This window comes from Panicum hallii, chromosome 1 (assembly GCF_002211085.1).
Source record: "Panicum hallii strain FIL2 chromosome 1, PHallii_v3.1, whole genome shotgun sequence".
In the NCBI taxonomy this organism is placed as follows: domain Eukaryota; kingdom Viridiplantae; phylum Streptophyta; class Magnoliopsida; order Poales; family Poaceae; genus Panicum; species Panicum hallii.
Genome location: NC_038042.1, coordinates 47,008,838 through 47,145,698, shown reverse-complemented (window position 1 = coordinate 47,145,698; position 136,861 = coordinate 47,008,838). Strand labels below are relative to the sequence as shown.

Genomic DNA, 136,861 nt, shown 5'->3' with positions numbered 1-136,861 from the left:
TCAAAAATCTTATTCACCCTCTCCCGGTGTAGAATCTCAAATGCGAAGGGTTTTGAAGATTTGCTCTCTCGTTTGCCGGTGCACGCCGGCGTTCGGGATGGAGAAGGCTACCATGGCGGCGCAGCAGCGAGAAAGGGCAAAAACCTTAGGTTTTGGTGTACTTTTGGTGGAGGCCGTTGGATTTTGGTGGAGACCGTTGGGTCGTATGTATAGGAAAGCCAACTGCCATCCCTCTCCTCCACCAGTGAGGTGAGATTAAACTTGCACCACATCCTTTTGCATATTCGGACCTTTAAGATTTACTACAATTTCTAAAGTTGTTAATAGGTCAAGTCCACTAAAACTCCAGCACGCTCAATAAACTAATTTGGAAAAAGTCGCATACTATTAGTTAAACTCTAAATACTTTATATACCATAGTGATTGTAAAGATCCACATATCTATATAAGGTATTACGAGAAAACTCGGTGACATATAACGAAATTGTCCAACTAATTTCAGTTCGTTACTTGCCAACGCAACCGCAATATTTTCATCCCGTTTTCTATTTTCCGTTACTTTAGAGTTTGTTCAATTAATCTTATTAAACAAGGTGGCTTCTGACTTTGTATGTGATTTAATTTTTCCCTTCATCTTTTTTCACTCTCCTAGAAACCAACAAGTGCTTGCTATGCGCGTTTCATTTCGGGAATCGATAGCCGGGAGACAATCCAGCCGTCGCGGGGAGGCAAACCGCGGAACACGACGCGGCGGCCCTCGCCGCAGCAGCACGTGTGGAGGCGTGGAGCAGATGCAGCTCAACGGCTACTCGGCTACCGAGCAGCAAAGTCAACTCTGGTGCCACGCCACCGAGCATGGGTCCGTTATCTTCCTGCAAATCTGCAATGGATAAGCCTTCTTTTAATAATAATTATGGATCAAGGTTTGTTAGTGGAAAATATAAAAGAAAGCACGCGCCATGCGAGTGACTCGTGCCACTTGAACGCCATGTTGGTGGATATTTCAGCAACCTTTTTGTGGCTGTAGTGTCGGGCGTTATCCCTTTCTTCGTGTCAGTGTTGTGAAAATTAATCATACTACTTTGTTGCAGTCATAAATTAGTTACCAAAATCTAAAAAAAATACTAAAAGGATTCTCTCGGATGACTTTTAAAAAAAAGAGTTTAAAAAAATAAAATTCGAAAAAGGGGTGCTGATTGGGAAAAATTCGAAAAATGGGTACCTCCCGCCCGTTGATCGGGCGGGAGGCGTGGGGCCGAGGACCTCCCGCCCATCCAGCGGGCGGGAGGTTCCAAAACTTATACCCGAGGGCCTCTTCGCGAATAAGAAACTTTTCTTATTCGCGAAGAGGTCCCTGACACGACCGCGAGGGCGTCCCGCCCATCCAACGGGCGGGAGGTCACCCCCCTGTGACATTCAGGTATTTAGAATTATAAACACTAGATTTTAGTGTAAAGTGTGCATGTTTGATCTTGTGTATGTGTGTTCAAATTTAAGTGCAAAGGGAAAAAAGGTATTTATGTAATTCTGAAAAATTTAGGCCCTTTAGTGTTAATTGGGTAAGAATGGGAGGTAAAATCAACAACATAGGAAGGTTGTGACACCCTAGGTGTCAAAATTATAAAATATTAGGAAGAATGTGAAATGTAAATACATTAAATTAAATGAAATTGGATGAATGTGTGAAATTTGAGTGCATATGTGACAATAAGGACTTGTGTGTAATTAGTTCAAAAATATGAGTCCTTTTGTAAAAAAATGTTGAATTACAAAGGTAACTCTCCAATTTACACTAGGGGTCAAAGTGTAAAAATATAAGTCATCATTACATTACCTGAACTTGCAATTAAGTCCAAAGTTATATGAAATTTATCTAACCAAAGGTAAATATTTTGGAAAATTTAATTTGAGTCCAAAGTTTTTAAATAAAGCTTTAATCTTTAAGTTTTTGAATGTGAACCCTAAATAAAAGAGGTAGGATTTGAAAAGTTCTACAACTTTCATGTTGACCATTTCTTCATTTGAAGTTTAGATCAGTGGAAAATTTTACTTTACAGCTGAGTCCCTGGACTTTCCTGTTTTTGCTAACAGATCCCTCGAACCCCCTCCCCTCTTCTTCTTCCTCTGGCGCCTCTGCTCTGCTCTGCTTCCCCCTTGCCGCCGGCGCAGAGCACGCCCCTTGCCGCCGCTGTGCTGCCCGCTGCAGCACCTCCAGCACCACCTCCTGCTTCCACCCTCCCCCACGCGTCACTTGGACGCCGGCCGCCGCCGCCCTAGCTCGCCCCTGCTGTCCCTTTCCCCCGCGCGCCACGCCGATCCGAATGCCGCCCGGCCGACAGCTCGCCGCCGTCGTGGCACGGGCCAAGCACCCCCTTCGGGCCTCTATTCTTCTGCTCTCGAGCTTCTCTAACTCGTGACCATTCCATTCTGCACTTCCTTTCTCTCGCCCAGCACCCCGAGCCTCGAACACCACCGCCGCCCCCTTCCTCCACTCCGGCGACCCCCCTGCTCGCCGTGGGCAGCTCACTCCAACCATCCCCGCACCACTACAACCCCCTGGGGAGCTTCCCCTCACCTCACTGATACTCCCAGACCACTCCTCGCGGCCGAACCCCCACCGGAACCACCTCGCCATCGCTACCTCCTCGCCGGTAAGTTTCTGTTTCCGTTGAGCTCATCCCTCCGCCCCTCCTCCGACCGACCCAGCCACCCCAGTAGCTTCCTCTCCTCCTGCTGCAGCTGCTGGACCAGGACTTGACCGCCCTCCTCGCGGGGAAGCCTCCCGCCGACGAGCTCCCCTCCGCCGCCGCCTCGGCCGCCGTGGGAAACCCACCTCCGGTCACCCCCTCTTCCTCCTAAGCCCACCCCTGGACGCGCCTTGAGCTCCTGATGCTCGTGGGCCAGTCCTCCTCCACCCCCGATGCCGCCCTCACCGGAATTTGGCCGGTGATGCCCTGCCCCTTCTTCCCCGACGAGCAAGGATCCAGTTGCTCTGATTTCAAACTTTCTAGGGTCCTGTCTGTAAAATTCCAGACCCCCCAATTCAAAAGCTGTGAACTTCAAAAATGTGTAGGAAATTGTAGAAAATTCAGAAAAATGTCAAACTAGTTGTGTTTGAATCCTTGTGTTAAATAATACAACTTTAGTATTGTGATCATGAGATGAAAATATGTATTTTGTGCTATGATTTAATTAATAGATAAGGGGCACTTTAATTAGATCTTTTGATCCATAGCAGTGCTGAAGCTCAAATTTGGACCATGAGATGTGAATGCTATAAGTAGGACTGTGTAAAATTTGGAAGCCCAGCACAGCTTTCTAGCTATGATGTTTAAATAATTTTGCTTTATGTTGATAAAAGCTTCATAATTTAATTTTCAGATGCATCTTTTCATGATTATAACTGAAAATTTTACCTTAGCTTTGTTTCAACATGTATAATTCAAGATAAAAGTTTGAGACTTAGAACACTAGTATAACTTTAGTAATAAATTTAAGCTTAGGTTCAAAGGAAATCTATGAACAGTAGTTCTAGCTCACGAAAAATTATGAAAATAAAGTAGAATGATGCCTTTAGGTAGTATGACATGTCCACAAATTTTCAACCTATGATCATATGTAGAATAGCCAGAATAAATAGGACTTAATATAGAATGTTATATTCCTAACTTAGGGTTTGTTTAATTAATCAAAGTAAGTCCATAATTAAGTCATAACCTAAGGTTATTAAAGATAATTAGTTAGTCAAATAAATGAAGTTGCTAAGTGTAATTAGTTTGATTATTTAAAATGACCAAACATGCTACCTAATATAGTTAGTTTAAATGTTTAAGGTAAGCAACCATGTTACTTAATGTAACTAGGTAGCTTAGCTTATACTCGATAAATGACTGCCCAGTAGAAGAGTAAATGAAATGTTTGATGAGTGAGCTTTGTTTTCATTGGATTGCAACTTTATCGTGAAATAAAATAAAAATGTATGCATCCATTAAACTACATCTTTGCATATTATATAGACTCAACTACTCTCGCCGACAGAGACTACAAACTGATTTCGGAACAAGAAGTGAAAATTTCTGAAGACTCCGGAAACGTCGTCGGAAGTCTAATTGAAGCTCCGAACTAAAGTTCGAAAAACTTTGACACTCCCGCCTCCAGCCCCGCCAGCGAAGGCAAGCCCCGGACATAAACCCGCTACTTTATTTACACTGCAATCTATATTTATATACTTGTGGATTAAGTTCTTAGGAGTTGTCTGGAAACCATAGTTGCATATTCTTAGTAACCAATGTACTGAATACTAGAACTTGAGTCCGGATAGCTATTATGCTAATAGGACCGGTAGAAGTCGAGTGATTGCCGGTCACTCGCGAGCTTTATAAGAATTGTAGTGTTTACATTCCTGTAATCACTATAAGGATGACAGACGGGATCTATGTGAAGTATCATGGTTGAGATGATACCCCGTCCGTGTTGATGAATTTGGCTAAGGTCGCAGTGTGTGGTAGTGGTGGTTAAGCGTTTGAAAGTACTAGCCACATGCCGTGAAATATGGTAAGCGGTAAGCCTAGTAACCAATCGGCCTGGCAAGTGGACATACCTCCCACCACTCGTATTTGGTTTTTCCTGTTACTCGCTTTGATGTGTGGGAATACGTGTTGCAGGGCAACCAGGAGTATGGTCATGTAGTTGCGCTACAGACATACGTCCTGCACATTGGTTGTGCGTATGGTCCTGCTGTTGCTTGTGGTGGATCTGATCCACGACCTGAAATGAAAGGCAAACGGTTGCTTCGGAATGGTCTTTTCGATGTTCCAAGCGTGTGAGTTAGGTTTACCATGCAATGATGAAATTCGATTCAGAATCGTTCGTTTCTCGTGGAGATTGAGACTGCTTGATCCCTTTGCCACATAGAGTAACAAGAGCAACTTTAAGGTTATCAAAGATGATGTTTGTTTAAAGATCCTATCATGCTTGAGTAGTTATAGTTGGTTACCTAGAATGGATAATCAATTAGAACTTGAAAACTAAAATTTAAAATTAAGGATCTAATCTTTGTTGCTTTTCAGCTGAAAACTATACACAAAACCTCTAAAAGCCTTCATAAGTCTAGTTACATGGCTAAGTATACCATGAAACAGGTAAGTCTTGCTGAGTATTAGAGTACTCAGCCTTGCGATATGACTTTATTTCAGGTAATGTCTCTGAAGATCCTACTCTTCCTATGCCATGGTCTTATGATCTGCCCGATGGTTGGTCCGTGGAATGGGACCCGTCCCCAGCAAAACACTGATCATACCGAGTGATGTCATGCCAGGGCTTGGCATGATGTTCATACTGGCGACGTGTATAGTTGTCGTATTTTAAATTCCGCCACTGTGAACATGGAACTTTAAACTGGTTTATAATAACTTCTATCAGTTTTGAACTTATGCTATTTTTTGAAACTCTTGTAATATAAGAGCCTGTAATGTAAAATATGATGGTGATTGTATCTCTTGACTCGCCTTCGTGCGAGGTACCTTGTTTGATACTGCATTCGGTGGTTTATCGGGACGTTACCCGACAGGCCAAGGGGTTACACTGTTTGAAGTACGTGGGAGCCTTTGAGAGAGGACTCGCGTATTTGAGCCGGTGTAATTAAGGTTGGTTCAGCCACACCCTCCCTCCCCCCCTCCCCCGCTATATAAGCCTCCACCTGCCCCTAAATTTCCATTTTATTCAGCAAAAACTAGGAAAAAAAGAAAGGAAGGAGAGGAAGAGAGAAGAGGAAGCGGCGAAGGCCTGTTCACACGTCGATTTGGAAGTATATTCTCATTCTAGTTGTATAATTACTTGAAAATAACTACAATCTAGGAAATATTTGTTAGGGTAGTTATGTTTTGAATAGTTTTTAATATTTTCAATTGTTTTTAGTATAATTTATATTCTAAATAGTTTAGAATTTGGAAAATATAATCTGGGAATCGCTGAAACTTAGGGTCGTTGTGTATTAATATGTAGTATAACTAGTTTATTAATGATTGACAGATATGTTTTCCGAAAAGGGTATTTTTAGTATATATTACGGAGAAGGAAATGTGATTTATGGGCCGAATGGGGTAGATTTAAGTGAATTCAACTGTAAAGGAGTGCATCCTCAAGTTTGATGGAACTTGTTGTTGCTCATGCATGAGGCCAAAGTTGCTGCACATACTTTATTCTCATGTAATGGCTGTTTGTGCGGATATTGGACATCCTGTCGATATATATGTTTCTCATTACTTCAGAAAGGAGACAATTGCCAGCACCTGACAGTATAAGATCTATGGGTTCTGTATGGTTGGATCGTTCACTGAGACAGCGAATCCTGTGATATAAATTCTAGACCCGAGAATAGCTCGGGTTAAGAGAGAGCGCCATCAGACACGGCGTATTCGTAATGATATGGATGAGTCAGAGCTCTGTCCGAGAATACAGCGCTACAGTACATGTAATTAGAGTGGACACATGTATAAACGTTGTCCAAACAATGATGCTAGGCCCAGTTCTGCTAAAGCTGGCCCTACAGGTGATGCTACAGATGGAAGACCTCCGGTTGCATCAAGGAGTAGGAGACGTTGACGATCGAGTGCTACTACGACATCAGGCATCGTTTAGTTGTAATTTTATTTGAACGTTGTTTGCTAATGTGTAATATTTGCCGCGTTGAGTTTGTATCAGATCTGGATGTGTATTTGTAATTTTAACAGACCATTATGTGTATTTGTAATATTTGCCGCATTGACTTGGCATTTGTATATTTAAACTTATTTGTTATCATACTATTTTATTTTTAATGGCTTGATGTATCGTACTATCGTAATATTTGGATTCTACGTTGCAAAATGTTATCGCTTAACCATCTTCATACGAGCTTTAGATACCGTAATCTTCTTCGTAAAGTTGAACTAAATTCCATCAAAATCATCAAAAACCATAACCATCGAAAACCAAAGTCAAAAGACCAAAAACCATCAAAAACCAAAATAAAAAAACCAAAATAAAAAAACCAAAAATAAACCAAAATAAAAAAACCATCAAAAACCATAACCATCAAAAACAAAAAATAAACCAAAATAAAAAAACCAAAAATAAAAAACCAAAAATAAACCAAAATAAAAAAACCAAAAATAATAAACCAAAATCAAAAAAGCAAAAATAAGGAGGGAACCTCTCGCCCAACGGGCGGGCGGGATGACTTAGGGGCCTGTTCGCGAATAAGAAAATTTTCTTATTCGCAAAGAGGCTCTCGGGAGGGGCCTGAAAAAAATTTTGGAACCTTCCGCCCGTTGGATGGCGGGGGTTCCCTGGCCCCACGCCTCCCGCCCGATCAACGGGTGGGAGGTACCCATTTTCCAAAATCTTCCGAAGCAGCACCTCTTTTTCGAATTTAATTTTTTTAGCCTTTTTTAAAAAAACTCCCGAGCGGATTGCCAATCCACGATGCACTAATGCACAGCCCATCATGGGACCGGCCCATATTACCACCCATGAGACCCGTTTATAACGGGCGAAAACAGCGGCTCCGACTTCTTTCTGTTGTTCGGCCGGCCCACCAGTATGCGAGCCCCCACGAAGGTGAGCCCACGGCCGCGCTGCCGGCTGCCCCTTCCGCCGCCGTCGTCCAAACCACCGCGACGGCGATCGCACGAGCGGTGATAGCGAATCGAGAAGCTTCCCTTCCCGGCGGCCATGTCGGCCTCGGCTACGGGTGCTGGTAGCGACGCCGCTGGTCCAGCGGAGGCGGGGGCGAGCAGGAGGGAGAAGCGGCGTGAGCGGAAGAAGGAGCGCCGCCGGAGGGCGCGGAGGGAGGCGGCGGCGCGGGCACGGGCGTCGGCGGAGGCGGATGCGCTCGAGGTCGATCCCGAGGAGGAGCGCCGCCTCCTCGAGCAAGAGGAGGCCGAGGCGGCTGCGGAGTCCGAGCGCGCGCGGCGCGCCTTCGAGGACGCCGAGCGCCGGTGGCTCGAGGCCGCCGCGGCGCGCGCTGCGGAGAAGGCGGCCGCCGCTGCTGCCGCGGCAGAGGAGGCCAGGGCTGCGGAGGCTTCCACTCGAGAGAAGGTCAGATCATTCCCCTAATTTCTTAATCATCGTCGACTGAACTAGTGCCGTTAGCCAATAGCCATTTGTGTGCTTAGTTACCGATGCGTTTGCTACGTCCCATCGCTACGACAAACCTGTTCCCTTGACTGTAGCATCACTAACTTGAGTCTTATAGGAGTATAGGATGATACGGTGCACATGATGTTTGATTGCACGGGGTTAGGCACGTTTGTAGTTTGTCAATGCGAACCTGTCTATTTCATAAGTCGTCTATCTTGCATCTGGTGCTCGGTCTGTTGATTTTTCTACTAGATATATATGGTTCTGGTACTTCTAATCCTTCTATCGAATGCTTTCTCTTCATCAGCAGTGTTTTTGCTAGCTATCGTAATGCAGATGTTGATGAATTTGCTAGTGCATTTTTCGAAATTTAACTTGGATAAACAGGCAAACATAGTGATCCAATTTGTTTACCTTGGCTATTGCAGTCTAAGGATGATCATGGAAACGAGTCAGAAGAAGATGGTGAATGGGAATATATTGAAGATGGACCAGCCGAGATCATATGGCAAGGAAATGAGATAATTGTGAAGAAGAAAAAGGTTAAAGTACCAAAAGGGGTCAAGGAAAAGCCGCCAATTCAAGAGGTCATGGTTCTATTTCCTCAAAGTTTCAGGGGCTCATTATGGCTGCTCCGTGGGTTATGTTTTTTATATTGTCTGAGGAGGACACTGATACGATGTTTTGCAGGAAGATAGACCTACATCAAATCCATTCCCGCCACAATCTGTAGCTTTTGCTGCACAGAGGACAGAACCTTCCATGTCTGCTCAAGAAGTACTTGAGAAAGTTGCTCAAGAGACTCCAAATTTTGGAACAGAACAGGCATGCTCCACAGCTCTCCTTTTATATTAGGACAGGAAAGATGTGTAGTTCTTATGCTACAATGAAAAGAAAATACAATTCACTGTCTACCTCACATCTTGGCTTTGTTCTCTGTCGACTAGCGTCAACTTAACTTTCATGTCTGTTTTATTTTTTAGGATAAGGCCCATTGTCCATTTCACCTCAAGACAGGGGCTTGTCGCTTTGGAGTGCGCTGCAGCAGGGTTCATTTTTATCCTGATAAGTCAAGCACATTGCTAATGAAAAACATGTATAACGGCCCAGGCCTCGCTTTGGACCAAGATGAAGGGCTTGAGGTTTGTTAGAGGACAATCCCTTGCGAATAACTTGGTATCCTGAAACTATTGTTTGTTTCCTTTTCGAACTGGCATAAGTATCAAATCATTTGCATTTTTTCAATTATTACTAAAGATTAGTCTTGCTCCAAATTTTTTCTTGACATGCTGTACACTCAGACCTGCGACAGATTCCATGTACTTCATGTAATTCTCTTCAGAACTCCGACTTGAGGCATACAATGATCCGGCCAGTTGGTTTCACTTGACTGAGGACGACTTGAACTTTGATCTGCTCATGTATCCTAAATTATCATGGTCTCTTGTTGATGTTGCTGAACTTTTTGATGCTTCTTTTTAACTCTTAAAAAAGCCCTCCAATATTTGAAAATTGGAACTTGTCTTTGTGCCATTTATTAAGCAGGTCCTTGACAATTTTGATAGTAACTGGGAAATTTTAACATTCAACTATTGAGGAATTATTCTTTTACTGGAAATGTTTGATGACCGTTAGGGTGACAGGTGAATTTATTTTAACCCCTTTGAGCTGATAGAACTCATTCTATCAGCAAAGTACTGCTAAATAGGCGCTTACTTTTACTTATCCGTTCCCCTTTTGGATTTTCTTCTCTTAGTTCTCAGTTTCTTCCCTTCTGCATGCCCTAAGGTTTTTTCTTAATTGAAGTAGTGACAAGGGACACTGCACTAAGATGTTTGGTATCTTCCTTTGTTTGAACTTTGAACTAATAAGTTTTTTCCTTTAACATTCTCCAGTTCACAGATGAAGAAATTGAACAGAGTTATGAGGAATTTTATGAAGACGTACATACTGAATTTCTGAAATTTGGTGAACTTGCCAACTTCAAGGTTCTTTGTGCCTCCTTTCTCTGAAGCTACATGATTTCCCCTGCACCTCGTGTTATCTTCAGCTTTGTTCCTAGCTTTATATGATTGTTGCACTTGAAGTATTATTAATATCTTCTCCGTGTTGTGGCTGCATTAGTGATTGAAAATAATCTTTTGTTGTTGGGGAGAATTAGTATACAATTAATGTACTATTGTTGGTTAGTTTTTTAGCTTCTAGATGAGGAGACCAGTATATTGTAGTAGTTCCATGCTACTCCCTTTGCCATCTGTGTTATACTCTACTTCTGCAGACTTAGCCTTTGCTTAAGCATTTTAACTTCACCTTGCAATTCACATACATCGTCTTAGGTCCCTTTCTACTTTCTATTTAGCAGACCGCACAGGATCCTGTAGTGAACCCCATTGGCTACTATGCGCTAAGTATAATTTAGACAAAAATTATGAACAAAATGGTTCTAGACTGGTTGCCATTTTTGATTTTTCACTGCCTTACTGGTGCTGGTAGCATCCAGAATCAGATACACAACTTTGAATTGAAATTTTAAATATTCAATAAAATTACTGGGGCTCTTCTAAATCATGGTGGTGGGAGTTGAAACTGTGTAACTTTTCTCATAACTAGGTTTGTGTATAAATTTTCCTCCCATATAAATATAGAATTACAGAATTGACTCCAGTTAATATTTTAGGTATGTAGGAATGGATCTTTCCATCTTCGAGGAAATGTTTATGTGCATTATAAATCATTGGATTCAGCTCTTCTTGCCTATAGCAGCATGAATGGGCGCTATTTTGCTGGAAAGCAGGTAATTGCTCTGTTTCATTCTTCAAGTTTTCTAGGCAGACAGTTGCTATAGGCTAGAGCATTGTCATAAATCCTGCTTATGTCTCAGAGAATTCTTCATCCTTAGATACTGCCGTGATAAATTACTAATAGATATTCTACTGTTTCATGAGCTAAGCTTGGTTTTTTCCTGTGTTTTTAGATAACATGTGAATTTGTTGCTGTCACAAGATGGAAAGCTGCCATATGTGGTGAATACATGAGGTCAAGATACAAGGTATCTGAGTTTCTATCTGTCTCCTTTATTCAATTTTGTTTGGTTTTATTTGACCTATATGAAACTTATCTGCAACATTGATATTTGCTAGAGGAGCACTCTCTAAAATTGAGAAACTAGTTCCGGATTACTAATGCAGTCAATGTGTTCCTCTTTTTTTTATCTCCTGTTTCACAGACATGTTCACATGGAGCTGCTTGTAATTTTATTCACTGCTTTCGCAATCCTGGAGGAGATTACGAGTGGGCTGATTGGGATAATCCTCCCCCTAGATACTGGATTAGGAAAATGTCTGCTCTTTTTGGTCCTGCGGCTGATACTATGCATGACAAGCGAAGTGATACCCCAGATTTTGAAAGGCCACAACGTTCAGACAGGAAAAGACTGAAAAATTCCAGTGACAGGTGCATGCTCAATATCTGTTAAATCATTTTACTTGAACATTTTTTGTTACACCTATAAGTACATCATATATGCTTGAGATCATGATTTTGTTTCAATAGGTATGTTTCAAGAAGATCCATGGATGAAGATGCACATCCACATTCTTCCCGAGATTATTCACGTCCTAAACAAGAACATGGTAGCCGCAGCATGAATTATGAGTACAGTCAGCATAGAAGAGGTTCTTCAGCATCAGATAGGCACCAAGGGCAGGATACTGTAGATACTAATGGCAGACAGTTCTCAACCATGGAAAATGAAAGTCATCCGCGCAAGCACAAACATGTGGAAAGGCACAGAAGTGATCATGGTGATGGAGGAAAATATGACGACAGGATTAGGTCTAGGAAGCACCGATCTGATAGGCGTGAGCCTGGTTCTTCTGATTGGCCTTCAGACTTAACTGATACAGATGTCAGCAAGGGCCCTTCAGGCGGCAAGTACAGTAGCAGGTATGATGATCACGAAAAGAACAGGAGGAAATCCTCGGAGGATCAGAGCCTCGAAGGATGCTGTACAGCGCACAAATCATCAGGGAAGGAACACAGGAGCAGAAGGGGCTCGAAACATGGTACAGAAAATGATTATTTTGACAAGAAAGATGGTGGAAGAGGTAAATCTAGAAAACACAGGGATGGCAACAAATACTCTGATGACAGGTGGGTTGCTACATATAGCGATGCTGATTCAGATGTTGAAAGATATCAGAGGTCAAGCAGTGGAGGCACTAAGTTTGGTAGGAAGGATGATGCTCATTCAGATGCAGAAGTTCGCCATCAAAGATCAAGTAGAAGAAGAAAGGATGATAAGAGAAGAAGGAAGACTCACAGTGGAAACAAGCAGCTCAGCACTACTGAAGAGGATACCACAGATTCTGACGCTAGAGATTTGAGCTCTGATTCATGGAGTTGTAGATCGAGAAGCAGTGAGGAGAATTTTGCAACGCACAGATCAAAGAGGAAGCGAAGTCGGAGTAAGGAGAAGTCGAGTAGCTAGTACACATGTGCTCGTTTAGAGAGCACGGATAACCCTGTTTTTTTAAAAGACTCGTTTAACCCTGCTCTGTTATGGCCTCTATATCACTTGTTAGAAATACATGTGCATCTACGGAAGTATGTACTTTGCATCTTGATACGCAACAATGTACATTTGCCGTTGCGTTTATTAGCTTTGTTCCGAAGTCCAGATCCATTCTTTCCCCATTTCTTGTGTTTTTGTAGGTGTATTATTCCTGTTAACCTGATGAGAATTTTGGCTCACCGATAATAAGATGACTTAACTCCCATTTTTTATGTCTATCGGCAGAAGGTCACCAACTTTATGAGCCTAAGCATCTAACGCCATGGCTTGTCTGGTTTGGGATACTACAGTAGTCAGTATTGCAAAATTAGGGATGTAAATTGGACGCTTAGATGTAAATTGGTGACGCTGAGGTGCACCTCCAACACCTTTTAGTTCAAATATTTATGCTAATTTTTCAAATTGAGATTCTAGTTTGAAGAAGTAGCACAAAATTTTAAACTAAAAAAAGTTGGAGATGCACTTAAGAGTCACCAATTTGCACCTCTATGCAAAATTATAAGAGCAACTTTAGGGTATAATCTTTTTACACGGTGCTAGCCGAGACATGTCATGAGGTGCTATCTTAGCTTCAAATGCTCTAATGTTTAGTTCCCTCAGATTTTGTAACTGTGGGACTCAGGAGGAATAAAATAGATTTGCTCATCTTAAATGTGCGTGTGAGCTTGAACGGTGGCTGAAGCATACAGGAGCGAAGCAAAGCAGCACGTAAAGCGAGAAAGAAAAGAAACATTCTTTATTCAGGCCACCCGGTGCAAATCCTGGCTCCAAGTGCTAGCAGATTCTTCTTAGCTCTACCTGCTCCAGTGTATTGCACCTTGTATTTCTCCTCTCTCCTCAGAGCACCCCTAAAACATCACACTGGAGCTGCCCTAACACCATGAGTGCTACTAATGACGCCAGCATACTGTGGATCAAGTCGTAGTGGCGCCACCTTAAAATGCCATGACATTGGATATGCAAAACTGGAGCACCAAAACCTTTCGGTTGCATAAGCAAGCCTCATGTCTGTTCAGTACGCACAAAAGTTTTCGACCAACGAAGGGCAGGAGTGGGTGAAAGGAAACATATGAGCTCAACACTATTGTCATAATAATTCCTAGACATATGACTCCAAAAAGTATCATGTGGGATCGTTATGCATTTGCACAAGGCGGGTCGCTACTGCCAGAACACCCAAAGGCACCCAGAGGCATTGGGCAATCAGGATAAAGCTTCAGCTGATCAGCTCCCTTTCCTACCTCTTTGTTTTGTCATAAACCTCAATGTATCTCTTTGGGACACCGTAATGGTCGACAAGGTGCTTTGCAAGGTCGTCAATCACTCCACCCTGAACCAAGACCTCGTACTGCCCCTTCTTACCTGAAATGATAGCAGTGTGGATGCAATGCATCATATCCCTCATACCAATCGTTTGTCTACTGAATCAGAAAATGAATTACGGATATCGGACAAGTTACCTGGAAGCTCAGCTGTGGTGGTGCTGCAAGCAAATTTCTTCTGCAGTTCAGACGCCAAGGAATCAGGATCCATTAGAAAGCATTCCAGTCCAGAAAGCCGAGTCATCTTCTTGTTCCCCTGCCTTCTTTCTGTCATGATCTGAATAGTTCTTATGGCACCCTTGCGTATGACCTCCTGAGTTCCTCTTGTTACTTTATGGTGAACTTGCATGCGGTTTAAAAGTGTTGACCCCAAATCCTTCTTGTGGATCTCAGTTGGATATGCTGAACCCTTCTTGATAGCTCCTTTGTACAATGCATCGCATAATGTAACATCAAGAATCACTTTGGCCTTGTCTGTAGGCTTAACCAAATTTTCCTTTTCGACGTACCTAAACTCACAGAAGAAAATGAACTTAAATGAAAAGTGAATAGAGTGGACATCTTTACACTTCACAGACATAGACTTCAAAAGAATCAGTCACTTTGTCCCCACAAAATAGTTGGGAGAGCGGAGAGACAAACCTGAAAACTACATCAGAAGCCTCTGATGCACTGTAATACTTCTCCATGTCAGCTTCGACAGCCATAAATATGGGTTTAACATGAGAGCTTGGCTTATAAATCTCAGCAACTTCCAATTGCTTTGTGACACTACTTTCAGCAACAGCCTTTTCCTGTTCAACAGGCTCCTGTACCCTCTTTTCCGGTTTAAAGGCCATGTAGTCTGGATGCTTACGGTTGATACCTAGTAATATAACTTCCTTCTTATACTTGTCCTCTTTTGCTGAAATCTGCAAAACATAGTGAATGATGTTGAGCAATTGAATGTATAAACCTTTTGACAATAAATGAAATTGGGCCTTAATATTTAATACAATTCCTTCGAAGTGTTTAGGGATACTATTATATGATCCAAAAGAAGACACTCCAACTAAATCGAACATATCATATGATGCATGTAAAAAAGTTAGCTCTCTTACAAGGCCAGATGAAGATTTTGATTGCAACCACTTGGATAGTTTTTTGTGCGATGACTTTTTAATATCAAGAGTAACACCTGGAGGCCTGCAGGGGAGTATGTGATTTGACCTGCAAAGAGCAATAAACAGAAGACGAGACTGAATCCAAGTAATGAGAAAAAAAGGCAGAACATGCAAGTTATAAGTTGTTGCACCTGAATATTTTGCTAGTCATCCTGGCTAATTATCCAACTTGTTTAACTTACAGAAGTACTCGCTTTATATGGCAATTTTATTTTTTGTTGTGTGTGTGTGTGGTGGTGGTGCTGGTGGGGAGCAAAGAAACACCAGAGCATAGCAGGATATGATGGCCAAGCAAGGCATCAATAAAAGCCATCTATCATGGAGTAGAACATGTTTGCATCTAATCAAAAGCCTTAAAAATGTCCTGGTGCAAAATATATCCTAGTTGTATCATAGGACAGCTGCTAGGATTATAAAATTAAGAAGAATAACAAAACAAACATGAAAAAATAAGGTGATGGAAAATTCATCAATATGTGAAACTGGAGCAAGAATATATACCATAGTGTACTTCCTGGCATGGGAAAGTCTTTTTCTTTTATGCTTGTGTACAGTGCTTGCAGAAGACATTTGTCCAAAAGAGAGTCAATTTCTTCAGTTGTCAAATTCTGATGTTCCTTTTCATCAGGTGCCTGTTCGGTGGATTTATTTTCAGGCAGTTTAAGTTCGTTTATACCATCAGTTATTTCTTCTGTACCTTCAATGTGGACGCCAGGATCAGCAGTGCCTGAACTATCAACTGCTGCATCTTCACTTTCATGTGTGACTTCTGGAGTTCCTTCAGCAGAATCAGGAGATTGAGATGTTGAAACAAAATTTGGATCTTCAACAACAATGTCTTCAAAAAATCCTTCATTGGGGACATAACGACCATCAGCTGAATCCCTGCAATAGTATTTGACAAATTAATTTACGAAAGAAAGGCTAGACTCATGTATCCAGTCCAGGTCAGTGCACTTGCCATAACATATCCCTGTAGTAATGTAGAATCCTTAAAGCCTTCCCACGTAGCCCTGCCTTTAAGGCTTCAGTACTACTCATAGTTGTGATCCCAACCTGCACAATGCATAATGGCAACGAACATTGGATTTAAAAATAACTGAATTCTAAGAGTTCAAAACTTTGGGTGAAAATCTGAGAAACTTACAGCAATTGGGGCAGGGTTACCGGGAACTTTTACTGCCCATGGTTGACCAGCTTCAAAAGAAGGAAACCCTTCTGGGGGTATGCTGATACCAGGAAACATCAGATCAGCACCACCAATCACATAACGTGAAACCTCACCACCCTTAAGCATAAAAGCTGGCAACAGATGAGGGACCTTCCAGAGTGCATAAACTGCAATATTTGCAGCAGACAACCATACTCAGTTCATTTTGAATGCACAAGCTTTGATTATTAAATGAAAAATTTTAAATAGTCAAAACTCAAAAGACAAGGAATTTATAGATCAATCTGTAAGTCTAACAACTCAAGTAGTGTCTAACAGAAGTGATGCCTTTTAGTAATTATGGATAGTACCTATACTTCATTGTGCTTACCATCTGCTCAAGCTTTATAAGTAGTCAGCTTATTTTCAAAAAAGGAACAGAACCAAGTATATATTTATGAAACAAGTAAATTGCTGACAGCATAACAAAATTACAGAAAATCAACCGCCTGTTTTAATAATAGAAATCAAAATAATTGTGATCACACTAAACTACAGTAAGTCCTCTGTTTGTTGTCTGTTCTTTTTTTCCTGCACATACTCAACAAGGAAGAAAGAATTTAAAAAATAGTATTACAATAACAAGAAAGTGCTGTAGTGCAAGTAGCAAAAGTTGATTGAAGATGACAAGAAGACATCAATATGTAGATGAAAATAGAAACCTGTTGGAAACAGATCATGGCCTCTTGCATCAATGTTGAAGATCATTGGGAACTCCCCCTCTATGGCATATACAAGAGCATGATTTGGGTACTTAGCTAGTGTTATCTCACCCTATATATAAGCACACCACAGTAAGTATCACAACAAATGTTAATTCAAATATATGAAGTCATGAATAATACAGAACTGTGTAAAATAACTTAAGTTCCCTATGCAGTAGTACTTAAAATATAGTGGTGAGAGGGGCCTCCTCATGATGGTTTTCATTTACATAAAAAGAATTGTCCCATGCTATAAAAAGAATTGTCCCATGCTACACTAACATAAACAGAAAAGGTCTTTACTCCTGAGAAAGTTAAGGTAGGGTAGAGATAAAACTCAGTTAACATGCAAAATTACATGGTACTAAACATGGTATATAAGAAAAAGAGAATAGTCACCTTGGGAGGAAGAATGGCATCAAGATCAGCATCAGACGCCTGTGGAAACCTTTCCTTGGCAGTTCTTCTTAACTTCTTTTTGTCTGCTCCAGACAAGCGCTGTACAGTTTTCACATCAACTGGTTTCTTGAACATGGTTGACCAATGACCAGACCACAGACAACAAGCTGAGCTGAAAATATATTCATTACACATGCAACCCCAATTACATGAGAGACCATGAAATATAAAAACTTAATTTAAAACTGAGCAACCACAAATAAACGATGAAACAACCAGCCTGCACACAATTCATCTTCAGGAGGTGGGATTAGCAAAACATAGGAGGAATATTAAGAAAAATGCCGAGCCTGTATCCTCCTATTTTGCACTCATTGCTTGCCTAACGAATAATTATATCAATAATAAATCCCCAAATCATAGAGAAAAGAGACTACTTAGAATGGGTGCTACATGACACAATTCGTCCTATCAATAATAATCCTACGAATCTCATGGCTCCATATCCTCCAGCTAGAACAATGCCCGGCTCGTTGAATTAAAAGTTTCCATTCAATCAACCCGCAAATGGTCCACGAGCAAACTGCCAAGCTCATGACAGAGTAATAGCGATCCTTCCACATCCCTACTCTTCCAATAACATGTTTATTGGGGCCCGACGAACCCAAGATATCACAGCAGACTACAATACATCACACACCAATCCGAGGACTCAGAATACAACAAGACTAACGATCGAGAACTAAAGGGCAAAATTTTCCAGTGTATCCGGAAGGGCTAACGAGTCGAGGGATCACTCCTGCTGGACTAGCCAAGTAGGGAATTATACACAGAGGGAGAGGCTTCCTTACCGCCGCCGGCGAGCGCGAGGCGAGGGCGGAGGCGGCGCAAGGGATCGGGAAGGTTCTCGAGACAGTCTCGGAAGGACGCTGCCCCCAAAACAAACAAGACGACGGCGGCGTGTGCAGGTGCCGTGGTGGGCCGCCAGACCTCACGTGTAACGGGCCGTGGCCCATGGGTCGATTTCACCAGAAGCATCGAGACCTGCCCTGGCCTGCTACCACGCGTCCACCAGTCCACCAGCAGCGCTCGAAGCATCCGTGCGGCGCGGCGAGCGAGAGGATGACGGCGCCCAAGCCTGGCGGGGGAGCGGCGGCAGCCGCGCGGGCGGCGGCGGCGGGACCCAGGACGGTGCTCATCACGGGGGTCAGCAGAGGGCTGGGCCGGGCGCTGGCGCTCGAGCTCGCGCGGCGCGGGCACGCGGTCGTCGGCTGCGGCCGCTCCGCGGAGCACCTCCGCTCCCTCGAGGCGGAGATCACGTCGCCTTCGCGCCACTTCCTCACCGTTGCCGACGTCGTAAGGCTCTGCTGCTCGTTCGAGTACTGACAGGAATTCTGCGTCGCAATTGCCGCGCTGCTTTCAAGGGCGTAAGCTGGTGACCTAGTTCTCCAGTTCGCCGGGGGGATTCATTTTAGTGCTAATTTTTGTTTGGGGCTTACCTGCCGCTGTCCTTTGGTTGAACTTTATGCTTCTAAACTCTGGTGGCTAGTGTATTGAGCGGGACCTCAATTACTAGTTATTAGAGTCGTGCTGCTATATACTTGAACCTACCGATTGGGGGTTCAATGCATCCTGTTCTTTCAATCAGAACTTTGGATGACTGTTGTACAGATTGTAAAACTTCGTGTTCAGCTGCTAGCTTGATTGCTCGGGATCCCTGCTTCTTGAATTCATAAGCCATGCTGGTCACTGGTGTATAATAATACTTGATGTTCTAGGAATTCTTTCTGCTCTACATTTTTACAATGTGATGCATACAGAGGGGGTATTTTATTGTGTCAGCCTGTGTGCTAAACTGGTGGCCTGGTTGGAGCTACTACTTAGGCTACGCTATTTAAAGATGAGTTGGTATACATGATTAGTTTCGCTGACATAGCAGTGAGATTGATGCTATGAGTGAATTCATTATCTTATCAAACTCATGAATTAATGGAAATAACAAGATTCCTACTTATTAAAATTTTTATAACTTTGACCATCAATACATAAAGAATTAGTAAGTTGATAACCTAAGATTTTACCTAACGTATCTGTTGGATATTAGTGAGATGAAGTAGAATTGCCATTTATCAATGATGCTTTTAATTCTGTCTGAAGAAACAAAGCTTAAGTAACTTGATTCTTGCTTTTAAATTGCTTGCTATGTTCAGACAATTTCTCAAATACCATGCTTCTGATGCAGAGGTCTGACAGCAGTGTGGCTGAGTTGGCAAAGGCCGTTGTGGAAAGGAAGCAAATTCCAGATATTATAGGTTTGTACTTTTTGTTCATTTGCAATTGTGCGAAATTTATTATGAAACTGCATATTTGTACACTCTTTCCAAATATATGACCGAAGAGGATTTCCTGGATTCTAACTGAGGTATTTTGGCAGTAAACAATGCTGGTACAATAAACAAGAATAACAAGACATGGAATGTTCCAGCTGAAGATTTTGATATGGTGGTTGATACAAATATCAAGGGAACAGCGAATGTGCTTCGCCATTTTGTACCACTTATGATAGACAAGAGACATGGGATTATAATCAATCTGTCCTCTGGTTGGGGAAGATCTGCTGCTGCAGAGGTCGGTCAGATCACCATCGGATGCATTGTAGTGGTTTCTTTCTGTTACTTAAATCATCAATGCATTCTAAATTGCATATTGCTGTTACAGGTTGCTCCATATTGTGCTTCAAAGTGGGCGATTGAGGGCCTGACACGCTCCTTAGCTAAGGAGCTGCCTCCGGGATTGGCAGCCGTTGCTCTTAGCCCTGGTGTTGTGTATACTGACATGCTTACTTCATGCTTTGGGAGCTCAGCTGCACTATACCAAACGACTGAAACATGGTAAACCTCCCTGCCTTATGTTTGTTCTCCCTTGTGTGCATATAACAGAGCGATCAGTTCATTAGCTGAGCTCAAAATAAACTCTGAACAAAATATAAGAGGTTTACTCGAGACATATGTAGTCAGACTGCAGACGCTAAGCTTTGGAAAATTACAATTACATAGCAAATTTAACCAGTGCTACAAGAGCCTAGTTACGCCTTATTGCCTAAGTGTCGCCTAGGCGCCGCCTAGGCGATAAGGCGTGGCCAGGGTGCCACGGGACGTGTTATCGCCTTAATAAGAACCATGAATTTAACACATTAGCATGGTCCATTCCAATCTGCATTTATTATACAGTGACGTCCTATCACTGTACCAGTGATTTTAAAGATGTATTTATATACTGTCAGTCATCTTCAGCCTTATAGTGTGCTTCCAGTGTCCTGTATACAATCCAGCCAACATTTTGGCAAATTCTGATGGAATAGTTAACCCCACCTATGTATGCTATCCAAACTTAAAGTTTGTCCATGAGCGTTCTCTGACAATTGAGGAGCGAAGCTTAAATGCTGACTGCTGAGTATCCTACTGAAGATTGGAGCCATTTCATTATTAGACTTGATATTCATTGAAGATTGGAGCCATTTCATTGTCAGACTTGATATTCATAAGTCTTGCCACTTGGAGAATCCTGGCTATGGGTGTGGTCCAATAATTGAATTGGCATATGCTGCATTGCAGTGTGAATAATACTCCACTTTTTGAGCTGTTGTGAAGCATTAGCTTTGTGCGGAAAACAGTAATGTTAGGTTGCTTTGATGCTGAGTAACAACTAGCGTTATGTGCTGTGTTTCATTGTGGACTAGTGTTCTTAAGTTGTAGTTTGTGTGATCAGTAGCACTTATCAGATTGACCAATGTCCAATGGAATGTTGCTGTTTTTCAGGGCACCCAAGGCAGCTACAATGATACTAAGCCTTTCGCTCGACGACAATGGCGCGTCACTGACTGTATGAAGTGGTGAAAAATTTGCACCGAGCCGATTGCTGATGGGTTCTCTTGTAGTAGCCTGACATGTAGATTTCGCGAGATTATGGTGCTGTAAAATAGAAGCAAGAATGTGTCTGCACTCCGATGTCCCTAGCTGCTGTCTGAACGTATATTGTTGCAGTAACATTTACCTTCATGGCCTACTGCATTTGCTTCTTTCATTTTTTTTTTCATGCGTTGATGCCGCTCGAGGATGCGGTCATGCGGGCCTGGGACTGGGGGACGGAGGCGTCGCTCGTTCCCCCGGTGGTGCCCCCACGCCTGGCGACACGATCCGTTCTGCCGCCTGAGAAGGCTCGTGTCAGCTGGTACCGTGACCCGCAGGAGCGCATCCCCGTACGCCTGTGTCCGGTGCGACGCTGCAATCAATCGATGGATCCATGCATGCCGGCGGCTGCGCCGGTCTGCCATTGCTGCGATCGCTTTTGATCGCTCGATGCGTAACTGCATCGGAGCCAGGAGGAGAAGCCGCCGGCGGCAATCCAGGAGAAGGGGTAAAGACGGCACCGTTCTTGGTTGCTACAAAACTTCAGAGCTCCGACCAACACCTGCTGCGTAGATTGTGGAGTGATCGGACAGAAATGTGCTCTCTCTGGGCTGCGATCTCGAATCCAAAATCGTCCAGTCCCAGCATCGCCTTTTCAAGGCGCACTCGAACATGATCCACTTTGCTACGGTACACGATTACCTGTGATCCGGACATCCACTCGACCAGCTGTGCCTGCCTGCCACGGCGGACGGAGGATCTGCGCTGCTCAGTTATTTTTGCGTGGAACTTAGGCATGCCTTGCAATTTTGCGCTGTGGAGGATTCTTTTAGGCGGAAGGACCAGGAGATGGAGAGGATATAGAATTTTTTTCTTACAAAAAGGAATAGTTTCCTGCCCTTGCGACCACACGCATTCCCGATGCCAAGAAAAAATTGTGAAAGGAATCATGTTTGTTGCGATTTGGCCATGTTGGATTGTCAATCATCAATTCCTCCTACACCAGCACACCACGCCATCCGAATACGCCATCCAAAAATACATAAGACAAAATATATAAAGCCCACGATTTACACCTTCCTGAGCATGGTGGCGAAATTGAAACGTGTTGACGAGTACAGTAGCCACTCGTACATTTATACGTTTTTCTTATTTTTATTTTCTTCTCTCCTAAAAAAGGCAAAATTGTCCCGTGAGAGAACATCCTCGTGGCTACCGAGTTAGGGGGGTATTTGGATGCCCCAGACTAAATTTTAGTCTCTGCCACATCGAATATTTGGACATTAATTAGAAGTATTAAATATAGACTAATTGTAAAAATTAATTGTATAAATGGAGACTAGTTTGTGAGATGAATTCATTAAGCCTAGTTAATCTATCATTAGCATATGTTTACTATAGCACAATTTGATAAATCATGAACTAATTAGACTTAATAGATTCGTCTCGTAAATTGGTCTCCATTTATACAATTAGTTTTATAATTAGATTATATTTAATACTTATAATCAGTATCAGGACTAAAGTTTAATCCCCGTGGATCGAACATACCCCGCTACCACGTATTGTTTGCACCACCGCACACAGATCGAGGTCGTACTAGTTCCTGTATCATTGTTGTACCGCCGCACACAGATCGAGGTCGTACTAGTTCCTGTATCATGCGATGACGATCGATTATCCTCTTTGGAGTCTTCCGGTGGTCATAAAACCTAGGAGAGGCGCAGTACGCGACCGCGTGACCTTGGACTGGCACTTGGCATGGCAGCAGGCGTGATTTACAGCCGCCTGGCCGCCCCCGTTCCGCAGATCCTCGTGTCGGCGACGGCGGATCTCGCCGCCCCACCCCCCCTGCCTGCACGCGCACGAAGCCGCGCGGGGATTCGATTCTCGGAAGAGTACACCCCCGACCCCAATCATCCTCTCCAAATCGCTTTCCGGATTATCCGCCTGTTCTTCCTCCTGGGCGCGACCCGCCGGGGGAGTTATTGCCGCCATGCTGCGCTCCTGCCATGGCGCATTACGGCGGCCAGGACTCGCAGTCGCAGATCCTCCAGCGCCCATGGCTGCTGGCTCGGCCGGTTGTGGTTTGGATGCTGCCGCTGCCGCGTCCTGGACTGCGCCGATCGCGTCCCATTCAAATTATTCAATGGCGTGGCAGGCCAGCCATGGACGGAGGAGGTCAGAGTAGCAGAGCGTGGCGTGCGTGCGCGAGCAGTGGTTCGCCAAGTGTTCTCTGCGCTCCTCCCCGGCCTCCGGCCAGTTCCTGCGCTCCCTGTCGACTCCTCCGCTGTGGCCTGTGGCTGGCTCTGTGCCTTCCGCAGTGTGCGCGCCTGGAATCTTTCATGGTACGAGAAAAACGTTATTGCCGTCAGTCTGAACAGGCGTTGCTTCTTCTTGGACGGATTTCATTTCCTTCTGTTTTTTCTTTCACTAGCTTGAAAAAAAAAGAGCTTCGTCTCAAGACAAAAAAAAACATAATTTGACCATGATTTTAGCTCGAGAACCTTCAATCTCTAGGTTTTGGCAAAGTTGCTCATGGGAAGTTCGCGATGTCGAGGGCGGTAGCCGCCAAGGCGACGACATGGAGGCCATACTTGGCCTGTGGTGCCATCGAGTGAACGTGAACCTGAGCAAACTTGGTCTGATCCGAGCCCGATAGGTCAAGCCCTGCCCGACACTCATTTAGAGTCGGGTTTGACGCTGATTTTGGTGGCCAATTTAACTTTGCACTAAAAAAATGACAGCGACATTAGTTACGAGCTCTCACGAGCAGAGGTGGTAACGGATTATCTTCACAATCCAACTTGATTCTTCCATATTTTTAATTTAAAATTATATAAAAATTTGAGATCTTTTAAAATCCGACCTTACGATTATTTAAATTAAAATTTGAAATCTTTTACCACGCCTATATGTACGGACTACTCTCGACGATGTGCAAGGCACGAGTGGCTCTGTTGTTTGCATCGATGCTAGCCTACTTGGGCCTGCCACGACTGTGTCTGCTCCCATTCAGAGGCATGGCGATTGGCAAGGTAAGACTTTGCACTGCCAGCGAGGACAACAGTGTGGCATCGACCAGCGGTGGTGGCCGCATAGAGCAGGGCACGTGTTGTGGTTTGTCTTACAAGTCGCAGAGCTTAGCCGTTAGTTTTTTTTTTCTTTTCATGCGGGTAGTTTCCTTAGCGCTATTGCATTTTTTTATATTAAATGTAGCAGGCACTGTCTCGTTAAAAAAGATATCTAGCTCATTTCTATCAATTTTAACCTTTTCTAACACGGAAAAACTAGACTTCCGCACCAAACAAATTCCTTTTTTCCCCTAAAAACCAAACTGAATGATCACAGGATTAATGAAGTCCAGTCTCAACTCTCAATTGTGCCCTTTAGAAAAAGAACGTATAAAAAATATTTCCCCTGGTATTAGGAACCTCCATAGTCATCCATTTACCAGTTGCTGTCACAAGGATTTCCTTGCATGTCCTGTTAGATTGCAGTGATCTATATTCCGGTCAACCATGCTCAATCAATAGCAGGACCCAAATGTTTGTACAAAGATTGTACTGACGTGATTGTATTAATTACCATTTCCCCTAAGATGATTCCAGCGTCATATCCTGGTCAACTCATGCTCGTTGTTTCTCTCTACTCATGCAGTGTGAGGTTCAGAGCAGGTGAACGTCTGCGTCCACCCACCATAAGGAATGATGGAGAAGCTGTCCCTGGGCAGTTGCATCAGCAGATCAAGTCGGAGATCTCCATTAACAACGACACTAGATACCCTCTCAAATCATGCACTTATACAATCCGCAAAAGGGGATATCATCATATCACCACATTTTTGTCGCGGTTCTTCCGATCTTCTCCCAGGAAGCGGCGCTCAAAGAACCGAAGCTAGATTAACCCGAACCGCGCGCTGTTAGGGCCTCCAAGCAAACAATAATCTACCTAGGAACAGCTGCTGAAAACTGAAATATAGGGAGCAATGCCGAGGAGGAGCTAGCTCCTCATGCCTGAATTACAAGGAAAATCAAATTAAAAGCGCGCAACCTTAGTTACACTCATACTGCTTGGTTTTCAGTCTCAGGATGACCACAGGGAGAGGAAGGAGCCGTTGGACCATCTGTGGAGGAGCTCGCCCAAGCACAGCACCGCGTACGCGACCAGGATGAACTTGAAAAGGAACTGGAAGTAGTGTGACAGCTCGACGCTGGAGGCATTCAGCACCTGTAAAGAAAATAGCACAAACCATTGTTTCATCAGTGTTTTGACAAGGTGATGTGCTCGTAAAAGGAGCGGCAGGAAATGGTAAAAGTTCTTGCCATGGCTAGTCTTGCAATTTGTGATCTCTGCTCGGACGTTGCCTTCTTGGCAATTTGATCGGAGGGCATCTTCCTCCTGCTGCTCAAGCTCTTGCACTGAGCATCATCCGCGTCCTTGGGCTTGGCGGGGTTTGAGCAGTTGCGCAGGCGCTGCACGTCCTTGGACTTGAGGGGCTTGAGGATGAAATACTCAGCACCGGCTGTTAAGCATCTGCTTTATTCAAAGAGGTGGTGGGCCTGTTAGTGTTGATGGGCAATGCAAATCTAAGCCTTTTTCTTCTGAAAAGCCGCGCAAATCTAGCTTTCAGAAAGGGCCCTAACACCATGCACAGAACATAGTCAGAGGGCAAAAGCGGCTTTTCCGTTCGCGTATATAACGGCATCTGCTTTGCACAATATGATGAGGGTGGGGAAAGGGGAAGAATTTCACCTGTTGATCCGCTGGGGCTCGTTCTCCGACGACATTACGACCACCGGTATCGGGTTCGGGGTGCTCAACGCCTGTCAGTTGAAAGGTTTAGCATCCAGTTCAACTGAAATAAGTCAAATGAAGGATGGAACAAGATGGTGGTTCCACCTTGATGGCCTTGAGAAGGTCATAGCCAGTCATCTCGGGCATGCAGTAGTCCGTCAGCACGATGTCAACGGATAGCTCCTGCGAAACAATTCGGAGAAGCCCATCTCAGAGTTTGTTCATCTCTGCACTTGCAGTCAAATATTTAAACTCATGTGTTTCTATGCTAGTCCATTTATCAGAGCACGTACTTGAGCAGGGTCATTGCACAATAACACGGTTCAAATGAACAAGTACAGTGTTAAATAGAGTTAAATCATTCTTGAACAAAAGAGGGACCAGGCTACTCATTGCTGTACCGTGGCGCAAGTTCTATCTATCCAGCTCCATAGGCATATTACCACTCAGGTAAAAGTTTATTTCACTAGTCCTAGCCTTCATTTATTCATTGAAGTTCCCATGTAAAAAAAAAGGAGGTAGCTTAAGACAGCTTTGCATCTGCAGATATGAACGGTGATGCGTGATTGGCCGAGTACATGGACTTGGGTCGTGCATTTCAGTACTCACATTAGAGTCAGCATCAGATGAATCCAGCTTCCCTTGCCCCTTTGGCCCGAGAAGCTCCATCGCCTTCTTCCCGCTGTCAACGGCGGTAACTGAAGAAGAAGATGGAACGGGATCAATCTCTTAATTCAGACTGCAATTTACAGGAATGAAAGCAAACAGCTGAGGAATCTGTTTCGTTCCTCCTATCATCACTGCACCAGTTACAATGGACGAGTACTGTATCGGCAGACGGCAGGTAAAGGAAACTGACAGATGGATGGATGGACATGAACATGGCAGTACAACACAAGGATCAGAGATGGCCTGGCAGGATCAGGATAGCAGGGCTGCTGTTCCGTGTTCCGTGACTGCAACAACACGATCGAAGCGGCACAAAGGAAACACTTGTTTTCTGCGAAGATAGCCACGCGCGCGCCGAGAGAAGGACCAAGAACAGAAGGCCACGAAATGGGCGGGCAAGGAAGAGAGGCAGGAGGTGCAGCGTTAGCGAAGGGAGTAGGAGCTGACCGTGGAAAGGCGCGGCGCCGCCCTTGTGGTTCCGGAGCAGCAGCTCCACGACCTTCCGGTCGACGGGGGAGTCGTCCACCACCAGCACCCTCACCGCCGCCGCCGCGTTCCCTTCTCCTCCCGCTCCCATCCTTGCTCCAGGCGCGCACGTAATGGGGGCGGTGCGCTTCTTTCTTCTGCTCGTGGCGAGATGAACTAACCAAGAAGAGGGTCCAGGAAAAACCGCGGGGGCCTGAACCGGTAAATAAGGCGAAGGATGGCGATGAGAGAGAGAGAGGGAGAGGAAGATGAGGAGCTCTCCGTAACCCGGGTCACAGTCTACTCACAGTGCAGGACAGAGAGACGGTGGAGAGAGAGAGAGAGAGAAGGGAGACAGAGCACACTGAGCTCCTCTGGAGCCGCGGAGCAGAGGAAGGGAAGGGAACGGAAGGGAAGGCCCGGAAGGGGAGGAGAGAGTCAGCAAGCGAAGAGGAGGGGGAGGGTGTGGGGCCCTCGCGCGTGCGGTGGGGCCGGCGCGGGGTTGGGAGGGTGGTGGGCCCGCGGAAATGCTTTCCTCCGGATTTGCTTGTCGGGGGGGAATCTCTCTCCACCCTTTGCTCGCTTTCTTTCTCCCTCCCTCACCCTCTCTCTCCCCCCTTCTCTTTTTTTGCAGAAGAAAATCAATAACGAGGTTGAGTTTACGAGACCGTATGAGCTGACAGTGATCCCGTCTTAATTGCAGATACGCTACCGGATCGTATTATCGTAAGACTGTCTCCAGCGATATCCTCCAAATCCCATCCTCTACATCCTTTATTTACAGAATTCTCTACAAGATTCTCTCCTCTATATCTCATTTCTCTCCAACAACGTTCTCTAAATCTCGTTCTCTATACATTAAACCCTATATTAGAAACGTATTTTGTTCCAAATTTTTGTACGTACGTATTTATCATACCTCAAACGCTATGGACATATTTTATTTTTATTTAATTCAGTGTTTGAAACGTAAAGAAAAAATAGAGAAGAGGAGAGAGAATCTCTATATATAGAGGAAACCTGTAGCGTTCTCTATTTTAGAGAACCATTTAGAGAACGCTGCTGGAGCAATAGAGAACGGAATCTTCCTTTATATATAGAGTACAGGATGCTTTAGGGAACGCTGATGGAGTCAGCCTAAGTTTAAGATGGTAGGGCACGCCGTGACAGGGAAACAAGATGTGGATAGCCGGGTTTTAATTCTACTTTTTTTCTTCTTCTTCTTCTTGTGTTCATGCTCGGCACACCCACTGGATTGTTAAATGTGTCAACGCTTGTACTTCAATTCTTTGTGCTATGCAGACTGTTCTTTGGAGTTCAAAGAAAATGCAGTGTCTGTTTAGTCGTCGAAATCTTCGGCCAATGAATTATTTTGCTAGATACAATTGCATAAATCTACAAGACCAATTTTAGCATCCAATGTGCACACCACTTTTAAACGGGACATGTTTATGTTACAAACATCTACATGATTTAATAGGATTGTTAAGGTGTCAAAGTATTGTTGTGCTCCAATCCTTCTTTTGTTCTAATACACAAATGCAGTGCAGTTTATCACTGAAATCTCTTGCTGCTAGGAGATGGATGGTTTGTTTTGCTAGATACATTTGTTGCAGACTCTAGCTCTCTAGCCTCCGACAGTAGCGTCCAAGAAGCTGCATGTAATTTATTTTTTTCCCCAAAATAAAGGGACTAGAGCATACTGATACTGTTAAGGGCATCCATATACGGCCAATTCTGAAAAACAGAGAAGAGTTTGTTATTATCACTACGAAGCGCTGTTATTTTCTCTAAGAACAATAATGGCTATAAACTTGTTGCCTCGCAGCCCAATCTACCCGCCAAAACTATAATCTCAAGAAAGAAAAACCCGCCAAAACTCCCGGTTTCGAAGCCACGAGTGCCCGAGCAAATCAAACTTGCAACCGTCCATCCAGGGCATCCAACGGTCTAGATCTTCAGACTGCGACGGGAAGCGTCTCTCGTGAGTTTCTTCTGTATTTGGAGGGTCCGATCCCTTCGGCTCCCAGTGGAAAAGGATTGTGACGCTAGCTTCCTGATGAAGCGCGAGCTCAAGACATGGCTTGGGGCGCCTGGTCACCTACACCCATCGTCACCAATAATAATAATCGTAAAGTTGAGCTAACTGCTAGCTCATGGCAATTAAGAGATAGCATAAAAGATCACTTCTTTGATGGTCTAACTCTTAGCACGTAACTCAAAAGATAGATGGACCTACGTATCAGCCTCACGTACTCTTGGAATACGTGTACGAGACTATCTCTTGATCAAGAGATAGCCCTACTCTTTCCTCTCTTTCTCTCTTTTCCATCGAGATAAAATATTATATTTTACTTTTTTCTATAAGCTAGCTGACTTGTTGGCACCATTGGAAGATACGTTATGTAGGCTCGCTGGCGCCACATTTAATCTGCTAACGGTCATATTTATAGCAACGATTCCATGTTTGACATTGCTGCACGAAGTTTAAAGAAAAGGCCATGCAATAGGGTTGTTCATGTTTAACTAAATTGGAGGTGTAAATCTATGGCTAGAACAAAGGTGTATAAACTTAAAACTCTATGAATGTCACCACATGTTTCTCAAAAAGAAAATTAGAGTTCTTCAAAAAAGAAATATTAATCTCGCTCTCGCATGGCTCAAATATTTTTTTTCTTTTCGTACAAGATTAGTCCACGGAAGTGATATTTTGTCGCTAGCCTAGCACATGGAGCTCCCTTCAACTTTTATCCAGCCCTTGTTGATTCATATGGGTCGCATATATCCCCCAAATCTTTCCACAATTGTTTTTGATTTAGGGAGATCCTCGTGGTATCGTCAACCGAATAAAGAAATGTTATGATTGGATGGCAATCTCCCCAAATCCCAACAGTTCGCTTAAAAAATCTGCAGCTTGGCTTTGCTTCGGACAAGCAAAGTTGTAAAATATTTGTGTCCGGAGAAGTTTCTCCTCCTCCTTTTCGCTTCTTGGGAAAGAAAGTGGTTGGCGCCAGTCAGACCCATGACTTGAATCATCAAGCCAAGCCTTTTTGTTCCTTCATCTCCTTGCTTTTTCTTCAGTCCAGTTAGACCCATGGCTTGATGAACTCAACAACAAGTCTATACCAGATTCAAAGTTCAATTATTCAAACTTCTTTGATCCAAACCCAGCTCTCTTACTTTCTCCTTTGGTAACAAATAAAAAATTCCATCTGATCCGAGTCATGGTAAACTAATATGCTTGGATTGCACCTAAAACCATATCATATACTCTATCCGTCCTATGAAAAATACATTTCTCTAATTAGAAAAATGCCACAAAGAGTACTATTTTAGATATTAATTTTCCCACCCTCCCCACCTAATCATGTGGCTAAATAACACCTGTTTGGCTTAATTATGTTGTATGACGCGAGTAACTCCAATGATTACCAAAAAAAAAAGCATCCGGAAAAAACTACAATTGCATTCTTCATGTTCATGGGATGGAGGGACCGCTGTTATCGGTGAGATTTATGAATACTTTCATGGCAATTTTAGTTACTTCGTCGAGGACCTTACCCTTAGGCGTGATGGATGTTTGAGCCATTCACTGGGCTGGTCAAGGCAGGGGAGGAGTTTGGAGGGAGGTCGATCGGAATATATGCATGCATGTCAGCCGGTGGGCAGGCAACTGCATCTCCACAGTTGACAAATGAATAGCGCCGTTGTGCCCCACGCCGGCTTTTCGTTGGATGCATGCACGAGCAGCTCCACGTACGCAACGAGCCGAGCTGAGCCTCGCAATCAAAGGCGGGGAATAATTCGAGGACGGCAGGGCCCCATGGAGATCTCCATCCACCAAACAGTCTCCGGAAACAGGAGGAGTGCCACCCCTCCAAGAACACTACCCGCTGTAGCGTATCATGAGGCAGGTCACGGAGGGTGGGGGGTGATCTTCATCGCTCTCCCACTCATGACACCGGCTGCTAGCTATAGCTGCGTGCCATGAATATTTGTGTGTGCGTGCGTGAAAGCGAGCGAGAAAAATGACACGTATGTACACGTCTCGCTGTCATGATAATCTTCCGGATTTGCTCTCGCGATATGCGATAGCTGCAGCTGTCGTCTCTCCCAACGGTAGGGGTGGCGTTTTTTAGGTTCACTTATCCAGCCTGAAATTTCACTTTCTCCAGGGACATCGACACTACCTTCGGCTTTAGAATTGATACTCGGATTGTGGAAAGTAAGTGTGAGAGTGGCGAAGTTGATGCATGGATTTTCTTTTTCGCGCTTCCGGATCGCTGTGTATGAGTGGGAAAACCTTTCTAAAGCTTTGCATTTTGCTCCTGCTTAAGGGCACATTTTCGCATATCAAGCAGGAACCAAGTGAGAACAATGATGTAAATCGTCAGTTGAAAAGGAAACGAAAAGAACCATGAAGACTTGTTTTAAGATCTAACCGATGGACGTAAACAAAGATTTCTAATTGGCACTCATCAAGTAGAAACAGACAGCACAGTGGAATAATGGGAGCTCTTTTGGCCTCAAGAGCGAATAATCGTGAAAACTCAAACAATAAATGTTTGGTGTATATATCATTGCTGTACAACCTTACAAAATGTCGAACTCAATGTGTCACAATGCTGAGAAAGGGGAAGCCTGCTTCCAAGTTCGTTCTTTTTTATTCTTTTCTTTTACCTCCCCATCTATTATCATTTGTTGAAATTTCTAAATTTTACCAATATCGACGAATCCACTTCTTTATGTAATGGTGTTATTGGTGTCATTTCTAGGTTGCAGTGAATTCCAGGTTTCCACTTAGAGACACAGACTCATCTAACCTATATATGCTTCCATTTATTGTTGGTAACTCCATATCTTTTCGATCATCCATCATAACTTCACAGGTAGACATTATATTGAGCAAACAAATAATTAAAAAATGTGCATGCAAACTTTGTATCATCCTTGCTCTCTCTCTCTCTGATTCGTATAAAATGTTGCTTGCATATCACACCCTGTATCTTGTAGCTTTACAGAAAAGAAATGTCTCAATGGATTTGGAGGTGGGGTAAAGGGCCAACCAACTCAGAAAAGGATAACATAGGAAAGGTTCTTCCTCAGAATACACCAATATTAGTGATAAGGATTCCCCAATAAAGGAAACATTCAAATAAAAGCACGGAACCTACCATGTTATCAAATAGCTTGAGAATAATTTACCTTTTTAGTACCAAAACCATTGTTTTATATATGTAACGACTGTACTCTTGACTCTTCCCTCAGTTATCTTAGGATTCCTGCACACTAAAGGAGGTTGAGAGTGGCAAGACCCAAGCTCGAGAGTTGGACCCCCAGTGCAGCGAAGTAAGAGCCAGCAGGCGGGAATATTGAAAATGTTTTAACTTAACTTGCATACTGAACATCTAACTCAAGGGGTGCATTATTCCCTTCACAAAAGGAACAGCGGAATAAAATGGCCGCCAGCAGAAAACGGCCCAATAAGCGCCGTCATGCACCAGTCCGCCGCCCTCTCGCGGCGCAGGCTGGCGTGGTAGGCGGAGGCGGCGTCCGCGCCACGACTATACATCCCTTGTACTATAAGGCTGCGTTCGTTTACCACGGAATGATGACTTGGAATAATTCCGAGTCGGATTACTTCACAAATTTATATAAACTTTCATCAGTTGGAATAAATCCTGGAATGTTCCGGCACAACCGAACGGCCCCTAAATCGGTGATCCATCACCTGAAGGCATCGCGTGAGCGATTTCGGCTCAATTAAACTTTCGGTCTAGCTCTCTTTCTTCCTCATCGCACGCTGCTGCTTGTGCCGCCGCCACTCATCTTTTCATCCACTCGCAGCTGCCGCAGTCGGACTAGGGTTCGGAGCTTCGTGTTGCTGGGGTCGGATTGTCTTTGGTGTGCCCAGCTATAGAGGAAGGTTGGCGGCGGCAGGGTAGTAGGTGGAGGTGGCGGGTTGTGGGCGAGGTGGTGATATGGTGGGAGCTACTGGCCGCGGGCCGTGGAGGACAATCAGTGGTCTGTGGTTGTGATAGGGATTCAAGGCGAGTTCTCGATATCCAGCGAACCTAGTTGCGGCAGCAGGATTGGTGGCAGCGGATTTGACAACAGGAGCTAGCAGGAACTTCGATGGTGGTGGTGGTGTGTGTGTGGGGGGGGGGGGGGGGCGCTCTCGGGGCGGGCGCCACCAGAGGTGAAGGTGGCCAACGGCGCGGGACCAAGCAAAAACTTTGACGGCAGTGGTGGCGGCGGCTCCAAAGATGGGAGCCTCCGGTGACGGAGGTGGCCGGCGGTGCGAAGGAGGAAAACAGTGATTTCTCGCTCTTGAACCGCTAGCTTCACGGTGCGAGCGAGGAAAACAGTGATTTCTCGCTCTTGAACCGCTAGCTTCAGTGACAACGTATGATTGTGCCACCTGAAGCGATAAATAATCGGGCCCCGGCGACCGGCGTCAGGCCGGGATGTTTCGAGCGTGGCTCATTTTCTTGGGCGTGCTCGTGTGGAGCTGCCGTGCTCCGTGTACCCGGAGCGAACCTGCTCTGCTGCGTGAGATTATACGTGTTGTATAGCCAGAAATAAAGCAAGGACATGACTCAAACAAACTTTGAAACTCGAGCTCTTTTTTTTCCTTTTCTTCTTCCACGTGTCTTCTCCTTAGATTTCTTCTAGCATCAGCGGTACAGCTGTTTTGACGCTTTGTGTTGGCTCTGCTCCATCCAAGCAAAACTTGCCACATAGTATGCCCCAACAAGAATGTTAGAAACCTGATCAAGAGCAAGGCGTTCAATTGAAGTCGGTTGGGCCGCATCAATGGCTGAGCCGTGTCTTCCTTAACCCGCTTAGTCTCGGCATTGGGCTTAGGCCAGGCAGCCCACCCACCCACCAGTAACTGCTCTTGTCGGCCCAGCACAAAGCTTAGGCTGCGTTTGGTATAGCTTTTGGACCTGCTTTTGCGGTGGAGAAGCAGGAAGCCGAACCAAACCCCTCCCACGCGCAGCAGCTTTTTTCACCGCAGCAGCTTTTCCCCCGTAGAAATCCCACAGCTGCCGGACCCCAGCTTTTGCTGCGGTAGGAGCAAACCAAGTTGGAAAAAATTACAAGTATGCCACCGCCGAGTACTGTTGCGTACCGATTCGTTTTCTATTTTTCTCTCTCCCCATCGATCGAACTGGAGGTACTGCTCTTCAGGTTGCGCCGCCGCCGGGGTCCCTTGCTGCGCCACCGCTTGGGAGCTCGGTGAGATTGGAAAGAAGGGCTGACAAGTGGGGGGCTACCTCCCAGTGAGTGAGGAGATAAATAAGAGATAGAAAAGAATAAAGAAAATTTAATCTTAAATATTTTCATGTACAAAAATAAAAATTTAAGGGAACAAAAGTTTTTAATTTGCATATAAACAATACATAGTTTCTCCACAGCAGACAGCTCACAGCAGGTTGAACCAAACGACGTTTAGCTTTTTCACAGCAGCTTTCTCACAGCAGCTTTTTCACAGCAGCTTTTCCACAGCTCACAGCTGAACCAAACGCACCCTTAGTCTCCCGCCTTCATGATCGGGCGCGGTTACCCACGGTAGTCTCGAGATATTATTTTTAAGTCGATCCATTTATCGTTTACTGTTCACTATTGTGCGTGTTCCCAGCTAAATAGGAGATAAAGTAGATAAAATGCTCACATCACCCACATGCATGCAAATCCGAAAGCTAGAACTATTAAACCGAGTATTCAGATTAAATTTGGATTGCACCATATGTTCAAAATAAGACCACACTTGCCTATATTTGCACGATATTTTTTAAAACATTTCTTTAATATCAAATAGTTAATTTCGAAAATTGGGAACAAATATTTTAAGGAGACGAATAATTGATTATTTTCTACGAACAAAAAGTTAAACATAACGAACAAACAATAATGTACAGCGAACAAAATATTACGCAACGCAAACATATGATAAATAATAAAAAATAAATATCATGAACAAATGAGTTAGCATTATTGAACAATTTAGTCTACAAACATAATAAATAATTTAACATTATGAACAAATTAGTTACATGCGAATAAATAATTTTACATGAAAAAAATACATAGTAAATAAACGAGTCATCAGCAATAACTATATATGTCTGGTAGAGTAATTTAGAATATAAAATTTATCTGTAATTTTTGCTACTTGAATTTTTATGTACCAAGAAAAAAATATCCTCAAACTTACAAAAAAAGAATAAGAAAATGAATAGACATAGAAAAAGAATAGAGAAAGAAAAATAAATTAAAAGGAGAAGACAAACGAAAGACAAGTCGAATTCCAGATCAGTGCAGCGGCACATTAATTTATCATCAACTGCCTTTGAAGATCTGGATCAAAATGAAGCCTGGACTCTCACAGCACACGCTGAAGAAACAGTACAGCATTATTACGGTACCCACGAATCTATATCTACTAGGCAAATATGTACATACGCTGTTACGGATAAAGTTGATATAAATATCGGATACATATAGGTTAATTTATAGGGATCTACGTGATCGAATCGTGGACGGAGAGATGGACTAAGGCCACACCTATCAATGACACAAGGCGGACCGATCAAAAATTTAGATAGAAATCTTACGTGCTTTAGAAATAGGTATAGATATCTATCTCTATCTCTATTATTAATAAATCAAACAATCGGAGTTTTAATTGGAATTGGGGTGACCTTATGCTGAATTAAGGATCTGAAGCCGTTACAGGTAGAAAACGACTGAAGTCCTTGAAAGACATGTACTACATTATTATAAAATATATATTGTGTATAATATATATATTTATATACTAATCAATATATTTATATAGTTTTTCATAGCAACGCACGGGCATATTTGCTAGTACAATAAAACATAAAAATTTAAAAAAAAATTTATATCTGGATCGGGTCATCCAACTATTGCCCCTTCTCCGTCACCCTGACGCGCTTCTCGGCACCGACCACCCCTCCCTCTCTCGGACTCTCCCTATCCATGCCCATGGGAGAGGTCCTGCTCCGCCCCACCAGCATACCAAGGACAATGCCACCTCGCCGTCCTGGATCCCCCACACCCGCGGCACGCGATTATGCAAATGTTGGGCCTCCCCGTCCTCGGTGGCCGCAACGGCCGGAGGCACAGGGTTCCCGGTGTCCGCGTACTCGCCGCGCTCGCCATTCGCAGCTGGGGCGACGCGTCACCATCCTCGGTAGCGGCGGCGGGCAGGGGTATAGGGACCCGCGCTCGCCGTGGACCTCGGCGTCCGCATCCTCGCTATGCACGCTGTTTGGGGCCGAGACAGAGAGGTGGAAGTGACGAGGAAGCAAAATTGATGATAATAGAGCAGGATCAACACTAGCTCTACCTCCGGGCCGGGGTGGCTCCCAACACTTCTTTCTTCAGTCATAATAGAGCAGGATCACAATTATACTTCCAAGTATCGACAAGAACACAAATACACCCCTATATCAAACTGATTACAACATCCGGCTCATCGAATGTTTCACGCCACAGGCGCAGTCCAGGTATATAGAGGGAACGGACACCGAACACAATGTACAAGAACGTGGTCCTTGCGGGCAACACCGCCGACCACCAAGCCACCTTCGCCACGGAAAAGGCAGTGCGCGGCGAGCATGGCCGCGAGGGCGCAGAAGATGAGACGCCGCCGGAGCCTGTCCCGCCTCGCCGCGCGGAGGTGGCGGGCGGCGCCCTCCCCCTGTATGACGCCGGCGCCGCGGCCCAGTACCTGTCCACCAGCACTCCCCTCCAGAGCGCGACCCGCTCGTCGTACTCCGGCCACGAGCGCATGCCAAGCTCCCGCAGCGCGGCGTGCCGCTTCTCGACCGGGCCGGCCTCGGTTTTGAGCCGGTAGAACCGGAAGAAGCGCGTCTGCTTGACGTACCGGCGGCGGCGGAGAGACCACACGCCGGAGCAGTTAGTGATGAATAGGGTCATCGTGCTGCGATGGACGCCGCCGAACGAACGAGCCTGGCTTGCCGATCTGGAAGGCGAGCCGCTTTGGCCCAACGGAAGCAGTGATGATCGTTCGTGCGCTGCGTGCCTGCCATGTGGTCTGATTGCAATTTCCTACATCTAAGGCTTGGCTTCTCAAGCTGCTGTTGCTGGCCTGTCCACAAGCCCCTCCATGATGCTGAATCGGCGTCGCGGTTGGTTGCCCCCCTCTCCCTGCGGCGCGCTGGTTGCCCTCTGTCAGGGCTGTTGTGTAGGATCGGCGATGCTACGCTCGCATGGTGGCTCCCATGGCGGGCGTCGTGGCGACGTGGCCTCGATGGTGCAGCAGTCGCCCCACCTCCTATAGTGATGGGAGCAAGGCAGCGGCTACTCCCTCGCACGGCGATGTGGCCGCGCCCCGCCGGGGCGCTCGAGTTCCCCCGGTTGCGGATGGCTGGAACAGGGCGACGGTGCGAGGCGAGAAAAATGGGCTGGCTTGCTAGGCCTTCTTGGACCGAACAAGCGGACGGATGAGGCGGTGCCTCGCTGGTGTCTGCCCCCACCATCTGATGGGACGGGTCTCGTAATTGCATGGGGACTCGTGCCGCTGCAATGTGGGGTTCGAATTCGCATGTCAGCGGCACAGTACCTCTTAAAGTGGATTGGCGGACATGTTTGATGGCAGGGTGACACAGTAGAAGTAGGGTTGGTAAAGAATCTTAATTTTTAGATTAAATAATCTAAGAATCGAATTTTAAAAGAAAAGAACTTAAATATATTAAATATTAAAGAGCGAGTTGAATTATAAAGAGAGCGTTAAATTCGTTAGGTCATCATCCGTTACCGCTAGGCGGGCCGCCGACCGGGACGGGCCGGACGGTGCCACGGCGGCGCGCCGGCCTGGTAGATCACGGCGAGAACGATGCCCTGGAACTTCGGGCCCGTGCTCGGCCATTGCCGGCCAGGAGCGAAAACACCGGACTAGCACCTATATCCTGGTTCCTATGGGCCTAATCTCAGCCCACAAAGTAAGCCAGCCCAACTCTAGCTGTCTTGGTCCATGTGCCAGCTTGGGTATCAGCTCTTTCCTAGCATCAGTTTGAGTCTGTTTAATCCTCGGCGTTGCATTTTGATCTTTTTTCCCCTTCAAATCTTCAACAATGCCATATGTTTTGCATTTCATGTGCATAATTTTAACACTCGCTTGCACCTCAAATATACTGTATAACTGTATAAAGTATTGCAATGTAGTAGCAAACATGAAGACATTTGTTGCCTCTGAAATGGAAGACAATTTGGACTACGATGTGCCACACTAGATGTGCACAAGAAAAAGAGATGAGCTAGTATGTTTTTTTATACAGCAGCTTTCCACCGTGATGCAAAGCTGTGGGCTGTCAGGATATATTGCTGCAATGCAAGCACAAATCACAGCCAATCAATCACCATGCACTACAGACAGCCTCCCAGAACACAGCAAAGAAGCATATAGACTAGATTATCCATCCATCCGCAAGAAGAACACCATCTGATTAGTCCCAACGCATGTTTGTGATGATACTTACTACTGGTAATGTACAGATATGAGACGTTGGCACGGTAGCAAAAGTTTTTTGTTTCCCTGCCCTCCATCCATTGAAGATTGGAGAGGGCAATCCTGGATGCTGCGGCTACCCGTTAGAGGATAGCACACTTGCGCTCTGCCGCCAACCTCCGGAACTCCTCGTTCTCCAACTGAGCCTTCCTGAGGCTCTCCTTCAGCTTGTTGATCTCCTCTTCTGATTTCATCCTAGCTTCATATGCCACTTTCTCTGCTTGGAGCCTTGCGTTTTGTTCCTCCATGAGTTGCTCTTGTAGCTTCTCGACTGTACAGTTTAGCTTTTCCTCCACCTATGAATATGTGCCCAAATCAATGCGACTATTAAGATAACTGTAATAGTACTGATTGTAATTTTCACATATCATGTTTTATAAGTCACTTGATGGCTGGAGGCTAGACCAGCGAACCCAAAGAAAAAGCTGAAGATAGAGTCCTATAAATTCTTATTGAAAGAAAGTTCTATGGGTTAAGTAATAGTTTCCAGTCTTTCAGTAAAACAAGTTTCATGACAGTTCAACAAAATAAAGTTGTGATGAAGAATATCCAACAGCCAATACTCGCTCAAACAGATCTTGCAGTTCTAGAAATTTAAACACATGTTGCAATCACATTTGACTTACTTGGATGTTGTGGACGCATTTGAGTATTTTAACAATTCCCAGTACTGTTAGATGAAATAGCATCCACAGAGCAGATGATGTAACTTAAAAGGTGCTGCAAAGCTGTATTGCTATCCTAGATAAGATAAGTCCTAGAATTTGGAATGCGTATTTTAATGTGATAGCTCTTACCATACTGGTTATGTGGGCAAGCTGTTCATCCCGAGTTCTATGAATCTCCTTCTTCAACTCAGATATCTGCTCGTCTGAATATCCCATGGTATGCACCTCTTTTTCTCTATCATGCACCTCCTACACAAGACAAGAGAAAAAAAAAGTAAGAGCTAAAACTCCAATCCTGAATTAAAATTTTATCAATTACCTTGATGCGAGTGAACATTTGATCTGAAAACGGTTTTCCCCCATTGTTTGCACAAACAGAGTCCACTACATCAAGCAATTTGTCAAGCTGCTGTGCTTGGCGTATGCGGTCATTGGTCACGTTATCGAAAATCACAACTCTGTTTTGGCATAGCTCAACAATGTTCTGTAAACAAAACACCAACCAATCTATTAAGAAATCGATTTCTGCAAAAAGGTCATATGACTAAGTGATGTACGAAAGGCAAGAAATCAATTTATTACGAAATCTCATTCGAAAAAGGGAGAAAATAACCTGCAAATATTCCGGGGCATTATTTAGCATGTTCCTCAATTTAGATTCACCAACTAGATCTCCATAAGTAAAAACTAAGATCATGTGGTTGACAATCTTTTCCCCAAAGAAGACCTTAATGGTCTCAACTGTACTTGCATCTTCTCGAGAAAACCGAGATGTGGCAGAAAAAACCATCAGAACTGCGTGTATCCCATCTTTAGCCATGTTCATACACTTAACAATCTCTTTACCAGCATCATCGGGTGAAATGCTCATATCAAACAACCCTATAGGAAATTTAAGTTAGTAATTAGCCCAAAATAAAAAACATTATCTACAATTCTTAAGGAAGCAGTAATATTTTCTAAGTATTCTGTGCTTATGAAAAGGTGGCATGTTATGCACAATTTTCATATTTAATAACTAACACTGTATAATGCATAAAGTTGTTTTTGCCTTTGAACCAGAAAGAAATGCAGTGTGAATTGACAGATCATGAAAACAAGTAATATGCTCCATCATGCAATTGGGAAACACCTGCGAATCCTTCTGGTTCATGAAGTATTTTCAAGTAGAGGAATTTACATATCATATAGTGAACTTCTTTTTAAGATGAAAAGGACCTCCAAAGAATGAAAATCCCTTCATGTAAACAGAAATGCATTTGAACAGCGGCACTTCTTCATATCATTTAGCTCTATCTTTATCAATATAAATGTTAACTTCATGGATAAAACTACTTCAAGTAAACAGCTATACACCAAAATGCTAAGCGTGATGGTAGCAGATTGCTTTTCCACTAAGTTTGAATAGTATCTAAAATATGGAAGCCATGGGTCATATACCAAACATCATAATAATATTGATACTTTAAATAAAGGATAATTGTAACAATACAACCAGAGAGAAAGAGAGGTAAGAATGACATGTGGCACAAGAAAATATATAAGCATCACAAATTCACCTAAAAGGCCAATGCCCCAATAGATTGAACAGATAAAGGTAACATCGAAAATTTGCCTTTACCTGGTGTATCAATAACATTGATGGTGCGACCATCCTTCAGGGTAGTGCTTCCCATCTGACAAGTATTAGTAACACTAGCATGGGAGTATTCTGATACAAATGCTTCCCGTCCAAGGATGCTATTTCCAGTTGCACTCTTACCATAGCCAAGTTTCCCAACAAGAACAAGAGTGATATCAGCACTGGGCAATACCCAGTCATCATCGTACTGGCTTCCACCCATTGCAAGAGGTGATGGCAATGCCTTACAAGAACTGTTCAGGAAATCAAGACATCAGGGCATCACTAAGGCACCAATTATGTTCAATAAGTGACTACATTCAAGTTATGTAAAAAAATTAGCAATTAAACTAATGAAAGAAAAAGACCCTCCCCATCAATTCTAGGAATTAATTATAGTTGACGCAGTTTAAGATGCATAAATGCTTTGCAGTCAAACTTTCTAAATGATTAGCCAGCGGCCAAATTCATCGTTTTAACATAGGATAAAGTTGAATTGTTTTTTTCTAAATGGAAAGGTTGAATTGACTTGGGACGTAGTGGAGTTTTAAGGAGAGGTAGAGGTAGACCTAGACTAACTTGGGACGAGACGCCGGTGCGAAGTGGAGTTTTAAAGCGGGGCGATAATGTAAGGAGAGGTAGAGGTAGACCTAGACTAACTTGGGACGAGACGGTCAAGAGAGACCTTAAGGAGTGGAATATCGCTAAGGAATTAGCTATGGATAGGAGCGCTTGGAGATTAGCAATTAACGTACCTGAACCATGACCTTTGTTACTTTTTGTTTAATCCCTAACTCTTCCTTTGGCTTTCGATTAATTAAACTCATGTTTCTATAATCGTACCCTTTTTGTGTTTCTTATTCTTGTTTTCTGTGGGTTTCATCTCTAGCCTACCCCAACTTGCTTGGGACAAAAGCTAAGTTGTTGTTGTTGTTGTGGTGGAAAGGTTGAATTGAATTGTTATGAAATAATTATGATATGACAGGAAACAAAACGCTTAGCCAGAAGTCCCCTAGGTCAATCTTTCTATTTCTGATTGTTATGTTATCTGATGTGACTTAAGAAAAAGAACCATGAATGGAAAATCAAATAGGTCTCATTATTAGTTACAACTTACAAGTGCAAGAAAAAGAGATCAACAACTCAAACCTACATATTTTGATCATATAGTCTCGACAGAATACTATATGCAATGGGGATAAGCCAAAGATACTACCAGAAGGCTTGAGCAAGCTACCCTAAAAGCAACTTCATTAGAGCTACAAATATATATAAAAGCTCAGTTCTGGGGCAACTATCACTTTATTGAACAAATCAGAAACCAGATTAGACCTATCAAAAAGAGTATTAACTTTGAACCACCAAGGTTACCAAAAATTTCAAATCGGTAGAGTGCAACGCCGCAAGTGCAAGGTTACAAGATAGAATAGATCCAGAACTCCTAGATTAGGGTCACCTTGTTTCCTCCCTATCTTCTCAGACGGCTGCTACTCAGCTAAAAAAACTTAATCCGTCATAATACCTACAGATCGAAAAGAATCAATTACATGCTACAACTGCAACTCCCGCTGCTCATCAATACTGCCCCGTGGTCTAGCTAAATCCCAAACACATCAGGTGCATAAACGAATCTACTTACAGAGTCAAAACCAAAGACGCCTACACACTGCTGAAAACCGCAACCTACCACAGCGCCCCTGATTGCGCGTGGAATTGACGAGGAGGAGCTGACTTGACAGCAAAGAAAAGAGAACACTCGCGCACTACAGCGTACCCATCGAAAATCGATCCATCTCGTCGTCGAGTCGTAAGGCTGGTGACCAAACCCGCACCAACCCAAGCGCGAACCCCCAAAAATTGGCGCAGTCCTCGCCAGCGTGAAACCAAGGAAGACGGCCGGGGAAGAAGTGGAAGAAGGGGCAGAGGATTAATTACTTGCTCGCGAAGAACCGGCGGCGCGGCGGTCGAGAGGAGCAGGAGCGGAGCAGCGAGTCGCGCCCGCCCGGGTGCGATCGGTTTATCTCCCGGGGTAGAGGTGGAAGAGGGTCCGGGTCCGTCCGCGGGCTGCCGGGCTCCTCTGTGGCTTATTTAATTGTAACGGAAGGAAGGGCCGTATGCTAGCGGCCGTGCCCCCCTGGGACTCCTGCCGCCGCGTTGCGGCTGCCATGGGTTGGGTATCTGGGGGTGCGTGGCGTGGAGTGGCCCTGGGCCGTAGGATCCGCGTTAGTAGTCGTGCACGTGGCGGATCGCCGGGGCAGAAACGGAAAGCGGTTGTCCACGTCAAAGGCCTTTGCTAAGAAGAGAACATATTACGTATCTATCTGGTGTTACGAGCTGATTAGGTATTATTGTGTTACTAAATATGATAGTATCTAAACTGGTGTATATAAAATTATAGAAAAATATGAATTAATAGAGGACGCAATCATCTACGTGCATATAAAATTTGAACTTGAACAAAAATTTATGCAAGAAGAAATAAAATTGAGAAATCAGCATTTAAATGGTTGCGGGTCGTAGATCAGACATGAACAATTCTACCCGCAACTATTTAGGTGCTGGTTTCACCACCCTCCACAGTCCAAATTCAGAGTGTTGAATGGAAGTCCTAATTTTTTATGTGCTAGTTTCATAAAATAGTTGGATGACTTGTTTCCAGGCGTCTAGTGGGGTTCCGGACATCCTATTAGAACCCCTACTTGATTGATTTCTCTGATGAACCCTCGCTTACTGACTGCTGGATTGACTGATTTTGGCGGAACAAGGCGTGGGGGTTCCGCTATAAAAAAAAGTCTGGTGAAAGATAATCATCTAATGTAAGTTGCCGCAAAAGAGTAGTTCAATACGCAGGGAAGCAGGGCCGTACCAAAGTTTCCGAGACCCTCGTGCGAAACATAACAAAATATATTTGGATTTTATTATACTAAGCAAATATACTCGTACGTTACTATGGATAAAGACTATACTAATAGAATACGTATAGTTATCTATGTGTTAATTTGTAAGAGTCTACGTGATCGAGTCATGGACGGCGGGTTGGTTTGACTCGCATATGGGATGGACCAAGATCTACGTATCGATAATAGGAGTTGAACTAAACTAAAAATTAAGATGAAGATATTACGTGCTTCAAAAATATTGGATTTTGTTATACAACTTTATGCGTTTTGTAATCCTAAGAACTATCATCATGCGTATGAGAAAAATTCAAGTCCATATTTGCTTCTTGCGATTTGAGGACTACACAAGTACTTCTAATCTCTAACTCTAGAAGGAAGACACGGGAAAGTAATTCACAAATAGGACAAAGCCAAAATTAAGCTAGACGTGACACCGTGGCATTCTAATTGAGAAATAAGAAATTAGAATATTTAGATGAGAATAGGGGTGCATGACCGCGGCAAGATTCCAATAACGGATTATTGATGGACTTGATTCGCAGCATGCGGCAGCCTCAGGCATCCTGGATAGAGTCCATCAGTCGTGCGTCCCGCGCTGAAACAAAGGCGAGGCTTTGTGTCGCGCCACAGTTCTCTGCGAGATTCCTGTGCATCTGGAAGTAGTGGATTTGTGGAAAGTAATTGGGGCTTAGGTAGACTAATTGGTAATTATGGGGCCCTTTAAATTTGGGGGCCCAGTGCGGCCGCCCCACTTGCACCATGCGTTATACGGGCCTGCAGGGAAGTGTTTGTCAGGCATACATGCAATTTACACGGCGAACAAAACAGGTCCGACGTGCTGCAGTTTACCAACATAATGCACCAGTACAGAAGCGTTCATCCATCTTTAGTATTTATCTCTGTACAATTTAGACCTAGAACTAATGCTCATATTAGTTTCGGATCTAAAATTTATGAACATCAGAGAACTTTTAGTCACGGTTATTAACACCAATAGAACTAAAGATAGAAAACTTTTAGTCCTGGTTATTAACACCAACCGGAACTAAAATTAAACTTTTGGGCTTTCGAACCCTGTAGTTCCGGTTGTAGCAATCAGGATTAAAGGCTAGGACTCTTTAGTTCCGAATTGGTTATCCCTTTTGGCAAACCAGGACAAAAATAGACTTCCAATCGGGACCAGAGGCTGTTTTTTACTTAGTGATGGTGAGGCCTTTACTAATGTAGTTGGCAACATGATCAGATATTTATGTATATATATCAAGCTTAACTACAAGATGGCCAAACACTTAGGGAGAAATCCGTGATCGATATTTTGGCATTTGATAGGAATGCATATCGAAAAATACTCGTTAATATGTTAAGAAATATCTTAACCACATGACAAGGAAAAACCATTTGCAAGTGGGTTACATGGATTTGATATTATGTTGTAGTTGAGTTTGTTAAGTTTAGAAAAACTATTATTTGTATGATTACGTGTGAATATCAATAAAGCTTAAAATATTATAGGCTCTGATGCTATATTAATTATTGTGAAACTATTTTTTATCACTCATAGCAATACATGGGTACAGACGTAGTAAAAAAAAATTAAAAAAACAGGTGTGCAACCGACAAGTGTCGTGCCGCGCGCCCGGGGAAGGAGGAAGGGATGGCAGGTGGGGACGGCGGGGAGGAGAAGTTTGCACGTCGGATGTAACACGATCCAGCTACGATAATAGGCTACCACCGCCGGTTCGTATTACGAGACAGTAGTGATGCCCGCACCACGTATCACCGCAAATTACGAATCAACGGTAATATCTACCCACCGCCGGACCGGCGATGACGGGGCGTTTGCAATGATCCGAGTGCAGTAGTGCGAGATGGCTGTGGATCTAGCGCACTGACCGTGGTCGCGGCTCCCTGAGCAACAGGAGCAAATAGCGGCAGACATGTTCCATGCGTCCATTACTGTAGAAGTGGGCAACGGTCTACGATCTTTCTTCTGGATTGGTCGCTGGATTCAAGGTCACTCTGTCACCCTTCTGGCCGCAGTCAGACCTCATGCTCGCCGTAAAAGGACCGTGGCTTAGGGCTTGATTAACAATGGCTGGGTTATGGATATCACTGGTGCTCTTACAGTTCAGGTCATCACTGATTATTTAAGGATCTGGGACTTGATAAAACAACAAGCTCTGAACTACAAAACGCAGGACAGGATTATCTGGAAGTGGACTCCGGATGGGCAGTTCACTGTGGCCTCCGCGTACCGTGCATTTTACATTGGGCAGCATGCTATTCCGGGAGCAAAGATCCTTAAGAAAACAAAAGCACCAGGTCCTTGCAAATTCTTTCTATGGCTAGTACTACATGACCGATGCTGGACCGCAAGCAGGAGAAAGAGACACGGCCTTCAAGATGATGACACATGTGTCTTTATTCTGTGATCTTGCAATCTGAGACGATTTCTCATCTCTTAGTTGGTTGCCCCTTTGCCTTAGAGGTCTGGTACAAGCTCCTACGGCGCTGGAACCAACAGAGACTCACACCGGGCCCAAATAATCACCAAGACTTCGCTGATTGGTGGTCTGACTCACGTAAGCAGCTACAGCAAGAGTCAAGGAAAGCTTTCGACTCAATGGTTGCCTTGGTTTCTTTGACGATTTGGAACGAACGCAACTCACGCGTGTTTAAAAGGTTGTGTGCTTCTGCCGATGAGCTGGTGGACTTGGTCCTCGATGAAACTCAGCTATGGACCCTTGCTGGCCACACACATTTACGGCCCCTGCTCCCGTTGGCGGCAGCCCTGCCCTCTCCAGAGGATAGAACTTTAGGTCGCACAAATAGTTTGTTTTAATAGCCACTCTTGTTTGCGGGCCCGAGATCCCTCTCGTGATCACGGGTCTGAACTTTATACTTCTTTCTTCTCTTAATAAAAAACGTACCCAGTCGCTAAAAGATATGCCACAGTAGAGGTAAAAAACAGTGAGCTAGTATGTTTTGTACAGCAGCTTTCCACCGTGATGCAAAGCTGTGGGCTGTCAGGACATATTACTGCAAGCACAAATCACAAGCAATGGCTTCACAAAGCATAAGACTGGCATTCATCAATCATCATGCACTACTAGCCTCCCACAACACAGCAAAGAAGCATATATAGACTCGGATTATCCATTCGCAAGAACACCACCTGATTGGTCGCATGTTTGTGATGATACTACTAGTAATGATACACACCCAATCATTGTCATACTCGTTTCCACCCATTGCAAGAGTTGATAGCAATGTCTTAACTTCTGTTTGGTTTGGGACTAAATGGGACGAGTAAGTTCCGCCCCTATTTTTTAGGGTTGGGTACGGTTCAACTCCTCTCGTGTTTGGTTAAAAGTATAGTTTCCTATCCGGCTCAAAACCCAGGTGACGGCCTATGTCTAGGCACGTGGGCCAGTCCGGCATGGCACGATTAGTGGTCGGCCCGAAATACTAGCCCACCACACAAAATTTTCACATTAAGCCCACATATATATACTCATTTTTCCTCCAAACCCTAACTCTCACCCTCCCAGTCTACCTCCAGGCGAGGCTAGCGGCCAGCCCTCTTCCCTTCCCAAGCGGTGGCGCAGCCGGCCCCGGCCCTCCTCTCTTCCCCCGGTGGCGACGAGGCCGGTGGCCGTTCCTTCTCCCTTCCCTGCGCGGTGGTGCAGCCGGCCCTTCCTCCCTTCGCGCACAGTGGCGCAGCCGGCACGTGGCTGCCTTCCCTTCCCTACACGACGATGCAGCGGCCCCCTCCCTCCTCCCCTCCCAGCGTGGCGGCTAGGCTGGCGGACCGCACCGCGCTTCCTTCCCCGCGCGGCGGCGTGACGGCGCATGGCTGACTCCATCTTCCTTCAAGGGGTACAGAAGCGACGGCGCAGCCGATAGGCCTTCGTGGGCTAAACAGGCCGTCGAGCCGGCACGGCACGACATGGCTAGGGTGCACTCGCACCGTGCCTGGGCCGGCACCTTAGCCCGTGGGCGGGCACGACACGGCCCGTTTATCAATCGTGACTAAATGGGCCATGCTGGGCCACCCGTTTGGCCATCTATAGTTAAAAAGGATTGGTTTGAGGAATGATATGGTGCCAATTTCACACCGTTACCCACCATTGTCCGAGGCCCCACATATCATCCTCTTTTTTGCGTGCCTCATCTCCTTCCTCGAGCCTCTGCTAGATCTTCCCCTCACCTCCCGAGCTCCATGCACGGGCTCCCCGCACGCGCCGTCCCTCTGCACACCCTCCGCTCTCGGCCGCCGCACGGCTCCGTGGCCCCCCGGCCTCAGCCACCGGGTGGCCCACGCGGCCCATTATCGGCCGGCGCCGCCCAGCCTTAGCCTCCACATAGGCGGAGGCTGGAGGGAGCTCGTTGTGCCCGACCACGCCGCGCCACCCCTGCCTAGGACGCCACGCAGGCTCGATGTCGTCCGTGCCTTGGCCTTCGTGCGGGCGGAGGGACCTCGTCGTGCTTGGCTGCGCCGCGCCGCTACTCCTCCAACTCGTCTTGCCTGGCCTCCCCGCGCAGCTCCTCACCCTGGCTCTAGAGCAAAAGGAAAATCGCGAAAATGGAGCACTTAAAGTGCCTGGATTTGTAAACCAGGATTCCAACCAATTTCAAGAAAATCAAGAAGTGAAAAGTTGCACCTGATAAATGAAGCACTATGAAGTTCGGGGCATTTCCTCCAAGACAAATTGGAGGATGAGGATGGAATCCACATTCAAGCGAATGGCTGAAGTGAACGACCAAAAAAGGCCCCCCAGGAAGAACACGTTAGAGAGGGGATTTGAAGAGGAACTGACCGGAGAATTGAAGCGATCAGAAACCAGCCGCTGGATTTCCAACTATGGAGCAAAATCTAGGTGTTCCAACCCTAGAGCAAAATCCAGGTTGGGCAAGAGAGAGGGAGGGAGAGACGTGGGGAACTGAATTTTGATTAATGTAAAGGTGACGTGTGCGTACGTGTACGTACAAGCTGATCACGAGATGGGCTTGGGCTTTTGGCTGTTTCGATTTGAGTCGCCCATCACCTAGTCGAAACAACCAACCTCGTTCACCTTCTTTGGGCTTTTGGCAAAATGGTCTTTTCATCCTGCCAAATATATGAAGAAAAAATAGAAAAGAGAGAAAATACACCCAATGGTAGTAGAATCAAGTTGCACATGTTTGGAGTCCTAAATTTGCAATTTTCTTCCAGCCGCCGCCGCCAAATCATGTAAGCTCCCCTTGAATCTCTCATTTCGATGTAAATCGAACTATTAGTTTTGCTCCTCTTTTAGTTGTATCATTGGTTTGTCGGATTGCTTCTCTGGCTGTTCGAATCTATTGCAAATCAGGCCTTTTCATGTTGGCACCGAGAAGTTTGATGTTTTTCTCGATCTGTTTGAATTATTTGGCCCTTCCTTGCTTATTTGCATTTACGGTTGTATTCAGTAACGCTGCCGCCGCCAAATCTAGGCCAGCTCTGCTTTAATCTCTTGTTATGATAGAAATTGACATTAGGTTAAGGACCTCGTTTACTCGGTATATCTGTTAAAAAAATATCATTTTTTCATGCAAGTATCAAAAGGTTTGATTTTCTCTGACAACTTTGAGATGTTTGGCTTTTGGTACATTATTTGCAAGTTTAGTTGGATTGTACATACATAGTTCTTCCTGAATTGAGGCCATGCAAGTGCCACCATGAATGTGTTCTCCCCCTCCCTTCTTTCGATACCATCGATACATACCTATTTAGAGGTTTTCTTGAACTTGTTGGTTCGTCGGATTGCTTGTATCTCTGTTGAAAAATTGCTTTTTTGTGTGGAGCTGAAAAGTTTTATGGTCGTTCTGCATGTTAGTGTTCGATTCGCAAATTCATTGTTGCTCGTTCTTGCTGTTGGCTTTTTGTTTCCCCTTCCCATGTCTTTGTCTTAATTTACCGAATGTTTCAACGTTTTTACTCAATTAGATTATTGCCTGCTCTGTTTTTTGAAACTAAATGACATTTATTGCACTGATATTGGTAGCTCGAGCTACATTTTTTTTCCCATCAGAAAACATACTAGCCAATGGTTGTATTTGAGAATTGAGAAACTGACAATCAGCAATTTGGTGCTTCGTTTGTTTTTATGGGTTTAGCTTAATTGAGGTTAATTTTGAGGCTTACATTTTGTCCAAGGACCATCAACAGCCATAAAATTTGCGTTAGTAGCCCTTTTATTAGTGGTTCTATGATGATGTTGCAATATTGCATATTTCACAGCCCACATTCACCCCTCTCTATTTCTGCTTCAGTGTTGGACAGATGCTGGCAAATAAAAGGGATGGTGGTGATCTTGCAGGAAGCTCAAATGAGAATAAAAGAACCAGGTCGTTGGTTTCAGGTCTGCCTTTTTCTTCCCTTTCTTGCATGTTTTTTACAGCTCTAGTTGAGCACACACAGTTCTCTATCATGTTTCTTTAACAAGGTGACTTGTATTGGTATGCAAATATAGGTGTCTGGAGTGGACTAGGCGAAAAACTTGCTACAAAGTTGTCAAAAAGTGTTGTCACGCTTGCTTTATCTGATGGTGATTATGCTCCTGTACTCTTTTAGTTGTCAAAATATATAAACACCTTTAGTTATGGATAATTTTATTATAACGTTGTACATGATAGCTACATGATAGCGTGGAAGATTTTGTATTGCATATCACTGAATTGTAGGATTACAATTATAGAGACCTCTACCAGATTGTGCTCCACCTGATTTATAGAAATAAGGATCAGGGAGTCAATCAGGTAGATCTCACGCTATAAAGAAAGTAACAGCCAGGCAGGAGAGAATCACTGCCGGCACCTAATAGGCAGAAAACCTCCTAAATATAGAAGGAAATGATCTGTCTAACACCCCCCACAGTCGAAACGTCGATGGCGCAGACGTTGAGGCTGGAGCAAAATTCGAAGAAGACAGAAGTGGGCAGCCCCTTGGTGAAGATGTCAGTAAACTGAGATGTCGTCGGGACATGAAGGACACGAACATCACCAATGGCAACGCGCTCACGGACGAAGTGGAGATCAATCTCGACATGCTTCGTCGTTGATGCTGAACTGGGTTAGTGGACAAGTAGACAGCACTGACATTATCGCAGTAAACCAGTGTGCTTTTCGTCAAGGGATTGCGGAGCTCCTCTAGCAACTGACGGAGCCAGCAAGCTTCGGCGACACCATTGGCAACAGCTCTGTATTCGGCCTCAATGCTGGAGCGAGACACCGTGGTCTGCCGCTTGGAAGACCAGGAGATGAGGTTGTCACCGAGGAACACGGCGTAGCCTGAGGTAGACTTGCGAGTGTCCGGGTAGCCAGCCCAATCAGCATACAAGCAGAGCGGTGGTCGTGGATGGACAAAGAAGAAGACCGTGACTTGCGCTTAATTGCCAAGAGATGAACATCCTGAGGGTCATGCATATGTAGACACACTTGCTGGACTGCATAGGAGATGTCAGGTCTGGTGAAGGTCAAGTACTGCAGTGCACCCACCAAGCTGCGATACTGAGTAGGGTCGCTGACAGGGGTACCAGCCATGGAGGAGACCTTAGCATGAGTGTCAACGGGGGTACTGCACGGCTTGCAGTCGGACATGCCAGCTCGCTCAAGAACATCGAGAGCATACTGCTTCTGTGAAAGAAAGAGTACCTCTGAACACTGCTGAACAGCCACACCCAAGAAGTGATGGAGGGTACCGAGATTCTTCATGGAAAATTCCTTCTGGAGTGCAACAATAATGCGACGGAGAAGGTCCTGGCTGGAAGCAGTGAGAACAATGTCGTCCACATAAAGGAGCAAATATGCCATGTCAGTCCCGTGGCGGTAGATGAACAACGAAGTGTCTGACCTGGCTTTGACGAACCCCAGAGTGAGCAGGTGGGTAGCAAAACGGCTATACCAAGCACGAGGTGCCTGTTTTAGACCATAGAGAAATTTATTGAGATGACAAACAACATGAGGCTGAGTGGGGTCAACAAAACCTGTGGGCTGTGAGCAATAAACTGTCTCAGTGAGTGTGCCATGCAAGAAGGCATTCTTGACGTCGAGTTGGTGAACCGGCCATTGCTGAGAGAGTGCCAAAGACAAGACTATGCGGACTGTCGCCGGTTTGACCACTGGACTGAAGGTCTCATCATAGTCAATGCCGGGGCGCTGGGTGAAGCCACGGAGTACCCAACGAGCCTTGTATCTGTCAAGAGAATCATCAGTATTGAATTTGTGACGGAAAACTGAAAGATATCTAGGCCCCTTAGTGGGTTTTGGTGGTAGATGACAAAGTACATATATATCTAATCATGTTATCGAGCATGTGTGCAGGGGCTAAGAATAACGAAACAAAGCGTATTACAAAAACATGACCCCTCAAAAAGGGAAATAAAAAGCGGTGTTTCAAATTTACTTGAAGAATTAGATTTTATTTTAAAATTGAGTATAGGAACGTCATACTATCAAGAGAGACTTTGATCCACAGTTGTTGATGTGGTAGTTGTGCTCAAGAGAATCTACAAAAGCCATGAGAATCAAACCTACCACTAAAAATAGCCTTCTTATGAAAATCCATGTTTATCCAGACTGCCCGGTCTAATATCCGGTATAGATGGCCAAACGGGCCACCCGGCCTAGCATGGCACAGCCCGTCTTGCCACGGCCCATTCGTGGCACGGCCTGAAACGGCACGGCCATGTTAACGGGCCGTGCCGGGCCGCCCGACGTGCCGCTCCAAAGGCCCAGGCATAGCCCGAGGGCAAGTTAATCGTGCCAGGCCGGGCCAGTCGGCACGACAGGCCGTCCTGTGAACCCGTGAGAGGCTGGGCGGGGCGGCGGCCGGTGGGAGGGTAGACTGGCAGGGCAAGCGGTTGGAGCGGTGGCAGGCCCGGCAGGGCAAGCAGCCAGAGGGGCACGGGAGGCCGGAGGACCGGCGGTCGAAGCGAAGGGTGGAGCAGCGAGGCTTGAGCGACGTGGGCAGGCCGGAGGGACGGCATAGGGAGGCCTGAGGAGCAGCGGCCGGAGCGGTGGCAGATGGAGCGGAGGGCGACGCATGGAGGTCGGAGGAGCGGGGGCTAGGGGAGGCCGAAGCGGCGGCGGATGGAGTGAAGGGCGGCAGCCGGAGCGGCGGTGGATGGAGCGGAGGGCGGCGGCCGGAGCGGCGACAAGTGGAGGCCAACGCGGCGGCGGCTGGAGCGGAGGGTGGCGCAGGGAGAGGCTAGAGGAGCGGCAGCGTGGGGAGACCTCCGGTCATCACGGGAGGAGGTGAAAGAGAGAAGAAAGGGAGAGGAGGCGGGTGGCGGCCGGGGAGGGAGAGAGAAGAGGGGTGACAATTAGAGTTGAGGGAGAAAAAAGAGTGTGGGCTGTTAACCATTACGGGGCACTAATCAGCACCTCAAAGTTGACTCAAATAAAATACAAGGCAACAGGGAGGAGCAGACCAACAAATATGAATTATGATGCCGCTTAGAAATACATGATGAATTTACAACTTAAGAGAGTTTAACTTATAATATCCTAGACTAGACATCATCATGTTGACCAGATGCACTATAGGTTGCACAAATGAGCTGTAAAAGGAGGGTTGCTTATGTCAGACACTTGAAGATAAGCTGATCGAGCATTGAAGTCAAACTAATCAAAGGTGAAAGTACCACCAGTCATTGTGGTCAATAAGGATGGAACATGAAAGCGAAGAATCTTTCCTACCAGTGATTGCTTTCTGCGCAAACTTGCCAGGTATAATTATTTATGTAAGAATGACAAATCTCCAGAATCAGAATAATGATACAACAACATAAGTTGATAAGTAGGAGGCACCACACACATAATAGCAAACATACGACTATTTTTTATCAACTGGTTTGTTCTGATTGGTTCATCGTATTTCCCAACAAATTTGAAACATGTTTGCACTAAACCTATAATTGTTTCTAACACATTACTTGATGAGAGAATTTTGAGTTTCTACACTCTAGCTTTAAGCTGCAGTTCATGAAACGCCAATCTTAAGTACTATGGCCAGTAATGATGCTTTGTACACACACCATGATTGCAAAACATGGTGCCATGCAAAATTAGTGGAACTACAATACTCAATACTACTATCTGGCGATATTTCTGATTACGATTCCTCTTTGATGTTGCCTTAGCAAGCCCCATTAGCTAAAAAATCATCTTAACCTAAAATAGCTGACAGTGCGGACCATAAAATTGTTTACAGGCCAGGAGTACTTCAACTAGTATTGTATTTTTCTTATCTTATAATAAAACTACCATCATGACAGCAGCTATAAACCTGATGCCTTTGGTCACAGCAATGGTGCTAGGCTGCTACTAGGCAGAACTGCCATTACTCACGACATGACAGTAATTTGTCGTTCCTGCTTTGTGCAGTGAAGTTTCAAGGGAGGTTCATCACTATGATATGGTTAACACAAACTTTAAATGCAGAAGACTCCATGCCCTAGGATACAGTACTCTCATGCTCTTAGAACATTGAATATCACCAGAACTAGTAAAGCCAAAAGTTTTATCAATGCAATTACTCTGAAAAAAAAAACAGCTTCGATTATATGAAATATCCCTAGTAAAAGCAAGCAGCTTTGATGCTTTGAAATATGAAGTGGAATCCAACATCCTTTTAGTTCTCCAAACTCTCTGCTCTTATCAATATTGCGTATGCAAAGTTGCAAACAATTGAACTAGTCTTGTTGAGAAACATCAAATTACTTCATCCTTCATATTGTGAACTCAGCATGTACATTACAAGCCACCAGCTTTAAACAAACTCAAACATGATCTCCACAGGTATCAAAATTCACTAATCAATCAAGAACAATAAACCCTCCAGAGCAGGTTAGCTATCATCCTCCTGTTCATGGATCTCCGAGATGTCAACAGTCTGCAGCCGTTCTTCCTCTGGAACCAAGCACCAATTCGGTGACTGCACTGCCCTGAGCCACTTGAAGTCATCCACATTGGCCCAATCACCAGTTTCCTCCTCGAGCCCAGACTCCTTCAAATCTACATCAATCCCATCATACTTCAAAGCATGCGGTGCAAATCTCACACCATTGCAATCTTCAATGATCGGCCTGCTCCTCACCCGCAGGTAAAAATCCGTCGCCCTCGCCTCATGAATCCTGATCTGGTGCGCTGCCATCACAAAAGTGCAACCCTCGACATCCTCTATGAGCACCGAGCCAAGAACAGCACCGACGAACACACGGCAATCTCGCAGCTTGTGGACATACAGCGCCCGGCATTTGCCCTTGAGATAGACCTCGCAGGAAACCAAATCCGCGAGCGTGAAATCCCCATCCTTGTCGCTGGAGGCTCGCAGATCCTTCACCAAGGTGCCGCCGTTCCTGCCCCGGAACCCGCACCCTGGTAGGACCGCGTCAGTGCTAGGCTTCGGCTGTGGTGGTGGTACGGCGGCAGGATCTCGAGGCGGGTTCTTCGGGGCCCTGCTCTTGTTCCTGAAGGAGAAGGACTTCTTGGGCCGGATCTCAGAGGCCGCGGCCCTGTGTGCCGCGCGGAGGTCGGCGGCGGTGGCGAGGGCGGCGCGTAGCTCGTAGGGCGGCAGCGCGTGGGACGACTCGGCGACGAGGCGGTCGAGGTCGTCGATGGCGGCCGCAGCAGCGGCCAGGGATGCGGCCCCGTCGCCTTCGGGGGACGATGCGCGGCAGGCCGAAAGCGCCGACTCCGCGGCGAGCTTGGCGGCGGCGAAGCGGGTGAGGAAGGCCTCGACGGGGGAGGCGCCGGCGGAGTCCGAGGAAGCGCCGGCGGAGGAGGAGCGCTTGGAGAGGCGCTCGAGCATGGCCAGGTGCTTGCGGTGGGCCCCGCCGGCGGCGCCGGCCTTTGGCTGTTCGGGCTCCGGCTCCATTCCAGCGGCGGCGCCGGATGGCATCGGGGACGGGGAAGTGAAGGCGTCGAGGGAAAGAAAGTGGACTCGAGTCCTCTTGTTTGTACTCCACGAGCGTTTCCGGGCTCAGATGGCCCAGGAAAAGCCCAGTCTGGTTATGAGGGCGAGGCCCATCTCTATGGGCCCAGGAAAAAGGCCTCATTGGGCCATATTTGATCCGGCTGCTCGCGGAATTCGTTTTCGGCTCTGCGGGGGATTTGGGTAGGCCTCAGAGGAGACGTGGGCGAAGGGCAGCCACGCACGTTCCCATATCCTTCGTGGCCACGTCGCACGTTTACCAGGCCACGTTGTTGAATGAAGGTTCAGGAGGGAGGGGAATACGTATAAGCGACGGTAAATTCCTATATGGTTCTAGAAATAAAAATAATATTACTTTCTTCTATACTTTTTAAAAATTTAATCTTTATTATTTGGTCCTATTTTTATCTTTTATCCCTTCTTTTAACCCTTCTGTCAACTCTGTCTCTGAATAGTAACATATAGTTTTGCATCCCTCTTTTCTTGACTAAAACGACCTCCAAACCACCTCCAAAATTTATAAAAAATTTTATAGTAATATAACTGATGGAGCTAAATTCATTTTAAAAAAACATATATAGCATTTACGATATTAAAATTAAAATTTATCAAATTAGACTATGTTTTAGGACTATCTTATTTTTTATGGCACAAATTGAGAAAAAAGGCCTAATATTTCTAAGATGAGATGTATTAATTTACAAAATAGTATTTTTTTTACCAATTTTTGGATACAAAATAATTTATGGTGTTAGATGAAAGGAGTGTTTTATGGTGCTGCCAGGTTACCGAGCCATGGGCTGATACGGCCTATAAATTTAGCTATGCTTTGTGGGCCAGCACGGTATGAAAAAGACCCGTAGTGCCATATCTAGGTTGAAGGCTGAGCACGTGGCCTGGAGAGGCACGGCTCAGGAGGCACAACGTGCCGTGCTGGCCCGACCCCCTTCGGGGCGTGCCAGCCCTGTGCCCGTGCTGTGCCGAGCCGGACCACGTCTATAAATAAGATTCAACTTTTGAAGCTTATTGAAGAAAATGGTATTATTTCTAGAGCTATAGAGGAAATTTACCCAATAACTAGCAGCAGGCAGTAGGGCTGCTTTTCTCCCATTGCCTTTTACATTTCCAATTAAGTAGTATTCTACTGTCGGAGGAATTCTCCAGCCGGGTGGCGGAAAGCACCCACCTAATCCTAGTTAAGGATGGGTTTGGAGGAGGTTTAGGAGCGCTCGATCAGTGGACAGATAAACGCAGGAAGGACACGAAGATTTAGAGTGGTTCGGGCCGCCGGAGCGTAATACCCTACGTCCACTTTGGTGTTGTATTGGCTGCGTGAGCCTGTATGGAAAGCAGCGTAAGCTTGTGTATCTGTCCTTGACCTTGGATGTTCGATGTGTTCTAACGAGTGCACTCTCCCTTTTATAGTCCAAGGGGAGTGCTTACACTGAGCGGGTCCCCGACATGTGGGTCCGGCTTACAGGAGCCTGTTCTACGAGAGTCATAGAGATCTTCAACTCCAGCTCCTCTCCGTAGTCCTCTCTATCGAGAAGTTGATGTGCGTATCTACAGCCAGGATATGGCCGTGTACAGCCTTGTCTTGTACAGTGTCCGGCGTCAGCGTTACCCAACAGTGAAGCCGTGCTGTTACTGTTGGGATGGGACCTTCGGTCAGAGGGCGAGACGGGGCTGTCCTGTGGCGCGCGCACTGTTACAGCGCACGCCTTGGCCCACCTATTACAGGCCATCATCACGCGCGTAGCGCCGTGACGGGACTGCACACAGTCCGCGTACTGTGCGCGGTGATACGACGCGCCGCCTTCAGAACGGGCGGGCTTACCGCGGTGTCAGCTTACCTGCCCCGTGTGTCAGTGGCAGGCCGCACCTTTTGACTTTGGCGCGCCCGACTCAGCTACCGCATTGAATGCGGGTAGGTGAGGAGGCGACCCGTAAGGGGCCTCAGGCCGCAGGCACGCGGCGGGGCCAGCCCCACTCCCCCTGCAGGGCAGCACATGGTGCCACCGGACCCCTTCCCAGGGGAAGGGGGACCCGGGGCCGCCGAGACCGGTTGGAGCGGGCTGGCCTGTGATGGTCCGGCCATCACACGTGGCGGCCCCGGACCTCCCAGGGGAGACCGGGTCCGCCGGGGCTACCCGAGAGCTCTCCCGCTCACCTGGGTGTGCAGAGACCCCGGGCCTCGTGGAGCTCGGGGGAGGGTCCGGGGATCGCGGTCCCAGCTGTCAGGCCCGGTGGCCGTATGCCACGTGGTCCAGAGATGAGGGGGAGTATGGATTATGGGAAGCCGAAGGTCTGGACACCCTAACGGGAGGTACCCCTATCCGTATGTACCGACATCTACTTTCCTTATTTTTTTCCCAAGGATTTCCTCTCACCTCGTCACCTTTCGACTACAACACCTAGAATCAAGCCATGTTTACACTTAAAAAATACTCCTGCATCAAATCAAAGTTTACTTCTTTAGGAGTCCGTTGTTGCAGAGAACTAAACTAAGCTTGGAGTTTGGAGATAAGAAATGAAAAAATTGGAGGATTCGAAGGAAACTGAAACGAGCCCTGGTGCAGTGAAATCTCGTTTACCGCCCTCCCTCTCCTCCCAACCCAACCGCCGCCGTATAAATTTCATTTCACCCCCATTTTTTTTCTTCACCGCCGCACCTTTTCAATCCCCGCTCCTCTTCTCTTTCTCCACTCTTCGCGAATCGCGACCCCGAACCGAAGCCTCCCAACTCGAAAACGAAGGCGCCAAACCAATTCCTCAAGCGCGCCACCAGCTCCGCCCCCGCGGCTCCCCCTCCGCCGTCGCCGCGTCCCTCGCCGCCTCGCCCCCGCGCCGGCGGGCCCCCCCTCCCGGGCGGACGCCACCCACCGCCCCGCGCGCAGCGTCGACGCGTCGGTGCCCCGCCTCGGAAGGCTCCTCCGTGCCGCGTCCAATCGAGGTGCGTGTCGGTGAGATCCGGGAACCCTAGTGCTCTGCTTGGTTTCCCGTCCTGTTTATTCGAGCTTCGATTGTGCCGCGGCCAGCGGCCAGCGGCGCCGGCGTCCGGGGTTCCGCTGGGGGTGGCGCGGCCGGTATCGCCGTGGTGGCGTGCGTGGCCGGCCGGCGAGCTGGGGATTGGTTCCTGGAGGCGAGCCGAGGTGTGGGTGCTGTGGGGAAAGGCGCCGGGGTTGGGAATCCGCAGGCGTGGGAACGCGAGTTTCGGGAATGGTGGGGTTTCTGGGTTCCCAGATTTCGGGCCGCCCTGCCCGTTTTGCCAGGTTAGGGTCCAGGACTGCTTCTAGACTAGTTTGCCTTGCACCTGTTCATGTCGCACAAGTGAGGGTGGCTCATTGTGACCCATGATGGTGCTGCATTGAAGCGCCAGGTGCTGTCTATGCGTTATGTGGGTAGAATCGTGTCTAAATTAGATGCTACATGAAATTGCCTTTCTGGTGGGTACATGAACAGAGCGTTAGATCCTACCACTATATACACTCGTGTTACTGTTCATTACTCATTTGTGACCAGATGCTATCGGCTGATTGCATTACTAACCAGCTTCTTTGCAGTATTCAATATTTTTTCTCCCATGCAAGAGCTTTACTGGAGTAATGAAAGTTGTGCTTTGTTTTCTTGAGCAGGTCAGGTCATAAGGCCCAAATGCCTCTCTTCAATAAGAAACCTTTCTCCTTACTGGAGCCCCCTAAGGACTTGGATTCAAAGGAGAAGGTGTTCCAAATTCGCTTCACAAAGGAGATATTCCGAGATTATCAGTATCCTTGTTGCATGATGCTGCTGCATGCCAATTTGTTATTGTTTGTCCAGAAGCATCATTGCAAGTTGCAATGCGAGATTTTTGTGTCTCTTGCATTTACAGCAAAGTAATTTAGCAATTCCAATTCCAATGCTTGTATCCTTAACAACCCATCAGAGAATATCTGAAGAGGCTAAATCTCTATCGCCAAAGAGTTTGGACATGTAAGATGTCTGGGAAATCTAATTTAACTTTCGAAGAAGCTTTGGTGTCTGAGCATAACGCGATGGAGAAGGCTCAAAATATGCCAACTGAGCTGATGGCTTATGTTCTTCGGATGACTCAGTACAGTAAGAAGATATTTTTCTGTATTTGTCATGTGTCATGCGTCTTGAATCTTGATCGTACATTATAACTTTATTTTTGTTTCATCAATAATATATGTCTTTGTGATTTAGACTGTTTCGTGGCACTGATTAGCTGTGATGACAAAACTAAAAAGTAACTATTTCCATTCAATTGTACACTATAGCTTCAAGTCATATGCTTGGAAGCTGGTAAACTGTGCAAATAATGGACTGCTTTTCATTTACAAAGCATCTAAGTTATTGCACTAATCAGAATGGAAATGTATTTCATGTTACCTTTTGTTTCAGGCACTCTTGGCTTATATGAGCTTATCAACAAGATATATGCTAATCTGCTGGAAGAAGTATTTGAAGGAATAGAGTTGCTTGCTAAAAAGGATGGTTCTGTGGTACCTTGCAAGATTTTGAAGATTCTAGATTCTGATGGCACAAAGACGTGTGAAGTGGGTTGGCTTCGTCGAGACAAGACATTGATCAACACATCGGTAGTCAAAGCTGCGGATCTCTTCTACCGAAGGGCGCCTGTTAGCAGGAATACACTGAAGATTTTTATTAGGGATTCAACAACACAGACTACCCCGTGGGTTATACATGAGAATCTTGCCAAAAAATATGGGATACCTACTGATCCCCCTAACAATATAATGGTGAGAACTGAGCATCTCACTTTCGTTTAGTTTGTTTCTCATGAATGTTACAGATTTATATAGTATTAAACTTCTATTCTTTCTCTAGCATTATGAAGGTTTGCACAAGAAAGGTAGAAAAAGAGAAGAGAATGGAACTATTGAAAATGGAAGAAAAAAGATGAAGAAAGGTGATTCAACTGAACTCATACCACTTTTCTAGCAGCAGTTTTTTTCATTCCTCCAAGCTTCTAACCTGTGATCCTTGTGTGGTTGCCAGATGAAGGACATGTGCCAATTAAGTATCCAATCGACGATCTGTTAGTAAGGCCCGGTGGAGATGATCCAGCTTTATTTAAGAGACCTCCTCTGGCTACAGATTTTAGAGTCCCAAGATGTTCTGTGGGCGATCTCCTTATGGTGTGGGATTTCTGCTCGTCTTTTGGGAGGGTTCTGAATCTTTCCCCATTTCTGCTAACTGATATGGAGAATGCAATTTGCCACAAAGAAAGCAATGTTCTTGTTGTGGAAATACATGCAGCCATGTTTCACTTGCTCATTAAGGACAAAGGTGACTATTTCAGTGTCCTGCAGAACAAGAAACGGAAGTTAAAGGTTCTCCCTTACTTTTAAGACTAACCCCCTCTCTCCATTGAATGTGCCCTTTATCCTTTTTTTTTACTGTGGATCCTGCAGGTAAGTTTAGTAGCATGGGCTGAATATCTATGTGACTTCTTGGAAATGACAAAAAATGAAGAGCTATCCAGTAACATTGCAACAATAAGAAGGGGTTATTATGGTCATATTGACACTGATATAAAGCTTAAGATCCTCCATGAGCTAGTGGAAGAGGCTATTAAAACCTCTGCCATAAGGGAGATACTAAGTGAGCGGGTGGACCAGAAACAAGCCCTTAATGCAACAAGAAGAGAGAGTACCAGAAAGGACAGAGAAGAACAAAACTTGAACACTGAAACTACCATGAAAAATGAAGAGAACCAGACAGATGCCATGCAAGATGGCAATGAGACTGTTGATGAGCTGACTAGGGGAAAAGAAGAAAAGGATAAGAGCAATGTTTCTCGAAGCAAGACAGAAGGCAAACGACATCTGGTGAGCATGGTGTATTTGCGTGTGCAGATGCACCTATCTATGTGTTTGAGCCATGTTTGATTTTGGGTGACAATGATTTGTATTAGCCTTGCTATTTTGCTTAATATATTGAAATTTCTGTGTATTTGTAGGTACGGCATCTTGAGACGGAGTTTGATAAACTATCCATCCGTTCTAGCCCTCTTGGTAAAGACAGACACCACAATAGGTACTGGTTTTTCAGGCGTGAAGGAAGGCTTCTTGTTGAAAGTGCAGATTCCAGAGAATGGGGTTACTACAGCACCAAGGAAGAGGTGATTGCAATGCTCTGGTTTCAAATCTCTATGTTCAGAATCTTTGATTGATATGATGATAAAGATTTTTCTTTTCTGAAATGACAGCTTGATGCACTCATGGGTTCGTTGAATGTGAAAGGTATAAGGGAGAGAGCTCTGAAACGGCAGCTAGAGAAGTTCTATAATAAGATCAGGTATGTAGAACCTGACTGTTCATCACTATTGGGCATTTGGGCTATGATTCTGTTGATTGTGGAAAGTGACTGACATTATACTCTTTCCTGGTACGAAAATTAGTTATTTTGCCTTCATAGCCCCCATATTGTGGTTTTTTAGATAAGGCTTTTGTGACACGTGATGGTAACTGGCACATTTTGCCTATTGCAATGGCAGGCTTTGTGCTCAGCTCATAAACCTCTTAGTTTATCTTTTTGATACTGGAATAATTTGCCCTTATACTCTTTATTTGCTCAGTGTTTTATTTTCTGGTCAAAGGATTTTTTCCACTTCTGATTCTGCACCGTCTTTTCTGCATGGCTTGATGCTAATTTTCCGGGCTCCTCATTTCATAATTGTGACACCTTTTTTTTTCACTTACATAAGTTGAGAAGACATCACGGCCTTGCTGTTTCACTATGTCTGGCTAATTCTTTTCCTGGTCCACGTTTCAGTAACGCCCTGGAGAAGCGAACAAAAGATATCATGAACAAGATGTTACTTGAAGAGGGCGTGCTGCGCCGCTCCACACGAGTCCGGGCGCAGCCGAAGGATAACCCTTCCATGGCGTTCCTCAAGTACGTCAATAAATGGAAGGATAACTGAGCTCCTTCAAGCTGACAGTCTATCTCAAAATAAGATGGCAGTCTATCTCGGTCGGCTGGAAGAACTGAGCAACCCAGGTGATAGGTTTGGCTGCAACGCCGTAGTAAGTTATGTAGGCTTTCGATTCCCTGTGGTTGGTCAATCGCGTCCTCACTAGCTCCACTTTTTCCTTTTCTTTTCTGTTTTGAACATTGGTTCGCAAATGAAAACACTTCTTTTTCTCTCTCCTTAACTGAGCATCTATTGAGCCAGATTTCACATGTTATGATGCAAACGTGACGCCGCCTGGAGATTGATCCATGCGGCTGTGGAGAAGTCTGCTGAGACTTCTTTTTTCTGAAAAGAGTCTGCTGAGACATCGATTTGCCATGTTGGCGTGTTCGTTTGTTGGGTAAAGCAGTTGTCTCCACGGTGACCGTCGGAGTTGCCTGTGGTTGCAGTCCTGTAGCAGCTCACAGCCATCTGTCCGTCTTGAAGAGTTTCAGTATTTCTGCGATTTTGCATAAGAAAGAAAAAGGGATTTGTGTTTGTACGGTGCCTGTGCGATTCAGGAAGGCCAAGGCCATGCATATGCAAGGGTCGCCGCCTGGTTCGCTGGACGGGCCACGCCCAAGGCTCTGCTCCGTCCAGCGATCTCTGCAGCAGCCAGCGCGGCAACGTGGACGAACTGGCGTCCACAGATAACGAGCTGAAGCACCAGCAGAAGATATTTATTTCTCCCCCTCACGCCTGCAAACAGAAGCCACCGGCAAAGAGGACTAGAGGACTAAGAGGGAGCTTCTGCTGATTCAGTAGCAATTCTCTGGTTGGTGTTCGTCTCTGCTGCTGCTGTGTGTGTGTCTGCGAAGAAAGGAGAGGGAGAGATGGCTTGCCCTGCGCAGTACATGCTCTCCGCCAGCAGCTGCATCTTCCTGAGGAGCGCCAAGCCTCAGGCGAGCCTTGTCCGAGGCGCCGTCATCGGCGGCGTTAGCAGCAGCCGGCCGTTCCTGCTCACCTGCAGCGCCTCGTCGTCTCCGTCTCCTTCCTCGCCGGCGCCGGCGCAGGAGGACTCCGACTGCAACGAGGAGGAGTGCGCTCCCGAGAAGGAGGTACGCCAGCTCTAGCTCCTCTTGTTTCCTTCTCCGCCTTATCTTGGACCGAGCCCTCGTTGGTAGCGAAAGGAGAGGGGAGAGGTAGGCAGGTAGCAGCATTGAGATGTGCCTGCCATTCGTGGTGCGCGCAGGTCGGGAGCCTGAGCGCCGAGTGGCTGGCGGAGGAGCGGACCAGGGTCGTCGGCACCTTCCCGCCCAGGAAGAGAGGGTGGACCGGCCTCGTCGAGAAGGACACCGCCGGCCAGACCAACATCTACTCCGTCGAGGTACGCCAGCCATAGGAATTCTGCGACCAGCTTTTTTTTTTGTAGACGAGATAAGATGGCACTAGCCCTGCGACTGACGCCTGCCTACCGTTGTCGCGGCCCTGGACCTGCGCAGCCGACGGTGTACGTGGCGGAGAGCGCCATCAGCTCCGGCGCGGCGGGCACGTCGGCGGAGGGCGCCGAGAACACGGCCGCCATCGCGGCGGGGCTCGTCCTCATTACCGTCGCCGCGGCCTCGTCCATCCTCATCCAGGTGAGTAAGAAGCAGCCGCAGGTGCCGGAGGCCCCCTACAGCGGCCCGCCGCTCAGCTACTACGTCGCCAAGTTCCAGCCCGCGGTGGAGGCGCCGGCGCCAGCGGAGCCCCTCGAGGCCCCCACCCCCGCCGAGGAGGCGGTCGTCGCCCAGGACAGCCCCGCCGTCGAGGCTTCCGCGGCGGCACCGGAGGCAGAGCAGCTGTCCTCGTGAGTTGATGTTGTAGTCAAGATTCAGTTTTGCGGCAGCTTACAGATGAGCTTGTAGTGCATGATGGTGGAAGATAATACACATGGTACTCGTGAGCAGTTCCGAATTGTATGAAGTTTCATGTATATATACAATGCATTCAGCATGCCTACATGCTTATATGAAACCCCACGACACTCCGCACAAACCAAGCATGTTGTTCGGCTGTAACTGTAACACGATGAACGTACCATAGACCTGAAGCCATTATGATTAGGGGATGCTGAGTAACTAAAAAGAAAAATGACCAATCTCTTGATCAACCTCAAGGCTCATGGAGGTGACGGCGATCCTACGACGGACGGCGCCTGCGCGGCTCCACCTCCGACGCATCGCCATCGCCCAGCTTCCGCCAGACGCCCGACGAGGACCGAGCCAGGCCGCCCCTCGGCGTCCAAACATCACCACCCACCATGCCTGATCTTCTCTGCCTGTCTTTTTGGCTTTCTTGACAAAATAAAAGAGTGCCGGCCATAGCTGGGATGACAGTTTCACATCACCAAATTCAATTAATAATCTTCTTTTTTTCAACAAAAAAAACAGCTACGAACCTGCTGCCTAGTCTCCTCACCGACCAGACCATGCCATGTGCTAGCACAAAGAAGGGCAGGCAGGCATCCAAGTGGCCAGCACGTCACTACTGATTCCAATTCAATTTGCCAGTCAATCCACACACCGTGATCCAATCCCCAAAAACAAACAGAAATGCTAGCTACTACAGGTCACGCACCCCACCAATTCAGAATTTCCGATCGCCACAGCCTGTTTTCACTCGACAGTCTTTCATTCAACATGAAAAGGTAACTTGGCACGTCGTTCAACCTCTCACTTTGTCATGCTTACCTGTCCTTAAGGCTCACAAGCATACATACTATCAAAATCAGGCATCTTACTCCAGCAAAGTTTTAACGCTTCATCAGACCTAACATTGGTATTCTTTCTACAAAGGACTTGGTGCTTCAACCAGTCAAAACCATAATAATAAGCCACACAAATTCAGATTCAGATATATTAAACACGAATACAACATCAAATCCAATTGTCTCACTAAAAACATAATCGACACAAGTCTCATGTCCCAACCAGAAATGCAGTAATAAGTTACATGAGCGGGAGCAAGCTAAAATATATACAGTTCATGCCATGAACAAAACGGAAACAAATCTCTGCTCTACTCCACTCAACTTAGGAAGCCCCTCATCCAGTTTACAGCCACACCAAACGTTTCACCAATAGCAACATCCAGGAACTAAGCCAAACCTTGCGAAGGCATGATAAAAAACACAATAGCACTCTCCCAGTCGTCTGCTCAGATAAGATCAGCAACATTCATTGGCATCTCATCAATTTGTGTGCTGTAGTACTGCTCTATATCTCGCAGTATACGGATGTCATCCTTGCGCACAAAATTGATTGCCACACCCTGAAACACCACACAAGCAGTGGTTCTCGTTATTGCAATCAACCCACTGTTATATACACATACACAAGCACTAAAATTGAGATGGCAATCAGACTAGTAGCTATACGATTGCAAATAGACGACTAACAGACTCCTGCTACTAATAAATATGGACGACACATTTCACCTTCTCGTAGCCAGCATGCATAGATAGCTATGTATTCCGCTTTGTCATGTGCCTAACCCAACTAAAATGTGCACTTCAGATGAACAGAGCAAACGCTCAATTCAGACATGTGACATCTAGCATGTCAATTTCCTCGACAGTCTAGAAGGAAACAAAAATGCAATGTGTTCCGCACGGATAAGCAAGTTTTTAGGGATTTTTTTGCTGCATATACTGAATGCCAAAGATATGAAAACATTTTATTTGTAATCAGGCGTACACAACTGTTTACTTGTTGGTTTGGTTCTGTTAATCATAACAACATCAAATCTACCCACATAACAGTAAAAGCGCCCTGGAAACCGAACTCTGCCATGAAGTTGTCCACAGGTTCGGGAGGTGGTACTAGTACAGAATAAAAAAGATGCCAGAATTGGTGGCAAATATTACCTTGCGGCCAAAACGACCAGAACGACCAATGCGATGGATGTAAAGCTCACGGTTATTTGGGAGATCATAATTTATGACAAGAGAAACCTGAAAATGGAAACAATTCAATCTATTACCCCAAGCATTAATGCATAATGCGGCCACTTATAGCAGCAGGATGCATTATTATATCAGGCAACAGCACAGCAGTACAAAAATGAAATCTAAATAAAAAAAGGCTAGCAAGACTTGCCTGCTGGACATCCAGTCCTCGAGCCCAAACATCCGTAGTGATTAGCACACGAGTTTCGCCAGACCTGAACTCAGTCATAATGGCATCCCTTTCCTGTTGGGGCATGTCGCCATGCATAGCTGATACCGTGAAGTTATTGCTCCGCATTCTTTCAGTAAGCCAATCCACCTGGACCAAAAGACAACTTTGCTTAATCCAAACCATCAATCATGGCAAGTGACAATAGTCTTTTTTTAAGCCCATCGCAAGTTACCTTTCTCTTAGTATTGCAGAAAATGACAGCTTGGGTGATGGTCAATGTATCATAAAGATCACACAAAGTATCAAATTTCCATTCCTCTTTCTCAACAGCAACAAAGAATTGTTTGATGCCCTAAAAACATAACATAAAAAATATGTAGTTGCCAAAAGGACACCAAATTGATAGAAGAAAAACCAGCATTGGTATTTACCTCCAGGGTCAACTCATCACGCTTCACAAGGATCCTAACTGGTTCGGTCATGAACTTGCTAGTCATCTCCAGGATCTCATGAGGAAGGGTGGCAGAGATCAAAACCACCTAGTTAAAGGATATCAAATACACTACCACATCAGTTCAAATAATAGCCTATATTATTTCTTATCATCAAAAACAGGGTTGACAAAAGGTACTCATTTCTCATAGTTTGTTCGTTCAGCAATGTGGCAAATGCTCAAGATGTCGAACAGGTAATAAAATAACAGGAACTGAGCAAATAATCAGTATATGTTTGCACAACTGGGGATGCACTAATCATGAAAACAGAGACAAGATAAGCTTTAGGCACAATGACCGGGGTTAATAGGAAGAAAATTTGAAACATGTACACAGCAAACCATGGTAAAATTATGGCAGATTGGATAATCATAAACCATGGATTTGATGACATATTTGTCGAGAGGACATAAGGTCTGAGAGTAACCTGAAGTTCTGGTGGGAGATATCTGTAGACATCATAAATCTGATCCTTAAAGCCTCTGCTCAACATCTCATCAGCTTCATCCTGCATGATGGAAGGAATTAGCCTGGCGTACCTTGAGGAGATGGCAAGGTGGGGGCAAGAAAATAAGAGAGTGAACCAACCAGAACTAGAAGCTTGATGGCTCTTGTTCGCAGGGTCCTTCTCTTGATCATATCACAGACTCTGCCTGGTGTTCCTGAGACAACATGCACTCCGTGCTCCAGCCTCCTGATATCCTCGCCGATACTTTTTCCACCAATGCAAGCATGCACTTGGATGTTAAGGTAGTCACCAATAGCCAGCATAACTCTCTCCGTCTGTGAAGCAAGCTCCCTAGTAGGTGAGAGGATCAAAGCCTGCACCCTGTGAAACAGGAAAACAAACTAGGGTATGTCATGTCCACTCCCATACATACATCAACAGAATAGAGAATGAAAACAGGCAGTGCGATTACTCCTAGGCTGATACTCATCTGCTTCTAATTCAACTTTCTGTAATAGAATCCGAGCTTTTTTCGAGTTGTTCAATATGTCCCTCTACGCAATTCTTCCGAATTTCGAATAGTACTTAAGATCTTCTGTTTTCAATTATCTAATAAATCTTTTAATGAAATTAGATTATCTTGCTATTAAGTTTACAATTTTTATGATCTCTTCCCGGACCAAACATGAATAACGATTCATTTGGTTTTCCCGCTCCTTTTTTTCTCTTTTGCTATGTGTTATGGCTATTCTCATATCTTTTTTTTATGTAATGAGCCTATCCTCTATCCTCCCTTTTCTATTTGTATTTCTATATACCCAAATTCATATAAGACTAGATGAATCTTAAGAGGACTCTTCCAACTAGATAAAAATCTATATGGTCAGCAAAGTTGTTTCTTTATTTGTGTTTGGTCTGCTCCCAACGCATGACAAAGGACTGATAAATAAAACAGACCAAATATTAAAACAGACCAAATATGAAAACAAATCTGCGTAATCTCCTATTCTTTCTTGGGGAATCTCCCAATTCGAAAACAATCCCTGACTACACCGGTGGAGCTACGTGCAGGCCATACTAGGTCCTGGCCACCCTTTTACCCAGGAAATCTGTTCAATACTAGGACACCTAGGCTAGTAGATCAGCTCATTGTTTTAATCACAAGCCTAAGTCACACACTGGAAAGGCCATTATCTCCATTCACACATCAGCTTTGTCGCAGGAGTATGCTCGGCTGCTCGCTCACTTGCCACTGCCTCCGCTTTTGCCAGCTGCTGCACTATGCAAGTCCGCATACAGCATGTTCTTTCTTGATCAATTGTTCTTTCCCAGTTCTCAACGATAGACAAAGAATTTGAATGCTAGTATATCATTGAAACTGTTTCGTTTTTCTCTCAGAACTTGAGATGCGTTTCTACTCTAATAGCTATCCTTACAGTTTTGTTCCTTGTTCACTCAGAACTTGAGATGCTTAGCTAGTTCTCACCGCTGGTTTCATAGTTGATACAGTTTGCTCTAGCACAAATCCTACTAAGACTACTAGCATAAATAGTTGAGCAATTGCGCCCACTAGCCCGACAGATGAGTAAGGAAGGAAGGAGGTTAATTACTCGCGGACGGCGGTGTCGACGATCTGGCAGACGGTGAGGGAGATCATGGATGTCTTGCCCGTCCCGGACTGGGCCTGCGCGATGACGTCACGGCCGTTGATGATGGGGAGGACGGCGCGCTGCTGGATGGCGGAGGGCTTCTCGAAGCCGTAGCCGTAGATGCCGCGGAGGAGGTCGTCCTTGATTCCCATCTGGTCGAAGGTGCTGACGACCTCCACCCCCGGGGAGGTCTCGAAGGTGAGGTTGTCGTCGTCCATGTTGCGGGCGCCGCCGGGGCCGCGGCGGGAGGTGGTGGGCGCCGCCATGGGTGGAAACCCTAGCTGAGGAGGTTGGGGACGACGAGACAGAGAGAGGGGAGGGGGGCGACCGGGCGACTGCTTTTTTTTTTTTCGAGAAAGGAGCGGGCGTGCGACTACCTACTTGCGGGCTCCTATCGGGAGCTCCTGTTTATCTTCCGGAAGGTAAATAGCCTGTGTACTTTTAAACCCAACAAGCGGCCCAGCTGGCATGACGGCCCACGAGCAGAGCCGGGGATGAACAGGCACGACAAGGATGAAATGTAGAACAGCGATGAGGGATACGTACGTGAAGCACACGAGCGCGATGCGTGATGGCAACTGGGACGAGCACGCCAAGACCTACGGTAACTGCCCTCGCTTCGTTGGTTCATTTCAAGGTAGAACTGAGGCTGTGTTTAGTTCGGCAGGCGTAAAGGCAAAAAAAATTTTTTTAAAGGAATCTTACCAATTTGAAGTACTAAATATAGTCTATTTATAAAACTTTTTGCATTGATGGGTTGTAAATCGCGAGACGAATCTAATGATGCTAATTAATCCATAATTAAGCAATAATTAGCGGATGGTTACTGTAGCATCACTGTTGCAAATCGTGGATTAAGTAGGCTCATTAGATTCGTCTCGCGATTTACAGCCCATCCATGCAAAAAGTTTTGTAAATAGACTTCATTTAGTACTTCAAATTAGCAAGATTCCTTTGAAAATTTTGCGTTTACGGGGAGGAAACTAAACAGGGCCTCAGACTAGACCTGGAAAAGAAGGGTGGTATGTGTTTATTCATTTTTTATTTAGCTTTCCGTTGGTCAACCGAAAGATCAAACAAGTTGTACTGAAGTTTTTCTAAAGCCCCTGCTGCAATCTGGAACCAACAGCTAAGTTTTGGTAGAATTGCCACTTGAGCCAACACTTTCAAAGAAATGTTGACACAACAAGAAATCAAATCTTATAAGTAGTTGGGCCAACAATTTTAAAAAACATTGAGCCAACATTTAAAAAAATTGAGCCAACATTTTAAAAAATGTTGACCAATATTCCAAATAAATGTTAAGTCAACAAGAAAGGTTATATCTAATAGATTCATAGAAAAAGTTGATGCAACCTTTTGAAAAAAAATGTTGAGCCAACATTTTCAGATAAATGTTTAGTCAACAAGAAATCTTGGATCAACTAGTCATATAGAAACGTTAAGCCAGCATTTTCAGGGGAATGATGGATCAAATAGCCTTATAAAAAAGTTGAGGCAATCTTTTGAAAAAAAAGATTATCAAGCCAAAATTTTCAAAGAAATGATTATTCAACAAGAAATCTTCAATCAACTAATCTTATCAAATAAAGAATAAGGAATAAAATAAGGTCATGCAAGTATATATAACAAGTCTTGGTATATGCGGCTGTAAGCACAACTAGGACTAGGAGTATTATTTATCAACCAATGGAACTGATTTTGCAGGAAAAGAATGGGACATGCATGGGTGGAAAAATGAAAACACACAAGAAAGAAAGAAAGAAGAGTAGAAGTGCAGGGAGACATCACCGACATGCACTAGCCATTGCTCGTAGTCGTATAGGGAAGATCACACTTACACAATACATATATCGCAAACAAGAAGTACAAAAGCATTTTGATGTCAAGTTTTGGATATGTGTGTCACTCAACTTTGAAGCAAATAAGCTAATAGAAGATATTGTAAAGCACATCCTTAAAGTTACTGGTGAAAACAACATAGATACCGCAGTCGAGGCTTCCGCGGCGGCACCGGAGGCAGAGCAGCTGTCTTCGTGAGCTGATATTGTAGTCAAGATTCAGTTATGTGACTTATAGATGAGCTTGTAGTGCATGATGGTGGAAGAGAATATACATGGTACTCGAGAGCATTTCCGAATTGTATTAAGTTTCATGTGTATATACAATGCATTCAGCATGCCTATATGCTGGTATGAAACCTCACGACACTCGCACAAACCAAGCATGTTGTTCGGTTGTAACTGTAACAGGATAAACGTACCATCCTCACACAAGCATCGCCAAATTACATGCTTCCCCAAGGATGAACTCATCCCGCGTTCTGATCAGCATCAGAGAGATTGATTACTCACGCTGCCATAGGAAGATTGAAATCTTGATCCTGACTCCCAAACACTCGCAGATCGCTGTACAATGCTGTTTCCGCAACCTCAACAAGGTGCAAGTTACACTGCGTATCAAGATTCAGTAATTGAACCATTCACAACAACTGCTTATACCATGGGCCGTGCACCTGTTCTGACACCATTGCTGCTCTGATAAGCACTTCAGCTGTATTCGTCACTCTCTCAGTGAGTTTTGTTGCCCCGATGCGCCTCAGGGATGCATCGGCAAGCTTGCGGCCTTTCTCCCCACTGCCACCCAGGGTTATTGCCCGGAATGCACAGTACACAGACTGAGAGACCTTCTTGAAGACGGTATCATCGGTCTGAAGGCTTTTAAGGAAGACCCTAGTCAAAATCTGCTTCCTGGTCTCCATCATTTCGTTTGATGAAGAGCTCCTTGAGGCCGAAGAATGCATCATCGCCTCAATGATCTTTTCAGTGCCAACATCTGCAAAGGTGTCTAGTAGCCTAGTGAGCATGTTGAACAGTTCCAAGGTTGCATTTTCCATTTCTAAAGAAGTTATCTTCGGGTATTCACTCACTAAGACCTGATGCAAGACAAGCATGCTGCAAAAAGAAGAGGGGGGGGGGGTAGGCAATTGGGTTCAGTCATTCCGTTATGGCAAATTATAATGGTACCTAGTAATAATGAAAACTTGAAAAGTATAAATTAAAAATAGTTTTCACCTTGTTGCTATCACAATGACTTGTTGGAATCTACTCTGAACAGACCGCAACCTCAACCAATTGAGAATAAATGTCTCAGGAACTGACTGCCTTTGCACACCCTCCGTGCTGCTGATGAGTTGCAACAACCCAATCCTTATTAACCTGCCAAGTCTTTCTCCCCCGCATTCTGGTAGCTCTGTACTGCCTGCTTTGTAATATGCAGAATCAGCAGTGAAAACGGCAAATAATAACTCGTCCGAAAGGAGAGAGAAAAAAAGAAAGTACCTGCTGCAGGTATCGCAGATCGTAGCTGACCTGGAACTGCAAGCCCACTTCGGAGAGTGGCAACAAGCGGCTGGACCTATTATGACGTTTGGGAAATCTCAGAATTTTTCAATTGTAATCAGAACAGGAGAAAATGGTGGGTACAAACTAAAAAGTAGTTAACCTATTGTTAAAAAAGGTGGATGAGCATGGCATTGTGACTACATGACCAAATGAAGCTGTTAGAAGTAATGTACTGACATGGTCTGCTGCTGGTAGAATCGATAGTGAACTGACATGTTCATTCCACTGTTCTTCCACAATACCTTTCATGGAAGAAATCCAACAGGCAGTTGAAGGGAGAGAAGCTAACGCATCAGAAGGGGAACCATAGCGATCAGCAAAAGACTTCTGCAGGTACTCCACTCCACCTGATCCCTTAATGATTGGTTCCAATAGTTGGAGGCGTGCTCTACTGACTTCTGCCTTCAGAGCCTGTGTTCATTAATGATTTTAGTCATGAGGCAATATTGTAATTTCACCATATAACTCATCAATTTATTCAAAAAAGCAAACTCAATATAGTAAGGACCTTTAATTCTTCCATAGTGAAGCGCAAACCCTTGATGACAGAAAGAACAGATGAATTTGGACCTCTACAATCTGATTCAGGGACTTCAATCAACTCTACCAACAATTTATCATGACTCTTCTTCATCTCGTCTTCCTTTGCAGGAGAAGATAGCTTTCGCAGCTTATCCAGAGAGTACTGCAAAATTTGTCCTAGGTAATGTCTGTCCTGGGAGCCTGACTCAAGTACCTTTTCCACCAAAAACAAGATAATTTGGGTTAGACATGCTTCATGATTCAACATAAGTCCATAATACTAACCGAACTCTACTTACCTGGGTCAAAATTTCAAGGTTAATATTGTCACTTATTTCTTCTTTCCACCCTGTTGGAGCTAGCTCTTGCAACGCTTCCCTGACTTCCTTTACCAGGCTGACCAGATAACTGTAATCTGGCATGTCTCCTCGCATTGAATCCGCAACCACGTCCCAGAAAGCTTTCTCCATTGTTTCCTTGACTTTTACCTGACAATAAAAAGGATAAAGAAATAAAATTACACAGTAAGAAAATCATATCATACTGAGACCCACACCCTGAATACAGACATTTTAGTTCCCCAGAAAGACCCCTAAAAATAATAAAATTTTCTTCTACGATATACATTGCATTGTCTTATATTATTTTACTGCTGAACTCAACAATTATTTTACAAGACCGGAGCTAACCTTGAAATCACCTTCAACAGTACCAATACCATCAGAGATGTCAGCAAAAGAGCCATGGATGTCATGGAGTATCTCATTGACTATTTGTTCATTTTCAGTTGGCATTTTTTCTGGTACTGCAATGCTCAGTGTGCTACTCATGTGTTTGCCTCCTTTGCTACTTTCAGATGAGGAACCAGAAGATCCAAACAGAGATTTGACAACTTGACTTGTCTTTTCAGCATCAATATTAGAATTATTCCTAATTTCATAAACAGTACACTGTCCAGAAGAACATGCAACTGAAGGAGATGCTATATTTGCAGCTGTAGCTGCAATGGAGCTCCTATCGTCCTTTGCTTGAAAGAACTTTGACCTTGTTTCAGATAAAGCAGATTCCATCCTTCCAATACCAGCTTCACCACCCAAGTGTTGAATCCTCTCCCTTAAAAGTTTCTGGTCTTCTGCAACCTGGATGAGGAACAGAAACTTAATTCAGCAGATGGTTCAATATTGAACATGTCAACAAACTTGATCCGCTTCTGTCAATTGATGAATCAAATGCACCCCAAGGCTGATTGCTAAAAATGATCAAGAAATAATTTCACTGAATATACAAATCATACCTGTTGCTGAATGGCTTTCAAATCACCGCCTAGGTTATCTGATTGGGCTTCATTAGTTATTTTGCATGCTTGGATCATTGACAGTTCAAGCCTGCATGCGGCTCGAATAAGATCTTCCTCTAGTGATTTCGCGTCTTTTGCTTTCCATGCCACAAAATGGTAAAGATAAGCACACCAAGCTTTATCAAAGGCAACCAACTGAGTTCTGAATTTCTTCCGATCAGCAACAATGGAAGAGGACTCCTCATAACTAGAACATCCAGGAGAGGCAACATCTAGCACTGACTGACTCAATATGCACGCACCATCTAAGGCATCAAGTATTGTTTTAACCAGCAATTCAAATTCCTTCACAAAGTTTGTTGCTGACTCCACAAGCAATTTCTCTCGCTCACCCTGTCCACTAAGAACAGATTTTGGATGACCTAGTATCATGTATGCACAAAGTGCAATCCTTTGCGAATATCTAGACAGCTTGCCAGAGTCATGATTTCCAACTGCCCTTTTAGGTGCTGATTTATTTCTTCCTGCATTTCTTGGGTGGATCCTCCTCTTCGGTGATCCCAGGTGCTTTAGAAGATGGTCAATATTTTCTGGTTTTGATGAACTTGATGACTGAGAGAGAACAAAACGACTCTCCAACCGGTCAAGCAACGCCTTGGTGGTCTGAAGAACTATGGGAGATTCAATGCATATAGCTAATTCTTCAAATGGCATAGACACAACTGTTTGCCGATTTATCCCCAGCGAATCGAATGCCCTAGCCAACACCACTGTTGTTTTCCTAGAAGTTATGAATATTCTCCAGCATCTGAAGCGCAACAATATGTAATAATATTTTTAAATGAACAATAAGCTACACATGGAATCCAGACAATTATTTGGAAATTGTGGAATGTACCATAAGATGATACCTTGCCAGTTTTCTTGAAAGAAATTCTCCATTTTTAACCGAACTGCTGCGCATAGAGCCATGAGGACTTCCTCGCTGCTTCAAATAATCGGGCCTCTGCTGCTTTGCCTGCTTTTGCATATAGATGGTTATGACATAAGTTAAAAGGCTGAAAAAAATCAGTGACGGAGCTAGGATTGGAATATGAGGGGGGGGGGGGGGGGGGCAATTAAGTTGACCTATGGGCTAAATATTAAAACATGCAGTTAAATCCTTCTCTATCTAAAGAGTTTCGATGGAAAAAACTGGACCACAGAAATGCATACCCTCTGAAGTTTGTCTTCCAATTGCTCTTTTAACTTGCCCCTCTCAATTTCTTTCTGGTTAGAGGCAGTCTTGGCAGCAAGTTGGACCTGCAAGAGCCTACCCTGTCCCCGTCTTTTCTCAGATTCCAGCAGCCCTGATCGTCTCTTCTCAGCAGCAGTACGCTTCTGAAGGATTGCAGAACGTACACGCTCCCTGTACTTGTTCTCCCAAGTCAGTCTTTGCACAAAAAACCTTTTTGTCCTCTCCTCCAATGCAGCCCGCCTCTGCAAACGTGCATGCAGGAGTTCCATACGGTTCTTCTCAGCCTGCCGAACCCGCGATTCAACTCTCATTCCGAGTTCTTCCCTTTCCCTCTCAAACCTCGTCTCAGCATCATTTTTTGCAGCCTGTCGCAGCTCGTCCAGCTTAGCCAACCGACTCTGTTCCTTTGCCAAGAGGCTCAACCTGCAGTTGACATAAGTTTTTTTATGTTCCCTTTCCAAATAAACAGAGTAATGTAATCCACTGTGTTCCTCTTTTGAATACCTCTTCTGCTTGGCGGCCACAAGCTTTGCTTCCAAGAGCTGCCCACGATCCTCCTTCTCAGATGACCCTGAAGGACTCCTAATTGAGCGCCTTGCTCTGGAGGACAATGTTTCGTGGAATTGCTGGGGGAAAACAGCTCATATAAGATATAGACCATACCAAACATATACATATTTCTACTCTACCGGCCTAAAACAAACCTTGCAATAAGTAATTGACCAAGCATGAGCTTCATGAGTCCATAGAGATGGAAATAACACCTAAACTGAAACTCTAACGCTCTAAGATACATTGGCGGATCTAAAGGGTGGACCGGGAGGGCCACGGCCCTGTTAGATAAGTCTCACATTTGTGCATCCATGTATCTATCTATATTACTAGATAGGGCTAGGTATAGCCCTCCCCCCTCCCCCGGGTGATCTCGACCATCGATGGGATCACACAGTGGTTTTACTAGCCTCTTGTGGCCGCCTAGGTAGAACCGGGATTAAAGCCCCTATATATGTAACCCAATGCCCCTTGGGCCAATTGATTGAGAGAAAATTATCTATTGGGCCAACAATTGGTATCAAGAGCTAGGGTTTCTTCTCTCCCCCATCTATCCTATCTCTCTACCTTACCCGCTGCCACCTCTGTTTCCCGGCGGCGCCCTCTCTCCGGCGCACCTCGCCTCAACCCGGCGGCTCCCCCTGCCTCCCTCCCTCCACGCGGCTTGGAGCCAGCGCGGACCCGACCGGTGCGCGCGTAGGGCGCGGCGCGCGGGAGGAGCTGAGCGCGACGGTCCGGGGTGGCGACGCGGGACCAGCAGCCCGGCGGCACGCGTGCAGTAGACCAGGGCGCGCAGGCGCTCTGCAACCTAGCGGCGCACGCATGGGTGGAAGACTAGCGGCCCGGCTCCCGGCTCGCGCTGGGCGCGGGTGGAGCAGAGCAGGGGTGGCGCGGATCCGGGCAGCAGGCGGCTTGCGGCAGCGCGTGCGCAAGGGGAGGAGCTGCACGCGGGCGTGCGCGGAGGCACACGCGCGGCGCGCGGGCGGGCCCAGCCGGCAGCGGCTGCGCGTGGAAGCAGCATGGCTGCGCGCGGGTGCAGCACGGCTGCACGCATGCAGAGCGGGAGCCAGCAGGCGCGGCGTAAGGCGCGGCGTGTGGCTGCTGCACGTTAGGCGCGCATCACCGAGGCGCAGCGCCAGGTGGCCGACGTCGTGGCAGCACTCCGCGCGGAGGAGGCAGCAGCACAGCGGCACAGGGTGCGTTGTGCGGCTGCTATGCGCGATGAGGAGATGGCGAGCGTGGTGTGCCGGGCTCGGCAGGACGCCGAGGCCTGGGAGGAGACTGCGGCTCGGGCGGCGCGTGGGACAGCCATGGAGGCAGCCGCGGCACGCGCGGCCAAGGCTGAGCTCCAGGCCGCCGCTGCGGCATCTACAGAGATGGCCCAGACCGCGCGCGAGACGCTGGCGGCTATGGAGGTGGAGGCCGTGCGCATAGCCGAGAGGGAGCAGCGGGCTGCGGTTGTGGCGGAGGCCACGGCAGCTCCCGCTGCCACTCTGCGGCTGGACGCGCCGGAGGCGACCGACTCGGAGGCCGACATGCAGATGGCGGTGCAGACCCACGACGTACGTGCGACGCTGCAGGCGTGCGACGCGCGGGTGGCGCTCGCGAGGCTCGGCAAGCTCCCCAAGGACGATCGGAGCCTGGAGGTGGAGCGCGACCGGCAACGGCGGTTGGACCGCGCTAGCTGGCACCGGCGGTTGGACCGCGACAGCGACGACCTCGCCTCCGCACGGGTCCGCGGAGGCGAGCAGACAGGGCGTAAGGCGGCTGCTGCTCGGGACCGTGAAGCCGAGCACAGGGGAGACCGTACTCGGGACCAAGGAGGCTTTGGTCGAGGTTTCGGCTGCATTGGACGCGGCGACCACAGCGGGCTCCTCGGCAGCAAAGAGGAGTGGGTACCCCTCACCAAGCTCGGATGACTGGTGAAGACCTGCTAGCTCCGCAAGGTCGAGGAGGTGTACCTTCACTCGCTCCCACGATGGCCACCACCGCTCCCCTCCACTTCGACGACTCGATGCTTCGTCGTCGACTACATCCACCTTGAAGCATCTGGGGGAGTCGGCAACTCTTCTCCACCGAGCCTGCCTACTCCAGCATCCGAGTCGTCATCGACACCGCCGAGGTCTTCACTAGCTCCGATGGTTTCTCCACTAACTCCGGCCCACGACGACCTCCGCGTGACTCGGACCACTATGTGAGACTTAGGGGGAGATGGTTAGATAAATCTCACATTTGTGCGTCCATGTATGTATCTATATTACTAGATAGGGCTAGGTATAGCCCCCCGGGGTGATCTCGACCATCAATGGGATCACACGGTGGTTTTACTGGCCTCTTGTGGCCGCCTAGGTAGAACCAGGATTAAAGCCTCTATATATGTAACCCAATGCCCCTTGGGCCAATTGGTTGAGAGAAAATTATCTATTGGGCCAACAGGCCCACCCAAAAAATCAACCTAGAGAGCAACACCCTTCTAATTTTGGCCAGCTGACGAAGTGGCTGGCGGCGTCCCTACTCGTGAAATCGTAAATTCCCACCCATAAACACTACGCTCCAGGTCGTAGGGTCTGCGGCAGCATGTGGCTGCCAGTAGTAGGCCGACTCCAGCGACAACGACCTGGCTTGGCTAGAGAGGGAGGCAGAAGGCGCTGGTTCCAGAGCATTCACACTACAATTCGCATGGACCAGGCAACAGGCTAGCATTCTTCTCAAATTTATGCTCGCACAGTCGCACTACAAGTTTGCAATTGGACAGCTTCTGTATTGGTAGCCACATTAAGAGCAACTGAATACATGATGTTGTATCGTAGGATTGTAGGCGATATGTTTTCTTCAATTTGGACCAATTTGGATGAAGATGATATAGTTGAGACTTTCATGGCCATTAGAAAGCATAAATTTGAGAAGCAAAAATAGTATTGTCATTTTATTTGAACTATTTTGTGTAAGTTTAACACTGCCGTTGCCGGCCCCAAGCCCGCGATGAGAAAATGTGGAGGGTTGTGTTAGGTTTGGCGAACCAGCGTAAAAAATCAGCTATTCTAATGGAAATGAAACCCATAAGAAATTCGTTGGGGCGTAACCCTCTTAGCGACACGCTACATCGGAACCCGGGTGTGGTGTTAAATGGGCAAGGGCCGGGTCGTCATCCCCTCAGGGGCGCGTCGTATCGTGATCCGGGTACGATGATAAGTGAGCAAGGGTCGGGTCGTCGCAGCCTCTGTGGCGCGCTACATCTGCGCCCGGGTGTAGTGAAAAATGAGCAAGGGTCTTCGCATTTCTCTCGACGGGTGCGAAGGGTAAGGAAGCTAGCCGAGCCAACTAGGATTCGTCTAGGTAGTTGGAACGTAGGGTCTCTAACAGGTAAGTTAAGAGAACTAGTCGATGTAGCAATTAGGAGGCGTGTAAATATTCTATGCGTGCAGGAGACTAAATGGAAGGGCCAGAAGGCAAAGGAGGTGGAGGGTTCTGGCTTCAAGCTTTGGTACACGGGGACAACTTCGGGTAGGAATGGTGTAGGCATCTTGATCGATAAGAGCCTTAAGGATGGAGTTGTAGATGTTAGGAGGCAAGGCGACCGGATTATCCTAGTGCGGTTGGTCATTGGAGATTTGGTTTTGAATGTGATCAGTGCCTATGCCCCTCAGGTAGGTCTTAGTGAGAGCTCCAAGAGTCAGTTCTGGGAAGATCTCGATAGCATGGTTAGTACCGTGCCTATCAGTGAGAAGCTCTTCATAGGAGGAGACCTCAATGGCCATATGGGTGCGACTAATGTAGGATATGAGCGAGTACACGGGGGTTTCGGGTATGGTAGTAGGAACGAGGGGGGAGGATGTTTTGAATTTTGCGTTGGCCTACGATCTGCTGTTAGCGAATACCCTCTTTAGAAAGAGAGAGTCCCATCTAGTGACCTTCCATAGTGGACAATATTCGAGCCAAATCGATTTTATCCTTGCTAGGAGAGAGGATAGACGTGCCTGCTTAGATTGCAAGGTTATACCTGGGGAGTGTGTTGTCCCCCAACACAAGCTTGTGGTGGCGGATTTTCGTTTTCGGGTACGTGCCCACCGGGACAAACGTGCCAAGATTGCGAGAACGAAGTGGTGGAAGCTTAGAGGAGAAGAGGCACAAACGTTTAAGGAGAGGATGCTAGGCGAGGGGCCTTGGGAAGAAGGAGCAGATGTAGAGGATATGTGGCTAAAGATGGCGACATGTGTTCGGAAGGTGGCCTCAGAAGTGTTTGGTGTGAGTAGGGGAGGCAAGCAGGAAGTGAAAGAGACTTGGTGGTGGAATGACGAGGTGCAAAGGGCTATTAAGGAGAAGAAGGAGTGTTTCAAACGCCTTCACCTCGACAAGAGCGCAACCAACATCGAGGGCTATAGATTAGCGAAGAGGTCTGCAAAGCGAGCTGTAAGTGTAGCGAAAGGTCAGTCTTTTGATAACCTTTATCAACGGCTAGGTACGAAGGAAGGAGAGAAGGACATTTATAGGATAGCTAGGGCCCGCGAGAGGAAGACAAGGGAGAGAAGGACATTTATAGGATAGTTAGGGCCCGCGAGAGGAAGACAAGGGACATAAACCAAATCAAATGCATCAAGGATGGGACAGATCGACTTCTGGTGAAGGATGAGGAGATCAAGGACAGATGGCGAGAATACTTCGACAAGTTGTTTAATGGGGAAAATGAGGGTCCTACCTTCGAGTTGGACGACTCATTTGATGATACCAACAGATGCTTTGTGAGGAGGATTCAAGAGGCAAAGATCGGGGAGGCTCTGAAGAGGATGAAGGGAGGTAAAGCAATGGGTCCCGATAGCATCCCCATTGAGGTGTGGAGATGCCTGGGCGAGAGGGCGGTAGTATGGTTAACTAAGCTTTTTAACCTAATTTTCCGGTCAAACAAGATGCCGGAGGAATGAAGGAGAAGTATATTAGTACCGATCTTCAAGAACAAGGGAGATGTTCAAAGTTGTACTAACTACCGGGGGATTAAGCTGATGAGCCATACGATGAAGCTTTGGGAGAGGGTTATCGAGAATCGCCTAAGAAGATTGACAAGGGTGACCCAAAACCAGTTTGGGTTCATGCCTGAGAGGTCGACCATGGAGGCGATTTTCTTAGTACGACAGTTGATGGAGAGATATAGAGAGGAGAAGAATGACTTACACATGGTCTTTATTGACCTAGAGAAGGCGTATGACAGAGTACCGAGAGACGTCATGTGGTGGGCCTTGGAAAAACACAACGTTCCAACTAAGTATATTACCCTCATCAAGGATATGTACAAGGATGCGATGACTTGTGTTCGAACATGTGATGGCGATACCAGTGACTTTCCAATTAAAATAGGACTACATCAGGGGTCAGCATTGAGCCCTTATCTATTTGCTTTGATGATGGATGAGGTCACAAGGGACATACAGGGTGATATCCCTTGGTGTATGCTCTTTGCTGATGATGTGGTGCTAGTTGACGAGAGTAGGGCAGGGGTTAATATGAAGTTAGAGCTGTTGAGACACACGTTAGAGTCGAGGGGGTTCAGACTGAGTAGGACCAAGACCGAGTATATGATGTGCGACTTTAGCCCGACTAGGCATGAGGATGGGGACGTTAGCCTCGAAGGTCAAGTGGTGGCCAAGAAGGATATTTTCCGGTATGTAGGATCAATGCTTCAGAAAGATGGAGACATTGATGAAGATGTTAGACATAGAATTTCAGCTGGTTGGTTGAAGTGGCGGCAGGCCTCGGGCATCCTCTGTGACAAGAAGGTGCCACAGAGGCTAAAAGGTAAGTTCTATAGGACGGCGATTCGCCCAGCGATGCTATACGGTGCTGAATGTTGGCCTACAAAAAGGCGACATGTCCAGCAACTGAGTGTAGCAGAGATGTGTATGCTGCGTTGGTTCTGCGGGTATACAAGAAGGGATAGAGTCCGGAACGAAAAGATTCGAGATAGGGTCGGGGTGGCATCTATCGAGGAGAAGTTGATTCAACATCGGTTGAGATGGTTTGGACATGTACAACGGAGGCCTCTCGAGGCGCCGGTGCGTAGTGGAGTTTTAAAGCGGGGCGATAATGTAAAGAGAGGTAGAGGTAGACCTAGACTAACTTGGGACGAGACGGTTAAGAGAGACCTTAAGGAGTGGAATATCGCTAAGGAATTAGCTATGGATAGGAGCGCTTGGAGATTAGCAATTAACGTACCTGAACCGTGACCTTTGTTACTTTTTGTTTACCCCTAACTCTTCCTTTGGCTTGTGCCCTTTTTGTGTTTCTTATTCTTATTTTCTGTGGGTTTCATCAATAGCCTACCCCAACTTGCTTGGGACAAAAGGCTAAGTTGTTGTTGTATTTTGTGTAAGTTTCTTAATTTTAAGGCAAATTTCATATTTTATAGTGGATTTGAAGACTTTTACAAGACAATTTATTAAGACGAAAATTCTTTTACTGGACCACCCTAAATTCAAATCTTAGATTCGCCAATGCTAAGATACACCTCAAGTCAAGCGTCATGCTGCTCGCCCAATTTGATCAATGAAGCTAATTATGGTGTGTTAAGACTGCTACTTGCGCAGTTCCGCACTGTCACCTTCTGATTTACATAATACCGACACATTGCACATGTAATAAACCCCCGCTCTTTGATCCTACTCCAACTTGCAAATACTCCACCAACCAACACGAAATTCAAAACCCGAGCCCGGTTTACATCGCACTAACATCTCAATCAATCCACCGACAGTCGACGAACAGGGACAAAACAGTGCGGTGAAGTAGTGGAAGTAATTTCGACGTCACGTCAGGAGGAAGGGAGAACAAAGACCCACCTGCCTCCGGAGATGCGCCTCGCGGAGCTTGGCCTCGATCTCCTCGGCCGTCGGCGTCTCGCCGGCACCGCCGCCCCGCGCCCGGAGGAGCCTCCGCCTGATCCTCGGCGGCACCCTGGCAGGCGGCGGCGACCCCTCCTCCGCCGCCGGTATCTCCAGCGCCACAGCCTCCGGCACCACCATTCCACCGCCCGATCGCCGGATCACACCCACGCTCCGTTCGGAACTCGCCGATGCCGCGCCGCAACCGACTGAAACGAATGCCGGCGAAATCTCGAAGGCCACTCGACTCTTCGCTTCGTGTTTCTGGGGGGCTGCGGGCGCCGCGCCGGCCCCGGGGGTCTCGCTCGCGAAGGTGTTTGGACCGGATCTGAGGGTGTTTCGGTAATCTTGTGGGAGGAGGCAACGAGCAGATGGTCAGATGGATGCTTGCTTCCAGCCTTTCAGGGCCCGGGGGACCGGGAGAGTGGCGCGCGTACGCCATTTCAGGTTTTCCACCTGGGTGCGGACGAAAATGCCATTGCTGCTACGTTTATCATTATTTATGATATAATTTTGCATTATGAAACACGATGGATCCTCTCTAAATTCACTTCAGGGAACATGCAAGAATTTGGGACTAAAAAGTAAATCTCCATCTTAATTGCCTCCATCATTCTTAAATGTTTGCCATGTGGTGTGGTATTGTACCGAGATTATTTCTCATCTCGATTACAAAATAACAAATATTAATTATAGTGTCATTTGGCGTAGCCCTAACCCTCTCAAGTAGAATTTTGAGTTCCTGAAATAAAACATATGTACACAATGACAAATAAAAGGAGTGCTAGATCAAACACCTTCACTACTCCTAAAGCTCCAGCTCCAAAATAAAAAATCTTAAGAGTTTGGAGTTGTACGAAACCAACCCTATTCATATTGTTTTATCTTTATTCTTACTCCATAAAACTCCATATATGTTTCTAACTGATTCTTTCCAGCCTTAACGCTCTACTCCGGCAAAACTAGTGTCTTTCACATTATTCCATTTCTAGTTATTTTCTTAAATCGCAGCCATCAAACTCATTATATGATCAAAGCCGATCTAACAGTTTTGGAAAAATAATTTATAACAGTCAAATATTGAATTTGTGAAGTTGTTGAGCTATTTTGGAAGGCTAAACAAGTCCAATGACATTCCTTTAAAAGGTCCACTGAGATCAATCCATGGCAGGACCCACTAATCCATTTTTCATATTCATATGCCCCATTTCATACGGTGAAAAACACTAGGTGATAGCTTAGTACTATTCATAAAACTTTGAAATAATGATATCCTCAATTTGTTGACTATAATTTTCAACCTAATAGTCTACTTATCATCGATGACGATGGTTGAATATATACAATAGTAAAACTTCATAAACTGGCTCCATACTTCTATTCATACTACGTTCCATGATCTATAAAATAATATCCTTTTTAATAATTATAAAACATGGCAGTGCGGTTGTATAACTTTCTTTACATAGCTATATACTGTCTAACTTCTATAAATCTCCAAATGTAGCTATATATTTCATTATAGATTATAGTAACTGTTTAATAACTTCGATCATCGCTACATCAATACTAGAAAACCACTAACTAAAAATATTATAATTTAACGAACAAGAACTAACCATGTATTATTTAATCTCTCTCCAAAACTCGTAATACTTCTTTATCATCATAGTCTTCTTTACTTACATAAATTTTTTAGATATAATTATTTATCTAAATTATACCATCATACAACAAACATATTGTCGGTAAGGTTATCCGTAATCTCGCACTAAACTTCTGGGCGATAGGGCGTATGGCCCGGGGCTGATAACTGGGGGTACGGTCTCCGGACCTCCCCCCACGCCCTAACAGATCCGGCGTCTCTACGTGCCCGTAAGGGCGAATGCTCAGGAATAGCTACCACGGGTCCGGACCACCACGGGATGGTCTTGAATCCCCGCGTATGGAAGCCGGACCCCCAGGGGGTCTGAGCGTCTGGGCCAGCCAGGGGGCCTGGACCTCCCATCCCACCGGGGAGGAGGTCCGGTGCCGCCACACGCCCCTGAGGAAGCGGCCATTGAACCAGCACCGTCATATGTCCAGTGGATTCCAGCCTTCTGCAAGAAGCCAGCCCAACCACTGCATTAAATGCGGGTGGTTGGGGTGCGCGTGCCCGAGACAGGGTATGGGTTGCCCTCTGATACATTAGGCAGGTATGGGTGACATCACGATAAGTCCGCCAGTTACCGAGACGGCGTGTCACATCACAACGCCGCGTGCGTGGGCGAGAGATGTATGGTCACATCACAGCGCCGCGCGCGTGGGTGAAGAGTTATTATGACATGCTGCAGGAAGGCCACAACGTGCGCTGCTATAGTGCGTAAAGGCTACAGCATGGCAGGTCAGTACAGCCCCATCGCCTATCAGCGGGAGCTGACTCTACAGCGACAGCACGACTCCCTATACGCATGTCAGCGGCAGCAGACAGCGACAGCACGACTCCCTATACGCATGTCAGCGGCAGCAGACCCTATGCTAGCAAGACGGCACAAGATCATATCCAGATGGAGGATACGCACGGAGGCTGATGAGGAAGATCTCCAGATCTGAGACATTTAAGGCTCCAATATGTATGTTATTTAATATGTCGCCGGGTCCACCTGTCCGGACCCCGCTCAGTGCACGCACTTCCCTTGAGCTTATAAAAGGGAGAGCGCGTACGTTAGAGCACAAATTTTTCACAGACACAGAAGTTTCACTAATTCACAAGCAATACAACACACAGTGGACGTAGGATATTACGCTCCGGCGGTCTGAATCACTCTAAACCCATGTGTGCTACTCGTGTTCATACGCCTCTAGATCGAGCATTTCTTACTAGCCCCAAATTCATTCTAAACTAGAATTAGGCGGGTGCACTTCGCCACCCGGCTGAAGAAATCCTCCGACAAGGCAAACCGGAATATCTATCTCAATTATTTTACCGCCTCGAAGCTTAGAAAAACCATGGTTTATCAAAACAAAACATTTGTCTAAGAAAAACCACAGTTTCTTTTAAACCCAGGCATCATAGTTTATTTCGCAAAAAAAGAAGAGACATCACAGTTTAGCAGAGGGAACACCTACATCGCCGGTTCCTTCTCCTCAACTCTTCGCCAGGCTTTCTTCATCCTCTCCGTCTTCCTTCCCCTGACCTCCCATCCACCCCGCCCGCAACTACAAGCAACCCCCGATCCAGTCCGTTCAGCCTCCAGGTAAAGCACCGCGCCCATCCAATCGTCGTTCCCGCAGCTCCCCTCTTGCTAGGGTTTGGTCCGAATCGCTTGCTCGTTTTCCCCAATATTTTCGGTGATTTTCCGCATCTCTTAACATTTATTTTTTTTCTTCTCGGGTGGTTGGACAGGCGAATGGTCGCGAACCACGAGTCGGAGGCGGCATCGGCGGCAGCGCCCGGGGCAGGGACGACGGTGGACCCGATGCGGCTGGCGTCACGGTGGCGGTCCCCGGCGGAGTGGGAGTTCGCGGCGGCGGAGCTGGATTCTGAGCCGCTCCCGTCCGAGCTCAACACCGTCAACAGCTCGGGCCTTTTCGCCGTCGTCTCCACCGACAAGTTGTCCGTCAAATACCTCGGCAGCTATCACCATGGCCACGACGTCGGGGTCGTGCAAGCCGACCGCCCCGCGCCCACACGCCGGGCCGTGTACTATTTTGAGATGGGGGTCAAGAACGCCGGCTACAAGGGGCAGACCTCCATCGGTTTCACAAGCGGAAGCTTCAAGATGCGGCGACAACCGGGGTGAGGGCCCTTGCCTTGCTGCTCCATTTTTCTGATTAGTCTGATTTTGCGTTTCTGTTTTTGTCCTTTATTACGAAAGCTTGGGATGTAGTTTCCTTCTGATAATTGCATCACATCTCTGTCGGCACGTCCACTTAACTACTGTATGCAGCTTTCCAGATCAAATTTTATGAATGTACAGAAGGTATTTCCACTTAACTTAGGTTCATAAGGTCTTTTTCATGCTGTAGATAATATGCCTCTTCAGCTTTTATGAATGTACAGACATTTCTAGTTGTAAGTTATGTTATGCAATATTTGTAGGCTTATAAGACCCCTTCTTTTCTATTTTGAGCCTTCATATTGTATGCACTAAAATATTTAAGCTGATTCTGTTAAATTGATTTTTCTCTCAAAGCTTTCCTCTCTGTTCTTTGTTCTTTCCAGTTGGGAGTCTAACAGTTGTGGATACCATGGTGATGATGGCTATCTTTACCGAGGTCAAGGGAAAGGTGAACCATTCGGGCCCAAATTTACATCTGGCGACACAATTGGTGCTGGCATCAACTACTTGTCACAAGAATTTTTCTTCACGTAAGTTTGGTAGTTCTTTCTAACTTGATAGTGTATGCTTGTTCAATTGGCTATTATTAACCTTCTAGGTCAGTTTTTTTCTGAAGATAAGATGACCAATATACTTTTCCGGTACTTTACCGGGAACCTTCATAGCTTTGCAAGTATTCTTAACTATAAATCTGCAGTATGCTGAATCTTGAATATGGAAAAAGAATAATAGTCTTGTATATGCACCTGCCTCCACACCTCACTCGTTATGCCATCCCCTGTATGTTCAGGTTGAAGTAAACTGTATGCTTAATTCTTGTTGGTCTTACTCTCAAAGGTTTTTGCCTTGTGTACTTTATACCTAGAAATGTATTGCCACACTGTAATCTAATTCCATGGAGCATCTTGCAGGAAAAATGGATCTCTGGTTGGAGCCTTTCCAAAAGACATTAAAGGCCCACTATATCCTACCGTTGCTGTTCATAGTCAGGGTGAAGAGTAAGCTGCCACCTTCTGTAGTTGTTCTTTGGGTGAAATATAATTGCTAATAGGACTAAGTTACATTTTACCCCTAGTATTTCAAGTTTCAACCTAAGTTGCAGAAACATCTGGCAGACATGGGGCTTTATGCAACTTGGATAGTAATACATGTACAAAATGCAATCTGCACATTTGTTGTTTGCATGTTGATTATGAGCAGCTACGCATTGATGATAGATTTTCCCTTCTAATGAGACACAAAGCTACAATACATACGCACACCTCAATTGTAACACAAGTTAATGACTCCCTGTTTAATGTTCAGACATAACTTCATCAATGTCGATATGATTTGTAGCTTCAACATAACAAGATATAGCAAGTGAACAGTTAAGTCGATGATTTTTGTTGGAAGTTTGAACTGAAAGTGTTACAAAGTTAAGCTTACATTTCCTAACTGCATGGAAACTGACTTATTTTGTGTAAAATACCCACTTCAAGCAATTACACAGTGTTCAGAATTTCTGCGCTTTATTTTTCGTTTTTTAGTGAAAATAGTACTGCAGTATAAAGATTTATTTTGCTTGATCCGGGGCCTATTTATTCTGTAATCTATATCCTCATTGTTGGTGGCTCTTATCGGGTCTGATCTCTAATCTACTCCAACTTGCTCAGGACTAAGAATCTTTATTGTTGTTACAGGTTGACTGTAAACTTTGGAAAAGAGCCATTCTGTTTTGACATTGAGGTGAGGCAAGATGTTTATTCTAGATGTTTTTGTTCACCTACCATTACCTCACTCAATTACCTAAAATTGTTATAGTTTTCTTGTCGCAACTTGAAATCCTTACTGATGGCACTAGCTGTATATCTATTGTACTCTTCTGCATCTATGGTGCATGCTTCACTTTCCATTACTAATTATGCATCACATTTTTTTCATATTTAGCCACATTGTCAAATTCAATTGAAAGCAATTTCAATTGCATGGGCCCTTTGACGTATTATTGGCAAGCCACCACTAAAATGTGCTGCCATAAAAAAACAATTGATGTTCCTTTATGTTTGACAGTTGCAACTGCAGTCCTTTCTTTACATAAGGACATGTTGAGTTTATGCGTGTGATGTGGATAACTGGATTTAGCGATGAACTGATGATATAACTGGCTTTATCCCATTTACTAAACACTAGGTTCATGAGTGCTCAGTTGGTTTTCAATGTCGATAGCTTTATATATTTTTCTTTTATCTGATAGGGTTACATACTCGAAGAGAAAATGAGGCAACAATCGATGACAGACAAAATGAAGTTGGAAGAGAACATCAGTCATGTGTATGCCTCGATATGCTCATTTCGTGTTTACCCCATTGCTTACAATCCACATATCTTCATTTCCATATAAACTTGTTTATGTTCTTCTACTAAATTGTTTTGATTACTGGCTTATGTGTTCCGTGGCTCCTCATGTTGCCTTATCTTATGGATAAGTACCATTAACTTGTAACAGGATTGTCCGTTCATATCTCCTACATTATGGTTATCAAGATACATTAAATTCTTTTGATATGGCAAATGCAACTGACCCCCCTGGCAGTCGCCAAAATGGACATAGGGAACCTCCAGAAATGTATGGTCTTAGCCACAGAAAAATTCTGCGTCAGGTGAGCTTTGAAACTCAATGTGATTGCTCCTTGAATCCAATTTTGTCTCTTAGGTAGCATCTTTGTGGATAAATCCAATTTGCAATTCATTAAAGTTACGCAGGACTACACTTGCTCATTTTTTGTCCTGTTTGATGAAGTGCTGACAATCAGAAATCAGTTCCTAGACTATTGTGCCAAGTTTCTTTATTTTAGTTACTGCTTATGATTGTTGTGAGGGTGACCTCACTTTTGTTTGTTGTTACTGCCAATCAATTATGTTCGGGAAAGTTCTACATTGGCATTTTGAAATTGCATGTGGGTGAGCTCATTTGCTGGTTTTTTCTCTTCCTCACAGGAAAACAGTTTTGAGTTTTTTTTTTCCTCAGCTGCCTTGCAAGCTTGAGTTCTTCCATATCTTGGTTGCACAGTGCCAATATGTTGTGGTCGTTACATTTGTCCACATCATTCCGTTGTGTCATACAGATACTGTGCATATTATTGATTTGATATATTACCCTCTTTAGATTTCTTTTTTTGCCTCTTCTATGGCTTCTGCTTTCTGAAAACAGTTTATTTGATTTGATGAAGCTTATCATGAGCGGAGATATTGACTCTACATTCAAAAGACTAGAGGAGTGGTATCCACAAGTCATAAAGGTATTTCCACTTTTTCTTGTATTGATTTAATTTGTCATCCCCATTATTAAAAATTCTTATATGACCGATACGTTATCTCAAATAGTATCGGGTTGTGTCCCTATAATTAGTGTCTCCATCTTGTGGGGCAGTGAGTCATGTTTCCCAGAAGAACTTAGTTATATACCTTGTGCTTTCTAAGAGAGAATTTCTTTGCTTTGCAGGATGAGAAATCGGTTATTTGCTTCTTACTCCATTCTCAGAGATTCATAGAATATATCAGGGTAATTATCTGATCTGAATATTAAAAATTCAATTGTTCCACTTTATATGTTATGCATTGTATTCGGACTTGTAGTAGCACTGTATGTTAGTTGCCAGTTTGCCACTAATATATTGCAGCTTTTCCAGAAGTAGGGAACAATGTCATGAACATGCATATGCATTAACTTCTGACGTTTGCTGAGGAATTCTTTGAGAAGGGTATAACCCAAAATCAAACTAGTATCCTAATACTATAATATGCTGAATAAATTGTATTTGTACTTGTAGTACCACTGTATGTTAGTTGCCAGTTTGCCACTTCTATGTTGCAGCTTTTCCAGAAGTAGGGAACTTTGTCATGAACACACATATGCATTAACTTCTGATGTTTGCTGAGGAATTCTTTGAGAAACACACATATGCATTAACTTCTGATGTTTGCTGAGGAATTCTTTGAGAAGGGTATAGCTCAAAATCAAATTAGCATTGTAATGTTATATCCAGGTCAAGTAATTTAACACAACTGCGTTCGCTGCAGCTTAGTGTTTAGATGGAAAATAATTAACTACAGTATAGATATGAGCTTCAGTTTAATTGCTAAAAAGTGAAACAAAATCTTAATTGTGTCGCATTATCATAAGGACACCAATGCTTGCACTCACGTCACCCTCGACAATTTCTTGCAATCTTGCTTAATAAATGCTCTAATCAACTTGGTGTAGTGCACCGTGAGGTATGTGAATTTTACAGTGAAACGAGATGTTTAGGACTTCATAGTATCAGTGAGAACTGAGTACCACTACTGACCGGTTTCCAAATCCAGCCAGTGATGCACTTCTAAAAAATGTTGGTAACTGGTTAATTGCTGCTGGTGACCATGACAACGTTGGTGATTATTTGGCCAGTTCCCTCTTATTGCAGCACTGATAATCTGGCGTTTGTTTTTTGGTTGACATGGACTATGTTGCGGTTTCATGTTTATAAGCTTTATCTAATGCATTAGGCTGAACAACTGGAGGATGCTGTGACATATGCACGTGCTAACCTGGCAAGCTTCTTGACGCACAAAGCTTTCGAGGGGTTGCTGAAGGTAAGGCCGTTTTTCTTTGTTGGGTTCTTTTGGTCTGTTGTATGCATTGCCCTCTACAATATCAATGCATTTGTAAACCAATATTCAGAGATCTTTACAACTTGCTCGATATCCAATTTGAATGAGCTAAAACACTGTATTAATGAGTTAAACGGTGAATGTTCTGCTTTCTGCAGGAGAGTGTGGCCCTGCTTGCGTATGAGAAGCCTGCAGAATCATGCATCGGATACCTGCTGGACTGCCCCCAGCGTGAATTCGTGGCGGACGCAGTGAACGCAGCTGTCCTGTCTACGAACCCCGCCATGAAGGACCCTGAGAGCTGTCTTTACTCATGTCTCGAGAGGTTACTAAGGCAGCTCACAGTATGTAGCTTTGAGCGACGCGCATTCAACAACGACCAAGGAGATGCATTCTTACTTCACAAAGAAGTGCGCAACTGTGAAAGGTCCCAGCGTTCATAGGCACATCTCAGAATTCGACTCAGATGTTAGACTCCAACTGCTGTTTGGCACGAGCAAGCACAGATCCTTCCTTTTGAAGGTCTGCAGCGTCCCTGGGCTTTCTGAATTCCGATAGGTGTACACTCAATTGCACAGAGCTCTGAAGGGGTTTCCTTCCTGTAATCAGAAAACTCGTTCAGAATCGGCCAACGTGTCTGTTCCCGTATTCTCTGGCTGGCTAATAGACCGTTTGATGTTGTGAATGCTAAAAACGCTTCAACATATGTTCTTTACCTCTGTATAATGTCTCGTTGCTTAAAACATATTTCCACTTCCCTAAAAAAATAAAACGTATTTCTACAGCTTGCCTTGAACGTTGTGAAGGAGAATTGGCCGAGGACCACTCCCTTTTGTTTTCGCCCGTGGGCTCTTTTGGTGATCCGACCGCGGGTAGTGTTTAGAACTAAAATTACAGTAGTAATAGTAATTGTGAGGCAAGAAGTCAATCTTTATTCATTGATCACTGTTATTTATACATGTATGAAGGGGTGGAGGAGATGTCTGTTCAATGAAGATCGTGACCATTGATTAGGCAACCGCCGTAATCAACGTCTGTGATTCTCTCCTATTCTACTCCTAATGATCAACTGATCATATACTGTAACACTCCCCCTTGAGATCATATACTGTAACACTCCCCCTTGAGCAGTTGTTCATCATGTATAATCTCTTAGAGATCCTGTGAAATAAAGGCTTGCAATAATATATATATACTGCGTAAAACTCCAGAAAAATCCAGTGGGAAAATTTGGAGAAAATGAACAGTATATATTCTTGGTATCTCTATCGAAAAAACCCGGAGGGAAAACAAGAGATAGACATTTACTTGCATTGACATTGCCTCATTAAAAACCTAATATGAGAAAACTTATGTAGCAAAACTCATATAGGAAAAGAGTACAATGTGATGTGTAAGAATAGTTAAATCAAAGACATGCTCCCCTGATGCAAGCAAATCTCTAAGTCGGCGCATACCAATACCCTTAACACATTTGTTAAATGTAGAATAAGGTAGCGACTTAGTGAATAAGTCTGCGAGGTTATCACAAGACTTAGCTTGCATGATATTTATCTCACCACTTTGTTGGAGTTGGTGAGGGTAAAATAGCTTAGGAGAGATATGCTTCGTAGCATCACTCTTGATATAACCTTGTTGCATCTGTGCAACACAAGCTGCATTATCTTCGTAGATAATGGTGGGTAACTCAATGGGTTGAATTCCACAAGATGATTGAATATGATTAATCACCCTTCTTAGCCATACACATTCACGTGAGGCTTCATATAGTGCAATGATCTCTGAGTGATTTGTGGACGTTGCTACCATAGTCTGTTTAGAGGACTTCCATGACATAGCAGTTCTACCGTGTAGAAATACATATCCTGTTTGTGATCTTGCATTATGAGGATCTGAAAGATATCCTGCATCTGTATATCCCACGAGGCTAGGATCCTGATTTCTTTCGTAAAATAGACCAAGATCTGCCGTGCCTTGGAGATATCGGAGAATATTCTTAATCCCATTCCAATGGCGTTTAGTAGGAGCGGCACTGTGTCTAGCAAGTAGATTTACTGCAAATGCAATATCGGGTCTGGTATTGTTTGCTAGATACATAAGTGCTCCAATTGCACTGAGGTATGGATATTCAGGACCTAAAACCTCTTCTCCATCTTTACGTGGTCGGAAAGGATCTTTATTCTTCTCAAGGGACCGAACGATCATTGGAGTTTTGGACGGATATGCATTGACCATATTGAATTTACTTAATACTTTCTGGACATATGCAGATTGATGAACGAGAATTCCCGTTGGAAGGTGCTCAAGTTGCAAGCCCAAGCAAAATTTGATTTTACCCAAATCCTTCATTTCAAATTCTGTTTTTAGAAGATTACATGCTTCATCAATATCACGTTTATGACCAATGATATTTAAATCATCTATATAAACTGATATAATACAGAAGCCTGTAGAAGATTTCCTAATGAATACACACGGGCAATCATCACTGTTAGAATAACCCTTATCCATAAGGAATTCTTTAAACCGGTTGTACCACATTCTCCCAAATTGTTTTAAGCCGTAGAGAGATTTGTTGAGTTTAACACAAAACAAGTTACGGTTTTTGCCATTATTCGGTACAGATATTCCATCAGGAACTTTCATGTAGATGTCCGAATCTAGTGACCCATAAAGATATGCGGTCACGACGTCCATCAATTGCAAAAATAGACGCTTTTGTACTGCCAATGATATTAAATATCGGAAAGTTATTCCATTCATAACGGGAGAGTATGTCTCATTGTAATCAATGCTGGGTCTTTGAGTAAATCCTTGCGCAACTAATCTCGCTTTATACCTCACAACCTCGTTATTTTCATTTCGTTTCCGAGTGAAAACCCATTTGAATCCAACAGGATGAACTTTATGAGGTATAGGTATCATTGAGGTGAATACCTATCTTTTCGCTAGTGAGGATAATTCGGAGTCAATTGCTTCCTTCCATTTGTTCCAGTCTGAGCGTTGTTGACACTCTACCATGGATTTAGGATCTGGATCAGATAGGAGGTTATTGGCTATGATCGATGAGAAACATGCGTTGACGACCGTATTCTTACGATCATACAGTTCTCCGGAACTAGTATAATTAATGGAAATTTCTTGTACCCCGTGTAATTCTTCTTGATTCATAGGAAGAATGGGTTCAGGGTGTTCCGATGTGCCAGCAACATCTGAATCGTGCACTATAGTGCTGGTTTGTGGATGTACTGTATCCACTCGGTATCCATCAACCGGAAGTTGACTTTCGTTTACTGATTTAGAGGATTGTGTGTTCCTCCCTTTCCTTTGTCGCTTATTAGAAGCATTATCCCGCTTAGCAACCCTCCCCCTAATCGGTTGAGAAGGGGGTTGAATGGTTTTTCGAGGTACCTCCACTCGGCTGGGCGCATTGACAACAGGATTCAAGGATTTTGTGACACCATTATAGTCAGTAAACGCATCAGGCAGATTGTTAGCAAAGTGTTGCAATTCTATAATTTTCTAAACTTGAAGTTTAGTTTCCTGAGTACGAGGGTCTGAGTATAGGATGGATTTGTCATCCCAATTGATTTCCTGGCATTCGTTAGGATACTTAAATTCTCCCCCTAATGCCGGGAAATGGTCTTCATTAAAGATGCAATCAGCGAACCGGGCTGTGAATAAATCACCGGTTAGGGGCTCTAGGTATTTGATTATCGATGGGGATTGGTATCCCACATAGATACCCAATTTCCTATGAGGTCCCATAACTGTTCGTTGAGGCGGTGAAACAGGGGTATACACCGCACATCCAAATTTCCGAAGATGGGAAATACTTGGGGGGTTTCCTCGCACTAGGTGCAACGGTGAAGTGCTATGATATGCAGTTGGGCGAAGTTGAATGAGATCAGCAGCATGTAAAACTGCGTGACCCCAACAAGAAGTAGGTAAATTGCATTCATGAAGTAAAGGTCATGCAATGAGTTTAATTCTCTTAATAAGAGATTCAGCTAAACCATTTTGAGTATGTACATAAGGTACTGAATGTTCAACATGTATTCCTTGGGCCATACAATAATCATTGAATGCTCGAGAAGCAAATTCAGCCGCATTATCCAGGCGGATCTTCTGGATTTGATGTTCAGGATAAGATGCTTTCAATCGAATGACTTGCGTCATGATTTTAGCGAATGCATGGTTGCGTGTGGATAAGAGACACACGTGTGACCATCGTGTAGATGCGTCAATCAAGACCATAAAATATCTAAACGGTCCAGACAATGGTTGTATGGGGCCACAAATATCGCCTTGAATGCGTTCAAGGAACTCAAGTGGCTCAGCATGAATCTTAAGCGGAGATGGTTTTAAGATTAGCTTTCCCGTTGCACAAGATGTACATATAAAATTAGAAGGTTTAGGAAATTTAGCAGACTTTAAATCATGACCAATGCAATTACCTGTGATTTTCCGCATCATTCCTATTCCAGGATGGCCAAGGCGTGCATGCCAAGTCTTGAATGCGTCAACATTATGAAAAATCACCTTGTACGTAACATGAGGTACAAGTTTTATGTATGTGTAGTACAATCCAGACGGAAACGAAAGTATTCTTTCCAGAATGTTAGAGCCATATTCAGAAGGTTTGGTAATGAGAAGAAATTCCTCATTATTTTCTGTATGTGTAGAAATATGTAAACCACATTTCCGAATATCTCGGAAACTCAATAAGGTACGAGTTGAATCGGGATACAATAAAGCATCCTCAATTGTAACTTGTGTACCCATAGGGAGAGTTGAAAGGATCGATGGACCAAGAGGGGGGGTGAATTGGGCCTTTTTCAATTTCTAAAATAAGATAAAGCAACCTTAACCTATGCAAAACTAGAAAGGCACCAATTCATCAACCGGATAACTAAACAACCTACACAAGCTAGATAAGATAAAAAGAGATAAAGCCTAGCAAGGTAGAGCTAACTAGTGATCCCTAAATCAAGCACATGAATGAATTGCATGAAAGATAATGCTTGAATAAGTAAAGTGGACAAGGGACAACCGGATTTTTCCCGTGGTATCGATGTGTTGGCACACACCCCTAATCCACATTGTGACACTCACAAAGAGTATTGTCACCTCCCAAGTCACCAAGACGAGGGCGCTCACTAAGAGTCTCCGTTCACCATCCCGGTGTGGTGGAGATCAAGCCACGTACACATCTCTTCTCCGGGCTTCCACAATCCTTGGCAAGCTCCGCGAGAATCACCTCGATCACCAAGATCGCCTAGGTGATGCCAATCACCAAGAGTAACAAGCTAAGGCCTTCACTTGAGCAAGAACCAATCACCAAGAATGGATGCACACAAGCTTCTCTCTACTCAAGTCCTTAATCTTGCTTCTTGAATGATTGAATGAACAAGTGTATGAAATGTTGAAGCTCAAATTGGCTCTTGACTAAAGTATGTGTGTTTGGGTGTTGCCTGGTGTCAAGAGTAGTAGAATGACCCATTGGAGGGGTATATATGGGCAGCTCACACGAATAGAGCCGTTGGAGAAAAAGCTGCCAGAAAAACTGCGTAGCGCCGGTTAATCCGACGTCCCTCCAATAGTCATCGTCGGTTTAACCGGTGAATGTAAACTGCCCCTTCTGAAAACTAGCCGTTACAGCTTGTGCAGATTAACCGTCGTTGCATCGGTTTAACCGGTGAGTGTAGCCATCCATTGATCAACTGAAATACCAAGTCACTGGACAACTGCACCGACGTCCAATTTCAAATAGCGTCGGTTTAACTGGTGAGTGTAGTTGTCCACTGATCAACTGAAAACCGAGTCTCTGGACAACTGCACCGACGTCCAATTTCAAATAACGTCGGTTTAACCGGTGTATTGACTTGTCCTGACCTGTAGACCATGTTTAACCGACGTATAGAAAACTTGAGGCGTCGGTTAATCCGGTGATAAGGATTTTTCTAATTTTGCCTTTTCTGACTTGAGTCTTGAATGAAATCCAAATATTTCTTGAGATATAAGTTAAGAACCACTTATTTGAGCTTCTAGAAACCTGAGTGACCATTGTGTGCATCCATTTTCAAATGACCATGTCCATGCTCAGGTTACTAAGCCTAAACCCCTCTTAATAGTGCGATCACTACAAAACTATAAAACCTATACTAACCTAAGTGTCCTGCTCAACCTTATGACACTTAGGACTAGAAAGATCCTTAGTCTTGACATATTATTGAGTTGAATGCCGAGATCGCCTTTTTGAATAATGAAAATTTGGGGCCTCTTTTGACATATAACCAAATGAGCGATAATGATCTATAAAGCTGCACAAACTCATTAGTCACAATAATGGTTGTCATTAATCACCGAAACATACCTTAAGGGCCTAGATGCTTACAATCTCCCCCTTTTTGGTGATTGATGACAACACAGACATAAATAACGAGAGAGCGAGAAAGATAAGGCACGAATAAACACAAGTAAACTCGAAAAGAGAGAATCAAAGAACTCAATGGCTCAAACGAAATCCATAGATATGTCTCAAAAGTTCAGCATGCTCAAATGACAAATGTACATATCCATGAACTAACACCAAATATAATACAATAAGAAACATCAAAGGTCCTGATCACGAGCTCTGTCTAGTGCTACCCTCCCCCTGACTCTCACTCCCTCTCCCCCTTTGGCATCAAAGCCCAAAAAGGATAGCTACTGATCTGGCTGACGAGGGACGGCGAGGAAGCGATCCGGGTCATCATCATCGTCGTCGTCAGACGGAGGATCCTCGGTGACGGAAGGGAGCTGCTGATCTGAGCTGCCGGCAGGTGCTGAGCTGACTGGAGGTGTAGCTGTCGTCGAGGCTCTGGTGCTAGCACTGCCGGGGAGAGGATCCGTGGAGGTAGTAGCCGGCTCAGCAGAGGATGTGTCAACATCTGAAGTAGTAAGAGCTGATGCTGCCGGCTGTGACGACTGCTGAACTAAGGACACCTCTCCGCCTCCCCCTGAAGGTAGTGGCTGTGGTACGACGGGGAGGCCAACTGACTGCACTGCTGAAGGTGACTCCTGGAAGAGTGAGGTCGCAGGCAGTGGAGAGAAGAGAGGACGACTCGCAGACCCAAGTAATGCTGACAATGAGAACATGATCTCCGGGGTCGCGGAAGAGGCTGGAGCAGTGGAGGCCGGAGCTGGTGTAACTGCAAGTGGTGGTGCTCCAGCACTCTGAAGGCCTGTCTGTCCTGGCTGCTGTGGGGCGAGTCCGGTGTGAGAATATAGCTGTGAAATCATCCCGAACATGGCCATCATGCCCTGCTGCATCTGCTGAAACTGAGCGTCTGTCCTCTGAGATACTCGGTCAATGAGGCCGACAAAACGCTCCTCTGTAGCAGCTCGCTCTCGGGCGGCCTCCCTCTGAATCTCTGCAAGCTGGGCCTCATGGGCTCTCCTGGCCTCCTCCTGAGCACGGCGATCCTCCCTCTGCTGTGTGACCAGCTGCTGCAAAAGTGCGGTGAGCTCAGACGGCTGAGACACCTGTGACTCTGAGACAGTAGCAGCAGCAGCTGTCACTGGAGCTGGCTCTCCGGAACCTCCTGCCTCGTGATCATGACTCGCTGGAGCAGGTGCAGGGAAGTACTCCTCGTCCTCGGAGGAGTCTGACTCTAGGTCTGACCAATGAATCTCATCATCTCCTCCGGGAAGCTGTGCCTCTGCAGCTAGTAACGCCTCATCCTCCTGAGCCACTCGGGCCTGTACCTCGGGTGACAGCCGTGCCATGGCAGCTCGATCTGCCTGTCTGCCTCTCCTCCTGTCAGAGGGTGCTGTCGGGCGGTAGACGGGGAACCAGGGAACCTCGTCCTGTCTGTAGACTGCACTGATGGGTGACTCAGCTGGCACTATCATAGAGCAAATTAAATTGATCCAGTGAGCATAAGGAAACTGACGCACGACCCCCATCCCATCAGTGATGACATCCTCAATCTCAGCCAAGATAAAGTCAACTATGTCAAATGGCTCATGGGTGAGTATGTGAAGAAGTAGCAGCTGCTGCAGACCTGTGAACCCCTCTGGGTAGCCACTCCTCGGGAGCAACGTCCTCCGGAGTGCCATGTGAACAGCGTATGCCTCGGGGGTCAGCAGACTGGGGACTCTGGCGTAAGAAGCTGGAAAGGGCTGGCGGAAGCACTGTGAGATCGCCTCGTGTGAAGGTGCAATCCCGCCAATCATGGCCCTGCGAGGTGGATCTGCATCACCATATACCATCTCGTGCAGAGAGACGTCAACAAGGTCAACTCCAAGGATCCCAGCGAGAGTCGCTCTGGACAAACCAAACACCTGCCCCCCAAACATGAAGTGAACAGCTCTGCGCTCTGGGGCAATCCATGCTGTGGCGTAAAAGACTCTGACCCAGTCCTCAATATATCCGTTCCTCTCAATCGAGAGCAACCTGGGCAGACCCCTGAAGTGATCAAAGTGTTCCCTGACATCGGCTCCCCCTGCAGCTGTCCTCAGTGAAACCCAGTCTAGTACTCTGCGAGGAAAGATCCTGTGGCCCCGCCTCTGATAGGTCTCGTAGAAACTGGCCTGAAGGAGCGTCCAGAATCTGCGATCAACCCTGCTGTCCCGTGTCACCGGGAACCACTCCTCCTCCTGTACACTCCACCTGAGCCTCTTGACCTTCGCCGCATTGGCCTTGGTCAAGTTCTGGAGCAGCACACCTGGCTCCAGACGCACGACAGTGTCCATGCGGAACACTGCGCGCTCGGCCGCTAGGGCCTCGGCTCGTCGAGCTGCTGCTGCTGCGGTGGACCTGCGAGGCTCCTGAGGCTGGTGGCCTCCTCGCGTCCTAGGTCCGGTGCGACGCTCGGTCGCAGGTGAAGTCTCCTCTGCGGGGGACGTCTGCCGGGTGCGGCCAGAACGTCGTAGAGCTGGTGACTGCTGTGTATCCTGCCCCTGAGACTGCTCAGACTGCTCTGTCTCTGAATCTGAATCGGACTCTGCCGCTGAGAGTGACTGCGCTGACTCTGCTGCTGCTGCTGCGGCTCTGGTGGCCCTGGCTCCTCTGACTCGGCCCATCCCTCTGCCTCTGTCTCTGCCCCTTGCTGGCGTGTCCCTGATAGCGAACGGACGAGCACGGCCTGACGCCTGCTCCTCGGCGGCCTTAGCCACCATCTCGGCCCTCTCGGCCTCTCTCGCTGCGCGAGTCCGCTTGCGAGCGGGCTCCTCGACCACGATCTCCTTCCCCTTCCTCTTGTCACGACCCATCACTACTCTAGAAGTAACAAGGATGCGGCGACGCGGTGACGTGCAGGCGACACAGGATGCACGGCCGGCACAGTGGCGTACGGGCGTTGCTGCGGCGATGCCGGTGAGTGTGAGCGGTGGATGGCGGTGTCCACTGGCGGTAATGCGACGACGGCGGCGCAACGAGTGCGGGAATGCGCGGGTGGCGGCGCAGCAAGCGGCGGCGCGACGAGCGGCTGAGCGACGGCGGCCGGCGCGGGAATGCGGCGGGCGGCGGTGCAGAGAGCGGTGGAGCAAGGCGGCAAGCGGGCGGCGCACGGCGCGGAGGGTGTGTAGGTGCGGCGGCGGATGATGCGGACGGTGGACGGCGGCGAACGGCGGCGCGGGAACGGGAGCGGCAGTAGGTGAACGGGCGGCAAAAACACAAGCGGGAGTGAAGTCGTGACCGGTCAAGAGAGAAATATGACATGTGGATCCCGCAGAATTTCTTATCGCCGGTTGATCCGACGCTTAGGTTTTGAGCACCGGTTGATTGCGTCGGTGTAGTTTACCAGAAACTTTGCCAAATCTGCATCAGTACGCCGGTTGAACCGATGATCTGAAAAGTGAACTCGTCGGTTGAACGATGCAAATATCAGTTGATTTTCAGGTCAAAATTGTGTTCTGTTCATCGGTTGATCTGATGCTGCAAACTTTGTATACGCCGGTTGAACGCCTGAAATGACTGAGCTATGGCTGACACTTAGTAACGCCGGTTAAACCGATGGGTATAAATCCATTGAACGTCGGTTTAACCGGTGAACCCAAAAACCCTCTCTCAGCTCACTTTTCTATGCTAAGTTCAATGAACTTACAAGATTCAACTAAACTCAAGTTAATAGACTTGCATAGGTGACTTTACCCCTCAAAATAGGATAGCTTAATAACTTAAATAGTTTTTCTTTTCAAAATCAAGGATAAGTCGCAAGAGAGACAAAGCGCCAAATTAAAATGTATGAGCCATGTCATAGGAATATTGAAGGAGGAAAGCTTCAAACTCACCATGACATTGCTCACCAGGCAATAACGCACCTAACACTTTACTCTTTTCACTTCTCATGAATTAAGATCTTGCATGTAAAACAAGTCTCATCTTCATCAAGTGATCTCCTTTGTGACCCTTACGCATGCAATGATAATGCAAACTACAACCATATGCAAAGGAAAGGTAGACATGAAGTGCACAACTATATGACAAGAAATGCATAGCGAGAATTTAAGATCTACTTGTCAAGTTTGATCCCACGGAAAGCTTCATCATGATGGGCCTTTCTACAAGCCTAGAGGAAAACAAGTGGACCACCACCTCTAGCTAAACCCTTGCTCATCACTATCTTACCATGGTTAGACAAGTGTCCTATATGTATGCATCTTTCTATATGACATGGCAACTTACATGACGTTTGCCGCATCTAACACATTTAGCTCATTTCTTAGCCTAACAAAGGTACTCTCGTCTAAAGGTTTTGTGAAAATGTCCGCCAATTGCTCCTCGGATCTCACACCTTGAAGGGAAATATCCCCCTTGGCTTCGTGATCACGCAAGAAGTGATGGCGAATATCAATGTGCTTTGTGCGAGAGTGTTGAACCGGATTCTTGGCAATTTTTACGGCACTTTCATTGTCACAAAGGAGTGGTATTCTTCCCAGTTTCACACCAAAGTCCAAAAGGGTTTGCTTCATATATAGAATTTGGGCACAACATGCACCGGCTGCTATATATTCCGCTTCCGCGGTGGACAAAGCCACGGAATTTTGCTTCTTACTCGACCAAGAAAATAGAGAACGCCCAAGCAAGTGGCAACCCCCGGAGGTACTCTTGCGATCGACACGGCTTCCAGCAAAATCCGAATCCGAGTATCCCAAGAGATCTAAGCTAGCACCTTTGGGGTACCACAAGCCTATGCTAGGGGTGTGCTTGAGATACCGAAGGATCCTATTCACAGCCGAAAGATGTGATTCCTTAGGGTTAGCTTGAAAACGGGCACACAAGCACACACTAAACATTATATCGGGCCTAGATGCGGTAAGGTAAAGCAAAGACCCTATCATTGAACGATAGAGGGATTGATCAACAGGTTTACCGTCCACATCCAAGTCGAGATGCCCATTTGTAGCCATAGGAGTCTTAATTGGCTTACATTCATCCATCTTGAACTTCTTCAAGATATCTCTAGTATATTTTTCTTGATAGATGAATGTCCCTTCCCTCATTTGTTTGACTTGAAAACCAAGGAAGAAAGTCAATTCACCAATAATGGACATCTCGAATTTCCTAGACATCATGGTAGCAAACTCATGGCTTAGTAAATCATTAGTTGAGCCAAAGATAATATCGTCAACATAAATTTGACAAATGAAAAGGTCCCCGTTGACGTCTTTTGTGAACAAAGTGGTGTCCACCCTCCCGATCTTGAAACCTTGCATGATTAGGAAGTCACGAAGCCTCTCATACCAAGCCCTTGGAGCTTGTTTGAGTCCATAGAGTGCCTTGTGCAACCTATAAACATGGTTAGGATTCCTCGGATCTTCAAACCCGGGAGGTTGCTCAACATAAACAAGTTCGTTAATAAAGCCATTTAAGAAAGCACTTTTCACATCCATTTGATATAACTTAATATTATGATGTGAAGAGTAAGCAAGAAGAATGCGGATAGCTTCAAGTCTTGCGACCGGAGCAAAAGTTTCACCAAAATCCAAACCTTCGACTTGAGAAAACCCTTTTGCCACAAGTCTTGCTTTGTTGCGTACCACCACCCCATGTTCATCTTGCTTGTTTCGAAAGACCCACTTTGTGCCGATAATGTTCTTGTCTTTCGGAGGAGCTTCGAGGACCCATACTTCATTGCGGGTGAAATTGTTCAACTCTTCTTGCATGGCCATCACCCAATCCGAGTTCTCAAGTGCTTCCTCTATGCTAGTGGGTTCAATACAAGAAACAAACGAGTGATGTTCGCAAAATGAAGCATACTTAGAGTGAGTTCTTACTCCTTTGAAAGGACTACCAATGATTTGACCGATTGGATGATCCTTGGAGATGCGACCATGCTTTACTAGCGGTATTTGCGTGGATGCTTGTTGGGGTGGATCATGAGTGACTTGTGCTTGTGGTGGAACATTTTGCTCTTCTTGTTCTTGGATTTGGGGTGTTGGCGTTGACACATTTTCTTGAGGTAGTGGATCAATTTTATCTTGATCTTCATTCACTTGGGGTGCCGTGGAGGTGTTTGGCAAAGATGAGGAAGTTCCTCCCCCTTGATCATTGTCTTCATGCACCTCTTCCGGCTTGATATCCCCAATGGACATCTTCTTTAAGGCTTCTTCAATCTCTTCATCCCCTACATTTTCATAGCCAACAACCTCCTCTTGGGAGCCATTAGATTCATCAAACTCCACATCACATGTTTCTTCAACTAACCCGGAGGTTTGATTGAATACTCTATATGCTTTGGAGTTTGATGCATAACCAAGAAAGAAACCTTCATCACATCTACTTTCAAACTTACCGAGCCTTTTCTTCTTATAAATGAAGCATTTGCAACCAAAGACCCGAAAGTATGATATATTTGGTTTCTTCCCGGTGATGAGCTCATATGGAGTTTTCTTGAGGAGTCGGTGAGGATACACACGGTTGGATGCATGACACGCCGTATTGATTGCTTCCGCCCAAAACTTCTCGGACGTGCCATAATCATCCAACATTGCTCTTGCTAGGGTGATGAGTGTCTTGTTCTTTCTTTCCACCACTCCATTTTGCTGAGGCGTGTAGGTGGCGGAAAACTCATGTTTGACTCCTTCTTCATCGCACCATTCTTCATTCTTCATGTTTTTGAACTCGGTGCCGTTGTCACTCCGAATCTTCACGATTGGGGAATTATATTCCCTTTGAGATTTTCTTGCAAATGTCTTGAAAATTTCCGGAGTTTCACCCTTATCGCCTAGAAACATGACCCAAGTGTAACGTGAAAAATCATCAACGATTACTAGGCAATAGAGGTTACCACCAATGCTCTTGTATGAAGTTGGACCAAAGAGATCCATGTGTAGTAGCTCGAGCGGCTTGGAGGTAGACAACATCATCTTGATAGGATGATGAGTTGCAACTTGCTTCCCGGCTTGACATGCTTTGCATAGCTTGTTCTTGTCAAAAGTGACGTCCTTTATGCCGGTGATCATCCCTCTCTTGTGGGCTTTCTTGAGGTTGCTCATGCCAATATGAGCAATTCTTCTATGCCAAAGCCACCCAAGAGACGACTTGGTGAAGAGGCAAGTCATGGTGCTTGTTTGCTTTGAAGAGAAATCCACCAAATAGATATTGCCATGCCTAAACCCCATGAATACCAATGACTTGTCTTTTTCATGAGTCACTACAACACCATTCTTGTCAAAGGCACACGTTAGTCCAAGATCACACAATTGTGCAATAGAAATGAGGTTAAAATTAAGTGCTTCTACAAACAAAACATTTGAGATAGATAAATCTTTTGTAATTGCAATTCTACCCAAACCTAAGACTTTCCCCTTTGAGTTATCACCATAGGTGACATGTTAATGATCGCCGGGGTCTTCAAGTGAGGTGAACATGCTATCATTGCCGGTCATATGTTGAGAGCAACCGCTATCAAGTACCCAATGTTTTCCACCGGCTTTGTAGTTCACCTACACATATGAGAATTTATTTTTGAGTTTTCGTAACCCAAACAAGCTTTGGGCCTTGCACATGTGTGACAAGAGCTTTTGGGACCCAAAGTTGCTTGGGGAGCTTTTTCTTCGACTCCTTAGCAATCTTGCCAATGAACTTGGCCTTCACCTTGCCCTTCACTTTACTCAAGAGAAAATGATTATTTTGAAACATTGATGAGTAATTCTTGGGTAATTTAGGAAGAGGACGTGATGGTAAAGTGCACTCCCTAGTGTGGTGCCCGGTGACTTGGCAATGTTGGCAATATGAGCCAACTTCCTTGATGAAGCTTGTCTTGATCTCCGGAGAAGGAGTTGTAGCCATGTTTGGCTCCGGAAATGAACCAAGACCTCTCTTACCATAGTCACGGGCATTGTTAAAGAGAATCTCCTTGTGGATGTATTCTCCCCTTGAGAGTTTCTCCACACTACTCTTGAGACTTGCCACTTGATCCATCAATTCCTTTTCCCTAGAGGAGGCAAGCTTGGGCACAACATTAGTGGCATATGCATCAATGAGTAGGTCATCACATGAAGTAGAAGCATTGACCTTTTCATGAACAACTTTTTCAAGACTTGGGTCAATTACTTCATAAGCAAATTCAAGTTCTTGATACTTGTGAGCCAACTCCCTATGCTCTTGTTTGAGCTTTTTGTGGCTCTCTTCAACTTGCTTAGCAAGTACAAGTGACTCATTGTGCTTTTTGAGCAAGTCATTGTACTTACTAAGTAAGTCGGAGTGGGCAAGCTCTAACTTGGCATGAGTGCTCTCAAGAATTTTGACTTTGCCTTTTTCCCTCTTGATGACGGATGTATACTCATTGATGAGGTTAGTGAATTCATTAGGATCAAGCTCTTCATCACTATCATCTTCACTATCCACCTCACATACCTTGGTGTTACCTTTTGCCATGAGGCACATAGGAGGCGGTGGTAGAGGTGGTTCTTCATTGGTGAGGGCGATAGTGACAACGTCTTCTTCATCACTTGAGTCTTCGCTTGATGAGACATCGGTCACCCACTCTTGTTTCTCCATCAAGAAACTCTTCTTGGTGTGCCCTTTCTTCTTTGGGAAGAGCTTGGTCTTCTTGTAATGGGTCTTTTTCTTCCCAAATCTCTTGTTTTTGTTCTTTCTCTCCTCTTCTTCATCATCGCTTGAATCATGGCGATGCTTATTCTTGTTGTCCTTGCTTCTTTTGTCCGGCTTGGGGCAATTTGGACGGATGTGTCCTTTTTCGCCACAATTGTAGCAAATCTTGTTCTTGACATCCATTGGCCGGAACATTCCCTTCTTGGAGTCAAAGTTGAAGCCCTTCTTATTGATCTTCTTATTCAAGCGTGTGAACTTTCTCATCATGAGAGCAAGTTCTCCATCATCTTCAACATCGGATGAGCTCTCATGATGATCATCTTCTTCATTGCTTGAGCTTGAGTCTTGTTTGACCATCTTGAGCTTGCGGGATTTGTTTGTCTTGGTCTTTAGAGCAATTGACTTGCTTGATGTTGGCTCTTCGGACATACCAAGAATGCTCATTTCATGAGCGCGAATTTCGCCCACAAGTTCTCCTACTTCCATTGTGGCGAGATCCTCCTTTTGAAGCATAGCATTGATAATGTTGTACTTGGGCTTCGGGAGTAGCATTAGGATCTTGCGATTGATGGATGCACTGTCAATTTTGGATATTTCAAGTGCATTAATATCCTTGACAATGACATTCAAGCGAGAATACATATCATTGCAATTTTCATGAGCTAGCATTTTGAATGAATCATACTTAGCTCTAAACAAGTGATATTTTTGCTCACGAACTTTGGTGGAACCTTCATGTATCTCAATGAGCTCCTTCCAAATATCACTTGCTAGGTCCATGCCATTTACTCTAGCAAAGACCTCCTCACTAATAGCTTCGAAAATTGCATTTCTAGCTCTAGCATTCCATTTTAATTGATCGGGGGTGGGATCTCCGGTGAACCCGACTTTAGTTGCCAACCATACTTCGGGGGCAATCGCATCAAGGTATGCGGCCATGCGAACTTTCCAATAGGCAAAGTTCTTGCCCTCGAAGTGAGGCGGCGAACCACCCATCTTGGCCATAGCTCTAGGCGGTGAAGCCTAATGATCCAAATGAGCAACGAGGCTCTGATACCAATTGAAAGGATCGATGGACCAAGAGGGGGGGTGAATTGGGCCTTTTTCAATTTCTAAAACAAGATAAAGCAACTTTAACCTATGCAAAACTAGAAAGGCACCAATTCACCAACCGGATAACTAAACAACCTACACAAGCTAGATAAGATAAAAAGAGATAAAGCCTAACAAGGTAGAGCTAACTAGTGATCCCTAAATCAAGCACATGAATGAATTGCATGAAAGATAATGCTTGAATAAGTAAAGTGGACAAGGGACAACCGGATTTTTCCCGTGGTATCGATGTGTTGGCACACACCCCTAATCCACGTTGTGACACTCACAAAGAGTATTGTCACCTCCCAAGTCACCAAGACGAGGGCGCTCACTAAGAGTCTCCGTTCACCATCCCGGTGTGGTGGAGATCAAGCCACGTACACATCTCTTCTCCGGGCTTCCACAATCCTTGGCAAGCTCCGCGAGAATCACCTCGATCACCAAGATCGCCTAGGTGATGCCAATCACCAAGAGTAACAAGCTAAGGCCTTCACTTGAGCAAGAACCAATCACCAAGAATGGATGCACACAAGCTTCTCTCTAATCAAGTACTTAATCTTGCTTCTTGAATGATTGAATGAACAAGTGTATGAAATGTTGAAGCTCAAATAGGCTCTTGACTAAAGTATGTGTGTTTGGGTGTTGCCTGGTGTCAAGAGTAGTAGAATGACCCATTGGAGGGGTATATATGGGCAGCTCACACGAATAGAGCCGTTGGAGAAAAAGCTGCCAGAAAAACTGCGTAGCGCCGGTTAATCCGACGTCCCTCCAATAGTCATCGTCGGTTTAACCGGTGAATGTAAACTGCCTCTTCTGAAAACTAGCCGTTACAGCTTGGGCAGATTAACCGTCGTTGCATCGGTTTAACCGGTGAGTGTAGCCATCCATTGATCAACTGAAATACCAAGTCACTGGACAACTGCACCGACGTCCAATTTCAAATAGCTTCGGTTTAACCGGTGAGTGTAGTTGTCCACTGATCAACTGAAAACCGAGTCTCTGGACAACTGCACCGACGTCCAATTTCAAATAACGTCGGTTTAACCGGTGTATTGACTTGTCCTGACCTGTAGACCATGTTTAACCGACGTATAGAAAACTTGAGGCGTCGGTTAATCCGGTGATAAGGATTTTTCTAATTTTGCCTTTTCTGACTTGAGTCTTGAATGAAATCCAAATATTTCTTGAGATATAAGTTAAGAACCACTTATTTGAGCTTCTAGAAACCTGAGTGACCATTGTGTGCATCCATTTTCAAATGACCATGTCCATGCTCAGGTTACTAAGCCTAAACCCCTCTTAATAGTGCGATCACTACAAAACTATAAAACCTATACTAACCTAAGTGTCCTGCTCAACCTTATGACACTTAGAACTAGAAAGATCCTTAGTCTTGACATATTATTGAGTTGAATGCCGAGATCGCCTTTTTGAATAATGAAAATTTGGGGCCTCTTTTGACATATAACCAAATGAGCGATAATGATCTATAAAGCTGCACAAACTCATTAGTCACAATAATGGTTGTCATTAATCACCGAAACATACCTTAAAGGCCTAGATGCTTACAAGTGGCTCGTCCAGAACCAACTATTGTTGCATCGCGTCCAACGATTGTCAAAACATTTCCTGTTCTCTTAGTGAGAGTTTGGAAATATTTTGTCTCCCTAATAATAGAGTTAGTGGTACAACTATCTACTAAGCATAATTCTTCCTCCATCGGATTGACTCCCGCAAATCTAGATAATTAAAGAATTATAAGAACTCAATTAATTATACATAGAATTACATACATAATAATACGACAGAGTATGAAGTGTACACACACTTATAGTCGATGTCTCGAGACTTATTACAATACATATGTCCCATACACACACAGAGACAATAGAGAGCAGATTTCTTATGGATCCTAGTTGAGGTCTCCAAAGACGTCATCCAAACTATAGTCTACGATGACGTTGTCTATGTCCATAGGCTCAGTGTAGGTCAGGAGTGGAAGGTTGGAAGTGCATGGTTCCTTTTGACTCATGCTTGGACTTCCAATATCAGCCTTCAAGTTGGATGGAGTGGCGAAGTGAGCTTCGTACTCCTGTCCTTCTGCAGCCTTGCCTTTGAGAGCTTGCTGGTACAGAGCCACTAAGTGGCGAGGAGTGCGACACTTGTTGGTGGAATGGTTGTAGCATCCACACTTCTTACACTTCTCATCCTTGGAAGTAGTAGTATCTTTCCTCAGAGCCTTTGTGTTTTTCTTACCCTTACGCTTGTTGCGTCTGCGCTTCTTTGAATTATCAGAAAACTTGGAATGGTTTTTGAAGCCATTCCCTTTCTTCTCATCTTTCATAGCATGATGTATTTCAGGCATAGGGGCAGCCCCAACATGACGTTGCTTATGATTTTTCATCGTAAGCTCATCGTGCTTTTCTGCCTGAAGCAGATCATGTATGAGTTCAGAGTAAGTCTGATAATTGCGAGCATGGTATTGATGTTGCAAGACCCTATCAGATGGGAGCATAGTTTGGAGTGTCTTTTCAATCTTATCCGCATCTGAAGGTTCCTTGCCACAAAAACGCAAACGAGCACAGATTTTATGAATAGCATGGTTGTAATCACCTATGGACTTGTAGTCCTGGAGACGAATATGAGTCCAGTCATGATTCGCCTCAGGTAAGATTACAGTCTTCTGTTGCTCGTACCCGTCTTTAAGGGATAACCATAGTACATTTGGCTCTTCTTCCATCACGTATTCTGCTTTCAGATCAGGATGGAGGTGATGCCTGAGAATGTACAATGCCATCATGCAGTGGCTCAGTCCTCTCTGCAGGAGGTAGCAATGCACTCAGAATGTTCTTTGAGGCAAGGCTGATCTTGATATCCAGCGCCCAAGTAGGATAGTTATGTCCATCGAGAGCGAGTTCTTCAAACTCTTTGGCCATTGATCCTACACAAGTAACCAGAGATTTTCTGTTTAGGAAATCATCATGGGTGTGTTGTAGTATGTGTAGTAGCACAAGATATTGTATGCTTGCTCGTATTGAGTTGTAAGAAATAACCCAATTGAGATGAATAATATGCCATTTTGCATGAAATAACGATAATTTAAGATCTCAATTGCAAATAATGCAAGAGGTCAAAAATCGTCATGGCAAGGTTAATGATGCAGCTTATATAGTATTCAGAAAAATTAAGAACACATGATAACTTAATTTTATGAATAATGTGGCATCAATTGTGTAAGGACTAAATAAATTTATATTCTTGCTCGTATTAAATCACTTGGATTTAATTAAGATGAATTAAATTTGTGAATATACATTTGAAGGAATGCAAAGAAAACATATGTCAATATATGGAATATTGTAGAAAATATTCATTGACATATTTTCCAAGTTATAAAACCTTGGAAAATTCCTAACACAAGATGCTACTTGAAAAGTCATAAGCTGAGGATTAAAATTAACATTTAAATCCCTAAACATCATCAACTCTAATTACTGGAAATTAGAAAAATTAAATAACAAATGTAGCTAGGTTCTGCTATGCAGCCCATGCGCGAATGTCGGCCCAGCACGCGCGGCGGCCCAACGCCCCGTGGCGTACGGCGGGCGGTCGGCCCAGCGCGCACGGCGGCCTGACCTGCGCGCGCGGCCCATAGGCGCGCGCGGCCAGCGGCGGCCCGCAGGCGCGCGCGGTGGCCCATGCGGTGAAAAACCGCCGTATAAGAAACCGAGCAGTTAGGGTTGGGAACCCTAACCGCCCACCCCATCCACCACCAGCCGCCGCACCAGTTGGGCATGTGCTGCCGCGCCGCCGAGCATTCGCCGCCACGCCGGCCGGGGGCCGCGCCGCCCAGGGGTGGCGCACTGCGCCGCCGCGCCGCGCGGGGCCGTGCCGCGCAGGGCCGCGCCGCCCGGGGGACGTTCCGCCCGGGGGGGTCAGAGGCGGCGACGAGGGGGTGAGCGCTCGCGCTCGCGACCGGCATCCACCTCGGGTGGATGTGCTGTCTTGGCCCACGAGCCCGTCTGGCGAGGACGGGGGGAAAGATGGTGCGCCAAGCGGCGGACCATGCGGTTGCCGCTTGGGCTGAGCGAAGGCGGCGGAGATGCGGTGCCCGAGGGCCTGGCTTCGTCGGAAGGGCGCGTCGAGGGTGGACTGCGGGTCCGCGTCGCCGGTGGTGGCCAATCCGGTAGCACGTGGCGGCGGTTCCGATGGAGGAGCCGCGGTCCGGGCCGGGCACGGCCCCCATCCATGGAGGGGACAGTAGCGGAGTGGGCGGAGCGGTTGCGGCGTCTCCGAAGCCCGCAACCGCTCGGCCACCCGCTCAGGCAACGGTGAAGGCGGGCAAGCCCACCCATCCCCACGGGTCGGCAGAGGCCGGTGCTGTGGCGCCGGCGCAGGTGGTGTAGGGCCCGGGTCCGCCACCGCCTGTGGAGAAGCTGCCGGTGGTGCGGCGCTAGGGCCCGCACCCGGGTCACCGCCTGTCCGCCGGAGTTGCTCTGGGTCAAGGGTGACCCGAGCATCACTTCGTCGAAGCCTGTGGGCAAGACGACGGCGGCGGGCAGTGCGAGCGCGTAGCAGGCGATGGCCGGGGTTTTCAACACCACGCCGGTGATGATGGCCGTCGTTTATGAAGCGAAGGATGAATGTGAGAAGAACAAAGGAGAGTTCTCTGTACATCATGACTTACAGATGAAACTCTCTTCTTTTCCTGTGGCTCCGTGGAGAACAAGTGCTGATGACGTGTTTAGAACTAAAATTACAGTAGTAATTGTGAGGCAAGAAATCAATCTTTATTCATTGATCACTGTTATTTATACATGTATGAAGGGGTGGATGGGTGGAGGAGATGTCTGTTCAATGAAGATCGTGACCATTGATTAGGCAACCGCCGTAATCAACGTCTGTGATTCTCTCCTATTCTACTCCTAATGATCAATTGATCATATACCGTAACAGGTAGTTCTCACTTGCTCAAGTCAGGCTCTTGAGGCTAAACATTTGACTTTCCATTATTCCATATAAGCATGAGGTCCTCGTTACTGTTAGTGCGAAGCCGTTGTTGGGTATAAATTTGACTATAAGCATGATCGCGAAAAGACATCGAAGGGGATGTAGCTCAAATGGTAGAGCGCTCGCTTTGCATGCGAGAGGCACGGGGTTCGATCCCCCGCATCTCCACATTTTACTTTCGTACGAGTTTTTGGTCTTGCTGATGTAATTTAAATTTCATTATTACACCCGTTTCTCTTTTTCCTTGAAAACAGCACGGGGCTCGTCTGTTCCCCTTTCTTTATTTCGTGGATTCTTGTTACTTTATTTCTAATGGAATGAATTATGAATGGATAAGGAATCTTTGTGGAGTGAATGAACGAACAGTTTTCCCCTGCTAGAAAAAATAGACTTGTAGAAGCCATCACATCTGGTTGCTCGAATACTAGCCGTAAACAGAGGCAAATCCAGTGACTTCGGTGAGTATGAGGGCTTCCACCCACAATCTACGTATGGTGCTACTTAACAACTACTTTTTCCATCCACAAAATCAACTCTGGTTTTCCGAGTAGTCAGGATGCAGGTTTTGTTGCGTTGACCCAACAACCCAATACCGAAAAAATAGAAAATAGTGTCACTACCTATAGAGCCGACCCAATAATGTTTGTGGTTCATATTAGGGTTTTACCGTTGGGTTAATTGGGTAACCCAAAATAATATAGGTATTGTAGTCTCTGTGTAGAGACTCGCTTAGCAATACACGGTCAAAACAATTAACTTGTGGTGCCCGCCGATCAACCGCATGGAGCAGAGTTGCTAGCTATGGCGGACTCTGTTTGGTCGCCGACGGCGAGCGTAGCTGCAGTACAGGACAGCCTGATGAGTGGCAGGGGAGCTGCAGGGGCTGCGGAGATCCGTTCTGTAGGGGTAGTAGTGGCCGCTGGCCGGTCGCCGGAGATGCGCCAGGCGCGGATAGCCGGCGGCGACAGTTCATCTGTGTGGCCTGGGCGATGGTGCTGAAAGCCAATGGAGTTCACAATAGCGTGCGCGATGTTCAAAGGATCTGGGAGGACGTCACTGAGGTGCTGCAAAGCTGCAGGTCTCGATTTGCCTTTCCTGGTCGATTCGAGGCTAGTTAGTCCGATTCGATGGAGGAGGAGCCAAATCCATCACCAATAAATTCAATTTGAGCGATGGAGGACCTCAATTTGGTATCCGCCATGGACATTAATGGTCATGGAGCAGCGCAGTTCAGAGTCACGAGCGAAGGGGATCGACGGCGTGCGGCGGGCCAAGGTCCTTGCGCGCTTGGCGGCGGCCGCCGCGTGAGGGCTGGGGCATCTTGCAAGTGGTGGGCGACGCCGCCGCAGCACAGAAGCTGTGCTCGTGGCCGAGATGACGCACCTGGGAGCGAGTTCTTCTATGGGCCGCTGAGGAGAAGCTCCGCTTGGATGGAAAGAACTGCAACTTTCAGGAACACGTTTTCTGGGTAACCCACTGGTTTTTTGGTTAATCTTTCGCTTGTTTTTGTTCAACCCGTTACTTAGACTTTTTAAATTGGGTTCAGTAAGTTGAGCCCTGGTTGACCCAAACCTGACCCACTTGTATCATAACCGAGAAGTCAAACGATTTAAGTTTAACTAAATTTATATAAAAAATTATAAACATTTATATTTACAAATAGATCTGGAAGATATATTATATAATTAATCTAATGATACTTATTGTATAATATAAATATAATAGTATTTTGTATAAATTTGATTCAATTTGAAACTGTTCGACTCCTCAAGATGTGAGAGTTGCATTCTTTTATAGATGGAGGTAGTAGATATTAAAAAAGCTATTGGAGTTAACACTTAAACCGACAGTTAGTGACGGTGATATCACCTTCACATCAAAAATCAAGTCTCATATTTTAGCGCTATACTTCTTATTTATATTAATATTAATATGGTTATATAGGCGATACCCTCATTGATAACAGAATATCCACGGTGACTTTTGTCAACCTTACTATACGCCGGTTCAATGCATCCTCCTAGTCGTTTATGATGTGCGTGGTTGCGTTCATTCATCGGATGAGTATCCTTTTGACCAATATATTTTATTAAGTTGTGAAAATTAGTTTTAGTTCTTAAGAAACACATTTTTTTAGGGCATTAAAGAAGGCAACGTATCAGGTGCAAACCAGGGTACCCGTGCAAACCCGTACAAACCAACTAATAAAAGTCGCAAAAAATTCTCGAAAAAATTATATATATACTTCATAGCCTTCCTTACCACTGTATAAAATTTCAAGTTCAAATTCATCATACGTTAAGAGATAAAAAAAGAGAAAGTTTTAAGAGTTTTCTCTTTTATTTATCTCTCAGAATTTTCTCTTTTCAGTATCTCTTAACATATGATGAACTTGAACTTGAAATTTTATATAGTGGTAGAGTAGGCTATAAAGTATATACATAATTTTTTTGAGAATTTTTTGCGACTTTTATTAGTTGGTTTGCACGGGTTTATACGGATACCCTGGTTTGCACCTGATATGTTGCCATTAAAGAAACACATTTTCTTGTCGGCGAACTCGAGCACAACTTGTCGGCCTGTGCTGTTGTGCAGGCCCAGCCCATGAACACAGAAAGCGGACATTTTCGCGGGCCCTCACGTCAGCCACGGTGCTCCAGGGTTTTGGTAGGTTTTTCCCCTTTCTCGCAATCCTTGGCTTCGTTTGATTCCCTCCGCCGCCGCCGCCGGAGACGCGAGCCACGGCACCGCTCCAGCGTTTCTCCCTCGCCCGAGTAGTAAGGGGCGGAGACGAGCAGCGCAGCAAAGATGTGGTACCTGTGCGTGTTCTACCACAGGCTCCTGGACTACCGGCGGCCGGAGGTGGAGTCCCTCGCCGAGCTCTTCGCCGGCCCGGGCTCCGGCGAATCCGTCGAGTGGCGCATGCCGGAGAACCACCACGCCGACTCTCCGTTCCACCTCGTCCGCCTCCCCGGCGACGAGCGCCTCGCCGCCCAGGTCGCCAACCGAAGTAAGCGCGACCTCAAGCCCTGTTTCAGTCCCCCTCCTCATCCAATCGCCGTTTACCGATTGTTCCGCGTGATTATTGGGCGTCGTGTGGCTAGGCTTGCTGGTGAAGGGGATCTACGAGCTCTGGGGGCATGGCACCACCTACGAGGAGCTGGAAAAGTCGGTCAGGGAGTACCCCGACGAGAGGAAGCTGCCGTTCCTGACCCCGGACAGCACCTTCAAGATTGTCGTAGACAGCTTCGGCAAGGTGATCAGCTCCCAAGAGCAGAACGAGATCATGAAGAGCCTCACTTACATACCATTCCAGGTTGATGACATGTCTGATCCATTTATATTGATGTTGAACTGTTGATCTTGTTGATGCTGAGTGTGACTAGCTGTGTAACGAGGCTTTGCTTCTTCTTTTTTTTTTCCCTTTTCAGGGCCGTGTTAATTTGAAGAAACCTGATCACAAGTTCTTTGTCATGGAGACAGATGACTATGGGTCAAACAATGGCCTCCCGCCAGTTGTGAAGAGGACTATATTCTTTGGCCGAGAGGTTGGAGCGGCTGATAGGCATCTCCTGCCAACGTATCAGCTCAAGAGCAGGAAGTACATTGGCCCGACTGCAATGGATGCTGAAATGGCTTTTCTCATGGCCAATCAGGGTCTCGCGCGGCCTGGAAAGCTCGTTTATGACCCTTTTGTCGGAACCGGTAGCATTTTGGTTGCAGCTGCACATTTTGGAGCTATGACAATGGTTTGTACTTGTGCAAATAAATGTACCTTTGACTTTTGTTTGTCTCTATGTCTTGCTGATAAAGTTTTTTCAGGGTGCAGATATCGATATAAGGGTTGTGCGGGATGGTCGGGGCCCAGATTGCAATGTTTGGAGCAACTTTGAGCAGGTAATTTTGCAGCGTTAACTTGAATCAGCTTGCTGCATGATATTGTTGTCTTCACAGCTCACATTCATCAGAAATCTGTTTGGAATTATTAACCTCACGAAAAGGGTATGTACAGCAGTGTTTTATAAGTGTTGTAACAATTAATGAATTAATGGTGAGTTGTTGACGCCGGTGATTCCCCTGTAACCACAAATACTTTTATCTTTTAACTTTTTATCCTCCACATCTGTGACTCTTGTTGGGTTTTCATCCCTACCCCACCTCAACTTGTTTGGGATTAAAATGCTTGTTGCTGTATTAGCCTCAGGATGTCATGATTTGTTCATTTTTTTTCTTATCTACTAGTTTCTAAATCATGAAAAATAGCCATTTTTAATTATCACCCTCTTTTTTGGCAAGAAATATTTAGGGATTCACTTGTTAATTAATTAGCTGGAATGCTAGGTTCCGTACTAACATATTATATTCTCTTCAGTACAAGTTACCAGAGCCCTTGTCTTTGCTAAGGGCAGACAACAATCTCCCACCTTGGCGTCCAGGACTGAAGGAGGTAACCATCGTGCATTCCGTACTATTTATCCAATTGTACTATCATGTTGACATTTTTATCAGTGTTTGTTGGTGACTGAACTGAAAACATGAGCAACCTTTTTCCACAAAATGCACAATGCAGAAGCCTTTAGTTGTGCTGTAAGGCTCTGTTTGGATCACCTAGGGCTAAGTTTAGTCCGAACTAAACTTTAGGTGTCTAAGGCCCTGTTTGGATCCCAGGACTAAACTTTAGTCCATTAGGTGATCCAAATAGAAGGACTAAAAGGCGGACTAAACTTTAGTCACACCCCGACTAACCATTAGTACATTAGTCCTTCAAACCCAACTACTTCGGACTAAAAGTAGGCAAAGGAGCCAACCGTACAAGAAATGACCAAATTATCCCTCTACCTTATCCCTTTATGCATATGCAAAAAGGCTTTCTATGTCTCCTAGCTACTTTTTAGTCCTAGGATCTAAACAGGATATAGACTAATTTTAGTCACCTAATTTTTAGGCACATAAAGTTTAGTCCAGACTAAACTTTGGTCCTAGGTGATCCAAACAGGGGTGACTAAAATTAGTGCATACACTTTTTGGATTCCAGGACTAAAAGGTAGATGGGAGACACAGAAGTTCATTTTGCCCTTCCTTTTTGCATATGTGTGAAGGGATACTCAGTCCATTTCTCGGATGGTCGGCTGCTTTTAGTCCGAATTAGGTGGGTTTTGAGGACTAATGGACTAATGGTTAGTTGGGGTGTGACTAAAGTTTAGTCCACCTTTTATTCCCCTTGTTTGGATCACCTAGTGAACTAAAGTTTAGGCCTAAGTCTAGTCCTAGGTCCAAACATGACCTAAGTCCCCAACATGATATTTGCATGATCACATGTTGCTTGTATGTTTCGTGTGGCTCTAGTGCGGGAAACAAACCAAATATGAGTTTTTTTTGGGTTCTTGCAGTGTATTTAAGACAATGATTCGCTATAATTATCTGTCTCTATTTGTGATCTACTGAAGGAAATAAATTATCTGAAAGAATGAAATAATAAGCGTATCTAATTGTGGCATTATATAGTAGCCTAAGTGCAAAATCAGTCTAAATTGCGTTTGCACTTGACTTAACAAGATGCCTTGCTGGTAAAATCCATTTCCTAATAGAACTGTTGCATTGCTGCATGGAATTTGATGAAAGCCTATATTATGATATATGAGTTATCTGTTTCTTTATTTGGCTGTTGTTAGGAATCGTTACTTCGGGATTGTAGTCTTTGATTTGTGATCCTGTCTTTATTTGGATGTTGTTAGGGAATTGTTGCTTGTGCATCTATAAGCGATGTCCATATGCTATTTTTAATCCTGCTTGCTCCATTATCTGAATTAAAAATATCGCTCCTCCATTATCTGAATTAAAAATATCGCTCCTTGTTATCAATCAGATGTTCGATGCAATTATTTGTGACCCACCATATGGAGTACGAGCTGGTGGGCGGAAGTCTGGTGGTCGGAAGCTCATAAAAGGCGTCAAAGGACCTTACACAGTCCCGGATGAAAAACGGGACAGCCACATCCCATCAACCGCACCGTACAGCCTTGCCGAGTGCGTCCATGACCTCCTTCACCTTGCTTCAAGGATGCTGGTCATGGGCGGCAGGCTCGTTTTCTTCTACCCTGTCCTCCGTGGCGAAGATGGTGCTGCCAGCCCGCAGTTCCCTGAGCACCCCTGCTTCAAGCTGATTGCCTCCTGCGAGCAGATACTGAGCTACAGGTACAGCCGGGTGTTGCTGACCATGGTGAAGGTTGCCCCCTACACCGAGGAGATTGCGAGGGTGGCTGAGGAGCGGCACCGGGAGTTCAGGGAGAACCACCAGAAGTGGATGGAAGAGGGCAACCTCCACTCCGCCGTGTTTGAGCCAGCGGCGCAGGATGGGAAACCTGATAAAGACTTGAAGCCCAAGTACAGAGGCAAGTACGTGTAGCAGCAGAGATGCTAACTCGTTGAATTTACTGTAACAGAAGGCAATTTTGTTGGCGTTCTGTTCTGTATACTTTCAGTTAGAGCCCCTTGTGCTGAATTGTATGACATCGAACGTTAACAGGAGCTGTGGGATGTACGATTTCAGAGTTTGGTGTTAGGCTGGTAAAATCCTTTTGATGGGAATGAAACTGTAATTGTAACTTAAATTTTGCATGAACTGTATTTTTTAGCTAACATCATGGCTTGGATGATATGGCGCGCCACTGGTCCGGACCAGGGCAGGTCATTGACGTATTTTTGCAGCACAAACGCCCTCGCCCATGTGTGCATTCGATACAGGGACTGTTTAGATTCCAGTAACTAATTTTACAGATCATATCACATGTTTGATGCTAATTAGAGAATCTAAATATAAGTTAATTTTAGTTGTATAAATGGAGACTAATTCATGAGACGAATCTATTAAGTGCAATTAATTCATCATAAGCACATATTTACTGTAGCACAATATTACTAAATCATGTACTAATTAGATTTAGGCCCTGTTTAGATCCTTGGAATTAAATTCCATTCTAATAATTATAATTTAGATATAAATTAATTAAACTAATATAGTTATATGTGAAATATATTTATATATTATTGTTGGCTATATGGAGAGATATTTATGTATTGCACTTCTGCTACAGTGAATTTAGTCAAAGAATCTAATTACTATCACACATCTGATATGACAGGACTAAAAATCAGCCCGGAGATCCAAACAGCCCCATATGCAAATGGAACCTGGTTGAATAGCCTCTGGTGCCGTATTGTACTTGTACCTTAATGTTTGCTTTTTTTTCATTTTGCTGTTTAGTGTACGAGTGTATCATACTGCCATCCTTCATGATCAGTCATCTCCACGGCCTATCCAGCTTTTTTCATTTATACATAATTAGGTGAACGAAACGCCAAACTTGAACATTGGATTTCGAAAATGGCGTATGCTCTTGAATCTGGTTGAGGAGTTACAACAATAACAACAACAACTTAGCCTTCTGATCCAAGCAAGTTGGGGTAGGCTAGAGATGAAACCTACAGAAAACAAGAATAAGAAACACAAAAAGGGCACAAGCCAAAGGAAGAGTTAGGGGTTAAACAAAAAGTAACAAGGTCACGGTTTCAGGTACGTTAATTGCTAATCTCCAAGCGCTCCTATCCATAGATAATTTCTTAGCGATATTCCACTCCTTAAGGTCTCTCTTAACCGTCTCGTCCCAAGTTAGTCTAGGTCTACCTCTACCTCTCTTTACAGTATCGCCCCGCTTTAAAACTCCACTAAGCACCGGCGCCTCGGGAGGCCTCCGTTGTACATGTCCAAACCATCTCAACCGATGTTGAATCAACTTCTCCTCGATAGGCGCCACCCCGACCCTATCTCGAATCTCTTCGTTCCGGACTCTATCCCTTCTTGTATGCCCGCAGAACCAACGCAGCAAACGCATTTCTGCTACACTCAGTTGCTGGACATGTCGCCTTTTTTAGGCCAACATTCAGCACTGTATAACATCGCCGGGCGAATCGCCGTCTTATAGAACTTACCTTTTAGCCTCTGTGGCACCTTCTTGTCACAGAGGACGCCCGAAGCCTGACGCCACTTCAACCAACCAGCTGAAACTCTATGTCTAACATCTTCATCAATGTCTCCATCTTTCTGAAGCATTGATCCTAGATATCGGAAAATATCCTTCTTAGCCACCACTTGACCTTCGAGGCTAACGTCCCCATCCTCATGCCTAGTCGAGCTAAAGTCGCACATCATATACTCGGTCTTGGTCCTACTCAGTCTGAACCCTCTCGACTCTAACGTGTGTCTCCACAGCTCTAACTTCATATTAACCCCTGCCCTACTCTCGTCAACTAGCACCACATCATCAGCAAAGAGCATACATCAAGGGATATCACCCTGTATGTCCCTTGTGACCTCATCCATCACCAAAGCAAATAGATAAGGGCTCAATGTTGACCCCTGATGTAGTCCTATTTTAATTGGAAAGTCACTAGTATCGCCATCACATGTTCGAACACAAGTCATTGCATCTTTGTACATATCCTTGATGAGGGTAATATATTTAGTTGGGACGTTGTGTTTATCCAAGACCCACCACATGATATCTCTCGGTACTTTGTCATAAGCTTTGATCATGTGTAAGTTCTTCTTCTCCTCTCTATATCTCTCCGTCAACTGTCGTACTAAGAGTTCTCTGAAGAATTATTTCCTCGGAGTATGAATTCAGATGAGTATGTTTTTTTTGTAAGTATAAATTCTGTTGAACTCTGTTGCGAGTACCGAGACCGAATGATGCCTGTTCTGCAGGTCCTGCTTGCCCTCACGGCGTGCCAGCTGCCAATGCCATTTGCTGATGCAATCTTTTTTGAAAGGATGCTTACGCTGATTCAATCTTTAGCAGGCATTGCAAAGCTGTGAAATTTTGAGTAAAGGCTTGTGTCCAAAGGATTAGAAATTTATATTAGCCAGCGTTTATCCCTCAAGCTCTTAGAGCATTCTCCAGTGAGTCAGTCCTCGGATGACATGCTTGAAACTGGAGCCGTTCGCGTCTTGCTAGTGAAACAATGGTAAAAACATGCCGTCTGTCAGCAGCAATCCGGCATATATTGTATGTCGTACCTTAGAAATGTTCAGGTTTATTTTGTAAATTTTACAGTTTTATTTTTCTGAGTTAAGTTTGTATTACCATCGACGAAAGGCCAAAACTGGGTAAATCAAGAAACACCCGCAAACTCGTAGTTGATTCATTTGAAAAAAAAAGTAACTCGAATTCCTTTAATCATCAACTCGAGATCACAATCAAAGGGTGGATTGGTAACTAGAGAACCATCAGCGGCATGTAGATTTGACCTCAAATAAAATTCAGTCCGCATCATGGTTGGATCGTCTGATCCACATCATCTGGTCCTCAGAAACCTCCCAAACGCAACACCACCAATATCACATTCTACGTCGCGAAGAAATTTGATTGCCGCTCAAAAACAAAACCAAATTCAGAAGAACCAAAGAAACGGAGGGGAACGAACATGCAACGAGAGGGCTCAGACGAATAATGGGTAGTAAGTTTGTTTGTCAGCACAGATGTTCAGAGTGGTGCATGACTAAATACTTGTATCATCATTGCCGCTGCCGCACGCTTTACTATTTGTAAGGAGAAGAACACCAGATCCCCTCCACGGAAAAGAAGAAGAAAGAAATCAGACCCCCAACCCAAGACCGAACACACGGCACAATCCCAGAACCCAGCAAAAGCCATGAGGTGAAGAGGCAAATCAAAGAACGGATGCCTCCGCGGGCTCCAGACGGCGGCGAGCTGAGACGATGGCGATCCATGGCGGCATCGGCGTACGGGCGGGCGGCGGCGTGGAGATGGTGGAGGGGACGGGGTTGCGAGGGTCGTATTTAAAGAGCGCGGCGGCGGCGTCTTCTCTACTAGGGTTTCCTTGCTCTGTTCGATTCTGTGGGCCGTGGGCTTCTCCTCCCTGTGCAAAGCCAACGGGCTCGTCTGTTTGTGGCCCAACCAAGCTTCCTTCTCTCAATCTATCTGGCCCGCAACTATATGCTTCGGTTTTTCAAATTTTCTGACCCAACTTTGCCCGCCGAGGACTTCCCTGCTAAGTCCTGTTCACCAAGACCCCAACTACACGATTAAAAAAAAAAACCCTACACAGATAGAGTGGAACATGTAACAAAAAAAACTACAGCGTGGAATCCTAAAAAGGGGAAAGAAAAGAAAAACAGGAATGCGTTGTCGATCAACGTTCAGAGAAGGGCAGAAGAAGGAAAAGCGTGCACGGGCATTCATTCACTTCCCCATTTCCTTCTGGAAGCTCCTCTGTGTACGTTTTCTTCCTCTTCTTGACGGCCGGCGGGCCTCTATAGCGTCACGTGTTTCGCGTTCTCTCAATCCGAGCGCACTAAAGCTGGCAAAAGAAAAATTGAACCCCAGAGCAATTTTAGAAGCCAGTTAATGCTGCTGCCATAATGCCATTGCCAGGCAGCACCAGATCGTAACGGGCTACCGTTACAATTTCTACAATAATCACAGTAGCATCTGGCTAACGATATGCTTGCATAAGCCATGGATAAACAAGACCAGCACGGCTGATGGTAGAGCTAGCTGCGGCACAACACAAGTCGGAGGCAAGGACACCCCAAGGATCCTCGACTCGATCTGGGGCCTCTCGTCTCATCTTAGGTGACGGCGTGACGCGAGAGATTCTTCCTCTGCCTCTGGATTTTCTGGAAGGCTTGTCGTTTTCTGAGGTACTTCCTTTGCTAATATTTTACTTTATACATCTAGATATAACATATATCTATAATTTAAAATTAACGTATATCTATACATCTTAATATAACGTACATCTAGATACATATAACGTATGTACAATAAAAAATAAAATAATCTGTAATTTAGAAGGGACGAATCGGAGGGGCGGGCTAGCTATCCACCCATCACGTATTCTGCCGGTGCCCGTGCGCGCCGTGGCCGAAATCGTAGGAGGGTGACGACACGGGAAATTTAAAGAGAAATCATGCGAGATGTATAGATGACCCAACCAATCCTGGGACGACGAGACGATGATGATCAGCTTCTCGGACTATTTCGCCTCCTAGTCTCAGTTACCAAGTCCTAGCAGCATGCAGCCGCATCAATTTCTTCCTGTTTTTAAATAGACGCGTGCACACGTTTTCCGGTGTTAGTTAGGATTTAGACCATGCAAGCTGCTGCCCTCTGCTCCAACCAAAACACACAAAAAAGAAGAAGAAGAAGAAACTGCCTTCCTTCCACGCAGTACTACGTGTAACCGTTGCAGGGGCAAGATGGAGAGAAGCCAGGTCAAAGAAGCAGTTGGGAGTTAGATATCTAGATGGACTCGCGCATGGAACGGACGAAGAAACAAAACGTTGCCTTGCCTGCACCCTGAGGTAAGCAAACGTTGCTCTCGGGAACCCTCCATCTGGAAGCAAAGTAAGACCTGCTCCGTTGCATCATATGATCCAATTTTTAGTCATTTCCCACTTATGTTTGCAGTCAGTTCACATTGGTCCATGGCACTGATTTTCCCCCTGCAATCACGTACTCTGCATATACTAGTCTTCTGACAATAAGGAACAGTCGAGACCCTGCTGCCCTACGGCTACTTCCGAGACCAACGCAAGGAGTAATTGTAATTGGCAGTCCAAGTCATGCTGCTCATCAACGACTTCAACCTTGTATTCCACGGGTGGCTAGCTAGCTGCATCAATCTTCCACACGTTTCACCTAATAGCGCAGGAAAAATGGATTACTTTGGTGCCCGGTAACCTTCACTCAGTCTCCGTGTAACAAACTACCTAACGGTTCAGTCAGTGTCAGCTCGAGACTATTCCCTCTCCCTCTCCTCTCCGTCTCGAATTTTTTATTGCTCTGTTTTTTTCTTCTTTTGGTGTCATAGATACTCCCTTTCTTCCTTTTTCTTTCTTTCTTTCTTTTTAGGAATCTCTTGGGTTTGTTGCTTATCATTTTACTTTTGATAGGTTTCCGATTCTCTCTTCACCCTAGCTTATTGTTTGCAAGCTTTGGGTTGAGTTTACCTGAATCCCTTGGCCAGAAAGGCATCTGCAGATGGAGCAGGATTTGCTTCAGGTCCAACCAAACTCACATGCACACGCACACGCGCCCAGCCCGGCGCCGGCGGGGGCCGCCGCTGCTGATGCATCATCCACTGGTTGGGTTTGGTGAACGTCCCTCAAACCTGCACTCCTGCAGCTAGCGTTTGTATATGGTAGCCAATCTACGTTCCAACTTCCAACCACAGCAAAAGGCATCAGCTGTTCTCCTTTCTCTGCCCTCAGGTCTTTCACCCTGTACCACCAAATGCTCCATCCCTCATCTGCTTCTGCATTATATGCACACAGAAATCTAGCAAAAAAACATGGTCTCATCCAAAAGAGACTACTGAAGTCTGAAGGCTAGAGATGTGGTTTTGCTTCACTAGCCTGTGTGCATCTTTGTCAGAGCCTTTTGTGATGAGTTGCACCAACTTTCTTTGCACATAACATAAGTAAGGTCACACCCGAAGCAAAGACAGAGGCCGGCGTTCAGCAGGGTGGAGTGATCAGCGAGCATGAATGAAAACATACCTGTTAACAAGAGAAGACAAGAGAACAACTGAACAACCAATGAAGGGGATTGTTCCTCCTCCTCTTCTCCTTTCTTTTCTCTCTCTATCCTAGGTCTGGAATGGCATGTGCTGCTAACTACTTCACCCTTCCATGCAAAGCATGGATGTGCCTTTTGCAGCTAGCGCAGGCCGGGGATACCGTGTCCAGTTAACGTGATGTGTTCCAAACACTTGTGAAAGGGACCAGGTCTTCCCTCCCTGCTTGAACTTGTCAACCAAGTGTCCTCCCTTCCTACGCTTTGGTGTCGCCTCACCTGCCCCAATGCCCAGCGCTATAAGTTGCTTCCAGGCTTTGGTTGCAACTCTCATTTTGTCCTCAGAATTGAACTTCCCTTGAGATACTCTCTGTTATCACAGCTGAACTTTGTTCATTCATACACATGTACATGCAGGACTTGTTTTGGTTCAGGCTGTTGAGTTGCTCCAACTGTTAAACAGATCAAGCTTCAGCTCCAGGGTTTTGATATAGCTGCAAGGATCAATCACTCAGGGCCTATATACAGCGAACTCGCTCATCGATCGGCAAAGTTCGTCATCGTTCTGCTCTATCCTCCTTGCACAACAGGCGATACCAGGGTTTCATCTGAGCTAGCTGCTCTTGGTGCACCAAGATGAGAGGCTTCGCTTGCGCTCATGCAGAGAAAAGGCATCGCTTGGACAGAACTTTGTGAGTGTTTTTTTTTCCATCCCCTCCTCCCTTCTTACCATTTTCTATGGAGAATCCTGCTTCCTAACCGCCTCGCTCGTACCACTTCATTCATCTTCTTGTGAACTCTGCTCATTTTCTGCTCGTTTGGCAATGGCTAATGAGGCGATTAGCGAGCGTGAGTTCTTGTGCACTCGGTTGAAGTGGTTTAGCGTTTCAAGTTTTATTACCCTCGTCAACTTAATATTTGTTTTCGCAAAGTTCTTTTCCATTCATGCTATGTATCAAATGCGCAGAGTTACACACATGTTAAAAGTTTTTTTTAGAGTTCCGTATGTTGAAAGTCTACACGATCATGTTCTGCAATCTAATGTTACAGTTCGTAAATTGTCAAGAAAATCGATTTCACCGCATCTAATCTTCATGACTCTGATGGCACAAGTAACTTTCAGAGGCAGCATAGGTGGGCCATTAAATTCCGTGTACAGTTAACAGAGCCCACATTTTTCAAAGTTGCCTACGATAACCAATTTTCAAAACTTTTTCGGATGAGCTAACCAGGATTAGTTTACGGTAATCACGTACCAAGTTACTTTCATGGTTGGCTCACCTGTTCTGACCAAGCAGTTGATCCGGTGCAACGAACGATCCTAGGGTGAATCAGCAGGTGGATGAAGAAGTCGCAACGCTGTTTCAGTTCTGAACAGGTCTCTTCATGCCAAGCGACAGGAACAGGGCTCTGAATAGAGTAGGTGCAGGACAAACAGAGGGTGACGCACGGGGACACCTAAACGCCAGGAGATGAAGCTGCCGGCGACAACGAAAGGGGTTGAAGCTGATAGGGATTACTACCGCAGGCGGCGATAACGATGAGGAAATCGACGCGGCGATGGAGCTGATGACGCTTGGCGGTTGATATGTGTGATCCTGGACCGTTAGGGGCACGGAGCTAACTGTTCCTGATGACTTGCTGGAGTAGGTGAAGAGAGAATTCCTCCATGACTAACGACTTTCTCAGGTCCTGGGTTTGAAAAATTAGCTGCGAATTGAAGAGGATCAGGATTTGGTCAGTGCAAGCAGAGTAGAAAGGGCTAATGGAATCACAAGCTTTCCAGTCACACTGTAAAAAGTTAAAAAGTGAATGTTAACAGCTCAATAAAAAACCACATTTACACTTTTTAGATGATTGATATACTCTCATCGTCTGAAAGGAAAAAGTATTTTACCTAGATTCATCTTGCGAGTTTTGTTTGATTTTCTTACCGCCGAATTACTGACAGTAAAATCAATTTTGCTGTGTTGATTTCTGTTCCAGTTTGAGCAAGAAGGATTGCATCGGAAGGTACTACGCCAAGGATGCCAAGTACAGGCCGTTCAGCGCGCTGCTGCCCGAGGGCTCCAGCGGCAAGATGCTCTACGTGAAGCTCGTCCTCGTCCTCCTCATGTGCGGCTCCTTCATGGGCCTCCTCCACTCGCCGTCGATCCACCCCGCCGATGAACAACACCGCACACAGTGAGAGCAAACTCTTCAGATAAATTTTGGTTTTTTTCGTACTCTCTGATCTGACGATCAGCAAGGGAAACCTGTCCGAGAACTTACCGGCAGTTCGTTCTTGTCTGAAAACCTCAGGTCAGAGGCGTCGAAGGCGAGCTGGATGTCGCACCCCGACGCGCCGAATTCGGGGTACGCGTCGAGCCTGAAGATCGACTGGTCGCAAATCGAAACGGCGGTGAAACAAGTCTCTTCGGCGGAGGACGGCGGTGCGCCGCGGGTGGCGCTGCTCAACTTCGATGACAGCGAGGTCGAGGAATGGCGGGCGCGGCTGCCGCACACGGAGGCCTCGACGGTGCGCCTGGACCCCTTCGGGGGCAACGTCACCTGGGAGCACCTGTACCCGGAGTGGATCGACGAGGAAGAGCTGTACGGCGCGCCGTCGTGCCCGGACCTCCCCGAGCCGGCGGTGGCGGAGGCGGAGGCGTACGACGTGGTCGCGGTGAAGCTGCCGTGCGGGCGCGCGGCCAGCTGGTCCAAGGATGTGGCGCGGCTGCACCTGCAGCTGGCCGCAGCGCGCGTCGCCGCGCGCCACGGCCGGCGGCGGCCGCACGTGCTCGTGGTGAGCCGGTGCTTCCCGGCACCGAACCTGTTCAAGTGCCGGGACGAGGTGGCGCGCGACGGCGACGTGTGGCTGTACAGGCCGGACGCGGAGGAGCTGGACCGGAAGCTCGCGCTGCCCGTGGGGTCCTGCGAGCTCGCCATGCCGTTCAAAGCCCTGGGTACGTACCAAGCTTCGCAGATCGCCATGCCGTTCACAAGGAGAACAGGAGCTAGCTCACTCACTGCGATCACCGTGCCGTGCAGGGGATCCGTACGTGTCGGCGGCGCCGCATCGGGAGGCGTACGCGACGATCCTTCACTCGGAGCAGCTGTACGCGTGCGGCGCGCTGACGGCGGCGCAGAGCATCCGGATGGCGGGGTCGGGGCGGGACATGGTGGCGCTGGTGGACGAGACGATCGGCGCGCGGCACCGGGGCGCGCTGGAGGCGGCGGGGTGGAAGGTGCGGGCGATCCGGCGCATCCGCAACCCGCGGGCGTCGCGGGACGCGTACAACGAGTGGAACTACAGCAAATTCTGGCTGTGGACGCTGACGGAGTACGAGCGTGTCATCTTTCTGGACGCCGACCTGCTGGTGCAGCGGCCAATGGAGCCGCTGTTCGCGATGCCGGAGGTGAGCGCGACGGGGAACAACGGCACCTACTTCAACTCCGGTGTGATGGTGGTGGAGCCCTGCGAGTGCACGTTCCGGCTGCTGACGGGGCACGTCGGCGACATCGAGTCGTACAACGGCGGCGACCAGGGGTACCTCAATGAGGTGTTCTCGTGGTGGCACCGCCTGCCGTCGCACGCCAACTACATGAAGCACTTCTGGGAGGGGGACACGGCGGAGCGCGCCGCCGCCAGGCGCCGCGTCCTGGCGGCGGACCCGCCCGTGGCGCTCGCCGTGCACTTCGTGGGGCTCAAGCCCTGGTTCTGCTTCCGCGACTACGACTGTAACTGGAACGTGCCGGCGCTGCGGCAGTTCGCCAGCGACGAGGCGCACGCGCGGTGGTGGAAGGTGCACGACGCCATGCCGCCGCGCCTGCGGGGGTTCTGCCTGCTGGACGAGCGGCAGAAGGCGCTGCTGCGGTGGGACGCCGCGCACGCGAGGGAGGCCAACGCCTCCGACGGCCACTGGGGCGTCCGGATCGCGGACCCGCGGCGGAGCATGTGCGCCGGCGACGGCGAGGCCTGCCGCGAGAGAGAGATCGCCGGCCGGCGGGTGGAAGGGGACCGGATCACCACGTCGTACGCCAAGCTCATCGACAATTTCTGACGGCCAGAGGCTTCCGAATTTTTGCGAATCGAAAGCCGCGAGGGCTGCTCTAGATTGTCATGGTACTGCCCAGTGCTCTTGTCATCATCAGAAGAGATGTACTCCACATCAATCGACTGGAATTTGGCATTGGCGTCAATGTTCCTGACTGCACCAGCAGGGAGGGTTGAGAGGAGCAGTGGAGTCTCCACAGTGGAGATTGAGGTGAAGAACAGCAATCGCAATCGAGCAGGAATTGGATTCATAGGGTTCAGATACAGTTACAATTGATGCTCAAATATCATAACCAATGCAACAAGTTGGAATAAAATTTAGCTTACCAGAGCGTCAACCGTGTCACAGACAATCCTAGCTACTTCCAAATCAACCTTCTCACAGGCCCATTCCTTGTGCATGCCACATTGTCGCTGTAGAACCAAAGGCACATATTTGATGTCATTACCATCCAATCTCAAAATGGAATCAATGGATACGAAAAAGGGCAAACAAACATTAATACAACAGAATGGAGAAAGGGATAAACTGCATTTGTTTGTGCGTGCGGTGTAATTGGATTCCATGTAATGCGCATGCACTTTGGTCACCGCTGGTGATTTTCAAAAGAAAAGGGTACAAAGCACGAGCAACACCAACGCCTAAGAAACAAAGGTGCAAGACATAAATATGAACATTCCCCTTGTATTCACTATTCAGATTCAGCGATAATACACAGCAGATTTCTTTTTTTCCCTTTCACTGTAAAATTTACATCAGTGATCCAAGCAAAAAATATCCCTTTGCTCAAGCAAACTACAACAATTTTGGCTACAGGAAATGGAGAAACAATTAGTATCTTGAAAATTGTCATGACAATAACAAAGTCATTTATCGTAATATTAGCACATGAAAAATAGCATGCATCAGTTTTAAACTTTTAATATTGATCAGAAGTTCCGATGGATAATATCATCGAAAATTAACATGAAAACCCGGCAATGTTAGTTCAGGTTTGCTGAATCTTATGGCACAACCTTTTCTTATATTATCTCCACTGAATTTACTCCATGGTCCAAATAATAGAGATTCACATAATATAAAAGTAACAATGTCCTCTTGCATTCTTGAATCAAATACTAACCGTTGGCCTCAAACTATTTGATAATGCCCTATGGACCTGTTCCTCACTGCACTCATCATTCGTGTCAGCTCACTCAGATCAAATCAAATCACATGACTATCATCTCAGGGCAAACCAACAGCTTCTGCTGGGACATCACCAGCCGAAGCCATTGGACTGCAAAAACCTATAGCTATATCATGATAATAGAAGAACCAGCTTGATAGATTTGACACAGCCAAGGTCCATTTCACAGGTCAATGTGGTAAAGTATTTAGATGGAATCCAAGGCTTGTGGGATTGCCTCCCTAAATAAGGTTAATATTTAGGGTACAAATTATACACTTCAGTTAGCTTCCAGTCTAATCGAAGGCATGGTGTATCAGTCCTTTAAAACTATTGGGCATGATCAATTTTGCACATGACATGGTTTACTTGGTCCTTGTAACAATGTATAGGCAGTCATCTTTTACAGTAAACATTCAACTTTTCATTTATATGACATTTTATATAATCTAACTAGTATAAGAAAAAAACAAGAAACTGCACTATATTATTAAAATAATAGCTTCTGAAGTAGATTTGAAGCACAACACATGTGAACAACCCTTTATTTAAAAGCATAAGAACGAGTGTAATCTAAAATACTTAAGAGACAAGAACAAAAATAATAAAGAAGAACAGGACTAAGTTTTAAGAACTACCTGGGACTCAAAATATTTCACAAGATAATCAACCTATAAAAGAAAAGATTGAAACAATTAATGACACTGGATAACATAAAAGGCATTAGGATAGATAGTGTACGTAAATTACAGTTCTAACGTACAATATCTGCAATATGACCATCCCAGAGGTCAGTATGAGAGGCAAACTCTGTGAGACCATATGGAAGACCTGAATCACCATCCCTAATACTCCTGAGCAGAGATTCAAATTCCATTTTGTTCAAAATGATCTCACTAACAGCAAAATAATAAAGATCATATCTTCGTTTCGTTGCCTCCTCACTCTTCATGAGTTCCATGCAATCCTAGACTGCAATATCAATCTGAAAGGGGAGCATCTTCTGAAACAGCTTTCTAGCAAGCACAATAGCTTTGGCCAACACATGATCTTTTGTCTCTCCAAATTTTGTAGCCTGCATACTGAGGGAAAAAATTGGAGATATTGCTTGTCGCCTTCTAAGGTAGTAGGTCTCACCCACTCGCAAGAGATTTGGGGGGTCCTGCAAGGTCCATGCTATTTTTAGTGAGGCACTAAAATAATATAAATACTTAGGGACAGATTCACAAAAAGCAGTAATATACAAATGAGAAATTCATTTGAGGGGGCCCGTTTGGGAGGGCACCAGCCGGCTTCGGCTCCTCCTCACCGGCTCCTCCTGGCTCTATGAGAGGGAGGGGAGAGGGGAGAGGAGAGAGAAAATTAGCTCTGATGAACAGTGCTTTACCAGAGGAGCCGGAGCCGGCTAGCTCTAAAAGAAAAGATTAAACCACTAAGAGCACAAACACATACAGAGGGGCAAGACACTAGTAGAAGACAGAACTCCCAATATAATCAAAAGGCTAATGATACAGGGGGTAATATACTTATATTTGACATTGGTAGCATGCTACGTTATAAACAGGAAGACAGAAGTTAACAAAATCACATACCGTGTCATGGAGTTCTGGGAACACATGTGCGTAAGAAAGCACCCTTAATTCACGCTGGCAGCGAATAACATAGATCATGTAGGGCTCATCATAATCATTGTGAAAGAAAAGCTCATCCCTGTTTTGCCTTGCTTTCAAAGAGGCGGCGGTACGATGCCCCCTTCTCGTAGCACTCATGCATCTCCATTCGAACGTTGAGCACCTCGGCGCTGGTACAAAGTGATTGCTGTTGTGCATCTGCTACTCCCTCTAGACCAGATGATGAAGCAGCAGCACTCGTTATCCTCGAGCTCACCATCGTTGGGTGCTCTTCCCAGCGCCCCCTCTTTCTTTGCTCGTCTGATAAATCTGACCACGTTGTGTCCGTCACCTTGAGGAAGAGTACGCCTTCCTCCTCCTTGTCCCTCCCCTCTTCCCCATCCTCGTACTTTCCCTTCCACTCCTCCTCCTCCTCCTCCCATGGATAACGCAGCACGTCGTAGTCAGGGATGTCGCGCAACTCGGGAATTTCATACCAAAACAGGCTCTTCCGCCAACTCTTCCACTTCGAGTCAGAATCGCTGTCGATGTCGCCAGAATGCCCGAACAGATCCGTGTTCGATCTCCCATCATCAGCCTCCGTAGGATCTCCCTCAACAGCCTCAGCCTCCATAGGATCCCCCTGGACAACCTCAATCGACATCGGAGCGTCGGTCTCCGTTGATCGGAAACGGGAGGAAACAGGCGGTCGGTCGGTGCGGCGGCCCGGAGATGGGGATCTGGATGGCGAGGCCGCGAGGAGACCGGCGGCGCAAAGGGGAGGAAGCAGAGCAGCGGCTAGTCGGTGGGTTTCATCGATGGATTAACAACACTTGAGCTCGATTTGATCCACGACACGCGGAGGCACCGAACTTGAGCAGGTCCGCCCATGCGCGTTACGGGGAATCCGACCACGGCGCGCCCCACACGGGGAAACCATCTTGATCCTACTACAGTTCGCTAATTGCCATTGCCGCCGGTGAACAAACCTCATGCCGCAATGCGTGATTTATTTATAGGAACAATGGTGGGTGGATTGAGGGGGACGAGGAGAGGAACGCGAAGGTGGAGCCGGGTGTGCGAGAGGGGCGCCGATAGGCGCTGATTTGAGCTCGCACGCAAACGAGGATGAATTGGGATCAAATACGGATGGAATTGGATTAGGATACCACCTTTAACCACATTTTAATCCGAATTTGTATATAAATACGGATCTTATAGTCTTTCTAAAATCTACTCTCTAAATTATTATTTAGAGAATCATTTGAATAAAAATTATTTTCTATATCTTTTTTATATCTTATGCGTAGTCTAAAGAGTCATTCTCGCTTTCCATCTTTGTCCAGTTAGAGATACAGAATAGAGTATGTCTACATTTAGATATCCAATTGAAGAGGTTGTTGGAGGGTATTTTTCCACCAAAATCTCTATTCCTGTAAATTAGGAAAGATATAAAAAATCTTTTGGAAATATTTTTATTAGATATGTATGCAAAATGAAAAGTTCAAATTTGGATTCGAATACCTTGTCAATTTGGAACATAGCGTCACTACGATTATCAATTTGTTTTATCAATAATTTTATAGTAGCAGCGGCAGCGCCTCCCCGGAGGCAGCGACAGCTCCCAGGGCTCTCTTCCATGCATGTTGCGTCCACCTCTCCCTCCCCTCTTGTTTTTTCTTATTTATCTCCTTCTCGTGCTCCATTTTAATGATCTAAACTTTAGCTTTTGGGGATTATGTAGTCGTGCTACCGAAGTTCCAGAAGAATAATCCCCTCTTACTCGCTCTATACTCTTCCAATTTGTGCTGCAAATTTGGAGGAGGTCCTGCTGGAAATAGGGCTGAGTGCACCCATTATGTTGCTGGAATGAGGTCTAAAGGGCTTGCTGAAGTGGAACCTCGGAGTGCACGTGTTGCTCTCCAATTGATTTTCTAAGCAGGGTAACGTGAAGTTAACAGAATTGCTGAAAAAAAATATAACGGAGCATTCTTTTGATGGTAGTTTTCCACGACTCAATCTTTTGATGGTATCTTTTTCTAAAATTTGGATCTTTCAATGGTACAGATCTAATGTTCCCTTAAAATTATTATACGAGTAAAGATTAAAGGATCAGTATATAGAACTTGTGCATAAAGATAGCTAATAAAAATAACATATTAATCCATATATACTTTTTATTATAATTAAATATATAGCAAACTAATTATAAATATAAGCCTGCAGCTACTCTGGGATTGGATTGATACCCAAAATCCAATCGGATGAATCCAATTGAAGTCCAACTAAAATCAAGCTTCCATCCAGTCCAATTCTAAAAATTAGTCTCCAACATTCAATTCAATTCGGTCCAATCCAATTCCCCTTAATCCATATCCATCCAATACAATCCAAAATTCAAACATATGGGAGCCATGGACAATTGGCCATGCTGGACGTTCTCCTCAGCCGCGACAAACTCGCTGGCAAGGAAGCTGCAGAGGCTTCTCGCCGGCTCGTCGGCTTGCGCCGCCCGCACCTGCTGCTGTTCAACCGCGCCGCCTCCGCCCGCGGCTCGCCTACCCGCACCGGTCTCCCGTCGCGCTGGCTGCCGCTCGCTGGCCTCCGTATGCGGCTCGCCGGCTTCGTCGGCTCCGCGCCTGCGTCAACTGCGCTCGATGGCCGTGCTGCCGCGCCTCTGTTTCCGTTGCACTACCTCCGCCCGCGGCTCGCCGGCTGCGCTGCCTCGCCTCCGTTTGCTGTCGCACGGTCTATGCCCGCGCCTCGCCAGCTTCGCAACATCCGCGCCAGCGGCAAATGCCGCTCGCCGGCCGCACTGTCGGATACGAGCTCGCGCCCTCCGCCCACCCCAGCAGTCGTGGCCGTACGCCTCCTTCGCCTGCTGCAGCCGAGCGTCTCCTCCGCCCGCGGTAGCCACCGTGCGCGCCGCCACCACTTCTGTCCAACGCGCATTGGCGAGGTCTCCAAGACTCGAGATGCTCCGCGTGACGAGGGTAGGTGACAAGAGGCGCGGCGGCTCGGGAAGAAGACGCACAACAGTCGAGGAAGAAGACGCACGGCAGCGAGGCCGCGAGGGAGAAGACGTTCGTGCTGCTGGCTTCTTGTACGTCCAGCGCTCCCTTCCTCTAGTCCAAGATTATCCCCTAATTTTCATCCAATAAAATCCAATTCTATTTAATCCAAAGTAAATGGATGTCCATATCCAACTAGATCCAAACCCAGTAGAGTTTAAGTGCCAAAATCTAATTGTGTCATGACCCAAATTTTAAAAGCACGGGATTAAAAATTAAGCAACATCATCATGAGCATCATCCAAGCATTATGGAGCATCATATGCACTTAATTACATGTTGACCATCCATTTTCTTGTGTGAATTAGGTGCAAGTTGTGAAGTAAGTTTAAATTTTGCTATGTAGCTGTTCCCCCAAATATTTTATTCAAATACTAGATTTCAAATGGTGAATTGTGGATATTTTTATTCAATTTTTGGATGTCTCTGCCGAGCCATAAAATTCTTGGAAAGTGTGAAAACTGCAATGTTGTTTGAATTGTTGTGAGCAATCCATAACAGATTTTTGAGCTCTTGTTGTTGCATTGTGTTCTTGATGATTTAATCTTGCTTTGGTAAAATTTTGGTGAATTTTGGAGCCCGGGAAGTGCACGTTTTTGAAATTACAAGTTGAACCGTTGCCTTTCCCTTTTCCCCTCCTCCCGGCCCCACCGGTCAGCCTCCTCCTCCTCTCCTCCGCGCGCCCGGGCCCGCGCGTCAGCCACCCCCTCCGCGCCGCCCGCGCCTCTGCGCCCGCCCGTTGGGCGCCCGCGCGGCGCGGCACGCCGGCGGCCGCTGGGCCGTCCAGCGTGGCCGCCGCCCCTCGTGTCCCGCGCGCCGCGCCTTTTCTCCTCCCCCGCGCTCGCCGTTTCCTCTTCCTCCTTCCCCATTCAAACCACACGCCCCGCCCCTTCCTCTCCCTCCAGTCCGAGCCGCCGCTCGCCGCCTCGCTCCGCCCGCCGGCGCTGCGGGTGAGTCTCCCCGTCGCGCCGCGCCCCTCGTGCGCGTGTCGCCCCGCCTGTTCGCGCCCCCCCTGCCGCCCTCCGTTGCCGGCCGTCGCCGCGTCGCGCCGCGCCGCCGCCGCGCCGCGTGCGCGCGCGTTCGCGCGCGGGCCGCGCCGTGGGCGCGTGCTGGCGCCCCTCGTGGCGGGTCAAGGCCGCGGCCGGCCTTGACTCCGCCTGGGCCGCGCGCTGGCCGCCT

The 136,861-nt window shown here is 45.9% G+C and overlaps 14 protein-coding genes and 2 non-coding genes across 30 annotated transcripts; 8 read left to right on the top strand and 8 right to left on the bottom strand.

Annotated features, from left to right (window-relative positions):
• Window positions 1–7,572: 7,572 nt before the first annotated feature.
• Window positions 7,573–12,812, top strand: LOC112887066 (zinc finger CCCH domain-containing protein 16). Its single transcript, XM_025953150.1, has 9 exons — window positions 7,573–8,079; window positions 8,550–8,708; window positions 8,812–8,946; window positions 9,105–9,263; window positions 10,017–10,109; window positions 10,799–10,915; window positions 11,096–11,170; window positions 11,348–11,574; window positions 11,674–12,812. Exons 1-9 carry the CDS (start codon window positions 7,714–7,716, stop codon window positions 12,608–12,610), a joined length of 2,268 nt encoding a protein of 755 aa, XP_025808935.1. The 5' UTR covers window positions 7,573–7,713; the 3' UTR covers window positions 12,611–12,812.
• An 872-nt stretch (window positions 12,813–13,684) lies between these two features.
• LOC112889511 (eukaryotic translation initiation factor 2D) lies at window positions 13,685–18,471 on the bottom strand. Of its 2 annotated transcripts, none has more exons than XM_025956210.1 (10): window positions 18,344–18,471; window positions 17,493–17,664; window positions 17,052–17,163; window positions 16,327–16,517; window positions 16,141–16,235; window positions 15,681–16,064; window positions 15,117–15,225; window positions 14,659–14,927; window positions 14,155–14,525; window positions 13,685–14,056 (listed from the first exon to the last, which is right to left on the bottom strand). In XM_025956210.1, the coding sequence occupies exons 2-10, from the start codon at window positions 17,625–17,627 to the stop codon at window positions 13,932–13,934; spliced, it is 1,791 nt and encodes a 596-aa protein (XP_025811995.1). In that variant the 5' UTR covers window positions 17,628–17,664; window positions 18,344–18,471; the 3' UTR covers window positions 13,685–13,931. The 2 variants fall into 2 exon arrangements, with proteins under 2 accessions (XP_025811995.1, XP_025811990.1); XM_025956205.1 differs by having other exon boundaries at window positions 17,493–17,659; window positions 18,344–18,437.
• Window positions 18,472–18,560: 89 nt separating this feature from the next.
• On the top strand, window positions 18,561–21,557 carry LOC112889527 (NADPH-dependent pterin aldehyde reductase). The gene is made up of 5 exons (XM_025956223.1): window positions 18,561–18,848; window positions 19,735–19,804; window positions 19,927–20,120; window positions 20,211–20,383; window positions 21,311–21,557. Exons 1-5 carry the CDS (start codon window positions 18,615–18,617, stop codon window positions 21,378–21,380), a joined length of 741 nt encoding a protein of 246 aa, XP_025812008.1. The 5' UTR covers window positions 18,561–18,614; the 3' UTR covers window positions 21,381–21,557.
• Window positions 21,558–25,138: 3,581 nt separating this feature from the next.
• Window positions 25,139–27,745, bottom strand: LOC112878160 (two-component response regulator ORR2-like). Of its 2 annotated transcripts, none has more exons than XM_025942586.1 (6): window positions 27,314–27,745; window positions 26,807–26,895; window positions 26,303–26,380; window positions 26,156–26,226; window positions 25,726–25,936; window positions 25,139–25,630 (listed from the first exon to the last, which is right to left on the bottom strand). In XM_025942586.1, the coding sequence occupies exons 1-6, from the start codon at window positions 27,441–27,443 to the stop codon at window positions 25,487–25,489; spliced, it is 723 nt and encodes a 240-aa protein (XP_025798371.1). In that variant the 5' UTR covers window positions 27,444–27,745; the 3' UTR covers window positions 25,139–25,486. The 2 variants fall into 2 exon arrangements, with proteins under 2 accessions (XP_025798371.1, XP_025798379.1); XM_025942594.1 differs by lacking the exon at window positions 27,314–27,745 and adding an exon at window positions 27,029–27,293.
• A 10,834-nt stretch (window positions 27,746–38,579) lies between these two features.
• Window positions 38,580–43,276, bottom strand: LOC112872643 (immune-associated nucleotide-binding protein 9-like). The gene is made up of 6 exons (XM_025935714.1): window positions 43,119–43,276; window positions 41,184–41,437; window positions 40,176–40,444; window positions 39,882–40,046; window positions 39,692–39,811; window positions 38,580–39,190 (listed from the first exon to the last, which is right to left on the bottom strand). Exons 2-6 carry the CDS (start codon window positions 41,404–41,406, stop codon window positions 38,978–38,980), a joined length of 990 nt encoding a protein of 329 aa, XP_025791499.1. The 5' UTR covers window positions 41,407–41,437; window positions 43,119–43,276; the 3' UTR covers window positions 38,580–38,977.
• An 11,465-nt stretch (window positions 43,277–54,741) lies between these two features.
• LOC112888001 (tubulin-folding cofactor C) lies at window positions 54,742–56,040 on the bottom strand. Its single transcript, XM_025954318.1, has one exon. The coding sequence runs from the start codon at window positions 56,004–56,006 to the stop codon at window positions 54,954–54,956; it is 1,053 nt and encodes a 350-aa protein (XP_025810103.1). The 5' UTR covers window positions 56,007–56,040; the 3' UTR covers window positions 54,742–54,953.
• Window positions 56,041–58,690: 2,650 nt separating this feature from the next.
• Window positions 58,691–63,334, top strand: LOC112887970 (DDT domain-containing protein DDB_G0282237-like). Of its 3 annotated transcripts, none has more exons than XM_025954286.1 (10): window positions 58,691–58,992; window positions 59,675–59,806; window positions 59,965–60,137; window positions 60,444–60,802; window positions 60,891–60,972; window positions 61,062–61,396; window positions 61,478–61,894; window positions 62,026–62,187; window positions 62,275–62,363; window positions 62,841–63,334. In XM_025954286.1, exons 2-10 carry the CDS (start codon window positions 59,694–59,696, stop codon window positions 62,989–62,991), a joined length of 1,881 nt encoding a protein of 626 aa, XP_025810071.1. In that variant the 5' UTR covers window positions 58,691–58,992; window positions 59,675–59,693; the 3' UTR covers window positions 62,992–63,334. The 3 variants fall into 3 exon arrangements, with proteins under 3 accessions (XP_025810071.1, XP_025810079.1, XP_025810064.1); XM_025954294.1 differs by having other exon boundaries at window positions 58,691–59,002; XM_025954279.1 differs by lacking the exon at window positions 58,691–58,992 and adding an exon at window positions 59,022–59,311.
• A 285-nt stretch (window positions 63,335–63,619) lies between these two features.
• Window positions 63,620–64,994, top strand: LOC112888003 (protein MAINTENANCE OF PSII UNDER HIGH LIGHT 1). The gene is made up of 3 exons (XM_025954334.1): window positions 63,620–64,079; window positions 64,214–64,348; window positions 64,464–64,994. Exons 1-3 carry the CDS (start codon window positions 63,855–63,857, stop codon window positions 64,812–64,814), a joined length of 711 nt encoding a protein of 236 aa, XP_025810119.1. The 5' UTR covers window positions 63,620–63,854; the 3' UTR covers window positions 64,815–64,994.
• An 832-nt stretch (window positions 64,995–65,826) lies between these two features.
• Window positions 65,827–70,099, bottom strand: LOC112887991 (eukaryotic initiation factor 4A-III homolog A-like). The gene is made up of 8 exons (XM_025954306.1): window positions 69,674–70,099; window positions 68,204–68,444; window positions 68,043–68,123; window positions 67,553–67,660; window positions 67,354–67,473; window positions 67,101–67,268; window positions 66,869–66,955; window positions 65,827–66,273 (listed from the first exon to the last, which is right to left on the bottom strand). The coding sequence occupies exons 1-8, from the start codon at window positions 69,976–69,978 to the stop codon at window positions 66,160–66,162; spliced, it is 1,224 nt and encodes a 407-aa protein (XP_025810091.1). The 5' UTR covers window positions 69,979–70,099; the 3' UTR covers window positions 65,827–66,159.
• A 1,435-nt stretch (window positions 70,100–71,534) lies between these two features.
• LOC112887951 lies at window positions 71,535–83,940 on the bottom strand. Of its 5 annotated transcripts, none has more exons than XR_003227664.1 (13): window positions 83,552–83,940; window positions 76,677–76,798; window positions 76,151–76,595; window positions 75,847–75,953; window positions 74,933–75,743; window positions 74,328–74,777; window positions 73,938–74,126; window positions 73,625–73,852; window positions 73,294–73,527; window positions 73,054–73,129; window positions 72,787–72,973; window positions 71,976–72,666; window positions 71,535–71,753 (listed from the first exon to the last, which is right to left on the bottom strand). XR_003227664.1 is itself a non-coding variant. In XM_025954252.1 (12 exons), exons 1-12 carry the CDS (start codon window positions 83,732–83,734, stop codon window positions 72,195–72,197), a joined length of 3,504 nt encoding a protein of 1,167 aa, XP_025810037.1. In that variant the 5' UTR covers window positions 83,735–83,940; the 3' UTR covers window positions 71,830–72,194. The 5 variants fall into 5 exon arrangements, 2 of the variants coding, with proteins under 2 accessions (XP_025810037.1, XP_025810047.1); XR_003227668.1 differs by lacking the exon at window positions 71,535–71,753 and adding an exon at window positions 73,217–73,253 and having other exon boundaries at window positions 72,242–72,666; window positions 73,359–73,527; XM_025954252.1 differs by lacking the exon at window positions 71,535–71,753 and having other exon boundaries at window positions 71,830–72,666.
• Window positions 83,941–86,674: 2,734 nt separating this feature from the next.
• LOC112896609 (ran-binding protein M homolog) lies at window positions 86,675–92,767 on the top strand. 3 transcript variants are annotated; one of them, XM_025964638.1, is made up of 11 exons: window positions 86,675–86,829; window positions 86,979–87,371; window positions 87,798–87,944; window positions 88,326–88,412; window positions 89,097–89,142; window positions 89,651–89,727; window positions 89,903–90,056; window positions 90,627–90,695; window positions 90,899–90,958; window positions 91,942–92,028; window positions 92,205–92,767. In XM_025964638.1, exons 2-11 carry the CDS (start codon window positions 86,983–86,985, stop codon window positions 92,487–92,489), a joined length of 1,401 nt encoding a protein of 466 aa, XP_025820423.1. In that variant the 5' UTR covers window positions 86,675–86,829; window positions 86,979–86,982; the 3' UTR covers window positions 92,490–92,767. The 3 variants fall into 3 exon arrangements, with proteins under 3 accessions (XP_025820423.1, XP_025820429.1, XP_025820438.1); XM_025964644.1 differs by having other exon boundaries at window positions 86,675–86,882; window positions 92,205–92,489; XM_025964653.1 differs by having other exon boundaries at window positions 86,675–86,887; window positions 92,205–92,489.
• A 17,332-nt stretch (window positions 92,768–110,099) lies between these two features.
• On the bottom strand, window positions 110,100–110,984 carry LOC112897610. Its single transcript, XM_025965959.1, has one exon. The coding sequence runs from the start codon at window positions 110,982–110,984 to the stop codon at window positions 110,100–110,102; it is 885 nt and encodes a 294-aa protein (XP_025821744.1).
• Window positions 110,985–113,292: 2,308 nt separating this feature from the next.
• On the top strand, window positions 113,293–113,365 carry TRNAA-UGC. The gene has a single exon. It is a non-coding gene; the product is annotated as a tRNA-Ala (tRNA).
• A 2,470-nt stretch (window positions 113,366–115,835) lies between these two features.
• Window positions 115,836–119,853, top strand: LOC112878718 (tRNA (guanine(10)-N2)-methyltransferase homolog). The gene is made up of 6 exons (XM_025942924.1): window positions 115,836–116,207; window positions 116,302–116,513; window positions 116,629–116,946; window positions 117,020–117,094; window positions 117,570–117,644; window positions 119,064–119,853. Exons 1-6 carry the CDS (start codon window positions 116,006–116,008, stop codon window positions 119,601–119,603), a joined length of 1,422 nt encoding a protein of 473 aa, XP_025798709.1. The 5' UTR covers window positions 115,836–116,005; the 3' UTR covers window positions 119,604–119,853.
• A 2,838-nt stretch (window positions 119,854–122,691) lies between these two features.
• Window positions 122,692–122,780, bottom strand: LOC112879124. Its single transcript, XR_003225950.1, has one exon. It is a non-coding gene; the product is annotated as a small nucleolar RNA Z221/R21b (small nucleolar RNA).
• A 2,691-nt stretch (window positions 122,781–125,471) lies between these two features.
• LOC112876986 (UDP-glucuronate:xylan alpha-glucuronosyltransferase 1-like) lies at window positions 125,472–130,163 on the top strand. 5 transcript variants are annotated; one of them, XM_025941215.1, is made up of 5 exons: window positions 125,472–126,008; window positions 126,214–126,488; window positions 127,783–127,980; window positions 128,098–128,741; window positions 128,827–130,163. In XM_025941215.1, exons 2-5 carry the CDS (start codon window positions 126,433–126,435, stop codon window positions 129,837–129,839), a joined length of 1,911 nt encoding a protein of 636 aa, XP_025797000.1. In that variant the 5' UTR covers window positions 125,472–126,008; window positions 126,214–126,432; the 3' UTR covers window positions 129,840–130,163. The 5 variants fall into 5 exon arrangements, with proteins under 5 accessions (XP_025797000.1, XP_025797071.1, XP_025797211.1 ...); XM_025941286.1 differs by lacking the exon at window positions 125,472–126,008 and adding an exon at window positions 126,049–126,116; XM_025941426.1 differs by lacking the exon at window positions 125,472–126,008 and having other exon boundaries at window positions 126,127–126,488; window positions 128,827–129,405; window positions 129,442–130,163.
• The last annotated feature ends 6,698 nt before the right edge of the window (window positions 130,164–136,861 follow it).

Coding starts and splice junctions, on each gene's coding strand:
- LOC112878160 (XM_025942586.1), bottom strand. CDS start 27,443: ATGGGAGCGGGAGGAGAAGGGAACGCGGCGGCGGCGGTGAGGGTGCTG. Junction 26,896..27,313: donor CGGCGCCGCGCCTTTCCACG/GTCAGCTCCTAC, acceptor CTTCTTCTTCAG/TTACCGCCGTTGACAGCGGG. Junction 26,227..26,302: donor ACCTTCTCAAGGCCATCAAG/GTGGAACCACCA, acceptor TTCAACTGACAG/GCGTTGAGCACCCCGAACCC.
- LOC112897610 (XM_025965959.1), bottom strand. CDS start 110,984: ATGGCATTGTACATTCTCAGGCATCACCTCCATCCTGATCTGAAAGCA.
- LOC112888001 (XM_025954318.1), bottom strand. CDS start 56,006: ATGCCATCCGGCGCCGCCGCTGGAATGGAGCCGGAGCCCGAACAGCCA.
- LOC112887951 (XM_025954252.1), bottom strand. CDS start 83,734: ATGGTGGTGCCGGAGGCTGTGGCGCTGGAGATACCGGCGGCGGAGGAG. Junction 76,596..76,676: donor GTGGCCGCCAAGCAGAAGAG/GTATTCAAAAGA, acceptor TGTCAACTGCAG/GTTGAGCCTCTTGGCAAAGG. Junction 75,954..76,150: donor TGGAAGACAAACTTCAGAGG/GTATGCATTTCT, acceptor ATGCAAAAGCAG/GCAAAGCAGCAGAGGCCCGA.
- LOC112887970 (XM_025954279.1), top strand. CDS start 59,259: ATGGTGGGGTTTCTGGGTTCCCAGATTTCGGGCCGCCCTGCCCGTTTT. Junction 60,803..60,890: donor ATCCCCCTAACAATATAATG/GTGAGAACTGAG, acceptor TTCTTTCTCTAG/CATTATGAAGGTTTGCACAA. Junction 62,364..62,840: donor AAGTTCTATAATAAGATCAG/GTATGTAGAACC, acceptor TCCACGTTTCAG/TAACGCCCTGGAGAAGCGAA.
- LOC112876986 (XM_025941215.1), top strand. CDS start 126,433: ATGAGAGGCTTCGCTTGCGCTCATGCAGAGAAAAGGCATCGCTTGGAC. Junction 127,981..128,097: donor GATGAACAACACCGCACACA/GTGAGAGCAAAC, acceptor TGAAAACCTCAG/GTCAGAGGCGTCGAAGGCGA. Junction 128,742..128,826: donor CATGCCGTTCAAAGCCCTGG/GTACGTACCAAG, acceptor CGTGCCGTGCAG/GGGATCCGTACGTGTCGGCG.
- LOC112888003 (XM_025954334.1), top strand. CDS start 63,855: ATGGCTTGCCCTGCGCAGTACATGCTCTCCGCCAGCAGCTGCATCTTC. Junction 64,080..64,213: donor AGTGCGCTCCCGAGAAGGAG/GTACGCCAGCTC, acceptor TGGTGCGCGCAG/GTCGGGAGCCTGAGCGCCGA. Junction 64,349..64,463: donor CCAACATCTACTCCGTCGAG/GTACGCCAGCCA, acceptor GGACCTGCGCAG/CCGACGGTGTACGTGGCGGA.
- LOC112887066 (XM_025953150.1), top strand. CDS start 7,714: ATGTCGGCCTCGGCTACGGGTGCTGGTAGCGACGCCGCTGGTCCAGCG. Junction 8,709..8,811: donor AAAAGCCGCCAATTCAAGAG/GTCATGGTTCTA, acceptor GATGTTTTGCAG/GAAGATAGACCTACATCAAA. Junction 8,947..9,104: donor CAAATTTTGGAACAGAACAG/GCATGCTCCACA, acceptor TTTATTTTTTAG/GATAAGGCCCATTGTCCATT.
- LOC112889527 (XM_025956223.1), top strand. CDS start 18,615: ATGACGGCGCCCAAGCCTGGCGGGGGAGCGGCGGCAGCCGCGCGGGCG. Junction 18,849..19,734: donor TCCTCACCGTTGCCGACGTC/GTAAGGCTCTGC, acceptor CTTCTGATGCAG/AGGTCTGACAGCAGTGTGGC. Junction 19,805..19,926: donor GCAAATTCCAGATATTATAG/GTTTGTACTTTT, acceptor GTATTTTGGCAG/TAAACAATGCTGGTACAATA.
- LOC112887991 (XM_025954306.1), bottom strand. CDS start 69,978: ATGGCGGCGCCCACCACCTCCCGCCGCGGCCCCGGCGGCGCCCGCAAC. Junction 67,474..67,552: donor GTGATGAGTTGACCCTGGAG/GTAAATACCAAT, acceptor TTATGTTTTTAG/GGCATCAAACAATTCTTTGT. Junction 66,274..66,868: donor CTGGTCGTTTTGGCCGCAAG/GTAATATTTGCC, acceptor GTGGTGTTTCAG/GGTGTGGCAATCAATTTTGT.
- LOC112878718 (XM_025942924.1), top strand. CDS start 116,006: ATGTGGTACCTGTGCGTGTTCTACCACAGGCTCCTGGACTACCGGCGG. Junction 116,514..116,628: donor TCACTTACATACCATTCCAG/GTTGATGACATG, acceptor TTCCCTTTTCAG/GGCCGTGTTAATTTGAAGAA. Junction 117,095..117,569: donor TTTGGAGCAACTTTGAGCAG/GTAATTTTGCAG, acceptor TATTCTCTTCAG/TACAAGTTACCAGAGCCCTT.
- LOC112896609 (XM_025964638.1), top strand. CDS start 86,983: ATGGTCGCGAACCACGAGTCGGAGGCGGCATCGGCGGCAGCGCCCGGG. Junction 88,413..89,096: donor GTTCATAGTCAGGGTGAAGA/GTAAGCTGCCAC, acceptor TTGTTGTTACAG/GTTGACTGTAAACTTTGGAA. Junction 89,143..89,650: donor CATTCTGTTTTGACATTGAG/GTGAGGCAAGAT, acceptor TTTATCTGATAG/GGTTACATACTCGAAGAGAA.
- LOC112889511 (XM_025956210.1), bottom strand. CDS start 17,627: ATGTTCAAGAAACCAGTTGATGTGAAAACTGTACAGCGCTTGTCTGGA. Junction 17,164..17,492: donor ATGCCATTCTTCCTCCCAAG/GTGACTATTCTC, acceptor GCTTATATATAG/GGTGAGATAACACTAGCTAA. Junction 14,526..14,658: donor GCTTCTGATGTAGTTTTCAG/GTTTGTCTCTCC, acceptor CTGTGAGTTTAG/GTACGTCGAAAAGGAAAATT.
- LOC112872643 (XM_025935714.1), bottom strand. CDS start 41,406: ATGGGTGGAAGCCAGTACGATGATGACTGGGTATTGCCCAGTGCTGAT. Junction 40,445..41,183: donor CAATGTTATTGATACACCAG/GTAAAGGCAAAT, acceptor AATTTCCTATAG/GGTTGTTTGATATGAGCATT. Junction 39,812..39,881: donor AAATGTTCACTCGCATCAAG/GTAATTGATAAA, acceptor TGTCTTGTGTAG/GAGGTGCATGATAGAGAAAA.